The sequence below is a fragment of the Lissotriton helveticus genome, chromosome 5_1, assembly GCF_964261635.1.
Source record: "Lissotriton helveticus chromosome 5_1, aLisHel1.1, whole genome shotgun sequence".
Taxonomy (NCBI): domain Eukaryota; kingdom Metazoa; phylum Chordata; class Amphibia; order Caudata; family Salamandridae; genus Lissotriton; species Lissotriton helveticus.
This window is the reverse complement of record NC_136065.1, coordinates 657232518-657376696: the sequence shown is the minus strand read 5'-3', so window position 1 is coordinate 657376696 and position 144179 is coordinate 657232518.

The following is a 144179-nucleotide window of genomic DNA, read 5'->3' as shown; positions in this document are numbered from 1 at the left end:
TTCCAGGGGGGCATCCTAGATACCCCCTCGGCCACCAACCATAGGCCGTGGAGGCAAGGGGGCCCGGCCATGGGCCCCAAAGACGCTTTCCGACAGCCTTTCCATGTCAGAAAGGCCTGCCAGAAAAGGCTTTAGGAAACCAACTTCGTAATACAGATGGCGGAAACACCGTACATAGAGGATTACAGTTCCGACCGGCCGGAAGACTTCGAGAGCCACGTCAGAATAACTGGCCGGTTTACTCTGTGACCGCCTATGTTGTAATTCGACGGTCGGACCGCAAACGGACTGTGTCGATCAGAAAGCCTCCAACTGGGTTGGTCGGAAAGCCTCCGGCCGTGGTTGGAGAGCTTCCAACTAGCGGTCACAGGCTTTCCGAGTGACATCGTAATCGGCCCTTAGTCTTAATGCTCAATCTTATAATTTTATTTTTAATGTAATGGTGTTTGCTAATTATGCATTTACAATTAAATTACATTTAATTAAAAGGTTACATCCAGATGTTAAGGCTACGATCCTGTTCAAGGTTTTTGCTGTCTGGCTTGCCTCTGCTTAAGTATGCCAGAGAAAACTTGAAAGAAGAAGCAGGTTTGACCATCAGATCTCCTTGTACTCAAGACCTTCTGAAAAAATACTTTCTTTCACCAAGAAGAGTTAATATTGGCTACAATGTCAATCAACATGATATTGCAGTTTATGTATGGCCTTCTTTCTGTGCTCTCTCCAACCTGATTGACTCATTTAGTTGCCCTAGAACACTGCAAGTAGCTTTGTTTTGCACATGTTGATATCTTCATATTCTATACCTCATATGGCCATGTTTTATTTTTTATTTAGGGGAGTGAAAACCTTTGCAAGCAACAATCGCAATCCTTATCAGAGTGAAACATAAAAGTCACTAATTTAACCTGTACTTTACCCTCTGGTAGCTTAGCACAGTGTTAAGTATTTATGCAGCACACAAATAATATTAAAGTGAAAAGGCAATACCAGAAAAATCCCACTACAATTTATAACAATTGAGACAGTTTAATAAATGATTTGACACCAAAATGACAAAAATCAAATCACCACCGGAATCATAAGAACATGGGATGCCCCGACCCAAGGCCAAGAAACCTCTCCGAAGTTTGCCTAGGGATGATTACTGGACCGGGAGAGCCTTGTAATTCTGGAATGCCTGGCTTGTCTGGGGAACCTCTCGGCTGACCCGACGTTTGCGGGTGCCTTGCAACTTATTAGCTCTTGTACATGTGCGGTTGAGTTTATGGGATCATCACTATCCCAGGAAAACCTGGTTCCCATCACTTGAGGATAGCTTTGTCAGGGAACTAAAAGGGGACCTCCATTTTGGCCAGAGGTATCTAGTCTTTTGGGGGCCCTGTTGGAACTTCACACCATGAAGTACTTTGGTCCTGGGCCAATTGTCCGAGAATGGGGACCTTTTGATTTAGTGATCGGAACCATTCCACATGACATTATACAGGGACCTGGGGTCCTGTTTTTGGGTACTTTGTTTGGGAGCTGCCCTGCCCCCTCGTCAGACTGCCATCCCCCGGGTGTGGTCAGCTAATCCCACCTTGGGAGATCAGCAGAAGAGTGGGTACTTGGCTACCAAAGGTAGCCTAAATGGCAAACTTTAGTGAGGATACTCAATTGACAGAACTCATACAGCAACCATGAATCCCCAGATACAAGTAAAAGTTTTTATTCCCAAAATTGTCTCATTGGCCCTTTTTTGGATTTTGGTACAGTCAATGTTTGGGAAGTGGGTGAAGGGGTGGTATTTTACTCTGGGTTTTTATCTTACCACACATTTGGATTCTGTGGGGCATATTATCAAGGGGGTTTATCTCCGCTTTTTTGGCTTTAAAAGCCAAGAAAGCGGAGATAAAATTATCTCCCTATTACCAAGCTGTCGCTAACACCAGTTAGCGACAGCTAATAGGAGATAGCGACCATCTTGGGCCCCGCTTTGCATGTCAGTGATATTTATCACTAATGACATGCAAAGTGGGCGTGCCAAGATGTTAGCGACTGGAAACAGTCGCTAACATCGCTATCTCCTATTACCAACTTTTGGAGATATTCGCGCTAAGCGCGAATATCTCCAAAAGCTAACACCTGCCCTGAGCAGTTCTTAGCCATGTTAACCAATGGGAGGTGGATAACATGGCTAAGAGCATTTGCTCGATAATGCATGAATATCGCTGACTTTTCAGCGATATTCATGCATTGCGGCCGTTTTTTATCGCATTTGCGATAAACCTTGCTAATAGCAAGGTTTATCTGCGATAAAAATCGCCGATGTGCGGTGATAATTTTTGTCTCTAAACAAGTTAGAGACAAAAATTATCTCTTATGGTTGGTAATATGCCCCTGTGTTTGTGTGAAGGCATTACCTCCCCAGACAGTTAAACCTTCCTGCCTGTCTTTGGCTCCAGTTCCTGTTGGGCTGAGTTACTTGTCTGTGGCAGCTGTTGCCCCTGTGTTTGTCCAACTACCTGATTCATGTTGCTGTGGTGCAGCGGCCATCTGACCTCCCTGTGGCTGAATGTAAGGCACATTTGGGGTCCCTGGGCTTGGTTTTGTGGTGGCTGGCCTTGGCCAATCGATCTCTGTTCATGAAATGTTTGATGTTTCAATAGTACCATTCCCTAGAGTCTGGTTGCTGCCAACCTCCCTGAACTCTGCTGCTATAGCTAGATTGAAACCCTCTAGGGTTTTGAGGTGGAGCTCCCTTTAATACTGGTAGAATTTGCACACTTATGGCCATAGCGGCCCCCTTGAGGGCAGTCTTTTTCAATTTGTGTTGGACCAATTTAGCAGTGTGTCTCTCTGGGCTTTCTCCTGTTTTTCTCTAGCCTCTCTTGCTTCTTTTTGTGGTAATGCCATATATGAGCCTGCATCTTCCATCAGGGTCCATTCCGCTTTGTATCTTGGTTGTAAGCCCCCTTTTCAGAATATTGTAAAATAATGTGACTTGTGGGTAACCCTGGGTGGAGCTGGTGTAAAATTCTGCAGAGTTCTGTGGCCTTGCGGAGTCACTCATTCATCCCCCTGTCCCCCACTCCCCCTCTGCAAAACCCCGAGCCCCCCACCCCCCCACCCCTCCTTCCTGCTAAAGCCTCTGCCCCCCACCCCCTCCCGCGTAGTAGGGCCTGCTGGCTCGGAGTCTTACCTTCCTCCCATATCGGTGTCCTGCTCCTACTGCTGGCTCCACTCTGCTTCCGCTGCTCTGGTTCAATTAACAGAAAGAACTGCAGTGCGCATAGCGTACTGCGTGAAGGAATGCCTGACCCTATGAAATCCCATGATAGGGTCAGGCATGCCTTCACGCAGCATCTGTAAACTCTGCTCCGCTGCGATTGTGGGGTTTGGAAAACTTGGCACTCCAAACAGAGTGTGGAGTTCTAAAACTCTGCAAACTTCGCCTGCGAAGCTGAGTTAACTGCCCACCCTTACTTGTGGGCCTATATCAGTCCAAGGCTGTCCTGTCTCCTGTCCCCATCATTCCCTCGTCCTATCCAGAAAATCGTTTTTTATCTTCTCTGGCTTCAAAGTTTCCGCAATTAAACCTCCTACATCAGGGTGGTCAGGTAACAACTCCCTCAGGGCTGTTCATATTCGGTGTCTGCATGATTGAATGCGGTACCATCATGCTCAGTGTTTGTTAGGATGCAAGCTTGGGTGAACATTGTGTTAGTCTGCTCTCTGATAAGACTCCTTAGTACACTTTTGAAATTGCCTATTGCTAGATTTATTCCCACTGTGTACTTCTCAAAACATGAGATCCATTTCCCCGCTCCATCCAGCAATGGCAGTAACTTTGTCCTTAGCACTTCTTTATCCATTTGAGGACATGGCTCAAAGATAGTCCTACAAATAATCAAAAGGGAGGGATCACTTGTCCTGCGTGAACCAGGGTATGCAGGAGATCGAACAACGGTGTCTCCAAATAAAACCCTCATGCACGTGTAGGGTAGCGTGGTAAGCGGTATATCTTGATTCTCCGCTTTTCAGACACGTGTGTGCATAATCATCGGGTTTGTTTTCGGTATGCAGCCTCCACCAGGAGGATCTTACCCTCGGTAAAAACAGTAGTGACCCAGTGATGTGGAGGGAGTGTGGGACAATAAAAATCCCCCGGAGACCCAGTTATAGGAATTTTATTAGGTCTGGGTTCGGGTGGATCCCATTAGGGGAATGCTCCAGTGGCGTGCGCTCTATTGAAAATATTAAGTTCTCAGGACGCACTAGCATTCAAAATGAATAAAATGGCCAACATGTTTCAGCCCTCTATGCCGTGAATCGGACTTTAGGGCTTTCTTCAGGACCCGTGGTGAAAGGTGAAAGTGATACTAGATTACTATATTTATAGCAAGCAGGTGTGTAGAAAAGGGAAATTGTCAACCTGTTTCTTTTTCTCGAGGTCACGATGTACCTATAGTTCAAACATAATAATAAAAGACATACACAAAGGGAAAACAAGGGTAAGGGAGACACATAATGTAGTGAATTCACTACTAGACAATGCAGATTGTAGCAACTTAAAATGGCAATACTTCATAACCCCCAGTAATTGGCAGTGTCAACTCTCTCTTTCTCCAACAGGCTATTTCATGCAAAAAGTGGTTCGTAGACAATGAATCATACTTATATGCAAATGTGCAGGGTTCAAATAATACCCCACCACTCAGATGACTATCATAGTGAGTCAAATATGTGGCAATCGTTTATCACGTGACATGCAAAAAACTCATTCATATATATGTGCAGTTTCTACTGTCTTGAGCATGATAATGGTTGCCCCGCGTAGTGAAAATCTTTCATACCGATGTGCTCTGTGCGCCGAAATCATACCTGAGATGTACATTAGTTACACCTCCTTCGGGTGTGACAAGGGCTTCGAGGGGGCTAGATAGAAGGAATAACTAAGTATTAGCGTGGGGCGGGTCTCTGTATACTTGCGGTTTTGTTGCAGAAGGGTCTCGTGGCAGTACCTAACGCTCCTGTCCTCGCGCTTCGCGTTGCGCTTCTGCTGCCTCTTGCGACCCGGAAGTAACAGGACTGAGCTTCCGGGTCGGTATTTTGAGGTTTCCATTCATGGCAATAGAAAGGGGGCTAGGCAGTCCTTCGAGTTTACACTGTTACGAACTGGAGAACTCGTGGAATCGTATTTCTAAAGAGATAGTACTGGTGCTTCATTTAGAAGCGCAATCGTTATTCCAAGAATAAGGATAATGTTAAAGAAAAATGATAAGGTAAAAAATAAAAATAAAATTCGGATTGAAATTTAGAATTGTTCAAATTGTGGTGATCAGTTGCGAAGTTTCGCAATTTAATTAGTTAATTCGATGGCAAGCAGTTTATTGACATTAGGCACTTAGTTAATCCCTGGTGCTTCTCACACTGCAACTTGGGGATATCTTTCTTTAGGTCTTTGGGAATTCGCCTCATTCGCCTCTGCTGATGTTAGTTATTGAAAAACAGTCTCATTTTAACACGCTCAGCCACGGAATATTGTCATTCAGCCCCCTTATATCTGTCCCCAGACGGTGGACCCAACGTTGCTCTTTTTCAAAGAGGATTCTCTCTGCGTTGCTGTCCTTTATGTCCAGAGTTTCAAGGATGACCCAACTAAGGTCATCCACTGTATGGTTTTTCTCCAGAAAATGACTGGCCATCTTGGTTGTGATTTTTTTACATTTGACGTTGCTCCTGTGCTCAACGATCCTTTGTTTGGCTTTTCTGCAGGTCATGCCAATGTAGTGCAGTTGGCAGGGGCAGGTGATCATGTAAACTACATGGCTCGTGTTACAGTTGGTATGTCTGAGCATTCTCCATTTGAGATTTGGAAGTAGTTGTAACTCTTTAGTTGGTTGAGTCAATTTACAAACTGAGCAAGAGCCACAGGGATAGTGTCCAGTGATGGGGGGATTCCCCCACAAATTGGTTTGTTGTCCTCGTTTAGTTACAGGTGGTCTCGTGTGCACCAGGATGTCTTTTAGGTTCCTACAACGCTTGTTGGCAAATCTCGGTTTGGGCCAAGAAAGTGCGCCAGATGTGAGGATCCTCCAATTCTTATTCACAATTTTTTTGACTTTGTCAGTTACCAGACTGAAGGTGGTGACACAGGTAGTGAGATCTTCAGGTTCTGTTTTTTGTGAAGGTCTCCAAAAGGCCTTCTCTGTTTTGGTGTTGTGCTCTTTTTTTACATTTATTTACCACTCGTCTTGGGTAGTCTCGATGTTGGAGTTTGGTGCAAAGGTCTTGTGCTTGTGCCCGGTACTCGGTGTTCTTGCTGCAGTTCCTCCGCAGCCTGAGGAACTGGCTGTAGGGAAGATTCTCCCTCAAAGGGCGGGGATGAAAGCTCTTGAAAGAGAGGAGACTGTTCTTTGCTGTTTCTTTGAAGAAAGTGCGTGTTTGTAGACGCCCGTCTTCTGCATATATTGTAATATCCAGGAAGTCTAAGCTTCTTCTATTTGCACTGTAAGTAAACTTCAGACAGTTGTCTTTTGTGTTCAGCCATGTGTGGAAATCTTTTAGTTCCTCCTCGTTGCCCGCCCAGATTAGCAGGATGTCGTCAATATACCGCTTCCAAAGCAGTATATGACGAATATAGGGGTTGGTTTCTGTGTGTATATGAATGCCCTCAAAGGTGCTCACATATAACCCAGCCACACTCGGGGCAAATGTACTGCCCATCGAGGTCCCATGGCATTGTAAGTATAGTGTCTCTTTCTATAGAAAATGATTCTCTGTCAAAGCCATGCGGCAACATTCCAAAACGAAGTGTCTAGGGGTTTTGTATGTCCAGTCCTTTTCGAAAAGAATTTGCTCAAGCATATCTAGGGTCTCTTGTTGTGGTAGGCTTGTGTAGAGACTTTCCACATCAAGTCCTACAAGCATCATGGTGTCAGGTGAATATTCAACATCTTTGAGTAAGTTCAGAAGGTGTCGCGTGTCTTTTAAGTAGGTGGGTGTACTCTGAACCAATGGTTTGAGATAATGATCAGCAAACTGAGAGAGAGGCTCTAAGACCGACCCGATGCCTGACACTATCGGTCGTCCTGGAGGTGGTATTCGGGCCTTGTGAATTTTAGGCAATGAGTAGAAATATGGAGTTTTGGGGTTCTTTGCTACCAGAAAGTCAGCTTCTTTTTTGGAAAGCCAATTGTGAGCTTCCGCCTCTTCAATCATGATTTGTATTTCTCTTTGTAACCTCGTGGTGGGATCAGTGGATAGTTTTTTGTAGAACTTGTCATCTGAAAGGAGATCAAGGCACTGCTTGTCATAACCCGCTGCAGACAAGATAACTACCCCCCCTCCCTTGTCGGCTGGTTTTATAATGATTTGGCCGTCGTTCTTCAATTCATCCAACGCTGTCTGTTCAGCTCTCGTTACATTGTGAAACGGTTTCCGTTGGTCAGATGATAGTTCGTCTACTTCTCTCATAATGGCTTGCTCAAAGGTTGCGATTTCAATCGGAACTAGAGAGGGCAATGGGCAAAAAGTGGACTTGTTCCTCAATGAGGTGTCTCCCTCTGGGATGTATTTCGGTTGGTCCTTAAAAAAGGCTTTTAATTTGAGGGTTCGGCAGAATTCCGCCAATTCGCATTTTATTCTGAAGATATCTGTTTTGGGGGTAGGGACGAATCCCAGGCCTTTATTAAGGACATCCTCTTGTTCCTTGGTTAGGACCTTATCGGTCAGATTCACGATGAGGGAACAGTGTTGGCTTTTGTCACACTCCTCGTTTGGACCTGTCGGGTTTGGTCTGACCAGGTTACTCCTCGATTCTTTCCTCGTTGTTGAGGTTGGCCCCTCCCTAAAAAAGGAACCCTGGGTGGGAAGTTTTGTCCTTGTTGTTGGGGTCCTTGATGGTTCATGGGCGGGGGTCTCGAGAAGAAGGGGTTCATCCAACCTTGAAAATGTGGGTTGAAGGGTTGAAATGGAATTCCTTGGTGGTCTACCTGGAAGAATGGAGGACGCCATGTGCTCCTGCCTCGTCGGTTATTCCTCCTGTTTTGTGGTCTTCCTCTATTATAATTGGGGAATTCATCTCCACTTTGGTCCGATCCATCAACTGAGGACCCACTGGTTGACCCATAATTTGATGCATTGTCATTAAATTTGTGGTCCTTATTGCTATAAGGGTGTATACGTTCAAGGGAAAACCTCTTCAGTTCTTTTGCTAATTTTTGTAACTTGGTCTGAGTGAGATATTCTTGAGTGTCGTCCATTTCCTTATTGATCTCTTCAAGCCTTTTCTTATAAATGGTTACATTCACCGTGTTGTTCAGTTTTGTTTCAAGGATTTGGATTTTAACAGTGAGTTCGTCTGTTAGTCTTGATGCTGTCTTTATTATTAGGACTAAGTAGTCCCTTGTACACTTCCAGGATATGGCCGACCAGTCTTTTCTAAAGGCCAGATCTTTCAGAAAGATACGTGGGGCGTTTGTAACCCAGAGGCCTCTGGGAGCTGCATTTACCCTCAGGTATTCCGTCATGATAATCCCGTGGACGGCAGTTCTTACTTGTTCCTTTTTTATTTCGGTCAATTCATCCCAGTCTGTGGTGCTTGCTAGAGTCTGAGTGAGGTCACTGTCCAAAAAACGCGGAGGTTTTGCTAGTATTGCATCAATTTCTTCGGTTGTATAGCTTAGTCCGAAGTTTTCAGCCATGGTTGGTTCGTGCCAAGGCAGAAGGCTCAATCTGGTATGTTTTACCGGAGAGTCTAGATCTTAGAATTCTCCCACAGCTGTGCGCTGCTTAGAATATGCTAATCAAATGGATGGGGGAGAAGGAAAGTACTGATCCCTCAGTTTCCTTAGGTAATTACAAATAATCAAAAGGGAGGGATCACTTGTCCTGCGTGAACCAGGGTATGCAGGAGATCGAACAACGGTGTCTCCAAATAAAACCCTCATGCATGTGTAGGGTAGCGTGGTAAGCGGTATATCTTGATTCTCCGCTTTTCAGACACGTGTGTGCATAATCATCGGGTTTGTTTTCGGTATGCAGCCTCCACCAGGAGGATCTTACCCTCGGTAAAAACAGTAGTGACCCAGTGATGTGGAGGGAGTGTGGGACAATAAAAACCCCCCGGAGACCCAGTTATAGGAATTTTATTAGGTCTGGGTTCGGGTGGATCCCATTAGGGGAATGCTCCAGTGGCGTGCGCTCTATTGAAAATATTAAGTTCTCAGGACGCACTAGCATTCAAAATGAATAAAATGGCCAACATGTTTCAGCCCTCTATGCCGTGAATCGGACTTTAGGGCTTTCTTCAGGACCCGTGGTGAAAGGTGAAAGTGATACTAGATTACTATATTTATAGCAAGCAGGTGTGTAGAAAAGGGAAATTGTCAACCTGTTTCTTTTTCTCGAGGTCACGATGTACCTATAGTTCAAGCATAATAATAAAAGACATACACAAAGGGAAAACAAGGGTAAGGGAGACACATAATGTAGTGAATTCACTACTAGACAATGCAGATTGTAGCAACTTAAAATGGCAATACTTCATAACCCCCAGTAATTGGCAGTGTCAACTCTCTCTTTCTCCAACAGGCTATTTCATGCAAAAAGTGGTTCGTAGACAATGAATCATACTTATATGCAAATGTGCAGGGTTCAAATAATACCCCACCACTCAGATGACTATCATAGTGAGTCAAATATGTGGCAATCGTTTATCACGTGACATGCAAAAAACTCATTCATATATATGTGCAGTTTCTACTGTCTTGAGCATGATAATGGTTGCCCCGCGTAGTGAAAATTTTTCATACCGATGTGCTCTGTGCGCCGAAATCATACCTGAGATGTACATTAGTTACACCTCCTTCGGGTGTGACAAGGGCTTCGAGGGGGCTAGATATAAGGAATAACTAAGTATTAGCGTGGGGCGGGTCTCTGTATACTTGCGTCAGACCAAACCCGACAGGTCCAAACGAGGAGTGTGACAAAAGCCAACACTGTTCCCTCATCGTGAATCTGACCGATAAGGTCCTAACCAAGGAACAAGAGGATGTCCTTAATAAAGGCCTGGGATTCGTCCCTACCCCCAAAACAGATATCTTCAGAATAAAATGCGAATTGGCGGAATTCTGTCGAACCCTCAAATTAAAAGCCTTTTTTAAGGACCAACCGAAATACATCCCAGAGGGAGACACCTCATTGAGGAACAAGTCCACTTTTTGCCCATTGCCCTCTCTAGTTCCGATTGAAATCGCAACCTTTGAGCAAGCCATTATGAGAGAAGTAGACGAACTATCATCTGACCAACGGAAACCGTTTCACAATGTAACGAGAGCTGAACAGACAGCGTTGGATGAATTGAAGAACGACGGCCAAATCATTATAAAACCAGCCGACAAGGGAGGGGGGTAGTTATCTTGTCTGCAGCGGGTTATGACAAGCAGTGCCTTGATCTCCTTTCAGATGACAAGTTCTACAAAAAACTATCCACTGATCCCACCACGAGGTTACAAAGAGAAATACAAATGATGATTGAAGAGGCGGAAGCTCACAATTGGCTTTCCAAAAAAGAAGCTGACTTTCTGGTAGCAAAGAACCCCAAAACTCCATATTTCTACTCATTGCCTAAAATTCACAAGGCCCGAATACCACCTCCAGGACGACCGATAGTGTCAGGCATCGGGTCGGTCTTAGAGCCTCTCTCTCAGTTTGCTGATCATTATCTCAAACCATTGGTTCAGAGTACACCCACCTACTTAAAAGACACGCGACACCTTCTGAACTTACTCAAAGATGTTGAATATTCACCTGACACCATGATGCTTGTAGGACTTGATGTGGAAAGTCTCTACACAAGCCTACCACAACAAGAGACCCTGGATATGCTTGAGCAAATTCTTTTCGAAAAGGACTGGACATACAAAACCCCTAGAAGCTTCGTTTTGGAATGTTGCCGCATGGCTTTGACAGAGAATCATTTTCTATACAAAGAGACACTATACTTACAATGCCATGGGGCCTCGATGGGCAGTACATTTGCCCCGAGTGTGGCTGGTTTATATGTGAGCACCTTTGAGGGCATTCATATACACACAGAAACCAACCCCTATATTCGTCATATACTGCTTTGGAAGCGGTATATTGACGACATCCTGCTAATCTGGGCGGGCAACGAGGAGGAACTAAAAGATTTCCACACATGGCTGAACACAAAAGACAACTGTCTGAAGTTTACTTACAGTGCAAATAGAAGAAGCTTAGACTTCCTGGATATTACAATATATGCAGAAGACGGGCGTCTACAAACACGCACTTTCTTCAAAGAAACAGCAAAGAACAGTCTCCTCTCTTTCAAGAGCTTTCATCCCCGCCCTTTGAGGGAGAATCTTCCCTACAGCCAGTTCCTCAGGCTGCGGAGGAACTGCAGCAAGAACTCCGAGTACCGGGCACAAGCACAAGACCTTTGCACCAAACTCCAACATCGAGACTACCCAAGACGAGTGGTAAATAAATGTAAAAAAAGAGCACAACACCAAAACAGAGAAGGCCTTTTGGAGACCTTCACAAAAACAGAACCTGAAGATCTCACTACCTGTGTCACCACCTTCAGTCCGGTAACTGACAAAGTCAAAAAAATTGTGAATAAGAATTGGAGGATCCTCACATCTGGCGCACTTTCTTGGCCCAAACCGAGATTTGCCAACAAGCGTTGTAGGAACCTAAAAGACATCCTGGTGCACACGAGACCACCTGTAACTAAACGAGGACAACAAACCAATTTGTGGGGGAATCCCCCCATCACTGGACACTATCCCTGTGGCTCTTGCTCAGTTTGTAAATTGACTCAACCAACTAAAGAGTTACAACTACTTCCAAATCTCAAATGGAGAATGCTCAGACATACCAACTGTAACACGAGCCATGTAGTTTACATGATCACCTGCCCCTGCCAACTGCACTACATTGGCATGACCTGCAGAAAAGCCAAACAAAGGATCGTTGAGCACAGGAGCAACGTCAAATGTAAAAAAATCACAACCAAGATGGCCAGTCATTTTCTGGAGAAAAACCATGCAGTGGATGACCTTAGTTGGGTCATCCTTGAAACTCTGGACATAAAGGACAGCAACGCAGAGAGAATCCTCTTTGAAAAAGAGCAACGTTGGGTCCACCGTCTGGGGACAGATATAAGGGGGCTGAATGACAATATTCCGTGGCTGAGCGTGTTAAAATGAGACTGTTTTTCTATAACTAACATCAGCAGAGGCGAATGAGGCGAATTCCCAAAGACCTAAAGAAAGATATCCCCAAGTTGCAGTGTGAGAAGCACCAGGGATTAACTAAGTGCCTAATGTCAATAAACTGCTTGCCATCGAATTAACTAATTAAATTGCGAAACTTCGCAACTGATCACCACAATTTGAACAATTCTAAATTTCAATCCGAATTTTATTTTTATTTTTTACCTTATCATTTTTCTTTAACATTATCCTTATTCTTGGAATAACGATTGCGCTTCTAAATGAAGCACCAGTACTATCTCTTTAGAAATACGATTCCACGAGTTCTCCAGTTCGTAACAGTGTAAACTCGAAGGACTGCCTAGCCCCCTTTCTATTGCCATGAATGGAAACCTCAAAATACCGACCCGGAAGCTCAGTCCTGTTACTTCCGGGTCGCAAGAGGCAGCAGAAGCGCAACGCGAAGCGCGAGGACAGGAGCGTTAGGTACTGCCACGAGACCCTTCTGCAACAAACCGCAAGTATACAGAGACCCGCCCCACGCTAATACTTAGTTATTCCTTCTATCTAGCCCCCTCGAAGCCCTTGTCACACCCGAAGGAGGTGTAACTAATGTACATCTCAGGTATGATTTCGGCGCACAGAGCACATCGGTATGAAAGATTTTCACTACGCGGGGCAACCATTATCATGCTCAAGACAGTAGAAACTGCACATATATATGAATGAGTTTTTTGCATGTCACGTGATAAACGATTGCCACATATTTGACTCACTATGATAGTCATCTGAGTGGTGGGGTATTATTTGAACCCTGCACATTTGCATATAAGTATGATTCATTGTCTACGAACCACTTTTTGCATGAAATAGCCTGTTGGAGAAAGAGAGAGTTGACACTGCCAATTACTGGGGGTTATGAAGTATTGCCATTTTAAGTTGCTACAATCTGCATTGTCTAGTAGTGAATTCACTACATTATGTGTCTCCCTTACCCTTGTTTTCCCTTTGTGTATGTCTTTTATTATTATGTTTGAACTATAGGTACATCGTGACCTCGAGAAAAAGAAACAGGTTGACAATTTCCCTTTTCTACACACCTGCTTGCTATAAATATAGTAATCTAGTATCACTTTCACCTTTCACCACGGGTCCTGAAGAAAGCCCTAAAGTCCGATTCACGGCATAGAGGGCTGAAACATGTTGGCCATTTTATTCATTTTGAATGCTAGTGCGTCCTGAGAACTTAATATTTTCAATAGAGCGCACGCCACTGGAGCATTCCCCTAATGGGATCCACCCGAACCCAGACCTAATAAAATTCCTATAACTGGGTCTCCGGGGGATTTTTATTGTCCCACACTCCCTCCACATCACTGGGTCACTACTGTTTTTACCGAGGGTAAGATCCTCCTGGTGGAGGCTGCATACCGAAAACAAACCCGATGATTATGCACACACGTGTCTGAAAAGCGGAGAATCAAGATATACCGCTTACCACGCTACCCTACACGTGCATGAGGGTTTTATTTGGAGACACCGTTGTTCGATCTCCTGCATACCCTGGTTCACGCAGGACAAGTGATCCCTCCCTTTTGATTATTTGTAATTACCTAAGGAAACTGAGGGATCAGTACTTTCCTTCTCCCCCATCCATTTGATTAGCATATCAAAGATAGTCCTTGCATGCCCTTCTCTAGTAGTAGGTACATTTCACCTTGGGTAGCTCTTCCGGTTTTTCCCTAACATAGCTTTCCTAACATTTTAGGCATTCATGCATGGAGGGGAAGTTCCACTCAGAATCTCCTCCTCCATGCCAGATGCAGTCTTCTGCTATGGCCATGTTCTCTTGTTCGAAGGATCCCTCCTTTGGCCAAGGCTATTTATACTGATCTTTTCCTTTGGACCAGTGGGCTAGCAGGTGGCAGAACAGCCACACAAAGGTCTCGCCATCCTCTCTGGTCACTATCTCCCTTGGGCTCAGTCTATCTATCCCATGCATTTGAGTGGAGCAGCGTGCATCTTCCTTGCTGCTCCCCTCTTGCGTGCAGTGCCATGCTGTGTTTCCTATGTCTTTGTTGGGTCAGTACCAGGCTACCTTGAGTTCTTATTTAACTGTCAGCCCCTCTCCTACATTGAAAATTTGGTGAGGTTCGGTCTTTTATCTCCCAGTCAGTCCCTCTCATACATTGAAAATTTGATGGGTCTCGGATCCCAGCCAGAAGCCTCTCATCTAATTATACTTCTGATTCTTCCCCGATCTATGTCCTGTGCCTTCTCCTGCTCTCCTCATGCAGGGGCACCCTGCTCTGCTTCCTCAATGGGCTTCCTGGGTGCAAGCTATTTCTCTTTCCCTCTGTAGCTCTTGCCTTTTTCCCATATACATCCCATCTGGGTTGCCTCCTTCACTCTGAGCTATGAGCTGTTCTTTTTGGTGGGCTTTTCCCTCAAATTCGCTCTCTGTTGTTACCTTGGCTACCTGAGCAAATCCAGCAGCTCCACCATGGGATCCCGGGAGACTGTGGCCCGCTTCCTCACTCCTGCTAGCTTTATCACTGTCTTGAACCACTAAAAACCTCCCTGTCGCTCGTGTGTGTTCACCTGGACCAATGGGGATGCGTGTTCTTAGAGATTTTGGTGTTCTATGTGGCAGATGCGATGGACAAGGTGGGGATCCCTTGCACTGGACTGGGGAAGCGCTGAGTCTAGCTGGGCCTGCTGGCCTTTTAATTTCTCATACCGCGGTCAAACCATTCATTGTTCGGTAGTGGGCCAACAGGCGGGTTAGAGTATCCTATTGTAGCGAGAGCATGCAAGAGTACCTCCATACCTGCATATGGTGTGGGAGGTGTCTCAAAGCCTTTGACTTTTTGGTGTTTTGGGAACGCGCACACCCCTCTGGCCATGTGTGCTTTATTATGGCCAATCTCCCTTGGCCATTGTGGTGTCTATGCGACTATCTGGGAGATTGATCTGCCATTTCCTGTTCGCTCTTTTGTCTTCTGGCTACGTGCCACCCCACACATGACCTGCCAATCAGAGACCTAGTGTCCTGGGTCTCAAAATCTGTTTGCCCATGTATTTATGAAGCTGGTTGACCTGGAGTTCACAACGGGCAAACTCGTCAATAAAGATGCGATTTCGTTTGTATACATGAATGTATTGTTTTTCATTTTGACATCGACTTTTCAATATTAACAGACTCACTTCAGGCAGATCAGTAAGCAGGGTTCAAGTTGTTGGAGGTTTTTATATCCCTGTAATTCAGAGCAGGAGGCCAAGCAACTAGCCCTTGGAGTCACTCTGGTAGTCCTGGGTTAAAGCAGCAAGGCAGTTCTCAACCAGCAGGGCAATCATTTGAGGTTTCAAGGCAGGTTTCAAGCAGCAGGGCTGTCCTCAGGGAACACAGGGCAATCATCTGAAGTACATGGCAGGCCTTCTGAGTGTCTTCTGCAGGTCCAGGAGTAAACTGAGGAAGGGTCTGGGGGTCCAGTTTTTACAGCTTGTGCCAGCTTTGAAGTGGAAGAAACTTCTAGAGCTTTCCACAGTTGGTTTTGGAATTTCCTTCCTCCCTGCCCAGACTCCAAGAACTCTAGGGTGACAAATACTGATGTGAAATTTAATGGGACAGGGAACAGTTCCACCCCTCTCTTCCTGGCAGGACGGCCCATCCTGCCAACATCTAGTCACACTGTCTGGAAAGAACACACAACAGCTAACTTTCAAACTTATCACAGTTGTGTGACCCAGGACACAGGCTGCAGGCACCAAATGGTTAGGACAAGAAAATGTAAACTTTCCAAAAGTGGCATTTTCAGAATTGTAACTTGAATTCCGACTTTACCACTTAAAAGTGATTTTAAATTTCAATTCTATAGAATAAAAAACATGACATTTCTACCTGTTCCCAAATAAAAGTCATCACATATTAAATGTAATAAGATAACTTAATGTTATATTATGGAAGCGGTAGGCCTCACAAAATTAAAAAATGATTTTGGGAGGTTTCCACTAACAAGACATGTAAAAACGTAAAAATACATATCCAACCTTTTAAATATACTAAACCCTGCCCTTTGGGCTGTTTGGGGCCTACCTTAGAGTGTCTTATATGTGTTAAAAATGAAGTTTTAGGCCTAGCAAAATGTTTATTTTACCATGTAGAATTGGTAGTTTAAAACAGCACACAGGCAGCATTGGCAGGCCTGAGGCATGATCTAAAAGACTACTTAAGTGGGAGGCGCAACAAGTGCTGCTGGCCTACTCATAGCATTTAATTTATAGGCCCTGGGTAAATGCTGTACCACTTTACTAGGGACTCATAAGTAAATTAAATGTGCCAAACAAATGTTGCGGTATTTAAAAGGCGTGAGCACAAGCTCTTTAGCACTGGTTAGCAGTCGTACAGTGCAAAAGCCAAAAAAACTAATTCAAGCAAACATGAGGCGAGTAGGCAAACAATTTGGGGAAAGACCACTCTATGGCTGACGGGTCTAACAATTGTCCTTGCCATTACACTATCCTTCTACGTGGTTGTTTTTCAGCATTCACCCTGTTTCAATAGCATCAACATCTTTGTGGATACTCACTTTGCACACACTTCTGCTTTCATACCGGAAAGTAATTTGTCATGTATTCCCCCAGGAGCCAAGCTATCTGTGAGACAGGAGACGGCTAGTCTGTATGCAAGCCCGCAACTTTCTGGAAATAATTTAAATATCCTTTATATTTATTAATTTATTTATCATATTGATGTACTGGGGCATCATCACCACAATAGCAGAGTGCGTCACAAAGAACACACCACGTAACACACTAAAGCAATAACCACAGTAGAGTCTGCTTTCACTTCTAAAATGCAGCTTTGAAGCTAAAGATTCAGGGCATCAAGGCCTGATGAACGCACTACACTTAGAGGCTTTATTTGAGTCTTCTGGCAGAGAGTTAGGGATCCTAGGAAAAACATCTTTATTGGTCAAATTTCCAGGGTCAGGGAAAGCTGAGTTTATTTAGGAGATTGGTGGCATGGATCAGATTGTTGTGCAGGGCAAGCGAACAGTACCAGTAACCATTGGCTCTAATCTGCACAATTATGACCAGGGCTGTGACCACTGGAGTTGCACTAATCTTCCTTCTAGTTTACATGTGAGACTTTAGTAACCACACAGAGAAGTGAGTCTTCCACTCAGTTTGACCATTATGGAGTGCATCATGGTCAAACGCTGTTGAAACCTCTATCCAGCCCTCCCATTCCCTCTGCAACTCAATCGACAACTTAATCCACACCAAGTTTGCCAACATCTACAAGAACTTTGAACCCCAACAGCCGCAGATAGTTCTCCCAGCAACTCCCACCATCCTTCTGCCATACCTCCTGACTCACTGGACACCTCTCTGCACTGAAACCACAACCTCCACCCATTCCGGAGCCCTACCCACACCACGCCTTCAGCTTCAGACACAAAGTAATTGGAACACCGCTCACCAGCATCATCCACTCAGCGTTCAGTCCGCCAAAGTCAAACCACTTCTGAATAAACCCACAGTGAACCCATTATATCTCAAGCGCTACTGCCCCATTTCGCTACTCCCCTTCCCAGCCAAGCTTCTGGAGAAAGTCGTCAACTGCCAACTCTTAGACTACCTGGAATCGAACCATCTGCTCATCCACTCCCAGACCGGTTTCTGCTCAAACCACAGCTCTAAAACAGCCTTTATAGCCACCACGGATGACATCAGAGTCATCCTTGACCATGGCGAGACAGCAGCCCTGATCCTCCTCAACCTGTCAGTGGCTTCGACACAGTCTCCCACCACCTCCTCAACCAGACTGCTCCACATCGGCATCCATGGCAGCGCCCTCAAGCTACTATGCTCTTTCATCACTGTGCCCATTCAGAAGATCCATCTCCCGCTGTACAACTCTGTTCCCAAGAGCGGTGTACCCCTGGGCTCCTCACTCAGCCCACACTGTTCAACATCTAAATCATGCCTCTGGCACCCATTGCCCACAGCCATGGCCTCAACATCATCTCCTGCGCAGAAGACACCCAGCTCATACTTTTCCTTACAATGGACACGGACACCACCACCATGGACACGGACACCACCAGGGAGAACTTCAAGAACGCCATGACTGACATTGCTGACTGGATGAAAGTCAACTGCCTCAAACTCAACTCCTACAAAACCAAAGTTCTCTTCTTCGGAAGACCCCCCTCTCTGTGGGACAACTCCTGATGGTGCCCTGCTCTTGGACCAGCTCCCACTCCCACCACCCATGCCTCAAACCTCAGTATCATCCTCGACAGTGAGCTGTCCATGAGACTACAGAACAACTTGGTCGTCTCCACCTGCTTCAACACCCTCACAATGATCCGTAAGGTCTTTCGATGGATCTCAACAGACACCAGAAGAACCTTCACACATGCGCTCATCACCAGTAGTCTTGACTACGGAAACACCCTCTACGCAGGAACCACCACCCTCCTTCTCAAGCACCTCCAAAGTATCCAGGATGCTGGAGCAAGCTTCATCCTGATCCTGCCCAGACGATCCCACATCATCCCCCACCTCTGTAGACTTCATTGGCCACCCATCAAGAAGAGATGCCACTTCAAACTGCTCACACACACCTACAAAGCCCTCTACAACACAGGATAATAATACCTGAACATACACCTGCGGTTTGCTTCCCTGGCCCTCGCCACCATCCCCTGCATCCATCGCATTCAAGCTGGCGGATGCTCCTTCTCCCACCTTGCCACCAAATCCTGAAACACCCTTCCCATCCACTTCTGAGCTGCTACCACCCTCACGGAATTTAGGAGCATCCTCAAGACCTGGTTGTTCAAATAAGTCCCTCCCCACGCAGTGCCTGGGGACCCCCGGGGTGATAAGCATGCTTCTACAAATACTGATTGATTGATCTTTGTTGTGCCTCTTATTTAGTGCCCCACTGATCCTCTGCCTCAATAATGCTATCTTTGCTTTAATGTATCAGCTTATAGGGATTGGTGGGCTTGGCAAGAGGTGTTCAGACACCACTTCGTCTGATTTTCATTGACATGATTCAAGCTGTGCGCCCCCACTACAGAATTCTGAATATATGGACTATTTTCATAGTGGTCTAGTTTTTATCTCGAGCCATATCTGATGAAACTCTCTTGCCACTTCAGAGAACTGAAGGGTTCACTTTCTAATGCCATCAGGATTATGTTTTTCATCGTTAGTTCAAAAACGCATTCTTTTTTATTTTAATTTCCCACTCACTTGTGGATCTACATGCTTCTTGTTCACTCTCTGATTTTGGAATTCTATGTCTGTGATAAAGCGAAAAAAATTAGGTTGGGGTCCTTACCTTGAGTTATGGAGATCTACAACGCTTTCGGAGCCACGCCAGTTCACAGCCCCACCAAATCACTTATGTGCTCCGAACCCAAGAGAAACAATTTATATTGTTTCTCCCCAACTTCATCTGAGGCAGTAGAAAAATACATATGAGAAACTAAATCTGGGTCTCCATTCGACCCTTGCCCACCCGCATTTCTGAAAGAGATAGCGGAGGTGGTGAGCCCTGAGCTCACAGAGATCTTTAACACTAAGTTCATCTAAGGCAATTTCCCATCCATATGGAAAGATTCCTCCATGCTCCCTCTGTTAAAAAAAACCAATCTGGATGTGTCCAACCCGAACAACTACCATCCTATAGCTCGGCTGCCTCTTCTGGCCAAAATAGTTGAAAAAATTATGAACAAACAGTTATCCCAATACATCCAGGAAAACAATTTGCTTGATCACTCTCAGTTTGGTTTCTGACATGAGCACAGTACGGAAACTGCACTAATCAAGGCCACTGAGGAGAATAGGGCTGTGATAGACAGAGGGGGCACAGCCGCCCTTGTCCTCCTTCGATTTATCAGCCACATTTGATACTGTTGATCATAATCTCCTTCAGCAGCGATGGGGGTCAAGGGAGCGGCACTGACCCTGCTTTCCTCCATTCTGAAGGAAAGGAGACTAACAGTGACGTTGGACAGGTATCATTCGGGCCATATGTCCTCCCATGCAGAGTTCCTCAGGGATAGTCTCTGAGCCCATCCGTTTTTAATGTGTATGTCTCGGAACTCGCCCCTTTGATCCGAGAATTTGGTTTTAGTTTGACGTCTTATGTTGACGACACCCAGATAGTAGTGGCAGCATACAAACATCAAGCATTACCCACCCTACAGTTTCAGAACTGTATGGGAGAAATAAATAGGTGGCTGGGAACACACTGTCTTAAACTCAACTCTGATAAGACCAGGGTCATAATCTTCGGCAACCTTCAACCCAGATGGGACAATCTTTGGTGGCCGGCGGAGATGGGTGAACCCCCAAAACCAGCGCAAAAGACAAAAAATCTGGGAGTTTGGATCGATAACAAACTAGCACTCTCACACCAGACAAATGCCATTGTCTCTGCCTCACACTTTCTGATGAAGAAACTAAAGAAGATCCTACCATACATCCCTATGGATTCCAGAAAGACGGTGGTAACAACACTAATCCAATCAAAACTGGATTATTGCAATGCGCTCTACCTGAGTATACAGAAACAATATAAAAAAAAAAGCTTCAGACAGTTCAAAATACAGCTGCTCGACTGTTGGAAAATATCCCTAAGTATGACTCAGTAGCGAAGGAGATTCACAGACTTCACTGGCTCCCGGTGGCACAACAAATTACATTCAAGTCTCTATGTCTAGCATACAATGCACTGAGCAACACAGGTCCTCTTTTTCTTAGAAACCTCTTTGCCTGGTATGAACCGCCCGGACAGTTACGTTCTGCAGGTGCTAGACTCATGAAAGTGCCGAGAGTACGGTCCGCAGGTTGGGGCAGCCAAAGTTTCTCCTATGGCACAGCTAAATAAAAAGAAAATGTTGATGTGTATTTTTTTGTTTGTAAATTAAATACTCCATAATTTATGTATTTTTGATCTGTGCTTGTTTCTGGCTTTTTGTATCTTACTTTAAGGTTGAAATCATACAATTTGCTTAGACTAGAGTCTGTGGTTTCCAGATGGGATTCAGTGGGAGTTCACAGAAGCCAAAAGGTTAAAAACCGCTGTTTTAACATACATAACGGCTTATCGTGGTTAAAAGTAAAGAGATGTCATCCGTGGTGTCAGATGGCATTTCCTACCTATTAGCTTTACTGAAATTGTTTTCTTATTCTAGTGTGTGATGGTGGACTGATGATGAACCAAATGATGCTTGCTCATTAGGGCCACATTGTCCTTATTTGGTACTGATTTTAGTTTTATGGGTAGTTGAAACTGTAATTTCACCCACAAACATTTGATATGTTCCCAGGCCTCTGGCTTCAAGGATATTTCAACGTTACATAACTAAACCAAAAGATGAACATATCCTGCAAAAATCTTTTCTTCCAAGCTCTTTCTCTAATTGACAGTTTTTGCCTCGATTTATTTCTCTAAAACCTCCTTTTGTAAATAAAAATAAAAAAACATGTTTAAACATTGCAACCTTCACAAAGCCTGCAAACCTTTGAAATAATCTACTTGAAGTTCATGAAATAGAAACTTTGGAACTGCACACACCGTAATTAATTTTTAATAACATTTGGTTGGTTATGGCAAGCAAACTGATAGGATGTTGAAGCGGACATATTAAGGATCTGAATCCATACAACATTGCAAAATTATGAACACTAAGGGGCATATTTACAATAAGTGGCGCATCCCTGCATATCAGCAGGGATGCGCCACTTATTGTGCACCTTGCCTCCGCCACAATGGATGCGCCGCATTTACAATGCGGCGCATTATGAGGCAAAAACGGCACAGATGCATCACGCATCTGTGCCGTAAAAGTGGCGCATTGCTGGAGTTGCGTCGCAAGTGCGACGCAGCTCCAGCAAGGCTCTAGGGTGCCTTATCCTTCAAATGCTGCGTCAATCCTTACGCCTGCTTCAAGCAGGCGCAGGGTTTTCACGCAGCATTGGCCTAAAAGTGACTGAGTGACATCTTGTAGATTTCACTCAGCCACTTTTAGGAGGCGTTCCTGCGCAGGAACGCCCCCCCCTGCGCAGGAACGCCTCCTTATGGCGCAGGGCTTTACAACGTGACGCATCTCCCAGATGCGTCACGTTGTTAATACCCCGCACCATGGTGCATCTTTTGCGCCACCGCTGCGTCACAAAAGTGACGCAACGGCGGCACAAAAGAGGCGCAAGGGGCTTGTAAATCTGCCCCTAAAATATTAACCACATTTCTCTTTTCCCTATATCTCTATATCTATAAGATATAGCCTTGATAAATCTGGAACTCGTCAAAAAGGCTAGACTTGTTAATTAATATCAAATACCAGTCCGATGGATCTTGAATGGTTCTCGGAGCATTCTGGTTGTTACAAGGGCCCGTAGATGTAAGTGGAGGAAGGAGACCAGAAAATGAAAATGTAATTTGTGTAGTTGAGGTCAAATGTAAGAGCAGCAGCCAACGAAGGCGAGGGGTGAAAAAAAAGACAGAGATTCAACTAGCACAGCGCAGTGTTGCAAAGTACTAGCATGATTAGAGTGTCCATTTTAATAACATAGCAGACTTCACTTGATCCACATGTATTCCTGGTGTGATCTGCTCCGGCAGTGTAACAAGCTCTCTGATTTAGACGTTTGCTAACTAATGTGGATGAAAACACAATGCAGTAATCTTGTACCAATATACTTCACGAGCGTATGTGTTCTATCAAGGATACCTAGGGGACTATTTATGAGCTGGTTTGCATCGCTCTTGCACCACACTACATGGTGAAAAAGTGATGCAAACCTTACATGCTATTTATGAAGCTGCACAAGGCCACTTTGCATGGCCCGGAGTAGCTCCATAAATCTGTAGTAAGGCAACACAGTGCAAATCGCTGCCCTGAGAAGGCATTCCATGGCGTTGAGTAGGTGTTCCCATGCCACTTCCATGGTTTTTGACGCATTCCCAGATGTACCAGAACTGGTAGACCTGGGAATGCGCCAAAAACATATGCCTTCTCAGGTGAGCCATAACGAGTAGAAGTATTTTTATTTCTCCTTTTTACTTCCTCTTTCTATGTGTGCTGCATTCAGCATACAGTTGATCGATTCCCGAAGGAGGATACATGTATGGAAAGAAGGTGTATACATACGCTGCATAAGAGAATTCACACCCACATACAGTGAGCAAAGAAGTGACGCCACTTTCTATGTTGCAGGCTGTTGAGTACCCATCCCAAGGGTCCTACATCAATGTACTGCCACTAGCCTGGAGCTCATACAAGTCAATGCAGGCAATGAAATCATTCATCAGGTTCATCTCCTGAATGCATCGAGCACCTGCCTGGTCATTCATCTATTTCTCAACAAACAGTCCACACCTTTCATCATTGATAGTGGGGCATCAATCAATGTTATGTACATGGATCAATTCAACACACTTGACTCAATGCCGCAACTTGAACACTCACCCGTCAAAGTCTACACCTAGGCTACATCCAAACCACTACATAGCCATGGCTCCTTTAAAGCATTTCTGTCCCATGGCACAAAATCCATCACAGCTCCAATCCATGTAATACCGGGCAAGCCATCAGGTGTGTGTCGTCTCAGTTTTGCCACTGCAGTGCAATGTGGCACATCTCCATCAACTTTAACTTTGAGACAGTCCCAAACCTCATTCATCACTTCCCAACTCTTTTTACTTGTCTTGGCAAACTGAAAGGTATGCTTGTTCAACTCTACATAGACAAGAGTGTTCGCCCACCGGCACTGTAGCATAGGAGAGTAGCATTTCATCTCCAGGAATCGGCAAGAAAGGAAATTTACAACCTCCTCAGTCCTGACATCATCGAGCCATCTGAAGGCCCCACTCCATGGGTGTCCCCCATTGTGGTCATCCCGAAGGAAAATCCAGGGCCTGTCCACATATTCGCAGATATCCAACAGCCAAATAAGGCAATACAACAAGAGCGCCACTCTGGTCCGCACATCTCGGACATGATAACCCAACTTAATGGCTCCACACTGGATCTCAACAAGGGCTACCATCAGATCGAATTGGAAGAACGATGATGATGTATTCCAACATTTGCCACTTATGTGGGTTTGTCCCCCTACAAGAGATTACATGTAAGTATCTCATCCACAGCTGGAATTTTACAACAAGTAATCTGCAAGATCATTTATCCTCTAACAAATTTGCTCATTTATAGCGAACATATAGTCGATTTTGGAGCCACCTGTGAGGCGTATGATGGTGTAGTAGACAAAGTCTTTCATCTCCTCTGTGAAGCTTGTCTTACCCTCAACTCCAGAAAATGTGAATTCCACAAGACTAAATTAACCTTATTTGGTCACCTCTTCTAGGAAGAGGGAATGACACCCAATCCAGACAAGTTTGCTGCCTTTATGTCCACCAACCCACTTCCTTATGCTCCGTTCCTTCATGGGCACTACCAGCGTCTGCGCCAGATACAATCAGGAGTATGCCACCATCAGCACCCCTCTTCAACACCTCACAAGGCAAAGAGTGGTTTTCCAGTGGTTTCTGGCCTATGAATGGAGTTTCTAACAAATAAAAACTGCTGTAGCTAAAGCCACCGTCATGGCATATTTCAACCCCAAACTGGATATTGTAGTGATAGTTGACGTGAACCCAGTGGGGCTGGGCACCATTCTGGCTCAGAACACTGGGTCCTCGAAGGCCAAATGTCACATAGCCGCTTTTGCCAGCATAAGCCTGTCTGATGCAAAAAAGGCTTCTTCACAACCGAGAAGGAGACTCTTGCAGTGGTATGTGGCAGTGAACAATTCCATGTTTTCTTGTACAGCAAGAAATTCGGCATCATCATGGGTCATCTGGCTCTCCTAACTGCCTTTGAGAATCCCAATGTCAAGATGCCCACAGAATGGAACAGGGGAGAATTTGCATCCAAGAATATGACTACCTCATAGTCCACAAACCTGGCAAAGAGCACAATCCAGATGACTACTTTTCCAGGTAACCTCAAGCCTCACCAAAGAAACACACATCCATGGCAGAGGAATACCTACAATTTATAGTCAGTACAAGCATACATTATGCCCTCTATATTTCTAAGATCGCTGAAGTCTTAGAAAATTGCAGTGCACTGACTCTCCTGATACATCTCATTTAACAAAGCAAGTGGAAACATAGCACAGAGTGGTGTGATGGCTCAGAGGAAATTAGGGCATTCCACAACATCAAGTCAAGGATGAACTGGCAGTCACTAGTGAAGGACTGGTCCTGAGAGGGTCAGAGATAGTGATCCCTAAGACTCTCCACAAACAAGCCATCGACCAAGCCTACGTAGGACACTGAGGACAAGTTGCTACCAAGAGGGCTCTCCAAGACAGACTATGGTTTTCTGGGCTAGATGTCATGTTAAAAACGGAACTGCGAACATGCCATTTGTGCATCTGTCTAGTGCCAGCCACAGGTCCTTTGCCACTTGTGATGTCAGAGATGCCAGCAGGTGTGTGGGTGAGGAAAGTGGTTGATTTCTTTGGCCCACTTGAATCTGGCAAAAATACCTTCTTGTTCCGATAGATGAATACTCCAGGTTCCCACTGGTTAAGATGGTCTCTTCCACCAGTGCAGCCCATGTCCTTAAGGTTCTGAATGATGTGTTGCAACCTGGGGGGTCTCTCATGATTTTAAAATCTGACAATGGACCACCATTCACCATCGGAGACTTCAGAAACTTCCTGAGAGTCCTTGATATTGAACACCAGTGCATAACCCCGCTCTGGTCTCAGGCCAATGGAATTGTAGATGGTTCATAGCAACAGTGGCAGCTCCTCCGCTAAGGGAGAGGAGTGTCGCCCCACCGAGCAGGTCAACAAGGAAAAAATAAAATGATAATAACTCATTGTAATTATCATTTTATTTTCCGTCCTTGCTCAGCTGGGTAGGAGTGGGGCGGGGCTGCTTTGCTCACAGGGCAAGAGTGTTTTGCCCACTCCAAGTATGCAAGATGCTTTTGCAGGCCGTCTTAGGCTGGCTAAACCGTCATGCGCACTTTGCATGTTCTGCACCAGACTGCATTACAGTCTGGGTGCAGAACATGCCAAGCGTCCCATTCCCTGGCTGAGCGCAGAACCACTGTTTGCAGCATTGTGATTGGCTATGGGGAGCCTGGTAGCTGGGTGCTTGATGCTTCCTGCCCTGGAAGCAGGCGAAGAGGAACGAGAGGCTGCGGCTGCAACAGATGTTTGAATTTGTTTATCATGCCCTCCCATCCCACGACCCTCCCTCCCCACCACTGTTAAATACCAGCCTCCACTGCATGGGAACACTCAAACGAACTGTGCAAAGAGCCAATGAAGAAGGACTTGTGCTAGAAGACACTCTCTGTCAAACCCTGAGGCGTACTGGGCCACCGTGCACTGAACAACGGGAGAAAGCCCACCCGCACTCATGTTTAGGTGATCCATGTGCGCCAAGTTACCACAGCGGAAGTCTGAATGCCTCATAAGCTCTGACACGGTCTGCACCACGGACCAAGAGAAGAAAAAGAAAATGAAATCTCATGCAGATGTCAGACTGTGGGAACAGGAGGCTTTCTTTGAACCAGGTGATTGGGTGGTAGCCAAACAAAAGCAACAGAAGAAATCGGACACCCCATTCAGCACTCAACCGCTACAAGTCACCGCAATCAAAGGGAACATGGTCACAGCATCACGACCTGGTAAACGGTCTGTGCTTAATTTAAACCAGTGGTTTCCAGTGCTGGGCACCGACACTTAATTACCAACACCAGCACTTGTGACAGCTGCCACGTGGTAGCTCTGTTTGTGTAATTTAAATATAAGCAGAACAACAGTTGATTATGAATTTAATATACATTAAAAACAACTAATACCTGCTCCTACACAGATGTATGTCGTTACTACGCATGCTTTTACAACACATGCCTTTACCACGCAACTTTTACAACGCAAGTCGTTACAACGACTTGCGTTGGGGGGGCGCTGGATAGTGAATAGTTTAATTTACTATTCCAACTCCTGTCCCCGTGGATAGTAGGGAAGGTTTTGGATTGTAAATTAAGCTATTCCCTATCCAACAGCAACCCCCAGGGCAAGTCGTTGTAACGACTTGCGTTGTAAAAGTTTCATGGTAAAGGTAGTGAGTGGTAAAAGTTGCGTTGTAAACGCTGTTTGCCCTCTTACACCATTGTTAGAGCTGGGCGGGCCTCATACAGTCTGAATGATCACACTAGTATTAGTGTGATGGTTAGGAGTTGTGTCTGTATTGTATTTGGCATTGCTACCAGTGGCAATGGGTGGTGCAAGCTGGAGTGGCCTCCTGACGAGGGCCTGGGCACTTATTTATTTTTTTACAAATTAAGCACTTCAAACAGTGACAAAAACACTTTACTCTACCGCACCACAGAGCACCATCCAGACTCTGATGGCCACTTGACTCTGGTGGCCAGTCCTGTGGTGGCGATTCCTATCTTGCCTGATAACGGAGGAGATAAACGCCCTGGTACCGGAAAGGAGGGAAAATGGTAAATGAGAGTTCAGGCGAGGTGTAGCTTGTGGCTACCTTGGATTGGGCACTGTTGAAAATAAAATAGTTCAGTCACCTCCCTCGTGTCGTGTCTCTTGACTATGTACACAACAGGCACTAGAAGCAAACAAATGCAGTAATATCCAGCAGTGGCTCCTCTGCTATGGCGGAGGTGTGTCCCCGCAAAAAATGGCAGGAAATGAAAAATAATACAACACTTGTTTTATTTCTTCTTTCCTGCAGAGTCTTGGGCCGGGGCCTGGGGGGTGACAGCACTGAGGGGAGTGGTAGCACACTCCCTTCACTGTGCATGATGGTTTCGTTAGCCGTCTCAGGCCAGCCAGATGCACACTGAAGCTCTCTTCAACCCCAGCTTCATTGCTGGGGCTGGAGAGACCAGTCACAAACTCTTAGTCGGTCCTGGAGCGCTAAAGGAGAGCGCTCAGGCCAATCCTGAAGCTGCTCTCATGCGAGAGCAGCTGAGGATTGGCCACAGGGCAGGCTGGGAGCTTATGCCTTCCAGAAGACAAGCAGGATGTGGCCGGCTGAACGTGTTATTTTTTTTATTATTCTATTTTTCCCCCTCCCTTGTCGACCCCTATTCCCCCCCCCAATCCCCTTGCCACTCTTAGCGAATATGAGCCGCTACTGATAATATCCAATAAAATTCATAACGAGCAGACAGTATCAATGGCTTTATTTTCACAGCCAGCTGCTGCTTACCTCAGTGGGGGTAGAGGACGGTGGCTAAATTCATAAATGCCTCAACCCAAGTGCGGTAAGTGGCTGAAGTCTGAATTGCAGCCCCGCTTCCCCCCACCTAGCCATCCCCAGAAGGCAGCGAAGCTGCTTTCTCAAAAAGCCCCGACACAATAAATTCACTGCAGCAAAGGCCGAGAAACAGGCTGCCGCAATTTAAAGGAAGCATGGATTTGCATATTGAATTAAAATTAAGAGCTAATTATGCAAATAAATTATGACATTTGGCAGGAGAATTTGCTTCAAGATCATTTATTATCTTCTTTTTATAACAGTGTGAGCGTTTAACGGTCAAAGACAATATTTTAAAGGAAAATTAACGTAAGATTATTAACCTAAAAACAATTCCACATTAATGAGATGTATTCCTCTTCTGCCGCGCACACCTGGCTGACTATTCAAGCTTTCACCGGGATTTTTACCACATGACTGGCGTGCAAAGGAAATATTGAATGAGTTTGTGAGCAGTGTGTGGATAAACTCACCCGGTAATTCCATCTGATTTTAACTGCGGGGCCATAAAAAGTTTTGAAGGCTTATCAATTTGATGTTATTCCTTTATCTTCCAACCAGTGCCATAAAACAGAAAAAGAGATGGTGAAATATAGTAGCAAAACGAGATAACACGGGAAGAAATTGAATTTGTCACGATTTAAGGACCGACTAAGAATAGTGCCCCACAAATTTAAGGTTTTTACTGTTTCTTTCCAACAAACTGTGTGTCAGTTCATGTCCATGCTGGGTGCCTTTGTATTGATTGATTCAGCATCTGAAATCCCTTAATGAAGGGCTGTGCAGTTGTGTGTTGTGCATTTGTTCATGCAGTGTGTTTCTATTTTGCTGTAAGACTGTTCAAAACAACATCTTTTAATGGGCAAAATACCCCTGAGCCCTTGTATGTTCTGAAACAGATTCTGAGGACTCTTTGTCTCATGTGCACTGGCTCAGTAGTGCGCTCTCCAGCAGTACTTCACAACTAGGGCAGTTTAGAGGTCGAATAACACAGTTGTGTCATTTTATTAGAATCATAGAGGTAGAAGAAAGGCGATCTCAAGTGTCCTTCGCCCAAAATAATCAGACCCAGACACTTGTTTCCAATAGCAAAAAAGGCCACTTTTATTTTAGATCAGGTAAACTCAAATTCAGGCAATTCATCAACCATTTAGTAAAATTGGGCCAAAACCTTTAAAATTATCATACGTTTAAAATATTAGCATTTCTGACCGAAACCATCAACCATATGTTGTAACCATTCCTTGAAACCATGTGTTTCATATCCCTTCATTTGATACCGTTACCTCTTTCCCCTTTCTTTTTCCCAACTGGAGGATGGGTAAGCCCGCTCCAGACTTACCCATCCCAAAAACACCACACCTGCGCTATAAAACACGCCTGAGAGCAACCTGTCTAACAGTGGCAAAATGGATACATCAGTAAACAACAGAATTTTTTTATATATATATAAATATATATAAAAAAAAAATTGAAATAGGGTTGGGAGGGTGGGACTTTCAAAAGAAGCGCACCTCCCGCCACCCGGCTACCTCCCTCAGAATGCCGTTAAGCTATTTCTGCCTAACTAACTAAACACCTGAGCGCGCGCGCCTGCCACAGCCCTCCTTCCCAATCCCGTGCTGCGGCCTGTCCCATCCGGGTGAAAGACCCCAGGGGGAGACCGCTTGCGCTCTGCTCCCCCCGGGTCCCCCATTGACCCTAATGACCACAGAAAACAATATACAACTTTTCATGCAGAAGGCAGGTCACTGGAAAAAAAATTAAACATTGTATATTGAAAACTCAAGGCCCTAGAATGTCATAAACAGGTGCAAACACTCAGCTGCTAAAACTAGCAAAACTAAAGGCTTAAAAATATGAGTATTTCCATTGGTTAAAGAACAATATTAACACAGACATGTGCTGAAATTGCTAAAAGTAATATAGGGACAGCAGTGTTTAATCCTTGCTTTCCATAAATGAGAACCTCACGAGAAGGGTACAGTTCCTGGGACTAGCTGGGAACATTTTATAAAACAGTCACAGGCAGAAAACAAAAGCCATCATAAACGACCAAAAAATCAATGACAAATTGAAAATATGTAATTTCGGCTTGATGTATTCATTTTAACACTACACACGTCATTTGTGAGATATTTCAAGGTGTTTATTTTGCCAATTAGAAGAAAACCAATTTAAAAATAAAAAGCAATTTAGGCTATTGAGCGATAAATAAAAATGGAAATGAGGTATAGTGCAGAGCAGCACAGAACAAATGTGAAAAAAGTTTGTACTGACACTTTCCCATATCATGGGTGACATTGATACATTATTGGTAACTTTGGGTCATGGACACAACATTGTGAGACCCGCAGGTGCAGTGGTCATGGGGAACTTGTTCACAACATTAGGGGAAGGTCCTGTGCATCGGGCTCTACTGTGCAAATGGGAAATCCTGATGGGGAACGTGCAGAAAGTGTTGAAGGAAGAGCTGTTGAAAAGTCGGAAATCTATGCATCATGAGTTTCCTCACATAATTGTGTAGATTTCCTTTTTAAGGATATTGACTATCGTCCTAAGGAGTATCTGCTCAAGAAGCTACTGTCACTGTCCCCAGGGCAGCCTCTAACTGATATAAACTTCCATCTTGAACAAAGGTACAGATGCCCATTGTTGGAGAACGAGGCAGCATCTGTGAGGCCTGCATAAATAACATGACTACATTTGTCCTTCACTGGGAACCAAACACCCAATTGTAGCGCCTGACTCTCAGAGGGTAGCGTTGCAGAGCAGTCTGAGGCTTACTCAAGGGAGGTGGTGTGGACTAGTAATCGCCATTTGCAGGTGCACAAAAATAACACTCAATAATTGATTGTCCAGTCTGTACTTTGCTTTATAAAAGTAAGAGTAAATGTATTAAAAACATACACTACTCAATACTATGCACCAATTTATAAATATACATAAGCTGATGGAATTACTTTGTGACATTGCATAACATCTCCACCCCTCCCGCAGCGGGGTGGGGTCTAGAACCACCACTCCCATGTATGCACATCATCTTGCCCCCCCAATGCAATTAGTTGAACATTACCTGGAGCGAGGGCCCTGCGCACTGGCACCATCCCAGTGGCGTCTCCCAGATTACCTCAACAAACATTAAACCTGCCTTGGTGGCACCTGACCCTGACTGAGCATCTCCTACTGACCATAAAGTATGCACCCCTAAATCTTAAGGGCTAACAGTCTGGGGTCTTCACCTAAGCGCAGCAGCAAGAATAGATGTTTATGCACACTTTAGAATGACAATACTCATAACATTTGGATATCAGTAACGATACATTGCAATTACAGCCCCTAAAGGCATCACAGATGATCACAGGATTATGCATATAAAGCCAAACACCCTAGCAGGAATGTCTGCTACATAACCCCACCTTGCGTAGGCCATCACCTTGCACCAGTACTTCACATCACACATGACCTTCAGTCCCTCTCTAAGGAATAACATTTGTAAAAGCATGTGTGGTGCAATTACAGCTCCTCACCTCCAGGGGATGCCTTCTTCCAGACACCCACCACCTCAGCCCTTCACTTCATGCAGCGCTTTTCAATCAGCCACACCTACAGAACAAAAGTTCCATTCCAGAAGGTTTAGAATGCATGCTGAGCCCTTGAGGGGTTATTCTCTCCAGTGCCCAAGACACCAGGGGCCCGATGTAGGTCGCCAATTACCGGTCGGTAACGGCCGATTTCGGCCGTTACCGACCGGTATTTGGGATTTGGCATGTAGGTAGGCTTAATTTACAGAATCGGTATATTTACAGATTCGGTAAATTTACCGATTCTGTAAAATACCGAATCGGTAAATTTACTGAATCGGTAAATACAGATGTAGGTGGCACTGAAAACAGTGCCACGGGCCATTACCGATTCGTTATTTACCATGTAATACTATTACATGGTAAATAACGAATTCCAGTGTACATGCACATCTGTGCATGTACACCTGTGCCATGTGGCACACAGACATGCCCTAAGGGCATGTATGTGTGTCACATGGCACACAAGCCAGAAACAGGGGTGCAACAGGGTATCAAAGTGACACCCTGTCCCCCTTGTAAAAACGGTAATTTTATCGATTCGGTAATTACCGAATCGGTATTTGCTATTGAATCCTATGGGCTTCAAGGCCCATAAGAATCAATGGCACATACTGATTCGGTAATTACCGAATCTTACCGATTCGGTATTTTTACCGAATTTTTTACCTACATAGCAATTACCGATTAGTAAATACAGATTCTGTAAAATTCGGTATTTACCATTCGGTAATTTGATATTACCTACATCTGGGCCTTAGTGTGGGACTTTCCTCTTCATGCAGGAGGGAGACTGCGCTTCTCTAGCAGCTCCCCCAGCACCTTAGCACATGTGTGGTGGTGACCCCTCTCTCCTGGGGCCACCACAAGCCTTGAAAACGCTGGATTGCCCCTGCAGGCCGGTCCTGGCCTGCAAGGCATTATGGTCTTTGCTGCATAAGTGATGAGCGGCTCTCCCGCTGCTTCGGGGAGAGCCGCGCTGTGGCCTCCGGCTGCGTCTTTGGTGAGTTGGAGGGTCCGGTCCCACCCAGACCCCCAGGTAAGTGTGACAGCTCGGGGAGCCCACCCAGACTGTTCTGCCTGTGTTTCGGGGGCCCAGTCCCACTCGGGCCCATCACCGCTCCTCCGAAGCTTGTGGGTGCTCGGTCCCACCCGGGCACCCCGCGCAAACTGCTGGGCTGAGGGCAGCCCGGGGAGCCCACCCCCGCCTGCCGGCTCCCTCCCAGCCCGCACCCCTGTGTGCAGCTGCGGGAGCCGGCTGGGGACTTCGGGTCTGCCCGCTCCGGTGGGCAGACGCGTCCACCTCCTCTGGTCCTTCTGGACTGCGGGGGAGTGTGGCCCCCTCCATGACTTCGGGGCCCGGGGATGGGGTCTCGGGCCCCCGGACATCTTCGGTGGGTGCGACGGCACTCCCCCATCCCGCATCGGCGGGGGAGCCGGGTGGGCTCCATGAGGGGGTGCAACTGCGCTCCCCCGCCGCCCTCCTTCACATCACCGGGGGCCAGGGTGGGCTCCTGGCCCCCTTCTGGCATCTTCATGGGGGCGCGACGGCGTCCCCCTGGCTTTGCTTCCTCCTGGGGCAGCCCCCGGGACCTGACCCATCCCGGGGACATCTCTGAGACCGGCAGCGGAGTCTCACATGCTTCGTCGTCGGTCTTCTTAGGGGTCGCCTGCCATCCGGGGGGCCATATCTCAGCCCCTGGGGGTCCAATCTGCCCCATTTTCTTGTCTTCTTGCTCCTGGTGGTGCTCTCCATTGTCCTCCCGGTCTCCAAGAGGGTGCATTCTGCAGGGAGCGGTCTTCACTGGCTCCCAGCGCCTCTTGCATTATTTCCTCTGTGTACTTTGATGTTGCTCTCGAAATTGTCAGGCTACTTTCTTCTAGCAAGGTTCCCTGATATGCCTTGGGGCGTTCTCTACTTGATGGGTTTGGAAACTTTTCATAATCTGTCACTAAACATAGGACATTATTACTATTGCTCTTGTTTCAAGTACAAAAAAATTATAAGGCATAAAAAATACAGGTATCTTGGAACCTATGCCCTCTTTTCTCACTTACGTCTCCTTTCCTTGAAAAGCGAGATAAGCTCAGCAGGTTCTAAAGTTATTATTATAACCTATTTATTAATTATTGCACTCACAAACTCACTGAGCATTTCCTATCTAACATTTACCTCTCTCAAGTCTCGCCTTCACCCCCTTGCCTTACACTTCTATAGAACGATACAATTGAATGTCCTTAACAGCAGTGGCGTCACTAGGGTTGGTGTCACCTGGTGCGGGTAACTCATGGTGTCACCCCCTCACAACTTACCGGATAGACCAACTCACCCTCTGCCTGCATCATGTCCCCTCTGCCTGCACCATCTCTCCCTCTGTCGGCACCATCTCTCCCTCAGCCTGCACCATCTCACCCTCTGCCTGCACCATCTTCCCTCTGCCTGCACCATCTCCCCTCTGCCTGCACCATCTCTCCCTTTGTCCACACCATCTCCCCTCTGCCTGCACCATCTCCCCTCCGCCTGCACCATCTCTCCCTCTGCCTGCACCATCTCTCCCTCTGCCTGCACCATCTCTCCCTCTGTCTGCACCATCTCCCCTCAGCCTGCACCATCTCACCTACTGCCTGCACCATCTCTCCCTCTGTCTGCACCATCTCACCCTCTGCCTGCACCATCTCCCCTCTGCCTGCACCATCTCCCCTCTGCCTGCACCATCTCTCCTTTTGTCCACACCATCTCCCCTCTGCCTGCACCATCTCTCCCTCTGCCGGCATCATCTCTCCCCCTGCCTGCACCATCTCCCCTCTGCCTGCACCATCTCTCCCTCTGCCTGCACCATCTCCCCTCCGCCTGCACCATCTCCCCCTCTGTCTGCACCATCTCTCCCTCTGCCTGCACCATATAGCACCATCTCTCCCTCTGCCTGCACCATCTCCCCTCTGCCTGCACCATCTCCCCCTCTGCCTGCACCATCTCCCCTCCGCTGCACAATCTCACCCCCACCCTGCACCATCTCACCCTCAGCCTGCACCATTTCACCCTCTGCCTGCACCATCTCCCCTCTGCCTGCACCATCTCCCCTCTGCCTGCACCATCTCTCCCTTTGTCCACACCATCTCCCCTATGCCTGCACCATCTCTCCCTTTGTTCACACCATCTCTCCCTCTGCCTGCATCATCTCCCCTCTGCCTGCACCATCTCTCCCTTTGTCCACACCATCTCCCCTCAGCCTGCACCATCACACCCTCTGCCTGCACCATCTCCCCTCTGCCTGCATCATCTCCCCCTCTGCCTGCATCATCTCTCCCCCGCCTGCACCATCTCTCCCTCTGCCTGCACCATCTCCTCTCTGCATGCACCATCTCTCCCTTTGTCCACACAATCTCCCCTCTGCCTGCACCATCTCTCCCTTTGTCCACACCATCTCTCCCTCAGCCTGCACCATCTCACCCTCTTCCTGCACCATCTCCTCTCCGCCTGCACCATCTCCCCCTCTGTCTGCACCATCTCACCCTCTGCCTGCACCATCTCCCTCTCTGCCTGCACCATCTCCCTCTCTGCCTGCACCATCCCTCCCCCTCCGCCTGCACCATCTCTCCCCCGCCTGCACATCTCCCCTCCGCCTGAACCATCTCTCCCCCGCCTGCACCATCTCTCCCTCTGCCTGCACCATCTCCCATCCGCCGCCTGCACCATCTCCCTCTCTGCCTGCACCATCCCTCACCCCTCCGCCTGCACCATCTCTCCCTCTGCCTTCACCATCTCTCCCTTTGTCCACACCATCTCCCCTCCGCCTGCACCATCTCCCCCTCTGTCTGCACAATCTCCCTCTCTTCCTGCACCATCTCCCTCTCTGCCTGCACCATCCCTCCCCCTCCACCTGCACCATCTCTCCCCCGCCTGCACCATCTCTCCCTCTGCCTGCACCATCTCTCCTCCACCCGCACCATCTCCCTCTCTGCCTGCACCATCTCCCTTCCGCCTGCACCATCTCCCCCTCTGCCTGCAGCATCTCCCCTGCACCTGCACCATCTCCCCCTCTGCCTGCACCATCTCCCCTCCGCCTGCACCATCTCCCTCTCTGCCTGCACCATCACCCCCCCTCCGCCGCACCATCTCTCCCCTGCCTGCACCATCTCCCCTCCGCCTGCACCATCTCTCCCCCGCCTGCTGCTCTTTTAACCCTTTCCTCATCGCCTTCTCCACCCCCCATGGTTTCTCCCTCACAGTTCTCTGCTCTTCTCAAAGTGATTGAAATAAACTCATGAAATGCGCTCTGAATTCATGCGCGCGACACTGAGGATAAGTTTAAATAGACACAGAACAGAAGACACACTCGTCCTCACCTTCTAGTGCAGCAGGGACGGGGGGCGGTGTGGGGGAGGGGTGGCGGGGGGGCAGATCAGCCTCTGCTTGTCAGAGAGGCAAAATGTTTTATTAGTCTCAGGGTTCCTCCTGATGATAAAGCAAAGCAGAGCAGAGGCGAGGCTGCAGAGCGATGTGACATACACAGCATAGCCAGATGGTGTCACCCCATGTGAGGGTGTCACCCGGTGCGGTCCGCTCCCCCCCACCCCCATAGTGACGCCACTGCTTAACAGAAACTTAGTGTTATATATAGGGGTCTCTAGTTGGCAGTGCTGTGCTCTAGTCAGGGTAAGGGAGCTACGCAGGGGCGGCTCCTCCCTGAGAGTGGAGGAGCGTCGCCCCGCCTGCTCCGAGTGCAGCAGGCAAACTCAAATAAAATGGCAGATCATTGCCATTTTATTTATTTGCCACTACACCGGCTCGTGCTGTGTACAGCGCGAGGTTAGGGATGTGGCTGAAACCTGCAAATGCAGCATGCGCATGTCGGATTGGCCGACTGTCTTGCGATGGCCAGCCCGACATGCACACTCTAGATCCAGCAATTCAAATCTGTGAAACAGCCTGGGGATTGTTGGCACAGGACCCTAGCCTCAAAATGAGCACTGGGTGAGCCTGTTTCACCAATCCTGGAGCTGTTTTCACAGCATGAGAGCAGCTCCAGGATTGGTTAGAGATGCATTCCACAAGCATGAAAGAAGTCCTTCCTTTTCCTTCCTGCTCGTGGAAAGCTAAGAGGAGTGCCGCAGCGGTTCTGCTCCCGAATTTATGGTGAGTCCCACGGATTCGTGCTCCACCATTTTTATTTTTTACTGCAGCCGTCACTGGAGTTACACACCCAAGATAACCTCTGCTCACCCCCTTGGCATGAGCAGTCAGGACTATCTCAGAGGAAATGTGTAAAGCAGTCGTCCATAAAACACACAGTAACACAGTGAAAACAGTACAAATGGACACCACACCAGTTTTGAAAAATAACCAGGAGGCAGAAGCAAAAAGACTGGGGAAACCACACCAACACCTAGGATGTACCAACAACACATTTCTTAATATTTCACCTAAAGACCAAAAATGTACACTCCAAGCACTTGAGCAAAGACAGAACCCAGTTAGCTGCATCAAATCCCATCCCACCATGAGGCTCATCTGGAAAACCCTGAAACCCACCTTCTATGAAGCTGTTTAATCTCCTAGCAAGGTCACACTGTCAAAAGGTGGGGTTCAATTAAGAATGAGCATTTCAAATACCCAATATAAAGTAAAATATGAACACCCAAATGCAAATATACCTTATATGGAGCTTAGCTGTCATTAGAACAGCATGTACAATGGCCGAACCTCAGGATGTGAGGGGGCCACCCCTCCCAGTTATGGCTGTCTTGTACTACCCAACCAGCAGGCCGCGGGTGGTATTTTTCATATTTGCATTGGGGCCCATAGATCCTTTATCACTACTGATCTGTATCATGCACTAACGAATTCCATTCACTTAAATAAATCAGCCATTTTACCTCTTTGTGTAGATGAGGCACTCAAATGTCAGACCCTGCGACTCCATTCGACTGGATCACAGCAGACATGCTTGTTGGGGTTAAAGTAACCACTCCGGTCGCTCGGCCGTCCTTAAACCTACCTTTACCAACTACCCCTGCATAAGTCCTGTAGGAGTTAAGGTAGTCGATTCCCACGACCGGGTCACTGGCTGCACCCGGGCCTAGCTAATGATACGTTTTGCATCCCACGCTGCCTCCCATTGGCCACCTCTGCGCAAACCCGCCACGAGACAAAAATCTCGAGCATTTGTTATTTTCCTTTCTAAGCATTCCGACCTCTGAACTCGCGCCTTTGAAGTGAGGAAAATATGCGGTTTTCCACAGCGTCCCAGGCACCTGCTCAGAAACCTAATTAAAAAACAATATCGGTGATGCAAAAAAGGGCAAAAACAACAACAAAGAAGTCAGGCCCGTATTTTCTTAAATAAAAGAAATGTCCCTCATCCTGCGGTTAATTTAAAAGGTTTATTTCTCGAAATGAATGCTCTTCATCAAATCTCCCATCCTTGAAAATCAGAGCAACCTGCCTCTGTGGATAATGAATTGATTTGTAATGTAAATTATATCAAGCACCCTCCCATCCAGCATTTGTGTGAGAGTGTGTTTAATCTAAAACGTTTACGTCTCAAAATGAGCTTCTCCATCAAAAGTCCCGAATCCATTTACATTTCTTGCATACAAGTCAATTTGTGTCTGACCCAGCTTATAAATCACTGCCAAGGAATGCTGTATCGGTAACTCTCTGCACTTCCCGCCTCTCTCTCTCTCTCTCTCTCTCTCGCTCTCTCCTCCTGCCTCCCCCTCCTCTCGCACATGACAAATTCAAAAGGCAATTTCAAACCCAGTGTGAGGCGCACACACACATATACACACAACAGGATCTGTCCCACACAAGTGGGGATAAATGTGGCCCAATCATCAGCATGAATGGAGCGGTAACCTCTGCCTCAGAGGCAAACTCCGCTTTAGTATCACTTGCAGATGTAAATAAAGCCAATATCTTCAATTTCAAATTTGAGACGATAGGGCAACGGCCATCGGACTGTTCCACTATGTATTGAAAAAGGGAGACGTCAGACGTCTAAGACTGGCCATGCCTCCTTCTTATGGGCACCCGCGACTCTTGGCCCTTCTTAGGCTTCATCATCATGTCATATATTATGTTTACGTTTCGAAAAACAGTTAAAATTCACTGTATAAATAAAGCAGCTGTTGTTCATGAGTAACACCAGTGGCTTGGCCATTCCTACAGGTTGAGTTGCTCCGGTCTTGATCCTCAGTTGAGGCTAAGGCCCACACAGGTAACCACGGCGGCATGGTGTCACCATGACAGCTTGAGCTTGGCAGTGGTCCTAGTTCTTTCTGGTGGCCCCCCCTGGCATACAGGGTCTTCGATATTACTCCGCCTGTACACAGGCTAGGGCATTGCAGTAATCTTCATGGTGGCCGCACCAGGTAACAAGGTCATCAACCTCACTCTGCACATGGGCTAAACCCTGATAGGCACAAGAGTAATCTTTACGGTGGCCCCACCTGGTATGCAGGGTCGCGACGTCACTCCGCACATAGGCTACCGCCAGATCAGCACAGCACATCACATAGAGTGATGCTGACCACAGCTAACTTCATAGTTGCCCCCTCTGGCATATGAGGATGCCGACTTGAACCTGTACACGGGCGATGACCCGATCAGTGAGAAACCGTCCCCACATACTTACCTAAAGGGATCCACTCACCATGATCCCCTACTGGTTCTCGCTTCTTCCAGCTCTCTTCTCTTCCCCACAGGGCACACTGGTCTTGGCAAGCAGGCAGACACTGGTACTCCAAGCTCCAACGGCAGGTGGTCTTAGATAACCCAAATGACTCAGGGTGATGACCCTTCATCCAGTTAGAAGACTGGCAGGTCTTAGCCTCCAGTGACCTTTTTTCTGAATCAAAGTGCACCTTTTGAAGAGTCTGGCTGTTCATCCTCCAGTGTGTACCCCACCCAGCTCACGGAATTGCAGCAATCCATAAATGTGTCTGGTGGAATTCCTCTACCTTATGCTTCTTCAGTTAGCCCTGGGTATCCCAAAATGGAACCCAGAATCTTCTATGTATTGTACCAGTTTTACTTCAAGAAGGAAAGGGGGAGATAGAGGACCTCCTAATATATATGTCTAAAGACGAAAAGAGCCCATCTGCTTAATATGGACTAAACCTCCACATGTATGGGAAAGCATTTTGGGGCACATGCATCATTGTGTCGTTTTGCGATTCGTAATTTGCGAAATTTAAGGAATAGCAACTTGCGAATCGCAAAACTGTATGCATCAATTTTTGTACGTTTTTTACAGAATCGGTAAAAATCGCTATTTTTTGCGAATCGCAAAATAATTGCAATTTTTTGCGATTTCGCATTTTGCGAATTCGCAAAAAATTCGCAAAATTGCGAATTCGCAATTTCATGCATTGGATTGAGGACACACCCAGGAAGCCTTCACACTGATTGAACACACCTGAGACCTAGTTTGAACTAGAGAGTGGCAGTTGGTCAGTTCAGCTTTGTTTGCTGCACCAGGAGGAGTGTTTTTGGAGAGCTGCAGAGGGACAAATGGAGCCAGAAAGTGCTAGTCAAGAGCTTCATGCCAGAAAAAGGAAAATAAAGTTCAGTGAGCAGGAGTTGCAGATTTTAATAGAGGAGGTCACTCAGAGGATGGAACAGCTGTTTGGAAAGCAGTCATTGAAGGTCCCAGAAGCAGTCAAAAGAAAACTTTGGCTGGCCATTCAAGCAAAAGTAAATGCTGTGGGGGTTGCCCACCGAGATATCACCAACCTGCAAAAACGGTGGTATGACTTACGCTTTCGTGCAAAAGAAAGGATTGCGACAAGGATCAAAAGTGCCAAGAAAACTGGTGGAGGCACTCCTATGGACACACCAACTACCCCCCTTGAGGATTTGGTTGAGGGGACCCTTGTGACAGAAGCAGTCATTGGAGTGATTGAAATAGACACCTCTGAGCATGCTGGCACTTCACAAGGTAAGTGAATTGTCTGTAATATAATTAACATTGTAAATACCTCTGGTTGCAGGATGCATTTACACATCGTATTAATGCTCATGTTCAAACCCCTTAAGAATAGGACACTTTGCTTTGGCATATGGTGGTTTAAAAGGCATTTTCTTGAAGGAAGCAATGCATCATGGGAATTGTAGTTTTTTTTAAACATGATTAGTAAAATGTATACCATATTTCATTTTTTGATTAGAAAAATTAAACATCACTAATGAGATAGTTCTAATGCTTGCAGTTAGCATGTTTATTAATAAACAAATGTGCATTTCAGTGCTTTTTCAAACATGTCATTTCAAATCATTGATATACTGAATGCACTTTATCATTTATAGATGTTGATAAGGAAACAGAAATAAATGTTTCTGAAGAAACCAACATGGATTTACAGAACACATTAGATCAAAACTCAGATACATCTTCACCAACTGTGCACACATTGCAAGGTAGACAGAGACTGCGTCAGCTTCTGAATTCAGACACTGAAGAAGAACATAATGTCCCAGAACTTGAAAAGCAAAATGCTGGAATCACTGGCACTGCCAAGTCGTCGCAGAAAGCTTCAAAAGTTCTTCAGAAGAAGGCCAAGGTCTTCAAAACAAATTAACTCCATAGAAGATAACGCCCATGCAAGTGATGTTGAATTAAAGTTATTGAAAGTGCAGCGTCTGCAAGGGAAGGATATGAGGATTATGAAGGGCAAACTGAGTCATATCAGTGATGACATTAGTGCAATGAGTAAAAGTTTGACTACATTAACAAAAGTGATTGAAGGTGCACTTAAGGCGTCATGTGACAATTTTGACCGCATAGCAAATGCATTGGAGACTATCTGTCATGGCATGGAAGGTCAGAAGATTGCAAATTGCAATAGACACATGAGAACAATGATGAGCATGCACACATATGCCAGGGCATTAAATAGAGTGACTACCAGCAATGCACGACTTATGAAACATACAATTTCAATTCAGAAGGACATTAGACAATGTTGTGGGGAACTTTGTGAAGGTATGCTGTCTATGAAAAGTGCTGCTACTGGAATGCAACCTAAAGAAAACCTTAATAAATCTGATGAAGGGGGTTTAAATATTGATTTTGATGGAAGCAGTGTCAAAATTAAACCTAAAGAATTGTCTGAACGCCGTAGTGCAAGAGGCCAAGACATAAGCACAAGAAAACCTACAATTTCAGAGAATGTGAAAACAAAAGCTTTAGGTTTGGGCGGAAGGAAGAAATGATTACCAGTAATAATTTGTTAGTATTGTCATGATTTCTTACAATGCTTAAAAGTAGACTTTGACTGATTAAAGTTTGTTAAAAGTTTATGTTTTTCTTCAAATTACAAGCAGTATTGTTTTTGAAGTACCAAGCTCTTCCTTCATTTGCACAATAATTTACAAAAAGAAAATTATAATAAAAATTATATTAAACTCACCTTTTCTTAAAAATAGTGTTGAGTAATTTCTGCCCTTCTTCTCCTCCCTTCTGCTGCGTCAGGACCATGTAATCTTGCATGGGGTTGTTGAGGCTGGTTGTCATTATTTGGTAGCATATCCTCCATATCAAGTTCAAGGCCTCTCCTAGTAGCTATGTTGTGCAGGATAGCACATGCTGCAACTATTTTACAGCAAACATCCGGACGATATTGCAAGGCTCCACCAGTCTTATGCAGTATGCGGAATCTAGACTTCATAACAACAAAAGTCCTCTCTATGATACTGCGGGTTGAGATATGGACATGGTTGTACTGCTGTTCTTTGTGGGTTGTTGGAGTCAGGAAAGGTATGAGTATGTATGACCTCACACCAAATGCACTATCTCCTAAGTTTTAAGGTAAAAGTTGGAAATGAGTACCAATTTAATGCAAGAGCATAACAGTAAAATAAATTTCAAAATTAATTAATTGCATTTACCTAGTAAATATCCATCTCCAAATTCTCCAGAAAGCAGGAGAGCATGGATGGCACTATGTTTAAAAATGTACAAGTCATGGGCACTCCCTGGATAACTGGCAACTAAGTCAGTGATGATTCCTTTTGCATTGCAGATTGCTTGAATATTTAAAGAATGGTAATTTTTCCTATTTCTAAAAATATACTCATTTGCAGAAGGGGGACAAATGGGAACATGTGTTCCAGCAACACATCCTATTACATGTGGGAAATGTGCCATGTTGTAAAAGTCTAATTTTGTCTGCAGTAACTCCTGCTGAGTGGTAGGGAACTTTATGTGCTGGTTTATCCTATGGAGCATTGCATTGAGAAAGTCTTTAAAAAATCTAGACAATGCACTCTGTGAAACCCCCCCCCCCCGCAACAGCAATGACACCTTGAAAGGAGCCAGAGGCTAGAAGATGAAGACAACATAACACCTGTACATGGGTGGGTATGGCTTGAGTCCTACTTGTTTGACTATGCAATATGGGGTCTAATTCTGCTATCAGCTCTAAAATTGAGTCTGCATTAAGCCTATACTTATCATATATGTCTGCCTGTGTCTGCCCAAACAAAGTGATGCACAATCTAAATATTCTCTCATTGAGTATTCTTCTCCTCCTCCCTGCTGCTCTCAAACGCCACCTACGTGCCAGCACAATGACTGCTGCCATCCTGGAAGAGTTCCTGAGAGACTGTGGAACCCCTTTTATAGTTGGCCAATCATTTGCACATGTTTTGTGAGAAAAAAAAAAATACCACCTGCTCACACTTCTTCTAATTTTAGGAATTCTTAATTGCGATTTCTATGAAAATCGCAAATAGCGATTTTTCATGCATTCCAGTTTTTGCTATTTTTTTAAGGATTCCTTAAATCTGCGATTTTTAAAAAACTCGCAATCCCGTTTGCGAAAAAATAAGGAATCGCTAAGCCAATTGCGATTCCTACTTTGGAAAAAAAATGATGTATTCCAAAAACAGAAATTGCATTTGCAAACGGCCAATTTTAGCGATTCGCACTGTTTGCGAATGCAATTTCTGATGATGCATGTGCCCCTATGTTTTCTTATAAAACCCTCACCTACCAGGGTTTCCCCTTGGTGGCATTCTTCATCATTGGGTTCATCCCCTTCTGCTGTGGAACGGGGCATGCTGCAGCTACGAACGACGTAGGAGCACTTATAGATGTATATATAATGATGAAGACTAGTGTACAAATAGGAGTGAGGGGACTTTTATGTGAAAAATAAAAATATCGGACTAATAGGATTTTTTTAATTTATTTGGACCTTTAGACAGTATGATTAAAAACGGGGAAAGTGAAGGTCAAAGTGATCATGCCCCTGAGTTTCTAGGAGTCTACATGTTTCAAGCCGTACACCATGACTTTACTTCAGGACCAAGGAACTACACTCACTGATACCACTCCTTTTATACCATATAGCTGCACACACTATCAAGGCTAAAGATACAAAATATATACATACAGCACCTATTTGGTGTTCTAGCTTGCTAATCTGTGAATCCACAATGAGAGAGTTAGACTGCCAGGATCAACTGGCAATATACATCATCAGACACACTACTTATATTGTTAATTTTTAATACGTTGTTTCTGTTTCTCAGTAAAAACACCTCATTGTGACAAATTTGTGAAGAAACTGTCAAATCATAGAAGAGGTGAGCTCATCTAGTGAAAACAATGAGCCTTGCGACATACAACATAGAGCGCGCTATACATGTAAAGACATACCACATACATAAATATTGCAAAAATCTTGCATCATGGATCCTTCGGGGCAAGGGACGCTTCCAGTCACACTTTGTAATAGTAAAAATATATGCTGGGATAGAGACATTTCGGTCTGTCAACATCGGTATACATGCGACTTCAAGGGTATTTGTAATAATCATGCTCGATGCAGCTATGGCATACTTACTATATCAAAGCTACTCCCTTGTCCAATAATATAGAGAAACCAACCTGGGGCCCGAATCTATGTGCTCCATTTGCATATAAGCATTTCAAGGTAGGTACATGTTTGTGTCCACCCTACTATTAAAAGGTAGACCACTGAAAACGGAATCAGCGGCTTGGAAATGAATTGCTTCCGCATTCTGAGGTGCAGTGACTAACTATGGAGCCTTGCCACTGCAAAACTTCCCTGTCACTGAAAAGACTAGACCACTTCACAAAATGGCGGCTTAGCAGTGGAACCACTTCCGCATTTTCTAAATCAGTGCATCTGATGCAGTAAAGGTCCATGGAGTGAGCGGACTCTTGATAGGAAACTATAGCAATTGAAAAATATGGAACTCTAGCCCATGTAAGGTGTTAGAAAATAAACCTGGGAATTATTACATTATGATGAAAATGACCACTATATAAAGAATGTGTGGCTAATGCATAACCAGGCCCAGCGAAAAATATTTTGGGGAATCTAGAGGGGTATTGGTAGAGCAAAGAGATGTTGGTGCAATGAAGGTTGGGTATTCTGGAGACTGATATGATGGTATATACTAGGTACTGAACATATAAGGAAAGGGATTATTTGTGCTCATTTTATTTTTCAAACTCAGAGACGTTTGGTAGTGATATTAGATCAAATGGGGAAATCGTTAGGAAGTAAATTGACCTCACAGTATATTGTCCTTCAGGCCCTCAATATGTGTTTTTTTGTCTGAACACCCATCATTGTTCTTTTTCGAACAGTTGGGACTCACAGTTCACCTGTTCTAGGATCACCCATCAATAGTTCTATACTGTAAGTCCTTTTTCAATGTAGTGAGTTGACATTTTTGCTATTGCCCGAACCTACCTGAGATTGCTACGATGTTCGCAGATCCTAGTTTTTATCTTTTCTGTTGTCCTTCTTACATAGTGTAAATTGCAGGGGCAAGTTATCAAATACACCACCCTCTGTGAATTGTAGTTGGTATATTTTCTCAAATCCCATGTTGTGTTGTTGTTCAATTAGACTGTTTTTGTGACCTCTGTGAGGTGACGGACACTACATCCACCAAATGGATAGTGCCTCATAATGGGAGATATTGTACCTTGAGTTTTGCACTCTGTCTGTGATAGCTTTGCGGGGACCTGTATGTACTAACATGCCCCAAAGGCTTTGTCCTCGTCAATGGGAGAATATGGGGTTGGGGAACTGCAAGCTGCCGCTATTTAAAGTGCTTTAATTTCAAAAAGGGGGTGATGATGGACAGAGTATCTGAGTTAATCAGAACACTCCTACCCAGTCAAAAGATCAGGGCTTGATCCATCACCGTTTTTTAGCTCACTGCACCATCCCAGTTCAGAACCTGGCTATATGCAAATTAGTCTGTCCCTGGCCCAGTGCATCATGGGAACAGGGCAGACCAAACCACCAAGCCAATTCTTCACTGGAAAGGAAACAAGCTTCCGGGGACCGGTTTCTGGCATTACAGCCGTCTTCGGCCCGGCTTGCTTGAATCCTGATGGTGCAATGAGCAAGGGACTCATGTCTGAGCATACCCTTCCACACTCATGGTGGCCAAAATAATTTCAAAAAGGGGGTGGTGATGGACAGAGTATCTGAGTTAATCAGAACACTCCTACCCAGTCAAAAGATCAGGGCTTGATCCATCACCGTTTTTTAGCTCACTGCACCATCCCAGTTCAGAACCTGGCTATATGCAAATTAGTCTGTCCCTGGCCCAGTGCATCATGGGAACAGGGCAGACCAAACTACCAAGCCAATTCTTCACTGGAAAGGAAACAAGCTTCCGGGGACCGGTTTCTGGCATTACAGCCGTCTTCGGCCCGGCTTGCTTGAATCCTGATGGTGCAATGAGCAAGGAACTCATGTCTGAGCATACCCTTCCACACTCATGGTGGCCAAAATAATTTCAAAAAGGGGGTGGTGATGGACAGAGTATCTGAGTTAATCAGAACACTCCTACCCAGTCAAAAGATCAGGGCTTGATCCATCACCGTTTTTTAGCTCACTGCACCATCCCAGTTCAGAACCTGGCTATATGCAAATTAGTCTGTCCCTGGCCCAGTGCATCATGGGAACAGGGCAGACCAAACTACCAAGCCAATTCTTCACTGGAAAGGAAACAAGCTTCCGGGGACCGGTTTCTGGCATTACAGCCGTCTTCGGCCCAGCTTGCTTGAATCCTGATGGTGCAATGAGCAAGGGACTCATGTCTGAGCATACCCTTCCACACTCATGGTGGCCAAAATAATTTCAAAAAGGGGGTGGTGATGGACAGAGTATCTGAGTTAATCAGAACACTCCTACCCAGTCAAAAGATCAGGGCTTGATCCATCACCGTTTTTTAGCTCACTGCACCATCCCAGTTCAGAACCTGGCTATATGCAAATTAGTCTGTCCCTGGCCCAGTGCATCATGGGAACAGGGCAGACCAAACTACCAAGCCAATTCTTCACTGGAAAGGAAACAAGCTTCCGGGGACCGGTTTCTGGCATTACAGCCGTCTTCGGCCCGGCTTGCTTGAATCCTGATGGTGCAATGAGCAAGGGACTCATGTCTGAGCATACCCTTCCACACTCATGGTGGCCAAAATAATTTCAAAAAGGGGGTGGTGATGGACAGAGTATCTGAGTTAATCAGAACACTCCTACCCAGTCAAAAGATCAGGGCTTGATCCATCACCGTTTTTTAGCTCACTGCACCATCCCAGTTCAGAACCTGGCTATATGCAAATTAGTCTGTCCCTGGCCCAGTGCATCATGGGAACAGGGCAGACCAAACTACCAAGCCAATTCTTCACTGGAAAGGAAACAAGCTTCTGGGGACCGGTTTCTGGCATTACAGCCGTCTTCGGCCCGGCTTGTTTGAATCCTGATGGTGCAATGAGCAAGGGACTCATGTCTGAGCATACCCTTCCACATTCATGGTGGCCAAAATAATTTCAAAAAGGGGGTGGTGTCCATCACCACCCCTTGTTGTAGCTATTTAAAGTGCGCCAGTGTCTGTTGATAATCTTGCTCACTTGATTAGAGGCTATGTAGAAAGTAATTGTTGTATAGCATGATGTATAACACGAGATAGCACGAGATGTAACTCGTGTCTATCTCGTGTCAGTTGTTGTTGTTTGGTGCACATGCCGCTGCATCATTCGAAGGTGGGAGTTGGGGAGTGTTGAGAAGGATGCGATATAACTGCCTTGACTGGACTTGAGATCGGATGTGTCTCCATTGAACTCTTGACCCAACCTCATCCTGGCTTTGGTACTTTTTCCACACTGGCGACGAGGGTGGGATAAGGACTTCTAATCCGACCTTTAAAAAGGATTTTCATCTATTTTTAATCCATAAAAAAAAAAAAAAAAAAAAAACGGATTTCGAAGTATTTTCATTGAAGCTTACGGAGACCTGTGGAATCACCATTGTAGGAGAATCGCTTTGACCTTGTTGAGGTACTTTGTTCACAATTTTGTTTACCTCGTAATCTTCAGCGCGAGGTTTCTTACGATTGCGAGCCTGCAGCGCGAGGTCCTTGACGAATGCGAGCACTTCTATTTCCTTTCAAGATAGACGCCTAAACAACAAGCGTGTGACGTCAAACGCTTGCTATACGAGCTCTACTGCCTTTAGAAAGAGCGTCATAACTACGGCGGCCATTTTTTTGGAAGGTGAATTCCGAGCTAAGTGATTTTCTCCGTTTCTTCAACCAATAATTAATGGAATCCTCGAATTAGGATTTTTGACACGATTAAGCATTGGAATAAGGTACCAATTTTGGATGTTGGTTTTATTTGGTCATTTTATTAAATAAAATAAACAAATAATAATAATAATAATTAATTAATTGAATACATTATCTAATTAATACTACAACATTATACAATGAGTGGCATTGTTCCTCCTCCTTCATTTTTGGCAAACAAAGGTGATCCACCTATGGACTGGGAAATATGGGAACCAGTTTTCTTAGCCTATGTAGAAGTTTTGGAAGGGACAGAATGTGAACCCGAGAGGAAATTCTCACTTTTAAAGCACTGTCTTGGGGGAATTGGTTTAAAAGAATTCCTCACTCTTCCTGCTTTAATCAACCCTGGTGATAAGAATGTTTATGACCGTGCAGCGGAGCAATTAAAAATAAGATTTGGCAAGAAAAAGAACATAGTTATGGAGAGATTTATTTTCTATTCTCGTAAACAACTTGCAGATGAATCAATTGAAGACTTTGTATCCTCTCTCAGATCACTTGCTGTCACTTGCGACTTTGAACATATAACTTATGAACAAGTATTGAGAGACCAAATACTAATGAGAACAAATAATAAAAAAGTTCAGGAAAGACTTTGGACAACATCAGATATGTCTTTAAATGCAGCTATCGATATTGCAAGGTCAATTGAACATTCCGAGAAGTTTGTGAAGGAAATAAGAGGAAATGAAAAAGGAGATGTTTTCAGTGTTCCCAAAGAAGGGGAAATATTTAAGAAAACCTTTATTCAAAAATACAATTCTTCTAACAATAAGAATGATTCCAGATTTAAATATGCTAAAAATGAAAAGAGGAACGCTCAATGGAATTGTTTCAGATGTGGAAGTCCAAACCACTTAGCAAACTCTAAATCTTGTTCTGCGCTTGATAAAATATGTTTAAAGTGTAATAAGAAAGGGCATTTAACTAAATTTTGCAAATCTACCACTAGAAAAGTGAATATCGTTCAAGATGTTGATGATTATGAATTACTAAATGAAAATGATATCAACACTGTCATAAATATTTGTGGAAGTGAAGGTGTAAGTAAGTTTCCATCTTGTGATGTGATTATAGATGGAAAGATGATAAATGTATTTGTTGACACTTGTGCATGGTATACCCTACTAGGTTTAGATGTTGTAGAAAAGAATTGGCCAAACAAAATTTTACTCGTATCTGACATTTCACCAGGAGGTTACACAGGACACAAAATTGATTTAGTTGGTTTTTTTTGGGGGAGAATTACGTTTGCAAGTGAATCTACATATGGGAAGATTTATGTTGCAAAGTCTGGGCAATCTTTATTAGGATGGCCACACCAAGATCAAATGGGTATTAAGATAGACCCTAGAGCCAATCCTCCAGTGTATTCCATTGTAAGCACTAATGATTCTGATAGGAATGTCATGCTTAGTTAATTGAAATCTGAATTCTCAAATGTCTTTAGTGGAAAACTTGGTCAATCTCAGGGTTTTAAACACACTATTAAGCTTAATGATGGCGTTGTACCTGTTCGACACAGAGTCAGAAATGTCCCCTCTTACATATAGAGATAAACTTAAAATTTTACTCAAAGATTTGTGTGACAAAGATATTATTGAGCCCATTGAGTCGTCACCTTGGGTTTCTCCGATTGTGATTTCGGTTAAATCCAACGACGAATTGAGACTATGTGTAGATCTTCGCAGCTTAAATAACTCCATCTGGGTTGATGCTCATCCTTTGCCAAATCTTCATGAGATGGTCTCAACATTAGGGGGTGCTGAGGTCTTTTCATGCATTGATTTGGCAAGCGCTTACCATCAAGTAGTTTTAGATGATGAATCCAAAAACTTGACGGCCTTTATTACTCCTGAAGGTCTTTTCAGATATAAACGTATGCCTTTTGGATTGGCTAGTGCCGCCTCGGTCTTTCAAAGGCTTATGAAAGAGACACTTGATGGTTTGACAGGGGCAATCGCTTTTCAGGACGATATACTTGTATTTGGGAAAAATGTTGAGGAACATGATGATAATTTAAGAAACGTGATATCTGCGCTATCAGTTAAAGGTCTTACTCTTCGTCTTGATAAGTGTAAAATCAGAGAAAAGGAAGTAGAATACCTAGGACACTCCATCAGTGGTGCCGGGATTAAACCGAAGCAGAATCACATTGAAAGTATTATTAAGGCTCCTGTGCCAGTTTCAAAAGAACAATTAGTAGCTTTTTTAGGTCTAATGGAGTTTTATGCTAAATTTATTCCAAATTTTTCATCATAAGTAGATCCTTTTAGACCTCTTTTAAAGAAGAATGCAAGGTTTTTATGGTCTGATATGATGACTGAAGCATTTCAAAGTCTCAAATCTTTTATTGTGAATGCACCGTGTTTGAAACCTTTTGTTGTAGGGAAAAAGTGCACCATCATGGTTGATGCAAGTAGCACGGGGTTAGGTTCTGTTCTCATGCAAAATGATTGTGGGAAAGAATGGATAATTGCGTATGCTTCAAGGGCATTAAGGGATGCTGAAAAACATTATTCAGTTATTGAAAGAGAGTTATTAGCTTCGGTTTGGGCAGCTGAACATTTTAAAACCTTTTTATGGGGCACAAAGTTCACAATAAAAACTGACCACAAGCCTCTTATTTATATGATGGCACCGGGTGGAGGTCGCACCTTGTCAGCTCGTCTTGCTAGACTAGCTTCCAGATTACAAACGTTCCATTTTGAAATGGTTTATGTAAAAGGGAAAACTAACGTTCATGCAGATTGCATGTCCAGACTGCATACTTCTTGTGATGTTTCTGGTGACAATGATGAGTGTGAGGTTGCTTTTACTGCCCAAGACATCTTGTTGGTGTATGGGGAGAAATTTGATTTAAGTAAGGAATCTTGGACAAGGGAAATGGAAAAAAGTATTGAATTGACTGAAGTTAAGAACTACATTCTGCAAGGGTGGCCGGAACAAAGGAAATTTTCAGGCGAAATGATGAGTTATGCTAAGGTGCAAGATGAGTTAGCAATTGAAAATGGTTTGCTCATGAGAGGTGATAAATTTATTCCTCCTCTTTCCTTGAGGGACACTATTATTAGCATTGCTCATGAAGGGCATTTAGGGATCTCGTTTACTAGGAGACGAATAAAAGACTTCTTTTGGTGGCCAGGTATAGATGGTTGCGTGGAACATTATGTCCAGAAATGCATAGAGTGCGCTAATAGTGACAAGTCTGCTGTTCCTTTGCGTTCTGAACCTTGTCCTGTGGAGTATCCTTTTGGTCCTTGGCGGAAATTAGGTCTTGATTTTATTGGTCCGTTTGCTGTCTTACCTGAGCAAGGAAGGTTTGCCATTGTTTTGATAGATTACTTCTCGAAATGGCCAGAAGTCAAAATGGTAAGGGACATAACAACTAAAAATGTGATAGAGTTTTTGGATGAAACCTTTTGCAGGGAAGGAATCCCAGAAGAGTTAGTAACTGACAATGGACCACAATTTACCAGTAAGGATTTTGAGTGTTTTGTTACTAAATGTGGGATAACGCATAATAAAATTGCTGTTTTCCATCCAGAGGCCAATGGGCAAGTTGAAAGATTCAACAGAGTGGTTAAGGAAGCTATCCAACTTTCTGTTAAAGGTAATCTAAACTGGCGTAACGCTCTTCAGTCCATATTGTTGTCTTACAGAACATCACCAAATTCTGTTACTTTGGTCAGTCCATTTGAACTTTTAAGGGGTCGGAAACCCAGTACTCGATTGACTCCGTGGTGGTGAAAAAAAAATCTGAGTGATCACTGTGGTTTTTCAAAGGTTGACTATGATTTGGTCCGTAATAGAGTGAGCGCATATAAGGATGAGATGAAGAAAAGGATGGAGAAGAAGCAAGGTTCAGTGAGTAAACATGTAATTTCTGTTGGTGATTTAGTGCGTATTAAGAGAAAGGAAGGTGTGTTAAAAGGGGGGCAAATTTGGTCACATCCTAAAGAAGTTATTGAGGTTTTTAAGCATGCTGTTAGAATTGATGATGGAAGTGTTTGGAATTTGAACAGGGTTTCTATATTTAAGGGCAGAGAAGGTGTTAAATTAGATGGTGACAGTAATGTTTTTTTGGATTTTGAATCTGGCAATGAAGGATGTTCTCCAAATGGCAATCTTCCGGATGGGGATGTTACACTTCCTCCTCCTATTGTATCTTCAAAAAAGTGTTCAAGAATTCATCGTCTTCCTGAAAAGTACAAAGATTTTGTAATGAATTAGTATTAGTGTGAACTACACGTATGGACCAATGTTTTCTGTACATAGAATGTTTAAGATGAATTTTGTTTCAGTGTTATATCATTATATTATATGTGTTTTTTTTTTTTTTAAATTTTGTTACAGGAAGGGAGGTGTGTTGTATAGCATGATGTATAACACGAGATAGCACGAGATGTAACTCGTGTCTATCTCGTGTCAGTTGTTGTTGTTTGGTGCACATGCCGCTGCATCATTCGAAGGTGGGAGTTGGGGAGTGTTGAGAAGGATGCGATATAACTGCCTTGACTGGACTTGAGATCGGATGTGTCTCCATTAAACTTTTGACCCAACCTCATCCTGGCTTTGGTACTTTTTCCACAGTAATGATGCAAATAGGTCTCTCCTCTTTTTCTTTCAGAGGGGAAATGTCCAACAGGGCTTCCCTGTTGTTGTCGTGTGCCTGTTTCATAGCTTGTGACAATCCTTGGTGGATAGTATCTTGCCTCTAGTTGTGTTGACAAACGATCTGCTTGTTGCTTTGTAGTCTCTGAGTTTGGAGCAGTTCCTTCTCAGGCAAGAAACTGGGCAAAGGGGAGGTTTTCTCTAAGAGGGCGAGGATGAAAACTGTCATGTAAGAGTAGACAGTATTTGGCTGTAGGTTTCTCATGTGTAGTGGTCCTAAGCGTTCCTTGGTCAGGGATGATATTCAGGGCGAGGAAAACAAGCTCCTCCTTACTCATAGTGTGGGTGAACTTGAAAATCTCATTTTGCGTCTTAAAAACCAAACTAGGAAGTTTCTTGCTGTGGCTTCATTGCCCTCCCAGATGACCAAGATGTAATCGTTATAACTCTTCCACAAATTTATGTGTTTGTGATATGGGTTTAGTGGGCATAAGATCTTATGTACCTCCAGATGGTGGACATAGAGGTCAGAATAAATAAAAAAAAAATCCTACAAGGCAGGTATTTTTATTTCCCAAAAGACCCCCCATTCCTATTTGTTGGTTCGTTTTCATAATTTATAGACAACTATAAGTGCTCCGACGTAGTGTGTAGCACTCCCCGTTCTGCAGCGTAACGGGATGAACCCAATGATGAAGCATGCCACAGAGGGGAAATCCTAGAGGGGGAGGGTTATATAGGAAAGCATAACATTTTCCCATACATGTGAAGGTTGAGTCCATATAAAGCAGACAGGCGCTTTTTGTTTTTTGTATCAGTTTTAGTCACACATACATCCAGCACGTGCACACAACACACGCACACTGCACAGTGCTACTCAATCAATCAATCAATCAAGAAATTTATATAGCGCGCTACTCACCCCGGAGGGTCTCAAGGCGCTTAGGGAGGGGTCTGCTACTGCTCGAACAGCCAGGTCTTGAGTTGCTTCCTGAAGGCGAGGTGGTCTTGGGTCTGACGGAGGTGGATGGGGAGGGAGTTCCACGTCTTGGCTGCCAGGTAGGAGAAGGATCTTCCTCCCATGGTCGTCCTGCGGATGCGTGGAACGGCTGCGAGGGCGTGGCTGGTCGATCGAAGCTGGCGGGTGGGAGTGTAGAAGGTCAGGAGGTTGTTGAGGTACCTGGGGCCCAGGTCGTGGAGGGCCTTGTGTGCGTGGGTGAGGAGTCGGAACGTGATTCTCTTGTTGACCGGGAGCCAGTGCAGGTCTCTCAGGTGTCCGGAGATGTGGCTGTGGCGGGGGATGTCCAGGATGAGTCGTGCGGAGGCGTTCTGGATGCGTTGGAGTCTCTTCTGTAGTTTGGCTGTGGTACCGGTGTAGAGGGTGTTTCCGTAGTCCAGTCAGCTGGTGACGAGTGCCTGGGTGACCGTCTTCCTGGTTTCGGTGGAGATCCATCGGAAGATCTTCTGGAGCATGCGTAGGATGTTGAAGCACGAGGATGAGACGGCGTTGACTTGTCTGGTCATCGAGAGGGAGGAGTCCAGGATGAAGCCCAGGTTGTGTGCGTGGTCCGTTGGTTTGGGTGCGCTGCCCAGGGCAGGGGGCCACCAGGAGTCGTCCCAGGCGGAGGAAGATGTTCCCAGGATGAGGACTTCCGTCTTGTCAGAGTTGAGTTTCAAGCGGCTGTTCTTCATCCACTCGGCTACTTCTTTCATCCCTTCGTGTAGGTTGGTTCTGGCGGTGGCTGGGTCGTTGGTGAGGGAGAGGATCAGCTGCGTGTCGTCGGCGTAGGAGATGATGTTGAGGTTGTGTTGGCGTGCGATGGCCGCGAGGGGGCTCATGTAGATGTTGAAGAGGGTGGGGCTGAGTGATGATCCTTGTGGTACGCCGCAGATGACTTCGGTGACCTCGGATTTGAATGGGGGGAGGCGGACTCTCTGGGTTCTTCCGGCGAGGAACGAGATGATCCACTCCAGGGCCCTCTCTTGGATTCCGATGTTGCTGAGGCGCTGCACTAGGGTGCGGTGGCAGACAGTGTCGAACGCAGCGGAGAGGTCCAGGAGGATGAGGGCAGCTGTTTCCCCGTTGTCGAGCAGGGTACGGATGTCGTCAGTGGCTGCGATGAGGGCGGTCTCGGTGCTGTGGTTGGCTCGGAAGCCGGACTGCGAGGGGTTGAGGGATCCGTTTGTCTCGAGGAAGGCGGCAAGCTGTCGGTTGACGGTCTTCTCGATGACTTTGGCAGGAAACAGGAGGAGCGAGACGGGGCGGTAGTTCTTGAGGTCGGTGGGGTCTGCTGATGGTTTTTTCAGGAGGGCGCTGAGTTCGGCGTGCTTCCAGCTCTCCGGGAAGGTGGCGGTGTTGAAGGAGCAGTTGATGATGTCCCGGAGTTGGGGTGCGATGACGGAGTCGGCCTTGTTGAATACGTGGTGGGGGCACGGGTCGGTTGGTGATCCGGAGTGGATGGTGTTCATCGTGTGGATGGTGTCTTCGGTGACTAAATTGATGTAGGCCAAGGGTGAGTTAAGCATGCAGCATTATAACTTATAATGAGTGAGCCTGTAGGCCTCACTTCATTGACACAGGTAAAAAGGAGTGTTCACTTCTACTGATCACTACACAATATGCTCCCACCACCACTCTCTTGCATGCATAACTCCTGGAAATGCAGTAGCCGTACACCAATATGAAGGTAGTGCTTTGAGTGTCCATCCCAGTCCAACACGACCACAATCAGTGAGGCAGTCCTATGTCATGGCGCACAAGCCTGATCAGTGTTCACCCATGACAACAAAAATCAGCACCAGGGATCCAGATACCATTGCAGTTTTGGCACTCAGGGAAGGAGTTTGTCACCATGCAAGGGGATTTTCTGTCCCAACCTCGTGTGCAAACAATTTTTCCTATTTCATTGTTTCCGAATGTTGTGAGCTTGTCAGAATCAATCAGTCATAATGGGTCATCCATATTAATGGTGCAAGAGTTAATAGCTTTTTCCTTGGCTAAATTTATGTACAGCTCCTTGGCAGCTGCAGTGACCATGGATCTGATAGAGTTTGGGGCTGTATCCAAGTTTGTCCTAACAGTATGTGTGTGGTAGTCTCAGTGTATTGTCCAGAATTGCTACATTAAGGAAGACAGGCAATAAGATCAAAGGTTTGCTAGAAAAGTGCCAGAGATACTGATTTTGATGGGTACAGTCTTTAGAGCTGAAACGCACCTACACGTGGCTACCAGCAGTATTACAGAAGAGGTGCATTTATGAAGTTTGTTGGTAGTTAGCTGAATTCTGTAGTTTGTGATGCCAGCTATGAACTACAGTTAATCTCCTGTAATGCTGCACGGTATTAATGGAACTGGATACCTAGGTGATATGGACTGACTTGATTTATATTTCTTGATTGAAGTTACTCCCAACCTAGGAGTACAAAACTACTATCATAAAATATTTTTAATGAACTCACCATCAGCCAATGCCTCTCAAAAAGTACACTAAGTGGTGAGCTGGCAAGAGGCACAAAAGAAGACTTTTGCTAGAACTAGACAAGTTGCAGTTCTGTTTGGGAAGCACATGGTTGATTGAATCTGGGCATAAAAAGTAGGGGTATGAGAAATTCGCGTAATATGCTTTCTGGAAAATATGTGAAGTTTTGGGAAAATTTCCTAATGTAAGTATAATTGTATGAAATGCAAAGTCAAATATAAATCCATCATTTAGCACTATATTTTAGCACAGAATTGTCCTCACATCAATTCTGGATGCAAGGATGTATTTCATGCTCAAAAGAAATCACGAAAAGCAAGCTTGTCAACAACAGCTGCAAACATTCTGGTTGCTTGCATTGTTCCCGCGCTACAATTTTGCCACAAACAACAGTGTAATTACGCAGCAAAGAATAATGGCAACATTTCAGGAATTTCACATAACAAGCATAAAATGAAAAACAACTAAATTATGTCGGCGTTGTTTCGCCTCAGCCTTGTGAAATTATATGTATTATACGTATAAACAATAATCTTAAAAATGTGCGTGAAGCTATATCCGGGGTAATTGAGTTATAAAAGGAGTGTGTGCATCTATTATTGAGAGTCATGGTTCAGTTTAAACATGAAGTGTGCTAGTAATATGTGTACACGAAGTAAAATGCAGCATGTTGAATAACAGAGTGGTTGGTGAAAGAGAAGAAGGGTGTGTAGGTTATCATGTCAGCAGTGTTCCCCATGTAGTATGTTAGTGACGTGTACATGAAGTAACATGTAATATGTTGAATAATAGATGGAGCGCAACCAGCTTAGTGTTTACCTGTAGGCTCTGAGCACTTAAAATATGTTGAAGTTTTAAAATTAGTTGTTCTCTGTATGTAGATCACCAGATTTGAGGACTTGTTTGGTGAGGATACAAGTACTTCCAATCGTATATTTAAGAACTGAGGACTTCTCACTTTGGAATCAGGCATGTGAAAGGTTTGGGAGCCTCCTAAATTTTAACAGGGTTGTATGACTTTACAACGCGAGCTTTTACCCCGTGTGCCATTACGACGCTGTTTTTACAACGCAAGTCGTTACAACGACTTGCGCTGTAAGCGCTGGATAGTGGAATAGTTTAATTTTCTATTTCAACTCCAGCCCATGTTACAGTAGGGAAGGTGTTGGAATAGAAAATTAAACTATTCCTTTTCCAGCAGCGCCCTCCAGCGCAAGTAGTTGAAACGTTTTGCGTTGTAAAAGCAGCGTCGTAATGGCAGCACGTGGTAATGCCCGCGTTGTGATGGCTGCTCACCGTTGCAATGGGGCCCTTTGGAATGTGTACACTGTAGATTGATGGAGGAGCAACTGGCACCTAATGTGTAAAAAAAAATAAACGTAAGTGCAATGGCCCCAAGCTGTTCTTAGTAGGTGGAAGGCAAAGCTGCCGAATGCAAGCCTTGCTGAAGGCTACCTGTAGTTTAGTTTCCCCCCACATACCTACGTTTTCCACCGGCTATACCCATTTCCTGATTTGGAGTATGATGGGTATCATTTCTTAATTTGTCGACAAATAAGTGCTGGGGCTTTAATTTTTTTAAGACACCTACCGACAATGTGGCTGAATTTTGGGGATGGCTGGTGCCAAGCCACCTCCTGCTTCTTTCATCCACCAATATACTGCCCCTGCCCCTGTATTGTATTCTCATGGGTTTCCTTTCAACCCTGCCGTCTCCCTTTGCCATGATTTTCAAACTTTCACTTCCTTCTCTTTTCCGCCTTTACTGCTTTTCTCTTTTGTTCAAAATCTGATGACTAAAACTTAGACTTGTTCCCCAAAAAAGAGTGCTGGGGGCCCCACTTGCAATCACCAGCTAAAATTAAGCACTGGCGGGTAGCCTGCCAGGTCAGAGGAGGCTATGGCTTCAACACCCCTGGATGAAGGCCACCCAGCATATTTAGAAATCCAAGCATGACAGGGGAGCATCTCACTGCCTTCAATGTAGCCGCTGCTGCAGCCATTCCATTGAAGGCTGTGGAGCTCTGCGAGGCATAAGCCATGTTTGATGGACCTACTTCTCTCTCTCCATAATTTTTGGCTTGCAATGTTTTGTTTGAAAGGTAGGCAACATAGGGTTGTTTCTGTCCTGGTGCACAAAGGTTTGAGATCTGTAATTGTTTCCTTAATGTTTTTAGTGGCAGAGTGCCATGGCCTTTGCCACTGATTCCTAGAAAGCGGTTTAGAGTACAGTTGCTGGCAGTGTAGTTTGCAGCCACTTTGTATGAGTTGGAAAATCACCTTCTTAGACTTGTTTACAATTGTGGTACCGTTACCAGGGGTGGAGCTTCTAGGGGGGTGTTTGGAGTGTCACCCCCCCAATAAATGTATTCTTTGATAAATAGTTGGGTACAGGTGCTTTCAGCCGGGTATAGGGCGGTGTCTGTTGGATTTCACCTGAGATTTTTGCATACACACACAGACAAAAGTACACATTTGTACCCACATACTTTGTTTTGAGGATCTTAAAATATGCTAGTTATTTTACAAAATAATGAGTTGTAAGTACCCCTAACAATCCCCACTCCTCTCCCTTTCCACTGCCCCTTCAGCCCCTCCTCATGCCCGGGATTCTCTTATAATTTATTGCAACATGCTATGCCTGTGTGATTGTCAGGGCCGTAGCTTGGTCAGCAAGATTGGGGGTGTAAGCTACAGATTTTTCAACAATCAGGCTGGCATAGCTTGTTAAAAGACATTATGAGAAGCAGGACACGAGGAGGGCTTAGGAGGCGGTGGAAAGAGAGAGCAGTGCAGATTGTTAGGGTACTTCAAACACAGTAATTTTCAAACTAACCAAGTTTCAAGGCAGAGATGAGAGAGAGTGTGTGTGTATGTGTGTGTTTTGTCAGTGTATGCATGTAAAAACCCAGGGTGAAATCTGACAGACACCCCACTATACCCGACTGAAAGCACCTGTACCCATTTATTCACTTCAGAATACATTTTTTACAGGGGTGTTAACCCCCCCCCCCCTGAAGCCAAGCCCCTGGTGAGTGCTGTTAAATCTGAAGCTACCCACTCCCCAATCTTACTGACTGACCTGACCGGCCATTATATGTTTAGAGGAGTGACTCCTTGACCGATCATATTTTGATCGGATAACATGTACATGATGGAGAAGATCAATCACCAAGGAACATTTTGTAAGTCTGTTTTAAGGTAACTGAAGAAGAGGGTGCTTAAGTGATAGAAACATAGCATGGTGATTATAAGAAAGTATGTCCCATGGTTATTAATAATGCTGTTAATGCTAGGTCTCATTTCTAGGTGCAAGAATTGTGCTTGTTTCAGTCAGAGAGGGTGAAAGGCAGCACACATTCTGTGGAAGAACTTAGTAACATTGATGCCCCAGTTTATTAGGGCTCATTGCCCCACCTTTTGCTGCTAAAATCAAGAAAGATTATGCTGGACTTTAAGATTTTAGAGTGCATTTCTAGATGAATAAGTATCAGTGACATCTCCCACCTGGAGGCATGGATCGTATAAACGGGCACATGAAGAAAGTGGGGTGCTCTGTGATGCATGACAGTAGTTTCTGTACCTGGTTTTATCATCATGCTGCAAGAAAAGTCTATTCAGAAAAGGGGGTGGTGATGGACAGAGCATCTGAATTAAACAGAACACTCATACCCAGTCAAAAGATCAGGGCTTGATCCATCACCGTTTTTTAGCTCACTGCACCATCCCAGTTCAGAACCTGGCTATATGCAAATTAGTCTGTCCCTGGCCCAGTGCATCATGGGAACAGGGCAGACCAAACTACCAAGCCAATTCTTTACTGGAAAGGAAACAAGCTTCCGTGGACCGGTTTCTGGCATTACAGCCGTCTTCGGCCCGGCTTGCTTGAATCCTGATGGTACAGTGAGCAAGGGACTCATGTCTGAGCATACCCTGCCACACCTATAGTGGCCAAAACGATTCAGAAAAGGGGGTGGTGATGGACAGAGCATCTGAATTAAACAGAACACTCATACCCAGTCAAAATATCAGGGCTTGATCCATCACCGTTTTTTAGCTCACTGCACCATCCCAGTTCAGAACCTGGCTATATGCAAATTAGTCTGTCCCTGGCCCAGTGCATCATGGGAACAGGGCAGACCAAACTACCAAGCCAATTCTTTACTGGAAAGGAAACAAGCTTCCGGGGACCGGTTTCTGGCATTACAGCCGTCTTCGGCCCGGCTTGCTTGAATCCTGATGGTACAGTGAGCAAGGGACTCATGTCTGAGCATACCCTGCCACACCTATAGTGGCCAAAACGATTCAGAAAAGGGGGTGGTGATGGACAGAGCATCTGAATTAAACAGAACACTCATACCCAGTAAAAAGATCAGGGCTTGTTCCATCACCGTTTTTTAGCTCACTGCACCATCCCAGTTCAGAACCTGGCTATATGCAAATTAGTCTGTCCCTGGCCCAGTGCATCATGGGAACAGGGCAGACCAAACTACCAAGCCAATTCTTTACTGGAAAGGAAACAAGCTTCCGGGGACCGGTTTCTGGCATTACAGCCGTCTTCGGCCCAGCTTGCTTGAATCCTGATGGTACAGTGAGCAAGGGACTCATGTCTGAGCATACCCTGCCACACCTATAGTGGCCAAAACGATTCAGAAAAGGGGGTGGTGATGGACAGAGCATCTAAATTAAACAGAACACTCATACCCAGTCAAAAGATCAGGGCTTGATCCATCACCATTTTTTAGCTCACTGCACCATCCCAGTTCAGAACCTGGCTATATGCAAATTAGTCTGTCCCTGGCCCAGTGCATCATGGGAACAGGGCAGACCAAACTACCAAGCCAATTCTTTACTGGAAAGGAAACAAGCTTCCGGGGACCGGTTTCTGGCATTACATCCGTCTTCGGCCCGGCTTGCTTGAATCCTGATGGTACAGTGAGCAAGGGACTCATGTCTAAGCATACCCTGCCACACCTATAGTGGCCTATAGTGGCCAAAACGATTCAGAAAAGGGGGTGATGATGGACAGAGCAAAAAGTCTAGTCACTCCAGTAATGTTTTTGTTGAAAAGGAGATTTTATTGGTATAATATAAAACATCTCAATATAATACAGAAATACAAGATAAAATCTAATTATGTAAACTGTTAAGGTGATGCGGGGAGAAAAAAGGAGAGAATAAATAACATTTGTTTATTTCTAGTTTAACATAACCACTCATACACATTATTAATTCCTAACAAGTATTATAAAGAAAGAAAGTCCAAACAAGATTAAATGACATCAATATGAAATATAGTAGTAAACAAAAAATATCATGGAGGTTTAGGTACTTCCTCAACTCGTGGGTTATGAACTTGTGTTGTATTTTCAGACAAGTCTAGGAAATGAATGATGGGTGACCACAGGAAATCTCTTTTCATCTCTAGGGAAATGGGGTCAACATATGCTCTATCTAATACTACAGTAAGGTTTTAGTGAAAATGTTTTGGCAGGGTTAGAAGCATAGATGAGATTCCAAAAGACATCACAAGGTCTGTTGAGTCACGGAAATAATACCTCATTTCACATGTTGCCTGCTTTACGCCTCTTTGACATGGAAGTATCACTCTTCAAGTCAGTTTTTGCTCAGGCCTTCTACTTAATGTGTGTGCAATTTGTACAACTGCAACTAATATGATTACACAAAATATCCTAAAAATGATATGTAATATATGAAATTCAGCTTCTTGTGCTCATAAACATGGCGGAAGAAGCACTTTGTGTTTGAACAATAACACGAAATGGCACATGTGCGGCCATTTTGAATGGTAAGCAGCACTCTGACTCTATCTTGCTCCTACCTAACTGTGTTCCCTGATTAATTCAACTCCATCTATATCATTCCAAGCCACCTCTCCAATTTATTTCAATGTTATTTTTACTTTTTTTTCTCATTTTCATTCTACTGTGCTTCTATTTTTAATTTTATCCCCTAACTGTCTGTTTTTCTTGTTTTTTGGCAACCCCTGCCATGCTGAACTAGGGTTTGGGGGTTGCCCCATGTATAAGCTCAACCCCAATAATTGTCTGAACACCAATATCTAATCATCCCAATATTTTACTAAAATATTTCGGCTTCAATCTCTCTAGTTAATCTAGAAGTTAGAAGCTTCTCTCCTTATCAGGAAAACACAATTTAGTTAAGCAGAATACAATATTGAAAGCATAAAAAATTGAGTTCCAAATCAAAAATTAGGCAAAAAGTGAATTTATTACAAAATAGTCAAAATGCGGTACAGAGAAAAATGCATAAATTGCCATGAAGTCCCAATTACAGTAGTTCAGATAAATGCAAAATTATAAAACGTAATAATCCCTAGTTATGCAGAATATAAAGAGCACTGGCAGCATCCCAAAAGCAAGTTTAAAGGCAAAAGAGGAGCATGGCAAATCGCCTTAAAAAAAATGGTAAAAGAAGCAAAATCTTCAGCGACAGACAGAAACCTAAAATGTTATAGACACATTACACAAGCTGTTAATAGATTCTGCAAATTCAGCATGGTATGATCATAGTTAGGGTCACATTGGCAAATCAGAAACAACTTAATTTTCTAAATCCTTAGTACTAACCCATTTTTTAAGGTAAGAGAAATCTTCCACTTGCTTCGTCATCAACTTCACTCGGGAGATGTATAACCCAAATGAAACATTTCTTAAACAATGGCCACATAGAATTAGCACGACTACAGTAACGCTTCTTGCTGAAGTCCTTGAAAATTATACTATGAGCACACAATGGATGCTTCATTCAAAATAAACGCTTTCTAACAATGCTATACATTGCTAACTAATTGACTGCATTCACTTGATGCTCCATGGAGACAAGGGGAGAGGTGATTTTGCATCTGGACACTGATTGGCAGGGGGGATGAACAGGACCAAGTTGCGTAGAACACTAGAACCTGAATCCATTTTAAAAATAATGGCGTGTCACATGAACATGTGGCATAACTATTCCTAGCATTATTCGCACTTCCAATTGATACAGGAAACTCATTCCAAGTACCACATCATTAATCCATTGGTTAGAAATCTACTCATTATTAAAAATTCGACTTATTACAAATACTCTCCATTAGCACATTTTATTTATTTGGAAAATGCTTTAAAACCAATACAGTATTTTTTCTGAGAAGGTGTCAGCACTTATTGTTTTTTTAATTCTGCGCCATCAGCCCATTAATGTTGGCACTGGAATGGTGGCCTGGCAAGGGTTTAATCTTTCCATTAAGAAAGGAGTGCTGGGGGTAAGTGCTGAGTAAGCTGCACTGCATCACTGGGATCTTATATATATATATTATATATAACTGATAGAGCGCGCGAGGCCACCCGACCAATAGTTTTCGCCGTTTTCCGGCTTCAGGGCCCATATACTTTCAAATCACCATATACATCGATCAGGTGACTTCACGAGCTCTACCAATTTGTGTGTGTGTTCCCTACTATTAATTTCCAGTGCACCCGACTTACCATCCACCGATGCGGGTACCTAATGACCACAATGAATCAGGGAGCTAGCTGTAAAGAAAAGGCAGCAAAATACAAACCCAACCAATAACATTCAAATACTGTTTAAATGACCACGGACAACTGGAAGTTTTAAAATGTTTATCTAAAGTTCGTTTTCTTCATGCATCAAGTATACAAGAATGAGACAGTCAATGACCAAGATAATGTAAATTATGTAGCTATATAAAAATAATGATAGGGTAATCATTGAAATACTGATATAAAATGCAAGAGAAAAATACTATGCAATTCAGTAATATCTAAGCATGGGCAGACTATGTATGGGTAACTATAGGAGGGCCTATAATGAGTAACACGCTTCACTTAAAGTAAAGGGGCCTTTGAACAGTCTAGGTAATGAAGTTCTAGACCATATCAGAAAATTACAAACTGCAATGCAAAATATAATCTCTAACAAGTGAGAAGACATAGGAACAAACTTATGAAAATATGTAATTGACTTTCAATAGTTGCGGAAAGGCATGGAAAATATAACATATGCAAATGATGAACTTTATTATAGCAAAAGTTAGAAATTCAGAAGGTGCAAGATTTTAGGAGTTTCAGAGCAATATTTACCTAGAAAGGTGTGGAAACCAAACCCTGGCCACGGGTCAGTTAAGACAGGAAACCCTCAAGGAAGGATACCCCTCAAAGGACAGCAGGTGCAGAATGGACACCCAGGACAGGACAGGATACCCTCGGAATAGGAATCAGGACAGGACCCTCAGGACAGGACAGCAAACCCTCAGGACAGGACCGCTCAGGACAGGACCGGAATCCACAGTTTGGAAGCAACGCCTGCGCTCCACCCGCTCTGCAGTTATCGATCAAGACCCCGATTGGGTCAGCGAACTCCCAGCAAAGTGCTTCGCCAGCACTTTAAGGTTCAGTAGAACCTTAGTCTATGGTCAAATTCGGACAGAGTGCTCCGCAGCGCTCTGTATCTTCAATCAACTATTGAGTACGATGGGTCAGTGACAGGTCAGCTAAACCAGACAAGTCGGACGGCTCCCTAGGTGAACCCAGGGTAGATATACAGTTTGGGGACAGTGTACCACCCCCCAATGTTGCAAAGTGTCAGAATCCCTCAATTTCGATTGGTCCTAAGGTAGGATTTGGGTAACACACCAATCACAACATAGTAATTCAAGCCTACATTTGCATAGTAGGGTACCGCCTAGTAAGTTTGGGGTTCCCAGGAGAAACTGTGCAGAAACACAATGACAATTTAACGTTGTATCATATGAGGAGCAACATTCGCCGTTCTCGCAGGGCAGAGGTGACTTTCTCAGGAGCATCTCGCCCATCGCTGCCAACTGGCTATGTTCCATCAGTCAAGGTCCACTGTGCTGCCGAAAGTGGCGCAGGCGCAGAAGGGACCTCCAATATGGCTCTCCTCTCACTCAGACCCCCATTCCCCGCGATACATGAAAAGTAAGCGAAAACAAATTAATACATAATAATGTCATCATGAAAACACATCACAGGGTTTGTACTTTTAACTCATCATCAAGAAATAAACTTATGCATTTTAAATGTTAGCTACATTGATACGACCACAAGAGCAGTGGCACGAGCAGTACCACATGATGAGCACAGCTATGAATTACGCATGCGCATAACTTTCCCTCCACTTCTGCAGACGCGTCAGGACACGTGAGTGTGGCTGACGCATGCGCAGTAACTAAATACAAGCGGCGGCCATTTTATAAACACGGATTAAAATAGTTAGGAATACACATAGGCAAGCGTCATAAACTTTACTCAAACTTAATATAAATGTTAGTAAGACGTACATTGATTACCTTGTTATACATAAACGAGGTTCTTGACTTCGGCAAGCCGCAAAATATGCGAAGCTTTGCTTCATCAATCCCCTCTTTGATGATATTTACTATCATCACAAAAATGGAACCAGATGCCAACTTTCTTTCACACTTTATATAACTCTATCTCTTCCAGCAATCTTTCTAACTTTTCTCTCTCAGTTTTAGTAGGGTGAGAAGTCTTCACCTTTTTGTATATCTGATCATTCACTTCCTCCAACTCAATCTCATCCACACTCCGTTTCAACCCTCTTGCATTTACCTCGTACTTCTTGGTGCGCTTGCGGCATTTACAACAGATAAAAATGAGAAATATAATAAGACCTATAATACCAATTGGCATCAGTATCTTGAACAACAAGCTTTTACCTACACTAGCAAGCCAATGACCTACATTTGAGAGACCATCTACCAGTCTCTTCCAGGCACTATCAACCTCGAGTGGTTTGAGTTCCTTTGTCAAATTAGTAATGTTTTTCACATATCTTTTGATCTGTACACTTTTATCCGGAATATAAGTGCAACAATGTTGCGCCTTCAACATCCGGCAGACTCCGCCCTCTTTCGCTAATAAGGTGTCAAGAGCAAGTCGATTCTGTAAAACCATTGATCTGATCGCAACCATTTCGGTATTGACCAGCAGAAATCCATGAGCTGTTTCAGTAGACAGCACATCTACTATAGTAGACAATTTGCAAATTCTGTGAGTGTTCAGAACCACTCCCACTCCAGGTATCAGTGCACTGAAAATACTACCCATAATTTCACCTATACTTTCTCTTTTACTACGCACTAAGCCATTAGTATCTTCATTGCTTCCAGCTTTTCCATTCACATGGTATATTTTCGGGAAAACAATGCCAAAATAGCAGCTTCCATACCAGTGATCCGGCAATTTGAAATAAGCCTTGTCCCCACAAATATAATAAATTCCAGGAAACACAGGCTCTGACCCATTTTTGAAACCCCAACCTCCAATTACCTTGTAATTATGTTCGCATTCACTGGAACCAATGAAAACATTATTATAATAGCTAGTCTTCTCGCGGTGAAGACATAGCTTGCCTTTCTTTTCAAAATCCAGCAACAGAGCAGGTCCCGCCCCACCATTTGAGGTGCCTTCCATGTTCTCTGCCCACTTTGGCTTTTTCTGACTTTCGTCATTAGCCTTCTTTTGTATTTTAATTCTTCTTTTCTCTGCCATGTTCAGGAACATCTTTTCCTGTTCACGCAAAGAACAAGTCAAGTTATCTCTGTGTGCATCTGCTATGTCAATGTTACCTATGGTCAAGAAGTAGTCTCCCATATATCTTATGGTGTCGCTTTTGGTATGTACAGGATTCAAGTTCCCACGTATAGGAAGTTCAGAAAAGATTACGTCATTATTAGAGTAATAGTACTGTAACGGTCCTCTTTTGTAAAATAAACTAGCTAAAATGCTACAGGAGATTCCATATGTTAATGGCAAGTGATGGTATGTCACGCCTTCAGCCACCGAAGTAGGTAGCTTCATGCAGACATAGCAATCTTCAATTTCCATAGTCTCTACATAGTGTATTAACAAGTTTGCAAAAACATTTAAGTGTGTCCTGTTCTTAATTCCATGATAATGTAGTCCTCCCTCATCTGATGCTTCTAAGTCTCGTTTTGTTTGTCTCAGTGCTCTCTCATGTCTTGCTACACTCTGTGTTGTCAACTCCTTACTGTCGGTATTTACAATTTCAGTAGGGACAATGTTAGTATCTTTACTTACAGTGAAGGGTATAAAGATTGTTAGTCCTATCCAAATTACTATCAGTACTACTATACTACATATACACACCTTGCAGCACGTCTTGAAACGACTGCAACTAGGTCTACCATTCACAGTTGAATCAGACATTTCGGCTCAGAAGAAGTTTCTTGACCCCTCTTTGTGTCTTTACACAGCTAGCTTACTTTGTGCAAATTCACGGTGGTTCGTCTTCTTCTTCAGCAGAGTACTCAGGGACGGGCTCTCCGTCGCTTACGTCAGTTATATCAAGATCTTCAAGTTCTTCCAAAACGAGTGTCCATTCAGGAGACTTGTATTTCTTGTTTTGTCTTTTTAATCGTTCACTCCTTCTTTTGGAAGAGTTTTCTTCTTGCTCTGCTATCCGTGCACTTCTCCTTGCTTCTGCACGTTTCTCTTCCACCGTCTTTATCCTTAGCCTTAGTCTCTTTATGAACCTAGGCTCAAGTTTGTTTCTTTCCTTTAGTCTCTTAGTTGGTACTTGGACTTCACTTTCTTCTCTTATCCTCTTATTCTCTTCAGCTTGTGGCAATTCTGCTTCACTTTCTTCTTCTCCTTCCCTTATCTCGCTAGTTCCAGGGCTATCATCAATTTCTTCTGCCTGGTTACTAATCTGGCCTAGTTCAGGAATATTTTGTTTTTGGCTTTCGATTGTCTCTGTTTCTGTTTCTGTTTCTGTTTCCTGAACCCGTTCTTCTAACCCTATCTGATCCTGTTCAAGCACTTCGATCTCTTGATTTTCTTCTGCTCGAACTATCACTCTATGTCTAAGCTGTCCCTTATCCTCATCAGGAGTTAGTGGAGGTGTATCGAACACCTGTTCTGTCCCTGTCTGACCTTCTCCTTCCTCAGTTTTGATGTGAATCTCAGGCGGCTGAGGTTCTTCGCCTGTGCCTTGCTTTTCCTGACTAGTCCACTCTCTACCTTCACTAAGTCGCTCTCTTGTTCTGATAGGATCTTCAGTCAGATCAATCATCGGTATCCATTCTTCTGGCCATATGCTTGGCAGCTCGTCATCAGCTACTCCTGGCTCAGCTTCCTGGACCTCTTCAGCAGGCTGGATTCTTGGCAGTTCGTAGTCAACTACTCCTGGGCCAACGTCTGCTGTTCCTGCAGCCTGGCTGGTGCTGGGCTGCTCGTTGTCAGCTACTTCTGGTCTGGCTCCTGCAGAGTCCTCTGCTGGTTGCCCTTCTTCTGCAAATTCTTTGTCTGGTAATACCTTCTGGGTGTGGCCAGCGTGGATCCACTGGGGAACACCTGCGACCTTCACTGCAGTGGTTGTTACCAGGATTACTTGGCGTTTCTTTCCCCACCTTGGTGCCAGACAGTTTGATCGAGTGTGCTTCTTTATTTTGACCCAGTCTCCTGGAACCAAGCTGTGGAGAGGAGTCGTTGGATTGAGGATGCCGTCGTCTCCAATCTGGCGAGAGATAGAACGCACTTGGTCACCCAATCTTCTGCAGTATTCAAGCACCAAATCATCAGTAATACTCAACAGTTTGCTTCCTGGCACCCATGCTTGTCTCATCACTCTTCCCATAATGATTTCATGGGGACTTAGGCCTGTCTTGCGGTCAGGAACACTTCTCAGTCCCATCAGGACCAGGGGCAGGGCCTTCACCCAGGTCATGCCAGTAGCATCTGTCAGCTTTGCTAGTCTGTTTTTGATAGTTCCATTTACTTGTTCCACTATTCCAGAAGCCTCTGGGTGGTATGCACAATGAAGTTTCTGCCTTATTCCAAAGGCCTTACAGAGTTCAGCCAGTATTTCATTCTGGAAATGTCCACCCTTATCTGATTCAATAATGAATGGCACCCCGAATCTAGGTATCAGTTCTTTTAGTAAACACTTCGCTAATGTCAGTGCGTCACTTTGGGGAGTAGGGTAAGCTTCTACCCATTTTGAAAATACGCAAACAATGACAAGGACATATCGCTTCCCTTCACAACGGGGCATGGTGATGAAATCAATCTGTATCCTTACAAAGGGACCCCCTGATCTCCCAATTTTGCTCAGTTCAACCATTGTCCTCTTGCCTGGGTTCATCTGTTGACATGACAGGCACCTCTGGCAGAGGGACTCTGCTACTTTCCTGAACTTCTTACTATACCAAGTCTGTTGAAATACCAGAATCATGGCATCCCTACCAATGTGTGATCCTTCATGTATTAATCTTGCCATTGTGCCAAGCAAGTGTCGGGGTAATACAGGCATACCAGTTGGGCCCAAGATGACACCATCCACACGTCTCGGTCTACACCCATCCTCCTTCCATTTCTCTCTTTCTTGCCAAGGAGCTGACTCCTGCCACTCTCTCACTTCATCCCAAGTAGGCACTTCCTCAAACACCTGAAGTTGGCAGCTGGTTCCTGGCCCCCCTCGTTTTGGATTTACGATATACCGATCTCTGGCGCACCATTGGGCCACTCGGTCAGCATAATCGTTTCCCAGTGATACTTTGTCCATGCTCTTCTTATGAGCACCGCATTTTACCACTGCCAGTTCCTTGGGTAACTGGATGGCCTCTAAAAGGTCATGCACAACCTTTGCATTCCGAATGGGAGTACCTGAGGAAGTCAGAAATTCCCTCTGTAGCCACAATTGGCCAAAGTCATGCACAACTCCATAACAGTACTGACTGTCAGTATACACTGTTATGCGTATGTTTTTCCCAATTTTGCAAGCTTTTATCATAGCAATCAATTCTGCTACTTGTGCAGACTTGATGTTATATAGGTAACCTGCTTCTTCAATTTTTGTTAAAGAGACTACTGCATAAGCAGCACTCAGGCCTCCTAGTTCATGTCTTAGACAGGAACCATCTACAAACAGCTCTTTATCATGCTCAGGCAATGGCGTTTCTTTTATGTCTGGGCGTGGCTTTGTGCTGAACTCTGTCAGATCAATGCAATCATGTTCATCATCATCCCCCCCTTCCATTTCCAGGGAGTCGGGGAGTAAAGTGGCAGGGTTCAGAATACCGCACCTAACAATGCTTACATTTGCTGCACCCACAAGAATCCTCTCGTATTTAGTCAGCCGACTAGGGGTGAGATACTGTGTTTTAGTTCTGGTCAATAGAATTACCACTCCATGTGAAACATACACAGTCACAGGATGTCCCATGACTATGGACTCACTTTGTTCCAAACTTGCACAGGTAGCAGCTACTGCTTTCAGACAGCCTGGCAACCCAGCAGCTACTGGGTCCAAGGTGGCAGAGAAATAGGCCACAGGCCTTCTGGTCGTGCCATGTTCTTGAGTCAGGACTGACAATGCGCAATTATCGCGAGTGTCACAGAATAGGGCAAACTCTTTGGAATAATCTGGCATTCCCAGCGCAGGGGCTGTACACAGACAGTTTTTCAGTCTTGTGAAAGCCATTAGGCTTTCATCGTCCCATTCTACAATGTCTGGCATTCCTCTCGTGGTCATTTTTATCAAAGGCTTGGCTAAGACTGCAAATCCCAGAATCCACTGCCTGCAGTATCCTAGTACTCCCAGGAACATTCTGACGTCTTTTTGAGTACGGGGCAACTGCATCTTTTGTATTATTCTCACTCTTTCTGATGTGACTTTTCTGACACCCTTTTCTATCTGGTGTCCTAAATATTTCACTGATTTTGCACAGAACTGTAGTTTGTCAGGGGCCACTTTATGCCCTTTCTCACACAGATGATTCAGGAGGGCAATGGTGTCAACTACACAGTCCCTATGACTTTTAGACGCCAGTAGAAGGTCGTCTATGTACTGCACTAAGACAGAGTTCCCAGGTAAGGTCAAAGTCTCTAGACATTTCTTCAAGATCTGATTAAAGATAGAGGGGCTCTCTGTATACCCCTGAGGGACCCTGTTCCAGCAATACACGTGACCTTCGAAGGCAAATGAGAAAAGAAATTTGCTGTCGGGGTGCAGGGGTATCGAAAAGAATGCATGACACAAATCAATCACAGTGAACCACTCAGCATCCCAAGGAATCTGGTACAGAATCACTGCAGGGTTCGGGACAATAGGGCAGCAAGAAACTACAATTTTGTTTACCTTTCTCAGGTCTTGCACTACCCTATACTTGCCACTAGGCTTCTTGATGCCCATAATCGGTGAGTTGCATGGGCTGCTCATCACTTCCTGTATGATGTCTCCTTCTAATAATTTTTGTATTTCCAGAGTGACACCTGCTCTCACTTCAGCATTCATTCGGTAGGGCTTAGTGTTAGGATATACTGCATTGTCCTTGATGGCTATCTGTATGGGGTCCACATCTTTCATTAATCCCACATCCTTTCCAGTGAAATCCCACACCTCTGGCTTTACCGCTTCCTGGAGTTCTTGGGGCAAATCCTGCAGGGTCAATCTTTTAATTTCTGAGTCAGGTCTAAGTAACAATAATTTATAAATGCCATCTTCATCCGGGGTCTGTATTTCAACACCTTTTGGTGTGCAAAAGATGGTACAGTTCATTTTGCACAGCAAATCACGACCCAGTAGATTCACTGGACTGGTGTCACAGACAACAAACCTATGCATTTGTTTAAAATTTCCAATTGAAATCTCCATTGGTTCGGTAACAGGAGTACTAATCAGTTGATTAGATACACCCACTACTTGGATATTTTCTCCCGAGAGGGGTAGGTTTGGAACGTCCACTGTTCTTACAGTAGAACGGGTAGCGCCAGTGTCCAACAGAAAAGTGACATCATTTCCGTCAACCTTTCCTTCAATATATGGTCCAGACTGGTCTACCGGCAAGGAAGCGCCAAGTACGCACTCCTCGTCCTCCCCTCTCAGGCCCCGTCAGTCCTGATCATTACAAAGGAAGGTATCATTTAGCAGATACTGCGAAGTTGCTGTATTTCTGTTCTCACCGCTTTCCCAAACTTCTATCTCCTCACCCTCTGCTTGCCTTCCCCTGTATACCTGCTTGGGTGCTCGAGGCACCTGAACTGTTTTTACCTGGGGTTGAGTCTTTCTTGGTTTTTCTTTCTGCGTCTGTGGAGTTAAATCAGGAGTTTTTGCATTATCATCTATTAATTGAGGACACTCGTTTCGCCAGTGTCCAATTTCGCCGCACTGATGGCAGGGAAATTTCTTCATAGCCTCTTCCCTGCTAAATTTTGGCCGGGGCTTTCCTCCACCCCCTCCCCCAGGACTTTTGTTCTCAGCATTTTTAACCATGTTACTCAATTGTTTTTCCTGCTGTTCTGCGAGCTTCACCTGAGCCCACATCACCTTTTCCTTAAGGGCCTTTTTCTTTTCTGCCATCTCGTCCTCGCAGTACTTAGCGTACCGCAGGACCTCATCCATTTTCTTAGTATGCCAACAGATTTTATTATCTTTTATCCACTGACAAATTTCAGGTCTTAAACCATTTACAAACCTGTAAATAAAGTGCGTCATGTCCTTCAAATCGATGTTATCAATACCACTGTATGTTTTAAATACCTGCAATAACCTCTCATAGAAGGAGTGCACTGTCTCGTCCCTTTCCTGTGTTGTTCTATCTATTTTTGTCCAATCAGTTTCCCTTGCGGGCACCTTTTCTTTCAAATGCTGAATCACCTGCTCATATTTTCGCATGACATCCTTTGATGGCTCCCCTGTTTCCTTATTTCTTGGGTACTCCTCACTGGGCCAGTCTATGGCTATTTTACACTGGGTCCATAAATCCACCGGAACCACAATGTCGAAAAACCCATCCAGGTCTTTCCACAGACATTTCTGTACCTTCACGAACCTTTCCACCTGCCTGTACCAGTCTACTGGTTTCTCTCGTAATTTTGGAAAGTCGTTCGTAAAGGACACAATATCCTGTCTAGACCAGGGGACATGCACATATTTCCCTCCAGGTACTTCGCGCATGGGGCATAACTGTTCAGGTTTCTCCACCTCCCTTAAAGCAAATTCAGGAGTCACTTGTCGGGAGCGAGCCTCTTCCCTCTTTTTCGCCCACCTGCTTCTCCATCTTTCCACATCTCCCCATTTCTGCAGTACTCCCAATAATTCTTTAATCTGCAGCTTTTTTCCTGCCACATTCAAGTGCTCTATATCTTTGTCTGAGAAGTCTGCTCTGTACGGTTTCTGTAAGGGCTTGGATTTTGAGATATCTACCCCCATACTAACTGCTGTTTCGGTCAGTTTTTCGTGGAGCACTCTGGTGTTCCTTGTAAAGCTTTTACATATAAACGACAATTCTTCTTCAGAGTAGGTATTCAATCGATCCAACCCCACATTTCCTGCCATTAATTCTTCTATTTCTACCCTCAGCTTATAGAGGTCTAAAGGTTTCGTTTGCGGAGTCTGTTTCTCTAATTCACGACTCCAACTCTCAATTTCATCTGGAGTTACCAGAGAGACATTCCTAGTGCCTGTTGCGGATTCTAATTTAATCTCTTTCGCATTAAAAGGGTTATGCCTCTGCTGCATTCCCTTTCCGGTCGGTTTGTTTGGCAAGTCCAAGAACGCAACTTCAGACTCGCACTCACTGGACTGATCATCTATGATTATCGGTTCCTGTCTCGGGGGTGCCATGACTGGGGTCATAACTGGAGTAATCGGATTTCCCTGACCATTTCCGTATAACGGGACCACTGGTCCAATAGTTACTGGAATAGTCAATGCCTCAGGGCTGGTATTTAACTGGGAGATTTTCTGAATTATTTCTGTCCTTTGTCTAGCTAGAGCCTCTTGCTCCTTTTCCACTAGTATCCTTCTTAAAGTCGTGTCATGTAATATCTGTGGGGTCAAAGGAGGAGTAAAACTCGGGGCAGTAGGATGCGTTTCACTTGGTCCCCCACCATAATTTGGTTTCGGAAATAAAGTTCCAGTGTTAAAGGACCTGCGCTCTTCCCCATATGGAGGTTGAATAAAAGGCAGTCCTGAATTCGATGGTTTCTCTTCGCTTTCATACAAGGGTCTGGGAAACAAAACTTTCGTACATGAATATTTTTCTTCCTGGCTTGCGGGCACTTTGGGATATATATCCCTTGTTTCCGCAGGCTCGGGTTTCTCAGAATAGGGCAATACTTGACCACCCCCTCCCAGTCCTAGGAATCTGTCTTCTTCCTTGAGGAAGTGGCGTCGGGGAGCATCTCCTACACTGGAAGGTCGGGTTCCCTCGTTATAAGGTGGCGGACTTCTGGTACAGATGTCATCTATCAGTTCATCATCTGACTCCCCCGGGGCCCCCCAATGCTTACACTTTTCGGTACTTTTCTCACCTGCTGTAGGGTTATGACATGCCGGCATCATGGGAAACAAACCCTCAACAATCATGCTCTGCCTCCACTGTTTCATCCTTTTATCCCTGGACTCCTGTTTCAGCCTGGGGTACCACTTGGTCAAACCCTTGTCCATTCGGGGTCTTTCTCTTTCAAAAGCCTCAATTTCCCATTCCTCTAATGCCTCATACTGCGTTAGTCTCGGTCTGGGATGCAATTCGTTCATCCGAGTCCTTAAATTAAATAGGATCCTACCATTGAAAGTCCCATCTAATGGAAATGCCAATACTCCATCATCTTTTGTGTACTTCACCCAATTCTCCAACCATACACAGGTATTGTACCCTCGGTCAAACATCATAAATGAGGCAGGAGTATTAGGTGGTGGGACAAGAACACCTTCCCTAGATTTCATTGGTTTGTCCGTTTTAAAATAATTTTTCACCTTACTTACAAGGGACAATTTTCTCTTTGTTCCGTACATAATATCGTATCTATTAGTTTTCCACTGATCCCTTTCAAACCCTAGGTGCCTTGGATCAGGTCGAGTTCCTGTAGTCTGCGAGTGCCACATACGACTTCTACGCTAAACTTTGTTTACAAACTACCTCCAATCAGAACGCGCTTCAGAAATCCGTGCGACTAATGGGTGCGCGACTCTGAATAATCTCCGCCAATGGGTGCGCGGCCCCTTCGTGAGACAGTTCCCACGCTCTGGCTCTCACCCCTCCTTTACAATACCAGCTCCGCTACCCGCCCGCTGCTTCTACCAATCCCAGCGCGGCACAGAGTGACGTCAGAGGCGCTTCGCGACTGACTCCCTCCCTTCACAAGGTAACGGAAACTTTCTTTCTTTTAAAGTGCTCAGTGCTTGGTTATTTTACAACAAATACACATTCGCCACAGTGCTCAAGTGTCTAGATAGAGAAAGAATTATTTTACTGCAAGTAAACTACTTCCATTTACTTTTCACTCGCTGCGAGTAGATCTCTTCCGCCTACCCTTCACTTTAGCATCGGTGAACCTGTTATTCCCCTAAACTCATCCACTTCTTTCCGGGATATATTCCGAGTTTAAGGTTTCCCAGCGGACCCCTTTGCTTTCACGCTAGCTCCGAGGAACCTGCTACTCTTCCGATGTGACCCTTACTAGGTTACGCCACTATGGGAATTTTGCCAATGAGCCCCGTTACTGTCATTTATTCACACATGTATTCAGAAACCCCTAGTTAGTGCTTCCCGGTTATCCTAACCTGCACCTAACTTTCCTCGAGCCTGTGACCTCAGGACAATGGATTCTATTCACCACTTGCCCTTTCAATTCCCCGGGGAGTTCGGACAACACGAAACAATACGGTTTACAAATGCATGGATTAGTACATATAACAATATAAGAACAAGAATAATAACAATACAAAAATTCATGAGTTTCAGCAGCGTATTCACAAGAGAATGATCAGGTCTCTTAGAACAGCCGCTCTTCTAGCAGCATCAATATACTAGCAGCTTCCGACTCAACTAGTCCAACTAATCCCTGCCTTATTCTTAACTAGTCCCTAACCATCCTCTGCTACCAGTAAAACTGATAGAGCGCGCGAGGCCACCCGACCAATAGTTTTCGCCGTTTTCCGGCTTCAGGGCCCATATACTTTCAAATCACCATATACATCGATCAGGTGACTTCACGAGCTCTACCAATTTGTGTGTGTGTTCCCTACTATTAATTTCCAGTGCACCCGACTTACCATCCACCGATGCGGGTACCTAATGACCACAATGAATCAGGGAGCTAGCTGTAAAGAAAAGGCAGCAAAATACAAACCCAACCAATAACATTCAAATACTGTTTAAATGACCACGGACAACTGGAAGTTTTAAAATGTTTATCTAAAGTTCGTTTTCTTCATGCATCAAGTATACAAGAATGAGACAATCAATGACCAAGATAATGTAAATTATGTAGCTATATAAAAATAATGATAGGGTAATCATTGAAATACTGATATAAAATGCAAGAGAAAAATACTATGCAATTCAGTAATATCTAAGCATGGGCAGACTATGTATGGGTAACTATAGGAGGGCCTATAATGAGTAACACGCTTCACTTAAAGTAAAGGGGCCTTTGAACAGTCTAGGTAATGAAGTTCTAGACCATATCAGAAAATTACAAACTGCAATGCAAAATATAATCTCTAACAAGTGAGAAGACATAGGAACAAACTTATGAAAATATGTAATTGACTTTCAATAGTTGCGGAAAGGCATGGAAAATATAACATATGCAAATGATGAACTTTATTATAGCAAAAGTTAGAAATTCAGAAGGTGCAAGATTTTAGGAGTTTCAGAGCAATATTTACCTAGAAAGGTGTGGAAACCAAACCCTGGCCACGGGTCAGTTAAGACAGGAAACCCTCAAGGAAGGATACCCCTCAAAGGACAGCAGGTGCAGAATGGACACCCAGGACAGGACAGGATACCCTCGGAATAGGAATCAGGACAGGACCCTCAGGACAGGACAGCAAACCCTCAGGACAGGACCGCTCAGGACAGGACCGGAATCCACAGTTTGGAAGCAACGCCTGCGCTCCACCCGCTCTGCAGTTATCGATCAAGACCCCGATTGGGTCAGCGAACTCCCAGCAAAGTGCTTCGCCAGCACTTTAAGGTTCAGTAGAACCTTAGTCTATGGTCAAATTCGGACAGAGTGCTCCGCAGCGCTCTGTATCTTCAATCACCTATTGAGTACGATGGGTCAGTGACAGGTCAGCTAAACCAGACAAGTCGGACGGCTCCCTAGGTGAACCCAGGGTAGATATACAGTTTGGGGACAGTGTACCACCCCCCAATGTTGCAAAGTGTCAGAATCCCTCAATTTCGATTGGTCCTAAGGTAGGATTTGGTTAACACACCAATCACAACATAGTAATTCAAGCCTACATTTGCATAGTAGGGTACCGCCTAGTAAGTTTGGGGTTCCCAGGAGAAACTGTGCAGAAACACAATGACAATTTAACATTGTATCATATGAGGAGCAACATTCGCCGTTCTCGCAGGGCAGAGGTGACTTTCTCAGGAGCATCTCGCCCATCGCTGCCAACTGGCTATGTTCCATCAGTCAAGGTCCACTGTGCTGCCGAAAGTGGCGCAGGCGCAGAAGGGACCTCCAATATGGCTCTCCTCTCACTCAGACCCCCATTCCCCGCGATACATGAAAAGTAAGCGAAAACAAATTAATACATAATAATGTCATCATGAAAACACATCACAGGGTTTGTACTTTTAACTCATCATCAAGAAATAAACTTATGCATTTTAAATGTTAGCTACATTGATACGACCACAAGAGCAGTGGCACGAGCAGTACCACATGATGAGCACAGCTATGAATTACGCATGCGCATAACTTTCCCTCCACTTCTGCAGACGCGTCAGGACACGTGAGTGTGGCTGACGCATGCGCAGTAACTAAATACAAGCGGCGGCCATTTTATAAACACGGATTAAAATAGTTAGGAATACACATAGGCAAGCGTCATAAACTTTACTCAAACTTAATATAAATGTTAGTAAGACGTACATTGATTACCTTGTTATACATAAACGAGGTTCTTGACTTCGGCAAGCCGCAAAATATGCGAAGCTTTGCTTCATCACTTACCCACCACGTGGCAGGTAATGCACTGCTAGACCGAAGTGGCTGAATGCGAACAGGACCTGAACAGAGATTAGGTAAAATAGCCTGACAGGTGATTGATGTTTAAAAATGTTCAACGTTATTTTTATTACTTTGCAGGAGGCATTATATAGCAGTAAGTTTAATCACAAAAAAATATTTTATTTATGTGAATAGCAACAATGCCTTAACTTACAGCTCTGCAATGAGCCTTGTTCTATGCTAAACAAGCTTTATTTAGAACTGTAATGCATTGGTGCAAGCCACATAAATACATTCACTTTTCGTTCTGAAGTGCCCTCATCCAGCATTTTTATCTTATAGGAAGGGGGATGTACATATGAGCTGCTACATCTCAATATATTGTGTGACCAAGACCCTAGAAGTAGAAAGCAGACTTGGTGAAATACATGACAGCAGCCATCTTGTAATAGCAGACTTTGTTAGATATGTACACACAGTTCCAAAGGCCTGCCAAAAAACATAGATGTGCATTCTGACAATCTTATAGCCACACCATTGAATAAATGACCTTCATATGTTCATACAAGAAAAAGTATATATCTGCAATGTCATGAATCTCACAATAAAACACTATACAGGTTAAAATAGGTTCCCAGCCCGTAGGAGAAATTGGGCAGTTCCCGACCTCCTAAAAGTGGTAAAATGAAACAAGATGAGTGAAATGTAGAGCCTAAGTGGGCACCATCCTGACTAAGACAATTATAACTCCACAACAGAAAAGGTAGGGGCCAAGACGAACAAAGGGAATCCAGCAATCTGGTATTACCCTCAACCTCCACTGATCTGAGCGTGTCACTGAACAAAACAAAAGTTAAAGTAACATTATATTTTAAACGTACAAAACCACTGAAATTCACCAGTTATGGTTAGCTCTGGTAACAATAACTCATGTCCTAAGGCAACAATGACTCACGCCCCATCATGCACAGTTTTCTCATCAATACTTTAATTGCGAGTGTTGCAGTGATTTTATCAATGATGTCATAGAAGATGACATGAGTGATGTAAATAAAGTAGAACGCAAAACACCCACCTGGACATAAAGTGGATGGAATACAGCTAGGCTGGGTGGGATTGAAACTGCCCACTGCTGTCCTCCCTTCGACTCTAAGCCCTGGTTGCTCCTTTGGACTTTAGGCTGAAGCACATTGGACTGGAAATTTCAAATCGGGCTACCCGAACACCCGGGGGAAGGCCAGAGCAACAGTACCAGTTACCCACCTGTACAACTAACTCTATAGATCTGGACTGCTCGAATCACTCTTTTGGACGGTCGGACTGAGCTATGCTTCAGTAGTCTTAGCGGTTCGAGGAAGCCTTATTACAGACTAAGTATAACATCTTTAGCAGCACATAGCACTTTAACATTGGTTTTACTTGAAAAGGTTTTTAATAGTATTCCGCATTTTATATATCTGCTTTCTGTAAAGTTTTTTATTCACTGTACAATAAATATGACTATGAGTGATGTAATACATGGGGTAATCAGCAGTGCAAGGCGAGGGTGCAAATATAATTTGACAGAGCTAACTATAACTGGTGAGTTTCGGTGGTTTTACATTGTCACTGAAATCTCACCTAACTATAACAGTAATTTAACCTTTGTTTTTGTCTCTGATTTTCGAGGGTTCTTTAACATAAAGTAATATTTTGTTACTGTATGTAAAGCCAACCCCCAACCCCTACAGCCTTGCCTTCTGGTCAACCCCCTGCAGACAGCCAACCCCATGCTGTACACAGCCTTGGTCATGCGCAGCTTGGGGTTTGCAACAGGGTCTGGTCCTGCATCCACCCCCCACAGCCAACCACCACCACGCTGCGCACGGCTGTTGGTTGAGTGCAGCGGGGGGTTGGCTTCAGGGCTTGGCCTGTGGAAATCCTGCATCTTACCCTCCTGCAGGCAGCCAACTCAATGTTGTGCACTGCCTTTGGCTGTGCAGAGAAGGGGGTTGGCTACAAGGCACTGGCCTGCGGCCAGGCCCTGTGATCAACCAACTCCGCAGGCAGCCAACCTTCCAGAGTCTAAATTGGCCAATGGAACCACACAAGGGGGGACAGCGTGGCACCCTTTCTGAGTCTTATTAGGCCCTAGGGATCCCATCTCCGGTGCCACATTTCATAATGAAGGGGGGGGGGTCATATGGCCCATTGTCCCCAAACCTTATTAGGCCCCAGGGATCCCATTCCCAGGGCCAAAATTCATAATAAAAAGAGTGGGGTGTCTCATGTCCTCCCTCCCCAGCCTTATTAAGCCCTAAGATTGTCATGTGCCCGAGTTAGACCTGCTGGGAAATAGTGCCAATTTACATATACACGGTTCTTTCCTAAAGTTGCCTTCCCTTTGTCACATCGACATTTGACACACATTTGCATTTGTGGCACTTGGGTTATTTTCTAAGAAACATTGACCATTCTGTCACAAAGAACTTTGTGAGATCACTATCACACTGCCTTGGCATCATGTGCAAGGCCCGCACATGTGTGAAACAGATGTGTTCGTTATTACGTCCATATGGCGACATAACTACCTATGGAATACAAACAATGGCAGCCTGATCACAATCTCGGCCCAATGCAAGGATGCCCGTTTCTAAATATATCCTTTTGTTTCCAAAAACAATCAGAAGAGAGGCTTCTGCTGACTTCGAGGGGACCCTTCATGCTGGAGCTTTCACCTAGCAGCTGACTGACTTCTCAGTGAGTGGTGTCCTGTTTGTGACCAAGATGGTGTCCTTCATTCTTTCCCACCAGGTAAAGGGGTTAGATCATCCAGAAGAGGGTGTTTGGCAGAGCATACATTCACACTCTAGACACATAGGTTAGGGTATGCATCATAGGAGTACACTATATTCTTATAATACTGTATAAGTATACATATATAAGTTTCTCAACAAGATGGTGGAACTCTTCGTTTTATTCACTGTTTTGACACTCGTTATAACTTTTGTCTTCTTCTGTCAATTAATCATTGCAGCAGATATTTTCTATACAAGAATCACTACGGTTCACTTAATAATAAAAACCTCACTTTGTGTATTCTTTGTATATTTTTCTGAGCAATGGAGACTACGAGTGTCTGAGCGAAAAGTTCTAAGTCTGTCACCATGGTTCCTGAGGGAACAAGGTTGTCATGTTCAGTTGTTGCTATTGCTGTCTGCTCCCTGTATACGTTTAGGGGGGCTAACAGTGGCACTGTGAGCTAGCTGGTCCAACGGACAACATATCCTGCGGAAGTGCCATCCTAAGTTTATGTTGTCCACAAATGTGCAGTTCCTACTGATTTGTGGAAACTACACAACAATACCCCATCCCCCCCGGGCCAAATTACATTAATAAGGGGAGGGGTCTTGTGCAACCCCGGCCCTTCTTGGGCTCCAGTGGCCCCTTTCCCTTAGGCCTCAGGAGGGTGCCCTGGTGCCCTCCCACATCACTTTCAAACTACACTTTGGGGGTGCACAGGTGAGCCCCAAGGCCCCCGCCACCCCAGCAGCTCCCTGTATAGTGGGAAGCTGACATTGTTTCCGCCAAGAGGAAGCAGCTATTTATTTATGCTTGTTCCTACTGAACAGAAACAATATCTGTTCTGTTTCCCTGCTTGCCCTCCTGCAGCCCTGAGGGTTGGGGTCCTTGAGCCTATGAACACTCGGGGAGGGGGGCCCGCATGGCCCCCTCACTTGCAGATTAAGTTCGGGCCTGGGGGATAAGGTCCCTGGGGCCACTAAGAGGCCCCATGCTCCCCCTAACCCTTAACAAAGATATTAGCCCCGAAATAGGGCTAATTCTCTTTCTTTGTTTTAGGAACGTTGGGGAAGGAAATCGTTTTTTTATTCGTTTTTTTGAGTTGGATCTAGAGAGGGAGGTGGATCTGTTGTGGAATGAAAGGGTGTGTTTTTTTTCTCATTAAGGCCTATAATAACGAAATACACCCTCATTGTACTCTACTGAGCTCCCTTACAAGGCTAAGCATTATGCAGGCTTCCAGTCCACTTTCCTGCAATCAGTGATGGAAAGATTTGCCTCTCTGCTTCATGATTTGATGTGACTTGAGAATGCCTATCCTCCCATCAGGCATCTATAGTACTAATATCCCTGTACTGCCATACCCTCTGCACCTAGTCATCATCACTCTCCAGCACTGCAAGGGGGAACAACACCTAAAACAAACCACAGAATTTTGGAGCTGTGCTTTTAATATGCATAGTACAAAGTAATGTCCAATTGCAAACCCAACCATTCCCTCCTTCCAGTTTTCCTTTTCGCTGTGCAGGAAGGTATTGTCTGCCTGCTCCCCATAGATTTGGTGCTGATGCAGGGTTTTTTCCAAAGGAGCTCACAGCTGGAGTCTTTTAACAGGCACAAACATAGAAACAACACAGAAAATACAAGGTTCTTCTTATTCAGAATAGTGCAGGTGAACTAGCAAAGAAAGAGTCTACCCCTGCAGTATGAAACTAAACAAAAAGCAGAGTGAATGGAAAATTCAAGGCAAAGTCCAGAATACATCTAGGGCCAGATGTAGGTAATCCGATTTTACCGATTCTAAAATACCGAATTTTACCGAATCGATATTTTAGAATCGGTAAATGGTATGTAGATAAAAATTCGGTAAAAAATATCGAATCGGTAAAATTCGGTATCGGACAATCGGAAAATATCGAATCGGTATTTACCGATTCTGTATTTACCGAATCGGTATTTACCGATACTGTATTTACGGAATCGGTATTCCCCATGCACTCCTATGGGCCTTTTGGCCCATAGGAATGCATTGAGAATACCGATTCGGTAAATACCGAACCGGTAAATACAGAATCGGTAAATACAGAATCGGAAAGCCAACAAAAGTGAAACTGAAGTAGGCAGCCAATCAGGTGCTACCACCCCCCCTCCCTCCCAGGAAGTGGCTACACAGGCAGCTGCAACTAATTAGAAGCTTCTGGAAAGGCAGTTGGAGCAGAGCTGAGCAGCAGAAAGGGTTTTGTGCACTTTTAAAAGTGAAAAATGGCAAGCAGCAAGGAAAAAGTGCAGCATGAGAGGAGGAGGAACCTCAAATTCAGCAGCATGGAGTTGCAGGTCCTTGTTGAGGAGGTGGTGAAGGTGCACCACAAACTTTTTGGCAGGCAGTCCCTCACTGTGGCAGAATCTGCCAAAAGAAAAATCTGGCAGGACATTTTGGACAAAGTAAATGCAGTTGGGGTGACCACCAGAGACACAGAGGACCTCAAAAAACGATGTTATGACCTCAGGAGCCAAACCAAAAAGAAAATGGCAGAACATCACAAGCAGGCATCAAAAACTGGTGGAGGCAAGAACCCAGCAACCCCTCTTACTGACCTGGAGGAGATGGTGGCCTCAACCATTGAACCAGACAGCGTCTGCGGAGAGAAGTAGACAGCTCAGCCAGGACTGCAAGCAAAAAAGGTAAGACAAATGCACACCCCCCATACCATCATCCTTACCTGTAACCTTAGTGGCCAAGTGAACCCCAGTCCAGTACTGCTAGCACTATACAGGGCCAATGCATGATGCGATATCTAGTCAGGAAATGTAAAAACATGTCACAAAGCACAACAACCAACTAGTGAAGGAAATGACTGCATAGAGAAAATAGCCATTGTGATACATATTTAATTGTAGTGACTGTGAGACAGTAGCGCTTAGCTAATGTACGCTCATATGTCCACAGGTGAAACGTCTTGCAGGCGTTCGCAGGAGACTGAAGGCACACCACCTGAGAGAGCGGAGAGTCAGGAAGCAGGTCCAACTACCCACACCGTACCACAGGACACAGGTGCATCAAGTAGCCATCCTCCAGCACAAGACACAGAAATGCCTCATGATTTCCTGGCGTCCCCTGGCAGATCTCAATCCCCTCTGTTGCTGTCATCCCCAGAAATGCCAGAATCACAGCATGATACCACACCTGCATCACAACCAAGCAGGAGGCATGTTGTGGCCCCACTCCTAGAAATGGAGTCAACAGCAGCTGACATGGTGGGGGAGGAATCACACAACTTGCCTGCAGATGTCACCTCTGATACAACGCACTCCAGTGCAGGGGTGGGCCATAGTAGTGCAAGACGCCGCAGAGTCCAAGAGAGGCCAGCAGATGCAACAGTTGAGGGTCCAAGTGTATTCCGTGGCCTGGAGGGGAGCATGGTGAGAATACAGAGGATGCAGGGAGGAGCCATCCAGGCATGCCAACGACAAATGAGGTCCCTGAACAGCAACATAGGAGAAATAGGAAAGGGCATCAGTGAGCTGGTACAGGTCAACAGAGAGATGGTATCAGGGATGCGCGGAATTAGCCACTCTGTGCAGCTGCTATGCACCAAAATAGACACTGATTTCGAGGCAAGGCACAAGGAAAGGCAGCGTGCTCATGGCCAAAATAAAGCCATCAACCGCCTGGCCACTGCCACATCCCTGTTATGCAGGAGAAGCAGTAACATGCAGGAGGCTATGACCCAAAACACCAATGAGGTCACTAGGGGCATGGGCAGGATGACCAGTGCTCTTGAGGCGCTGTTAAATGCCCAAACTGCACATACAGCTGCCCTAGATGTGCCTGTAAGTGAGGAGAGCACTAGCAGGAGCAGCATGGGAAGCACTCTTGTCCCTGAAACTAGGAGGAGCAGACGCCACGCTGAGGCCACAGGCCAGCAAGACAGTGAGCAGGGTGAGCAACCTACAGGTGTTACAGGGAAGCAAGGAAGGAAATGACTTTTACAGTGCATGTTGAGGTGAACCAGGACTGACAACATTGCAGTTAAATACTTTCAGTTGCACAGTTGTGCTTTACTTACCTACCTCATTACAAAATTAAACTACATTTGATGCATACTCCACCAGTCTGTGTCTCTTTACTTACTTAAAAGTAGTTGCGTGTTATCTCATCCCGCCTGTGTCTGCCATCAGTTGGTGTTGCAACTCCAGGTGCGTGTGGTTCAGGCACTGCTTCCTCATTGTCATGGTCCTCATAATCTGAGAGACCCACTGCTGTGCCCTTCTTGACCGCAAGGTTGTGCAGCATTGCACATGCTGCTATCATCTTGCAGCAGGTGATTGGTGTGTATTGTCGGGCACCTCCACTCTTATGGAGGCACCGAAACCTGCTCTTCCACATGCCAAAGGTGCGCTCCACAATGTTTCGGGTTGTTTTGTGGGCCCTGTTATACCTCCTCTGACTTGGTGTTGTAGGGTTGAGGTAGGGAGTGAGGATGAAGGACCGGAGGGCATATGCACTGTCCCCTAATAGTGATAGAAAAACACATTACTCACATGCACACACAAATATCCACTTGTATTATGTATCAAGGGAATTTCACACAGTTTGTTACCGAGCAAGTATCCTTCTCCCAAATCCCCCGCTGTCAGGCGTTCGTAGATCCCACTGTTGTGGAAGATGTAGGAGTCGTGGGTGCTCCCGGGGTATTTGGCTACTAGGTCAGTGATCATGTAGTTGGCATCACAGATCACCTGTATATTTATGGTGTGGGTGGACTTCCGGTTCCGATAAATGTACTCTGTGGAGCTGGTGGGCATATTGGTATGTGGGTACCATCAATACAGCCAATTATGTGTGGGAAATGCGCCATCTGGTAAAAGTCTGTCTTTGTCCTTAGCAGTTCTGCATGCGTTGCAGGGAAGCTGATGTATAAATGCATTCTCTGCAACATGGCATCAAGGAATTTATTGAAAAAACGTGACAGACAGCTCTGGGACACCCCACCTACCGCAGCAACCACACTCTGGTAACTTCCAGATGCGAGCAGGTGTAGGCTGCACAGCACCTGCACATGGGGTGGGATGGCATGTGCCCTTGTGGTTGGATGTTCCAATAGTGGGTGAAGGTCCCTGATTAGGTCCAAGATGGTTTGGGGAGCCAGCCTGTACCTCTGCAGGATCTCTGGCTCAGTTAGCTGGAATAGAGTGATCCTCTGCCTGTACACCTGCTCCTCCCTCCTCCAGACCCTCTCACCTTCTGCCTGTAGCCATAGCCGCCTCGCAATGACATAGAATGCCGCCATTCTGGTGAAAATGTTGCATTTTGGGGTCTTTTTTATACCTTGCACCTGTTTACCACCTGATTTGAATCCATGGTAATTACCGACTTTTAAATACCGAATTTCAGTCAAATTCGGTATTTCTGAGGTTCCCTACATCTCAAATACTCATTTTTACCACTTCTTATTTTTCGATTCGGTAAATTTACCGATTCGGTATATTTTCCGATTCGGTATATTTTCCGATTCGGTAAATTTACTGATTCAGTATATTTTCCGAATCTGTAAATTTACCGATTCGGTATATTTGCCGATTCGGTATGATTTCCGAATCGGTAACTTTACCGATTCGGTAAAATGACTGATTCAGATGTTTTTCTGTCCCCTACATCCCAAATGGCCAATACCGGTCGGTAACGGCCGAAAATCGGTAAATTCGGCCGTTACCGACCGGTATTGGCCTACCTACATCTGGCCCCAAGTTATTAAATCGGTGTAAGAGTTGTTTATTAAAATAAGTATGCAATCACATCTTTGGAGGAGGGTACGGATCAATCCCCAGGTACAATAATTCTTCACAGAGAGTGGAAAAAAGTTCACCATACCAATCCTTGGCCTACCTTTGTTATCACTCATTCTCTGCACTAGGATACCCATGCATGGAATGGGTAAAGTGGCGTGGCATGGACAAATAAGCATTTATTTTGTAACCTCACACTGTAACAGTTTAGTTTCGCTTACACCACACCCACCCACCAAGTGTGAGATCTGTTGAAGGTGGAAGTAAATACCAGCACAATAGATCTCACATCTTGAGGTAAAACGGTTATTTACTTGATGATTGGATGGGCAGTGGGAATTAGGAAAACCTTTATAAAGACACACACAAGACTCAGCATGACTATGAGCATAGCACATCTGCAATAGAAGGAAGATGGCAGTTAAGTTAACCTACTCATCCTTTAGCAGCTAACAGACTCCCCAAGTTAGTTATAGTTATCTAGGCTGGAGTCCATAATTGCACCAATATACACAATTGAAAAGTATTTATACACATAATCAGGGGTGTGGGCAGGTGGAGCATGGAGTAAGACGCAGGGCTGATGAGCTCCACTCCACCATGGCTTTACGGCATCCGATTGCACCCCAAAGTGGACACCCCTGTTCCCTCGATATGAGAAGAGTCGTCCGGGCAGTGATGGATGACGCTGCACCCTTTCTCCATGAGGTACTGGCACATGACTCTGGAGACTAGCCGCGATAAGAGGCCATTCGCCATCTTGATTATTTAGACGTTGTGAGCATTGCGAGTGCACGGGCAGGCCGGCATCGATGCCTTGAGTAGCAACCCCTCTGTAAGTCCTGCCACGGACAGACAATGCATGCCCTCTGGCCCTGCGTGAGCCTGCTTTGAAGTTCTAGGCCTACATCCACAAGGTGAGGTAACCGCAAGGTGAGGAAACAGACAACCCCAGGCCTTTGTTGGCTCTGCTGTGGTGGCCTGGCCACATGGCTCCCATCCAAGTTACCCTGTTGAGGGGATGACAGCCCCCCAGTGGAGACAACTGGGTGAGTCTTTGGACCCCCAACGGGCCCGGTGAGGAGTGTGGCCATGTTGAGACCCTGGCCCCTTCCCAGACCTGGGGGTGAACTCGGGGAGCGCCTTTCCAGGGCTACCTTCTCTGCAGATCCTGGCCTCCCCTCCACGCTCCACAGAGCTCACCGCAAGTCCTGTGCTTTGGTAGAGGGAGGGCAAGCCTACATATGAGTCATTGCCTTTCAGTCTTGCCTACTTAAGGGCCCCTCACGAACAGCCTGCATCTGAGATGTGGAGCACAAGTGACTAGGCTTTCACTCTTGGGGGACCCTCAAGTCAGTTGAGCACTTCCGGATCTGGGGAGCCAATGCCCTACATACCTGGGACCACCTTCGATTAGAAGCCACTGCTTTTTGCCCACCCCTGAAGGGACTGTGGATACATTATGGGTGCCTGGCACCTGGGGAGCCTACCAGAGGGCCCTTGGTGCCACGGACACGTCCTCTCATGTTGAGTGCCACACCTTTATTCTCCACACATGCCTTTATCAGGCAATCCATGGATTCCCCAGACACCAAAACACTGACCACCTGACGCTGTCCCGACGAGGGCTGCATACCAAAGGGGACCTGTTTCGGAATACTGCGTTGTGATGTGCAGAGGGGCACGGGGTGTCCCCGATGGACAGGTTTCTGTTGCAAAGAACGCAGATTTCTATATAGGGCGCATCGGGATCCTTGTCGGTGGAGCCGGGGGGATTTCCCTCCACTCTCTCTTGTCATTACCTCAGCTAGTTCTGGGTTCCTGTCTTTACTAATTAGCTCAGACACTTCGACTGCCTGTGGGGGGGAGGCAAGTGCGGGCGTGGGAGGGAGATCTGGGCCAACCTCTATCGGATACAATTTGGGCATTTTGTAGCGAGAAGACTCGGTTCACATCTATCAATTACAGACATAAATTTCTCAATTTTAACCCCTTGCGTGTGGCGCGAATGTTCACGCTGTGCGGGGATTTTAATTAGTGAGCAGGATTCGGACGACTGGGGGCCGTCCTCCGCACATGCCCACCATGACATGTGACGGCTCCCGGCCGTCACAAGCATGCAAGGGGTTAAATATCTGCACCAAACGTACATTACACCAAAACTTCTTGCCAAAATGGACCTCTCTAAGTCTCATTGTTACCTTAGAGCGCATCAGAAAACACGGAATTTATACATTTAGCGTGGAACCGCCCACCAGTCATGGCGTACAGGGGCTGGTTTTCGATATCTCGCACTGATGACTGCTACTGAATTAACCCCATCCCCGTTATTGGCACTATTGCGATATGTCCAGCCTTGGGTGCTGAAACTCGACATTTCATTGCTATTGCCCTGCTCCTCGCAAAAAGATCGATCTCCAGAAATTGGGGCAGCCCCATGGTTCCAGTAGTTAAGGCCTTGATGGGAGACTTAATGTATCGTGATATGACCAGCCATACATATGCAACACTACTGCCCCCCTCACCTAGGCCAAAAAACATATGGCAACCCCTCCGCCCCAACCTGTTGCTCCATCCTGAGGAGACGGACTGAAGTGACGGGCAGGGGTCATGGTGAATGCCACATGGGGGCAAGCTATACCCACATTTTAGGATATTCTGATGACACAGTGCTGTTTTTCCCCATCTGAACCCCATTTACCTGACTTTACTTTGTTTTACCTCTTTAGTTTTAGCTTTCTAATTTCTGTGACTTTGAAGCTAGATGCTTCACTGTTAGGAGTGCTATTGAATCCAAATCGCTGTTACAGACTCTTTAATGATCCTTCGGCCGACATTTTGATGCATGTTTTCCCTATTGATGCTGATCCCTGTATTGTTAATTTAGTTTATTGTTTCTTTTGATGCTGCTTACTTGACTCTGCACAATTATTGTAGCTGTTATGTTGAAAAATGCAATAAAAACATTTTTAAAAATGTTGAGTGCCACAGATCCGTAGCTTCTATTGGCTCACGGTCCGCAGCTTGAATGCCAGTATCTTGAGCACCCGTCTATGCTAATCACATGGACTGTGTCACCATGGTGAGGGGCAAATCTTCCAAAGACAACACAGCCACGGAAATGTGGACTCGCCAGGCAGCAGGCGAAGGAGTGTGCAAACCACCAGACTCATCAGCGGAGGGCAAAGTAACTCCAACCACTCCCCTCTCCCAAGAGTGCATGGAGTGCTTTCTGCCTGAAATTCACTAGGAAATAGGCTCCATCAAGGTGGAATTCAAATCCTGCATCCGTGAGATCCGTAGAAAAGTTAGTGGCCTGGGAGATCAAGTGAACCACTTGCAGTGTTTGTTGGGCGCTCGCACTGAGGACCAAGAGACACTTTGTAGGAGATTGAATGCCCAGGAGGAGCAAAATATTGACCTCCAGCTGAAACAGTAGGAACTCGAAAAACCAACATCCGCATCAGAGGAGTTACATGGGGGGTTCAGAGTGATGTAAGCACAAGGAGATGATGGACGGAGCGCTGAAAGTTTTCAGACACTCACCCCCAGTCACAGATCTGGGATGAATCTATCATCATTCTTTAGCTCACTTCGCTACCCCAGTTCAGACACAGCTACATGCAAATCAGTCTTGACCCTGTGACTCATGGGAACAATCCAGCCCGAACTGCCAAGCCATGTCTTCCCTGGACCAGAAACAAGCATCCTGGGACCGGTTTCGGTCTAACATCCCTCATCAGCCAGGCTAGCTTGAATCCAGTGGCAAAGTAAGCAAGGGACCCACATCTGGACATACCCTGCCTGGGTAAAGTGTCTTGACATCATGGGCTTTATCAAAGACCTACTTCAGACCATCAGAGGAGACACATCGTTACATCCCCTCAGGCTGGACAGGGTCCACAGTGCGTCCGTGGATGTCTCTGCATCAGTCTCCCTCCAGAAATCCTGGTCTGCATTCACTTCTTTGAGGAGAAGGAGGTAATCCTGGCAGCGGTGCAAGGCAAAACAGATCTGATCTTTCATGGAGCAACAATTCACTTATTTCAATACCTAGCACTCACCACCTTACAGAGATGGAGAGATTTCTGCCCAATCACAGCAGCCCTGACAGAGTCCAATATCAGAAATCAATGGGGCCCACATAGGATGCTTCATTTGGTACAAGAGGTCACCTCCCTGCTGGGGCTGCCCCCGGGTTGTTTGCCCAAGCCCCGAAATGTAAACAGCAAGCTAGCCATACGTTTCCCACCTCCACCCGCAAACACCAGTCCATCACAAGACGCATGATATAGAAGACAATGCTAAGGCAGATGTCATATCACACCTGCTCAGGATGAACTAGGATTCACCCTCTCATGGGGCACATACACTGAAAAGTCTGTCTCCAAAAGTGACCTGAACACCCATGTTAAAGTAGTTCCTCTACTTTGGGAGCCTAATAGGGTCATGGGGCACTCTAGGAGCATGAACTCTCCACCTCCCCTCTTGTTCATGCCAAGAATGCTTGTTTCGCTCCTCTGGAGTCCCCCACCATATTGACTCTTCCTTCAAGGGGGGCCGCACCATCGGTGGGTTTGGGACTTCCACCCACAACATGGACAAGGACACTCCCCAGCTGGGCCCGCTAGGCCACGCATTTTTTAAAGTGTTTCCCTCTCCTCATTCTTCTTTTTTCTTTTTTTCTCTCCAACCCTGGGGTGGAAACCAAGGGGAGGATGGGCACGCACTGTGCAGCAATCGTGGGTCTTCCTAAGACATGGACCTTTTCTCCGTCCCTCACACGCGTAATGCCCCCTCACCCAGAGTAGACATGGCATCCACTACTGCATCCAAGCTACTGTCAGTAAATGTGAGAGGCCTCAACTCCCTAATAAATGATGACAAGTTTGGGACTGCATGACCTTGACATCATATTTCTGCAGGAGACCTACTTACTATGAGCAGACCAGCGCCAAATACACCACTCCCACACTGCTCAATGTCCATGCCCCCAACTCTGACAAAATTTGCCAGAAGCCTAAGGGACATTATTGTTGGGGGAGACTTTAACATGGCCTGGGACCCCAATAGGGATATGAACACAAATACCTTCTAGAGCGCTGGGGTGATGTCGGCAATCACTGAATTGGGTCTCCTTGGCATGAGGCATTACCTCCACCCGTACTCCAGAGACTATTTGTTCCACTCTCATATCCATTTCTCCTACTTGGACATACATTACATTCTTATTACGTGCTCACTACTGCCAGCACTGGACTCTGCTATTAGAACAGACATCTCGATTTAGATCACGCCCAAGCCAAGCTCACATGGTGGCGAGGCCCTCACAATCCCAGGCCTCGTCCAGCATGGTTTCTCAATCCCTACAGCTTCAGTGACCCGGTAAACAGAGCTGATAGAAGACAAGCTGTAATTGACTATATTGAGCATAACTCTACCCCAGAAATTATGTGCCACACCGGCTGGGATGCTTTTAGGGCCACCATTTGGGGCACCCTCATTGGGGAGGCTACATTAGTTGAGGTCTCCTTAACGCAGGAGATATAAAACTTGGAGGCCCAAGATAAGCGGTATTAACAATATGAGAGAGAGGGTAAGGGACACCCTCAGTCCCCCAAGCTTATTTTGTGAAACAACAAGAGAGTGTCAACAGAATAGGTATAAATTAGTAGCACATGATCAGAGAACCATATGACCCTATACACTACACATTGGAAGTCGTTATAGGTTTTTACAGGAAGCCCTCACTCACCACCCTGGGTGGTGACATGCTTCATCATCGGGCCCACCAGGAGAAGCCGAATGCCTCCCTGGTGTGCTGCAACGCCAGATTACTGCGGAGCTGGTTTTGTGACAGTTGTGTGAAAAAATGTGATAATTAAAATTGTCAAAGAACTGTACCAGAAAGAAAAAAATTTATTCTGTGGTCAGTCTGACAAGGTTAAAATTATGTGTCGGGAAATCTACCAAGTAATGTATTGGTTATTTCCACTATAGACGTGGGGTCGACATGTTTCTGCCCTTATGTGTACAATTTACCGGGCTTTCTTCAGGACCAATGGGATGTGTACCTCGGCGGTGTGGGCGCGCTAAGGTCCACCCTACCAGAGGACGTGAAAGTTAAAATAGTAGTGAAAAATAGTGCAAAAAAACCACCAAGTCGTGAAAATTACCTCTAATTTAGAGGGACCTGTGTGGTTTTTATAAAAAACGATCCACTCCCCGTAGGTCTCGGGAGGTGGGTGGGGCGACAATGGCACACCGCCCGCTACGCCCAGCACCCGTTTGGCACCTAGCGCTCCCTGCAACCGGACCTTTGATCCAGGGTGGTGAGTGAGGGCTTCCTGTAAAAACCTATAACGACTTCCAATGTGTAGTGTATAGGGTCATATGGTTCTCTGATCATGTGCTACTAATTTATACCTATTCAGGCCCAAGATAAGCAACAACCCTCAAACCTCCTTAAACGGAAACTGGCACTACTACGAAGCCAGCTGAAACTCCACGGGGCCAACATTGCTGAACGTTCTCTGCTGGCATTGGGGCAACAATTCTATGATCGGTGGGCTAAATTAGGCATTCTCCTTGCTCGCAAACTCAGAGTACAGCATGGTAGGTCTCATATTCTGACAGTTGGCATGAATTTGAGTGCCGGAAAGCTGTCGGAATATGATAAGCAGACTGCCTTTCAGGCATTTTATCAGAAACTCTACTCACCAGACAAGATACAACTAGAGCACATATGACACATCTTAGACCAATATGAGTGGCCCTACCCCCGCCCATTATGCAGACCTTCTTGCAACTCCCATTGATTCTGTGGAACTTTGGCAAGCAATTAAAGCAATGTCAACTGACAAAACCATGGGCCTGGATGGACTCCCTCTCGAGCACTACAGAACCTTTCTGACTCCTATACAGGACCATCTACTGGGCTCTCTACAACTCCTCTGCTAGCACAGGCCTAACTCCCACAATTCATGAAGCGGAGATTGCTCTGATCTCTAAACCCGGTAAGGACCAGACTGAATGTGTATCCTACAGGCTTATAGCACTTCCATATGTTGATGCCAAAATCTACATAAAAAATGTGGTGATGCACCTGGGCTCTCTCCTCCCCGGCTTGATGGCGCCAGACCAGGTGGGTTTCATCCACAGCTGACAATATTCTCTGACTTGCCCACCTGACTGAAAAGGTGCACAAAAGGAAGATCCCAGTTCTGCTCCTATCCTCATTGCGGAGAAAGCGTTCTATCACGTCAACTGGCTCTTCCTTATAGAAGAAGTCTGCAAAATAACCTGGCACAGTACATGACCCAGATGATCCTGGCAGCCTATACTAGCTTTACAGCAGCAATCCGGGTAAGTGGACAGTGCACAGAGCACATCAACCAGGCCCCAGGAACTTAGCAGGGATGCCCCCTGTCCCTCCTTCCTTTTAACCCTTGTGGTTGAGCCCTTGGCCCTTAGGATTTGACAAGATTAGGGTATACCAGTGATCCCATTTGGGGGTAGGATGCATAAACTCAGCCTCTTCAATGTCCTACTTACACTGGCCAACCCAGAACAATCCCTCCTGGAGGAATTGGAAATGGTACCAGGCTTCAAGGTCAACTTTGTGAAATCTCACATCCTTAATATTACAATCCCGGAGACAGACGCCACACCTTTGGCGGCATCCACTTCAATTTACTGGGCTCCATATTCCATTAGATACCTAGGGCTAAACATCACATCCTATCTCCAGGACTGGCCGAAGCTAATTGGAAACCTCTTTACAAGAAGGTTCTTGATGACATGTGAAGATAACAACTGCTCTACCTCTCATTGCTAGGCTGTATAAATGTTGTTAAAATGAACATCCTGCCCAAGGCCCTGTATTTGTTCCAAACACTCCCTACATCCATTGCCGTACGAGACATAAGTCTTCTACAAAGCAACATCTGGGCCTTTATCTGGGCATGTAAGGCAACACTTATCTCCAACAAGGCCTTGATGCTTCCCAGAAGCTTGGGGGACTAGTGTGTCCCAATTGCCTGGAATAATATTGGACGGCCCATCTTCAATATCTCTCGAAGTGGATAGTCAGTGAAACTGAGAAACACTGCCTCCATATAGACAGTGCAGTGGCATGTCGTCCACAATGGGATTTGGCCTGACTCCTGCATGCTGGTTGCCCTCAAATTGCTTATTCAGCCACCTCGACCAGGACGGTGCTGTAAATCTGGAATTAGATAACAGTTAAAAAAGGCCTTACCACCTTCCCATCCCCTAACACCCCCATCACTAGGAACCCATATTTCACACCTGCACTCCCCCTGCTGCCTTCACAGATTGGGAAAGCAGCAATTGCAGAATCCTTAGAGACCTCTTCCAGGGCCTTAAACCATTTGAACAATGTAAGGAGGAGTTTCATGTTCCCGAAAGCTCACAACTTCAATACTATCAGCGTAGATACTCGGCCTTCCACCCTACTAACTGCCATGTTGCCACCAGACCACTTGAAAAGTTTGTGAGGTTGTTTGCGGCAATGAAAGGGTTGTTCTCGAGAACATACTAAGCTCTACAGGACTCCAAACCTAGAAAGACAGACGCTTACCAAACCAGGTGGGCAAGGTACTTGGAGACATAGCCCCAAAGGAATGGGACACACTGTGAGGTGACATTCCTATATTAATGCGCAGTGTCCCCCAAAGAAAGTCGCCATACAAATCAATGCATCAGTGGTATCTCACTACGGTTAGGCGATGACGCATGTTCCCTGCAGCTTCAGATGACTGTTGGAGACATGGCGACGACAGGGACGCCTTCCGCCACATATGGCGGGACTGTGCCCTCATTGAGACATTCTGGAAAGAGATACTGGGGTACGATCAATGCATCCATAGGATACCCCATTCCGGCCAAGCCTTCCATAATCATTTTGGGGCTGAGGCCAGCTGCGCTGGAGGGAAGAAAGGGCTTGGATTGGACCCTTATACACAATATAACTGGGCGGCCAAGCTATTGATTGCCCTATATTGGATAAAAGCTGAGACCCCCACTGTATGTACTGTGGTTTCACAGCCCATGGTCGGTTCTAAATATGGAACACATTACACATAGCCTCCTGAACACGGACAAGCCATGTTACCCGACTCTAGCAACCCCTCATATGTTACATGACGTGCCTTAAATTCCACGCCGCTATACCTTCAACTGTTTGATTACAAGTAGGAATCCCCCATCTGGGACCCTCAGATTCCACCACCACCACCACCACTCCCACCCCCTCACTCTTACTCTCTTTCATTGTCTACCTCCCCGGGCCCCCATCTCCCCCTCTATTCCCTGTTTTACGACTGCCCCCACCTGGGAGGTTTGGATTGCAGAAAGATCTCTCTTGGGGAGGTGGAGGCGGGAGGGGCTGGATATGGAATCTGCCGCATCTGATTGAATGCCCTGTGTAGCTATGAGAAGCCCACTGTTGCATTTCTTTGTTTTTGCCTGTGAAATCTAAAGTATTTAAAAGAAAAGTTATGAAAATTGAATCCGTATACAAATGGTGCAACTGCATTGTTCTGACATTGTTCGTCGCTGATAGGTAAGCGCTATTAGGGATGTACGTAGGCTTGTTTGAAAGATTTTGTAACTCCCAAAGCATGCCATTCACACTTTTAGAAATCGCAATTTGCGAATTCCTATTTAGTGAATGCATTCGCAAATTGCGAATGCAATTAAGAAAAAGTTAAACACTTCCTGGTACAAGTGCCACACCCTGAGGCCCTAACACCGTAACCAGGAAATGCTCCTCAGTGGTTATCAGTGAAGGAGAGAGACAGAGAAAAGGTGTAGCAGGCTGCCTCTAATTACAGATACCCTGTTGCCTTTGAGAAATCCCCACCCATCCACCAACCAACATGGCAAGCCAGGAAGGAGAGAAGGAGGCAGAGGGCATGAAGAGAAAATTAAAATTTATAGAAAAGGAGATTGTATTGCTGACAGATGAACGCTGTTTGATAAGGTCTCCATGGCTGTCCCTGAAAACCCCCAAAAATTGATATAGACTGACATGCAGGACAAAATCAATGCTGTTGGGGTCACAGCGCTCTGTGGAGGAAATACGTAAAAGACGGTATGACCTCAGATCAAGGACTACGGAAAAGTCGGCAACACACTCAGCGGAGAGCAGTGCGACAGGTGGTGGACCCTCCACAGTACCCCCACCTAGAGCCATAGAAACACCGGTGGACGGCACCCTTGAGCCTGAATCAGTTTCTGTATTTGGACAATTGGACACCTTGACCTCCGGACCCAAACTAAGTGTGGCATGTACATTGTACTGTTTAATTAAAATTGTATATCCACAGAGACATGGTAAGGTAACACTTACAGCATCCATACCAGTACATGAAACATACTGACGTTTTTCAAAGTTTATTGTAACTAAACCACAAAGGTATGTTAGGTGACTCACAAACATAGACAAAAGAAGAAATCTATATTTTTTCTACACCACAGGCATATCTTCACAGCACACAGAAGGGGCAGAGTCCGATGTAGATGAGGCAACTCACATGGGTGAGGAGAAAGACCCAATTCTCAACTAAAGTGGACCCTTTAGATCACATAGTCTCACCGCCAGTGCTGTTTTTTCACCCCAGCCTGCATCTCGAAAAGAGGATGAGGGCCATCCACAACCAAGTCCTGCACCGATTCCCATACTGAAAAATCTGTAGGGTCATGGTCAACAGTGACATAGGGCCCGACCTGTGCCTCAAACCCTTCCGCCAATAAGAATAACACAATCATGAGCCATCGGCCCCTGCTTGACTATCCACCACATGATGATGGTGGGGCAGAGAGACTGACTGCCACGGATCAGATGGACCGTTGGAGGGACTGCAATCCCTACACTGGTGGCAATGCCTGCTAAGGACGTCTGTGGAGGTCCCACCGCCATCGGACCCTGCTTGACTATCCACCACATGATGATGGGGGGCGGAGGTATGGCAGGCGGAGAGACCGACTGCCATGGATCAGACGGACCATTGGAGGGACTGCAATCCCTACAATGGTGGCACCGTGGCAGTGCCTGCTCAAGCACCGCTGTAGGGAGTTCAATGTCCCTTTCCGTCGTCCGTTTCATGGCGGTTAACCCGCCATGAAAAGCAGGCAGAAAGAGACTTGGGGGCCAGTAGCGGCCCCCCTGGCCCTCTGATGTGGCCCTGGGGGGGATGTATGACGTTACAACGCATGCTTTTACCACGCATGCTGTTACAACGCAAGTATTACAACGCAAACCTTTACAACGCATAGCGCTTTGGGGTCCTGGATAGTGAATAGTTTAATTTACTATTCCAACTCCAGTCCCCGTGGAAACTAGGGAAGGTGTTGGATAGTAAATTAAAACTATTCCCTATCCTAGAGCGCCCCCCAGTGTAATGCGTTGTAAAGGTTTTTGTTGTAATACTTGCGTTGTAACAGCACTGCGTGGTAAAAGTTTCGTTGTAAAGGATGTTTCCCCCCTGGGGGCCATGGTGCCTGCCACATAATATGTGAAAAATGTGTGTTTTTTTATATTGCGGAGTGTGCTGCAGCCCATTGCACACGATACAAAATATACACAATGCGACCTTCTTAAAGGCGGTCGCAATGTAATTCCTGTAGCAGGACCGCCAACAGCTAGTTGGGTGGTCCCATTCCCGACAGGATGGCGGTCTGACGAAAGTTCGACCTCCATCATAATGAGGCCCATAGTTTGGTATTTTAATTATAATAATATTTGTATTCATTTATGATACGTATTAAACATTGTAATAATTAACACTGGTCGGCAAACTCCGCTACGCGGGTGGAGTTCACAGAGTTTTCCCTACTCTGCTTGGAGCACCTAGTTTGGCCCAAAACTCCATCAACCGCGTGAAGCGGAGTTACCGGCTGGCTCACTGCTCACCCTAATTTACAAGTTGAAATGTTGCTCCAGACTTTCCCAGCACTGTTGTCAAGCCTTCTTGGCTGCCTTTGGGGGTGGGACTTCCATCTTCCACAGGAAGGATCTGCAGTTCTGCACTCTGATTGGTTCCACACACATTGGCCAGGGCTCTAGTCCCTAACAATCCAAAGGATCCCAAAAAGGCGCAAGTCAGCTGGCATTATGCTGCCCCCACTGCAAGAGGCTTCGCCATGCAACAAGAGGACCCTGCTGCCTCCTCTACCTAGTCCTCCTCCCTCCTGCCCCCGGGGTGCCCGAAGATCACCTCAGTTAGATTAATAATCCGTGTTAAACGCATGTGAAGTAAAAGCATATGCATGCAAACAATGTGGGTCAAAAATACATTGTAAAGGCATGAAATGTTTTTACAATGTTGATCCGTCATACAACCAAGAAATGTTGGGGTGAGGTGCACCTCACGGCATACAGTAGAAAAATGAGTAACAACTGTGAAAGGGGGGTTAGGAATCTATACTACTATAATAAAAGGAGAAACTTTCAGGCTTTGAGGCGGGTAAACTCCGGAACCACTGCGCCAATCTACACACCCGATACACCGTAGAAATCGTCAGGGTGTGTATATGGTTATATGCTATATAAAGTTTAAAAATAAACCTTATTTTAAAATTTTATATTAAAAAAAAAGTAGTCCCCCCAAAGTAGCGCCGGCCGCGACGTGCCTGCTCACGTCGAGGAGCGGAGTCAGAGCGGCGTCAGAGGAGCGGCGGACATGGCGCGGGTGGAGGAGCGGTCACGTGAGGAGCAGCGGACAGGCCAGCGGCGGTGCGACCAGCGGAGAGGCGGACATGGCGCGGGGGAGGAGCGGCGGCGGACAAGCGGTGAGGAGCAGAGCGGTGAGGAGCTGTCAACTCAGGAGCGGCGGCTGAGGTAAGCAGGCGGGTGTCGGGCCAGGCGGGGGACGGGGAGTTACAAAAGGCAATGTAGAGGGTCGGGGAAGGTGGGGGACGGGGACTAACACCTCCATTGACTCAGGCCAGGACAAGCGGTGAGGAGCAGAGCGGCGAGGAGCTGTCAACTCAGGAGCTGCGGCTGAGGTAAGCAGGCGGGTGTCGGGCCAGGCGGGGTACGGGGAGTTACAAAAGGCAATGTCGGGGCAGGCGGGGGTCAGGGAAGGCAGGGGACGGGGACTAACACCTCCATTGACTAAGGCCACGCGAGGGTCGGCCAGGCTGCAGGCGGGGGACGGGGCGGGGCGGGCGGGGGCACGGGCTGCTGGGCAATGTCGGGGCAGGCGGGGGTAGGGGGAAGCCTGAAAGCTCCCGGACAAGGTCGGGACGGGCTGCTAGTATACAATAAACTAACAAACCACACCAAAAAAACAAAAAAAACTATTTGCTCTTTCACTTATAAGAACAGAAACTAGAAGAATCAAAATGATGTTAAAAGTCTTCAGGCAATGCAAGGTATCATAAGTGTCCCACAGGACAGGAATGCTTACATACTTCTCAGGTAGTGCCCTGATTTCCTACATCTTTCTGCCTTACCCTGGGTTGATCAGATCACATTCCCTTTTTTGTACTTTCTGGACTGTTCAAATCTAAAAGAGAAAATGAATGTGAAGATAACCTTCCCCAGTCTACTTGTTGCAAAATTAAACAATCAGTCAATCAATCAATCATGCCATTTGTATAGCGCACTACTCACCCGGGAGGGTCTCAAGGCGCTTGGGGGGAGGGATATGCTACTGCTCGAACAGCCAGGTCTTGAGTTGTTTCCTGAAGGCGAGATGGTCCTGGGTCAGCCGAAGGTGGATGGGGAGGGAGTTCCAAGTCTTGGCAGCCAGGTAAGAGAAGGATCTTCCTCCGGCGGTGGCTCTTCGGATGCGTGGTACGGCTGCGAGGATGAGGCTGGTGGACCGTAGCTGGCGGGTGGGCGTGTAGAAGGTCAGGCGGTCGTTGAGGTACTTGGGGCCCAGGTCGTGGAGAGACTTGTGTGCGTGGGTGAGGAGCCGGAACGTGATCCTCTTGTCGACGGGGAGCCAGTGCAGGTTCCTCAGGTGGCTGGAGATGTGGCTGCATCGGGGGACATCCAGGATGAGTCGGGCGGAGGCGTTCTGGATGCGCTGGAGTCTTTTCTGTAGCTTGGCTGTGGTTCCGGCGTAGAGGGCGTTTCCGTAGTCCAGTCGGCTGGTGACGAGTGCCTGGATGACAGTCTTCCTGGTCTCGGTCGGGATCCAGCGGAAGATCTTGCGAAGCATACGCAGGGTGTTGAAGCACGATGAGGAGACGGCGTTGACTTGTCTGGTCATCGAGAGGGAGGGGTCCAGAATGAAGCCCAGGTTGCGTGCGTGGTCGGTTGGCTTGGGTGCGGTGCCCAGGGCTGGGGGCCACCAGGAGTCGTCCCAGGCAGAGGGCGAAGATCCCAGGAAGAGGACTTCCGTCTTGTCCGAGTTCAGTTTCAGGCGGCTGTCCTTCATCCACTCGGCGACGTCTTTCATCCCTTCGTGTAGGCAGGTTCTGGCGGTGTCGGGGTCTCTGGTGAGGGAGAGGATCAGCTGGGTGTCGTCGGCGTAAGAGATGATGTTGAGGTTGTGCTGGCGTGCGATGGCTGCGAGAGGTTTCATGTAGATGTTGAAGAGGGTGGGGCTGAGTGAAGATCCTTGCGGGACGCCGCAGATGACTTCGGTGGCCTTGGAGCGAAACGGGGGGAGGCGTACTCTTTGTGTTCTTCCGGCGAGGAACGAGATGATCCACTCCAGTGCCTTCTCTTGGATACCGATGTTGCTGAGGCGCTGGACTAGGGTGCGGTGGCAGACCGTGTTTAACGCAGCGGAGAGGTCCAGGAGGATGAGGGCCACTGTTTCCCCCTTGTCGAGCAGGGTCCGGATGTCGTCGGTGGCTGCAATGAGGGCGGTCTCGGTGCTGTGATTGGCTCTGAAGCCGGACTGCGAGGGGTCGAGGGATCCGTTCGTCTCGAGGAAGGTGGTCAGCTGTCTGTTGACGATCTTCTCGATGACTTTAGCAGGAAAAGGGAGGAGCGAGATGGGGCAGAAGTTTTTGAGATCGGTGTGGTCCGCTGTAGGATTCTTCAGGAGGGCGCTGATCTCGGCGTGCTTCCAGCTCTCCGGGAAGGTGGCGGTGTTGAAGGAGGCGTTGATGATGTTCCGGAGTTGGGGTGCGATGGTGGAGTCGGCCTTGTTGAAGACGTGGTGTGGGCAGGGGTCGGTCGGTGATCCGGAGTGGATGGTGTTCATCGTGCGGGCTGTGTCTTCGGTGGTCACCGTGGTCCAGGTGCGAAGGGTGGCAGTGGGGGGCGTTGGTTCGACGGTTGGGTGCGTGGGTGGGGCGCTGAAGCTGTTGTGGATGTCGGCGATTTTGCGGTGGAAGAACGAGGCGAGGGAGTCGCAGAGGTCTTGTGACGGAGTGATGTCGTTGGTGCCGGTGCTGGGGTTGCAGAACTCCTTGACGATAGTGAAGAGCTCTTTGCTGTCGTGGGCGATGTTGTCCAGTCGTTCCTTCAGGGATTTCTTCTTGGTGGTGCGGATGAGCTGGTGGTGCTTGCGGGTAGCGTGTTTGAGGGCGGTCATGTTGTCGGTGGTCCGGTCGAGGAGCCAGGCTTTCTCGAGGGTGCGGCAGGTCTTCTTGGAGTCCTTGAGGTCGTCGGTGAACCAGGATGCCTTCTTGCTTCTGGGTCTGCTGGGAGGGTTCTTTAGTGGCGCGAGGTCGTCGGCGCAGGCGGTCAGCCACTGTGTGAAGTTGCGGGTTGCTTCATTGGGGTCCGTTGTGTTGGCGGGTGGGCTCTGGCTGAGGGAGGTGGTGAGCTGGTCTGCCGTGATCTTGCTCCAATTCCTGTGAGGTACCTGTTGCGGGTGGTGGCGGGTCGTGGATCTTTTGAAGCTGAAGTGGACGCAGCTGTGGTCGGTCCAGTGGAGTCCGGTGGCGTGGCTGAAGGTGATGTACTTGCTGGAAGAGAAGACGGGATCAAGCGTGTGGCCGGCGTAGTGGGTGGGGGTGTTGACCAGTTGCTTGAGTCCGAGGTTGGTGAGGTTTTCCAGCAGGGTGGTGGTGTTGCGGTCCTTGTTGCTCTCCAGGTGGAAGTTGAGGTCCCCGAGGAGGATGTAGTCAGTGGAGGGGAGGGCGTGCGGGCTGATGAAGTCTGTGATGTCTTCGCTGAATTGTGTGCGTGGTCCCGGGGGTCTGTAGACGAGGGTGCCTCTGAGGGTCGTCTTAGGGTCGGTGTGAATCTGGAAGTGGAGATGTTCGGCTGCGGCGAAGGAGTCGTTGGCATCGGTCATGATGCGGATGGTGTTCCTGTGGACGATGGCGATGCCACCTCCGGTCTGATTGATGCGGTCCCTCCTGATGATCTTGTACCCGTCCGGGATGGCGATGGCGATGTCGGGTGCAGAGGAGGCGTTCATCCAGGTTTCCGTGAGGAAGGCGACGTCCGGTGATGTAGCATCGAGGAGGTTCCAGAGTTCCACGGCGTGTCTGTGGACGGAGCGGGTGTTGATCAGGATGCACTTGAGGTGGTTGCTGCTGGTGTTTGTCTTGGCAGGTGTGGGGCAGGTTCGGAGGCAGGTGAATTTGCAGGTGCAGCAGGTGAAGGGTCCGTGGGTGCGTCTCGGGGTGGCTCGGCAGCAGGCGTGGGTCCGGCCGGCATTGAGTGCGTTGAGAGTGGCGGCGTCGTAGGTCAGTCGGGTCGTCTTGCCTCGGCGGGGAGGGCCAGGTGTCCTGGCGCTGGGCGTGGGCCAGGCGCGGACGGGCGCAGACGGGCTTACCTTTGGCGCACCTTCGGCGCTCCCGCTGCGCGGTCGCTCTGGGGGCGTCATCAGTAAGGAGCCGGGAGGGAGGAGCAGCTGGGTGGCGGGAGCGGGGCGGCGAATGGAATCACAGGGGGTGGGGCCGCAGGGAGGCAGCGGCGGGAAATTCCAAGAAGCAGCAGGCAGCGGGAAATTCCCAGGAGCAGCGGGAAATTCCCAGGAGCAGCGGGCAGCGAGCGAAAGAATCTGCAGGTAGGATGCGGCAAAGGCAGGCAGGAGCGTCAGCAGTGAGTGGGGCGACCAAGCCCTGTGGAGGGCTGAGCGGTCACACTCTGTGGTCCCCTACGGTCCCCTTAAGTAAGGAGCCGGGAGGGAGGAGCAGCTGGGTGGCGGGAGCGGGGCGGCGAATGGAATCACAGGTGGCGGGGCCGCAGGGAGGCAGCGGCGGGAAATTTCAAGAAGCAGCGGGCAGCGGGAAATTCCCAGGAGCAGCGGGAAATTCCCAGGAGCAGCGGGCAGCGAGCGAAGGAATCTGCAGGCATGAGCGGCAGCAATCAGGGGTGCAAGTTGGAACTGTTATGTTATGTTATGTTTGTTTTTGTATAGCGCGCGGCGACTCAAAAAGAGTATCCCGGCGCTTTAGCAGCGAGACCTAAGATGAAATAACATAACACAGCAGTAAAACAAAAGGGGAACACAACAAAAAAAGACACAGAGCCTATAAAGTAAACAACCAGGTCTTTAGACCCTTCCTAAAAGCAAGTAAACTAGTGGCGCCCCGAAGTGTCAACTTAATGCTCTTGTAGGTTATGTAGGCGTTGAGTGGTGAATTGCAGGCGAATGATGGTGCCCCAGGTGCTGCTGTCCAGCTCGGAGCGTAGTGAAGAGGATTTCAGGCTGCAAGCAAGACTCCAGAGGTGCAGAACAATGGTGTTCGAGGGGTAGAAAGATGGCTCCCCTCATGTGAAAGTTCTTGGGCAGCCACGGAGCAAGGGGCTGTCACCTCAAGACTACGAACAATGACTCTCCTTGTGCCTCCTTCCAGAAAATTGTGATAAGTTGACTTTTGAATAGTAAACGCGTGCATGTGCTCCAATGTGCAAAAGTAAACGTGTACATGCCCTCCAACACGTCCATGCACGCACAAAACATCTGTGGGTAGCAGGGCACAAGTCCTAAAAAAAGAAGTGGGGGGATGCTATCACCGGAAGTGACGTCACGAAATGTGGCTCCGATCCCGTCCCAGAGAGGCCAAAGAGTTAAGTCCAGCTGTTTGGCAGAGGGACTGCGTCCACCCAGTAAAATAAGTGGGGGGACGCCATCCACCCGCGTGGTACCCCGACTTGAGCCCTGGTGGGAAGAGATAATATACGAGTGGCTAGAGCGAGCTTGATTTGGCATCCTCGAGTGCTATTTACTGATGTGGGTGGTCACTAGTGTTCTCGAGCAGTCATGATCAGAGAGCTGCCATTGGAGTAGTTTTGCACAGCAGCAAAATCATCTTGAATGTGTCACGACCGCGTATCCTCAGGATCAGGGCGATGCTATATAGGGGTCCACCTCCAGACTACCCTATACTCTGAAATCAAATACCACAGAGCATAAGGGAATCAGGCGAGGGAAAAAAGACCAGGAAGGGACTGGAACGGGACGGGAGGCTGAAATGAGAAAAAACCAAGAAAACAAACAATCATTAATAACACAGATCTACTAACTACTCTCGGTATATCTCGCTAGGACACCACATACCACGGGTACTAGCTATGATTTCATCTTCTCCCTCCCGGTAGGTAGTGTAAAGACCTTCTTCCGCTTTAATCTACTAATCTGGAATGTAAGAAACAAGGTCAGCATACATTAAAGCGCTTCCACACCCCAAACACTCTTCCAATGCTGTGTTCACCCACACACACCTTCCAGCCTTCCTGGTTTTGCACCAAAGTAATTTCCCAATAGTAAACCTTCGTGAATCCAAATGAAAAGGTAATTGTGCTCAAAAATAACTTGATCAGTCTTTGAAAGTCTCTGGATTGTTCCAAAGCAAAAACACAGTCTTGTAACCAATGTTCAATAATTCATTAATCCGATATAATTCCAATATTGAAAGCGCTATATCCCAGGTTATTTGCAACAAAAACTAAGGTACTAAACTGCGTCTTCATATAAAAGCGCTAGTACTCATAAATGTATTTACTTGCAGAACTCACGGAATCCATGCGCTTCAGGAGAAGTCCAATCTTTTTTCTGTTCTAAAGGACTCCGAAAACACCAGCCGGTGCCAGAACCGCGTTCAGCAGCCGCTGAACGCTGTAAAAGGAAGCCGCTACTCCCCGCTCGTTATTTCTCTCAACCGAGAGAACAAGACGTCTTTGGAAAGGCCGCCTCAGGATTCAGACGCTTCACCCCTCCTTTAACGCTGGATACCTTCCAGCCGGAATGAGGGGAAATCCACAAAGCAACACAGCTGAGGCACACGGCAGCCGCCGCACGCCTTCTCTTCTCGAGAGAGAACTCCGCCTTGGCTGGCTCACAACCAACGCGGGAAAACACCAGTCCTGAAATAGAAACTCTCTCAGGCAAACAGCAGCTACAGCAACGCCGCTAAGTACTTCAAAGAACTCCGCTTTGGCCGGCTCTCTGCCAAACGCGGTTCAAACATAGGAACCAGCACAAACAAGTTCAAGGTGCAAAATCACGTACACAGCGCCCCAGCAGGCAGAGACATATATAGAAGATAACCCCTCCCAGCTTACTAAGCATTCTGGTCTTTGTAGTGTATAACTTCATATAGAACCAAAACTAACTCAACAGGCGCTCCAAAAATCAAATCATGACAGAATGGTTGCACGCTCTTGCTCAACACATGGTGCAGTTTACACTGATTTTCAGCGATGCTTATGATACTGGTACAAAATTGAAGTGCCAGCAGTGAGAGCTGCATATTATCCGCCAGTTGGTGGGTTTTTGCAGAATCTTGCAGAGTTTTTCTGTAACTCTGCAAGCTGCGCCCACCCCTACTTTCTAAACAGCACAAGGATGGCTTGCTTTGACCAAATGCAAAAACATACTATTTGCATGTCGCTCAAATTTGAAACAAGTTGCACAGAGTCTTGTTTTGGTGTATATTGTCAAGACTCCAGGCACAATAGCTAGCGCTAGGGCAGTTCAAGTGAAAACTCAGCGGAGAACTAAGAATGCCTCCAAGTATCCTCGTTGGAAGAGGCAGCACAGAGTAACGACCTTATTCATGCAGCATTGCCTTCAAACCCTGGGAGAGCGAGCGATCCAACATGGCGGCAGAGGAAGCCTACGAACAATGCAGAAGGACAGTTCTAGTCTTCCTGAGCTCACGAGCAGCGGTGGTAATGAAGCGCACGTTCGGTCAAGGAACTGCGCATTTCAACTGACTTCTTCACCGGAGACACAGCGCGGCTCTTGTGTGGAGATATTCCAGAGATTTCCTGTCAGCGCTTCTTGATTCTTGTCAGAGAACTATCGAATGCGCTACGTGGGATATTTGGCAAGTGACTTTGTGAGAGACTTTGCTGAATAAATATATACTTCATGTTCTTTTCTTTGGAGTTCGTATTTGAGATTAAAAGACTTGGACTAACGTTCGCTCAACTCATCTGAGAACAGTGTAGGGACATTAGGGAACAGAATTTAGTTTACTAATAGAGAGGGTTAGGTTCATACGTAGGTTACCGAATTCAAGGTTTTTTTCAGAAGAATATTTACATAAGGGACAACACTAAATCCCAGGTAAATCCCTTAAAAACAATTCCAAGGTATTTTCACTAAAAGTTAGAAAGGAACTGTGTCTAATAGTGTTATTTGTGCAGGATCTGTGACGATCATACAACAGCTACTTACAAGAGAGAAGCATAGTCCAGGTTTCCTTGGGGTAAGAGACTTCGTGTAATAAAACTGTTAGTACATATAATATGATATGGTGAGCTTGTGAATGCATTAAGTTGTTCTTCCTAGGGGTTGTGTTTCCACCAGCTAGAAGTCAACACCGGAGAAGCACTACCCACCAACCTGCGGCTGTTTTCTCTCTTTCTCTTCCACTTCCCCTTTCCCCATTGCTTTAGGGATTACCAGTAGTCTTCTGCTGGTGGTCTTTGAGGTGGTGGGGCGTTGGGACCATCGTCGATTCCAGTGGATTCCTGAGCACTCTGACAGATTGAAGTTCCACTATTCCACTCGGATCGACATGGCAGAGGGGTTCGATTTAAAGTCCTTGGCTGGAATCTTAGATGGGTTACAGGCTCAGCTTACACGCTCAGCAGAAGAGAACAGGGTTCTTAGGGATGAGGTAAAAAGGTCCCAGCAAGAAACTCGACATGTCCAGCAGAAAATGGAGGAACTCATAGCGGGCACAACTCCTTTACCTAGCTTCAACCCCTCTCACAATTCAACTGCGGGAGTCGCCACTCAAGTAATTCATTCGGTGGCTCCAATTGTCCCTTTAGCTAACCCTGAACGATTTAGTGGGGACCCTCACAAGGCCCAGATTTTCCTCACGCAATGTTCACTACATTTCCTGTGCAGATCAGTAGTTTTCATAGAGGACCAAGCCAAGGTCGCATTCATGTTGTCTCATTTGAGCGGTGATGCCGCTGCCTGGTCCATGCCGTTGGTTTCTCGCAATGACGCAGCATTGTACGATTTCGACCTCTTTAAAAGGGAATTCTTAAGGATATTCGATAGAAGAACTGCTAATCAAGCTACAGACAATGAACTCCTCGATCTCAAGCAAGGCAATCGTGAACTTGTAGCGTACATAGCCCAGTTTAATAAGTTAATCGTTGAAACTGATTGGCCCGACAGCAAACGCTCGGCATTATTCTATCGAGGTCTTAAGGACGAAATAAAGGATGCCCTAGCCCAGATACCCAAACGTCCCCAAGAAATATCAGAACTGATAGACTTAGTCCTTCAAATTGAGCATCGATTGTTTGAAAGGAGATCAGAAAAGAAAAGAGACTTCAAGTCATATGTGCCACGCCTAGACCGCATGAGATCTGAACACTCAAAACCCGATGCAGGTACCGGAGAAGAACCTATGCAAATAGGCTCCGTTAGAGGTCCACTCTCTCAGGAGGAAAAAGACAAGAGACGAGCAAATCAGTTATGTTTGTATTGCGGAACGTCAGGACATTTCGTGAGAGAATGCCCGAAGAAACCCAAAAACAATCAAGGGTTAAAAGACAGATCCCATCAGTAAAGGGAGTTGCCCTGGTGGGATGTTCCGAACAGTCAACTCACGAACATCAACAATTGATTAATACCTTACAGTCAGCGGCCCCTCATCTCACAGTGTCTTTTACAGTCAAATTCGGACTCCAGAAATTGAAAGAAGTTTCGGTCATGATAGATTCTGGGGCTACCGGTACCTTCTGTGATCAGAGATATGCACAAGAAATGGGCATCAAGGCGGTTAAGAAGGAAACCTTAGAAGTGGTGAAAGCGGTCGACGGCACCAATTTAACCTCGGGTCCGATAGTGGAGGAAACTGAAACTTTAGAATTGGAAGGTTTGCAGGGTCATCGAGAATTTATCATATTTAACCTTATCGATGCACCCCAGTTTCAATTGATCCTGGGGTTACCATGGTTGACGGTGCACAACCCGACTATAGATTGGGAGAGAAGAACAGTCAGGATGAATTCGGAATATTGTCAGAGGAATTGTAGTGCTAAGGTCAAGGAGAAAAGTGAAGGATCGCCAGCCACCGAGTTGGCGCAACTTTCGGTTCGCATTTGTACTGTCAGTACTGAAGAAATACCCAAAGAATATCAGGATCTAGCGAGTGTGTTCGACAAAAGGAATGCAGAGAAACTGCCACCACACTGGAGTTACGATTGTAAAATCTAGTTAGAAGCTGGAGCCAACTTACCCTGTAGCCGGGTTTATGCGCTCACAGAAAAGGAGAACATTTATCTCAAGGAATATTTGGAAGAATACTCTAAAATGGGATTCATAAGGCCATCTCAATCTCCGGTCTCCTCTCCACTTTTCTTTCGACCGTAGAAGGATGGAACTCTCCGCACGTGTATAGACTATAGAGCCTTGAATCAAGTCACCGTAAAAAATAGGTATCCATTACCTCTTATCACCCAGCTGTTGGATCAAGTTAAGGGAGCCAAAATTTACACCAAGCTCGACTTACGTGGAGCCTACCACTTGGTGAGAGTTGCTGAGGGCGATGAATGGAAAACAGCTTTCAGGACCAAGTATGGATTATTTGAATATCAAGTAATGCCATATGGCTTGAGCAATGCCCCAGCAGCTTTTCAAAATTTTGTAAACGACGTCCTACGTGAGTTTCTAGATCGGGTGGCCGTGGTGTATATTGATGATATACTAATTTTTTCTGACAACATGGAGGATCATGTCAGGCACGTGCGAGCCATTCTACAAAAACTCTTGGATAATCAATTGTATGTTAAGCTGGAAAAGTGTTCGTTCCATGCTGAGAAGGTGGAGTTTCTGGGATTCATGTTGTCCGCAGCATGAGTCGAGATGGACGATTCCAAGGTTCGAGCAATTCAGGAATGGTCATCGCCAAAGAGCGTGAAAGAAATACAGAGCTTCATAGGCTTTGCCAATTTTTACCGGAGGTTCATTCCTAATTTTTCAAATAAAGTCACTCCCATCACCCATCTGCTGAGGAAGGGGCAGAAATTTGAATGGACTGCCACGGCGGAACAAGCCTTTCAGGACTTGAAAACTGCTTTCATTAGCGCTCCAATTCTGATGCATCCAGACCCAGAACAGGCATTTTTTGTAGAGACAGATGCGTCTGATTTTGCAACTGGAGGAATACTATCACAGAGGAACAAAACCACAGGGCAGCTACTCCCAGTTGCTTACCGATCTAGGAAGCTGTCTGACACAGAGCATAATTATTCAAACGCAGACTAGGAGTTGTTGGCAGTCAAAGAGGCATTCCAAGATTGGCGTCACTACCTATTAGGGGCCAAGCACACAGTCACCGTATTTACAGACCATCGTAACCTACAATTTCTTAAGTCTGCAAAAACACTTTCGCCACGCCAATTGCGGTGGTCCCTGTACTTCTCAGAGTTCGATTTTGTAATTACGTACAAACCGGGCATGAAAAATGGGAAGGCCGATGCCCTTTCACGAATGAACCCTAGTGTTGAAGAAAGAACCCCAGTGGAGGAACCGATAGTCCAGTTGAAGCAAATAATTGGAGCTATTCATCTTAAGGAGTTCGATCAACAGATTCAGCAGGCTTGCTCCGAGGATGATCTCCGCGAGTGGGTGAAGTCAGATGTAAAAAAAACTCTGGTCAATGGACTTCCTTACTATGAAGATAAATTATATCTTCCCACTAAGAAACTTCAAGAGGAGGCCATGAAAGGTTGCCATGATGATCGACTAGCTGGTCATAAAGGAGTTAAGAAGACGGAGGAATTGGTCAGGCGGCATTTTTGGTGGCCAGGCTTGGCAGCTCAAGTGAGACAATATGTTTCGACCTGTGAAATCTGCATTAAGGGGAAACCAATTCGACAGGCCCCACAGGGTTTACGGCAACCTTTGCCAAACGCACCTTACCCATGGCACACAGTGACACTAGATCTGATAGTAGATCTGCCGGCTAGTCAGGGTTACACAGTGATTTTGGTTGTGGTGGACTCGTTCACAAAGATGGGACACTTCATTCCCTTTAAAGCCGTACCCACAGCTTTTCAATTAGTGCAGACATTTAACCAACACATAATCAGAGCACACGGGGTTCCTCAGGTAATCATATCAGATCGAGGTTCCCAGTTCATGTCTAGATTTTGGAAGGCTTTCATGCACAATTTAGGCATTGATACAAGATATTCAACCAGTTATCATCCAGAAACAGATGGTCAGACTGAGAGGCTGAATCAAGATTTAGAGCAATATTTGTGCCTCTATCTGTTGGAACAGGATGTTGAATGGTCTGAATTATTGTGGACCGCAGAATTTGCGTATAATAATGCAATTCATGACTCCACAGGGTTTACCCCATTTTATCTGAACACAGGCAGACATCCGACAATCACTCTTGGGAAAAAAACTGAAGATGTTCCATCCATTTTTGGTATAATTAAAGAGTTAAAGGGTTCTTACAAAAGAGCGTTGAGGAATTTGAGCAAGGCAAAAGAGTCCTATAAGAAACAAGCAGATAAAAAAAGAAGACAGTGTCCCAAGTTTGAAGTGGGTGAACAGGTATGGCTATCCACAAAACATTTAAGATTAAAGGGCAACAGAAAGTTTCAGCCTAGATTCATAGGACCATTCAAGATCGTAAAAATCATAAACCCAGTAGTAGTTAAGCTTCAACTGCCCAAGTTACTGAAAATTCACCCCACCTTCCATGTTTCCCTATTAAAGAAAAATCCAGACAGTGTCAGATTAAAAAACACACCACCACCCATCATGGCAGAGTCCAGTGAAGAATACGAGGTCAGCAGGATTTTAGACTCCAAAATCACTAAGAATAAACTGTTTTATTTAATAGAATGGAAGGGATTCGGTCCAGAGGAGCGGTCATGGGAACCCTCCGCCAATGTGCATGCCCCACGGTTAGTTAAAAATTTTCATAAGACATTCCCCAAAAAACCTACTCTGGGGGGACCTTCCTTGGAGGGGGATACTGTCAAGACTCCAGGCACGATAGCTAGCGTTAGGGCAGTTCAAGTGAAAACTCAGCGGAGAACTAAGAATGCCTTCAAGTATCCTCGTTGGAAGAGGCAGCACAGAGTAACGACCTTATTCATGCAGCATTGCCTTCAAACCCTGGGAGAGCGAGCGATCCAACATGGCGGCAGAGGAAGCCTACGAACAATGCAGAAGGACAGTTCTAGTCTTCCTGGGCTCACGAGCAGCGGTGGTAATGAAGCGCACGTTCGGTCAAGGAACTGCGCACTTCAACTGACTTCTTCACCGGAGACACAGCGCGGCTCTTGTGTGGAGATATTCCAGAGATTTCCTGTCAGCGCTTCTTGATTCTTGTCAGAGAACTATCGAATGCGCTACGTGGGATATTTGGCAAGTGACTTTGTGAGAGACTTTGCTGAATAAATATATACTTTATGTTCTTTTCTTTGGAGTTCGTATTTGAGATTAAAAGACTTGGACTAAAGTTTGCTCAACTCATCTGAAAACAGTGTAGGGACATTAGGGAACAGAATTTAGTTTACTAATAGAGAGGGTTAGGTTCATACGTAGGTTACCGAATTCAAGGTTTTTTTCAGAAGAATATTTACATAAGGGACAACACTAAATCCCAGGTAAATCCCTTAAAAACAATTCCAAGGTATTTTCACTAAAAGTTAGAAAGGAACTGTGTCTAATAGTGTTATTTGTGCAGGAGCTGTGACGATCATACAACAGCTACTTACAAGAGAGAAGCATAGTCCAGGTTTCCTTGGGGTAAGAGACTTCGTGTAATAAAACTGTTAGTACATATAATATGATATGGTGAGCTTGTGAATGCATTAAGTTGTTCTTCCTAGGGGTTGTGTTTCCACCAGCTAGAAGTCAACACCGGAGAAGCACTACCCACCAACCTGCGGCTGTTTTCTCTCTTTCTCTTCCACTTCCCCTTTCCCCATTGCTTTAGGGATTACCAGTAGTCTTCTGCTGGTGGTCTTTGAGGTGGTGGGGCGTTGGGACCATCGTCGATTCCAGTGGATTCCTGAGCACTCTGACAGATATGTATAAACAACATTACTGCACTCACTTTGGTTTTGTGGCAATCCAAAAGAAATTAATTTACTACATTCATATTGGTCAAATAGCCCACTCCAAAAGAACTATGTGACCGCCAATCTTATTCTTTAGCAGTGGTTCCTAGCCTGTAGTCTGTGGACCCTTGGAAAGTTTAAAATGCCCACTTAGTGGGTCTGTTATTTTTTACAAAATGTAATAATATTAGTGGATTAATAACGTACACCGACCGACATAAACACTCACAATGGCGGGTGGTGACATATGAACATGGCGAGGCAGTCAAGCAGAACTTGACCCAGTATTGCAGAGCTTAAAGTGAGCAACAATTAAATTACAATAATTAAATGCACAAAGAAAAATGAAAGGTTCACTTACCTTAGCTGTCTACAGCACGTCCCAGCCTGTCCTCAGTGTTCCCCAATCCCTGGCTCCGACTACTCGGAGTACAAGGTTCCATAGCCAACTCCATTAGTCAATCCAGACCCTACTCTCATGCTCTTAACAATGTTAAGTAGCATGAGTGAAGCACCTGGATTGGCTGGGGTGGCTGGCTCAGCGCTCCAAAGGGACTGGAGAACTGTCCCTGTTCTCCACCGGTCCACAACAGTCAGCTCTTTTGAACCTAGCCCTTGAAGTCCGGGTGCAGAATTGTTCTGGTTGTCCTTGGTGCTGAAAGGGAGCTGCGAATAGTGGTTCTTTTTACTGCTTAGATGGTGCTGCATGAAACAAAGTGCAAAAACACAACAGGTACACACCTGCTGATGTCAGATGATGATTGCAAAGTGTTCTCTGTTGTTGTAGCGTTGAGTGTGGATGTTGGTTATCAGATTGGTAACGAACAAGCCTTGGCAGCAGTAAGCACAACGAAAAGCTTCTGGAACTTCATTGGGTCCAGGGGAGTAATGTAGTGACCTGATACTTCAGGGCAGGCAATACTGCAACTTCCACAATGCACTGGAACACCTGGAATTGGGCAATCTCTCAGCGGGCCTGCTGACCAGCAATTATTTAGATCTGGTGAGTGTTTTCACCTGCAGTTTGCAGGGGACTAGTGTCCTAGTCCATTGGAGACTGAGGGTGCTCCTAACTTCCACATAGGGCCCTTTCTTCAGGAGTTGCGAGTTTTAGCCAAGGACGAGGGTCCTTTTCGCAGTTCCACGTCTGTTGCGTCAGGGACAAACAATCCCTCTTTTGCTTTATGCTGGTGGGCAAAACCCTGTTGTTGGCGAAACAAGTCTCCTCTTAGTCCTTCTTTGAAGTAAGTTGTTCAGATCTTAGGTTCTGGTGTCAGAGGGGTCCCTTAAATCCTAGATTTAGGGGAGCTAGGGTTGAAGGAGCTAGTAGCCAATGGGCAGCTAGTTCCTGGAGTTAGTTCGCCCCTGAGATGACTACTTTCCATGGTATAGGTTACCTTTTCTAACCAGAACCCACTATTTTTGCCCTTCTGAAGATGGCAGATGTCAATTTGTGGTGTACAGACCAGGTTGCCCACACTAGGGGTGTGGCCAGCCTTCCTGTGGGTGTGCACCTCCAGCATACCTAATTTCCCACCTTGTCTGGGTGCAAGCATGCCTGGGACAAGGGGAGGGCTGTTTCCTCCTCAAGGGGACAGCCCAGATGTATATCAGAGGTGGGGTAGCCTTTGAGGCTCTCTGCTCTGATATGCCAATTCACTAGCCATCTCCGAAGGAGGGAGGGGTGAACTCCTTCCTGTCCAATCTTTGTTTCTGACTCCTGTGAGTGATCACATTGCCTGGCAGGAGGTCAGAATATGGTGTTGGTGGTAGCAGGCGCAGGAAAGTGTGGGATGCTCAGCCAGAACACAGTAAAGCTGGGGACAACCAAGGGGCAAACTCCAAGGTACCCTCTGGGTGCATTCCACATCACCCAGGACAAGATAATCATGTCAGGGGTGAGAAGGAACATTATTTGATACTAAACCTGACTTATTTTAGTGGTACCATAATGGAGCTGCAAATCTTGAGGGTGCCTGGTTGGCAGCCCATGTTATTCCATGGAAGGCTAACACATATAGTAGTTTCCAATGGGGAACGCCACTATAGGGACATATAGGTTTGCACTTATTTATCCACACCTTTAATATAGTGCACCCTGCCTCCTGGACTGAGGAGGCCTACATTAGGGGTGCCATTCATACACTAACGGCATCTGCATCCTCTGCAAGACATTCAAATAGATCCCCCTCCTCGAATCCAGAAGGATCGTCACCCACCCTCTCATAACCAGCAGACTGGACTACGGGCACGCCCTCTATGCCGGAATAAACAATTCTCCACTCCTTAAACTCCAGACAATCCAGAACTTCGCAGCTAGACTTAACCTCGGCATCCCACGACAACACCACATCACCCAACACCTATGAGAACTCCACTGGCTGCCTGTCGAAAAGAGAGTGACCTTCAAGCTCCTCACTCATGCCTACAAATCCCTCCACAACATCGGACCCCAATACCTCAACAAAAGAATCTCCTTCTACGCACCCAAGAGAAGCCTCCGATCCACCGGTCTTGCCCTAGCCGAAATCCCACGCATCTGCAGAGTCAGAGCAGGGGGGGGCGATCCTTCGCCTACATCGTGGCCAAGACTTGGAACAAACTCCCACTCAGCATCAGACAAACCCCCACACTGCAAGCTTTTAGGAAGAGCCTCAAGACCTGGCTCTTCAGATGAGACGGAGCTGCACGAAACCAACCTCCAACCCCCCCAGCACCTTGAGACCCTCACGGGTGAGTGGTGCGCTTCACAAATACCTGATTGATTGAGCGTAGGTGACTGTGCCATAGATAGTGAGGGCACAGTCGACTCTGAGCAGTTTGTACTGCTCCTGGAGTCTGCAATGGCAGGCCTGCTGTCAGTAGGATGCATGGGTCCTCCAGTATGGCAGAAAACTATGTTGAAGCCCTGGGGACCCCTTAACCACCAATGCCCTGGGTATAGTACCATATACTAGGGACTAATAAGGGGGATAAAGCTTTTGCCAGTTTGGGGCTACCAAGTCCACCATAACAGTTTAAGAAAGAGTACAGACACAGGGTTCAGGGCAGCAGAGTCATAACCATCAGCATTTGGAGCAAAAGTGAGGGTGAACATTCAATTCAAAATCAAATCTTTATTTCGGTCAGTTACAACCATAAAAGATACAATTTAAAATACAATTTAACAATGTTCAAAGTTAATCCAAGAGTTGCGGCACAGCTACAAGGGCATTAGTTGATAAACAATGTATATGATCCATTCCAAATATGCCAGTAAAACCTATCTATACCATAGATATATTAAAAAAAATCTAAAAGCTAGGTATTTTTTAGAAAAAAAAAAATATATACCATATTAAAATGTATCCGTTCATACATACAAAAAACTACAGGGGATGCTACCTAAGCGGAAAGAGACATAAATCACCAAAAACACAACCAAATTGGAAAGTGCAAGTGCAATACTCTTTTACACAATATTTAATAGGAGCGTATAAGTCTTTAACACTAAAGCTTTAACCCTGCTTTATTCCTTATTAGATATACATTGAATAAAAACCTGCTTACGCTGAAGAAAACCAGCAGCGACGTGTCTCTCTTCAATATACGTTCAGCCTCACTGCAGCTTCTAACACCCAGATTTCTGCAAAGAGGCCTAATCCATCTTTTTCGTGCTATTTCATATACAGGGCAGAAGAAAAATATATGTACATCATTTTCCTTGACCTCTTTTGTACATAAGGAGCACCAGTCATGGCTACTGTCCTCCTTATTTTTGCTCCATCTAGATGAATTTACATTTGTCTGTAGAACCCCATATCTAAACTTCAAAAACAAAGATTTCGCTAGTTGGGGGCGTTCCTCATCCAAGAAGGGTTCAAACTGAGCAGCATCTTTAAAGGCTATAAATGTCAGGGTTAAGGACCCAATAGAGGAACTATGTACCACGCTATTGTTTACATAGGTCCAAAAGGAGGACTTTAATAGTTTCTTGCAGATAGCGGTCAGCTGAAATGGTCCCTCCCAATAATGGGATAAGCCTAGCTTCTTCATCCACGATGCCACGTGTTTGAACCAGAGGATGTCCTTGCTTTGGTCAATCTTCATAATCTCCTCCAGGCCTTTTCTATAGTGTAACAGCTCAGGGGTTGACCAGATCCTAACCCATTATAATAATGGTCTTAATAATGCATGATGGTCAGTACGTTTGATATTAAGATCCATAACTACTGGGAATAATGGCGTTCTAATACGGAGATTTAATAGTTTCCGGAAGAAGTTATTTTCTCCCCGTTCAAAATTCTTATTGCAATATGGTCCCCATATCTCTGCTCCATAGAGCGAGGCTGATTGGGCTTTGAACTTAAATACCCCCAGAGCAGGAGAAACTGCCTTAGAAGCACTGGCCCCATATTTTTTCAATATAGGCAGTGAATTTTGGAGCAAAATTATCATATTCTTTTCCAATTGCTCCTTCCAGGACAGTTTAGTATCCAGAGTGATCCCTAAATAGTTGAAACTTTGCACATATTCCAGTTTTTGGTTATTTAATACTAAATTCTTCTAAAATGATTTGTGTGGGTTTATTGACATGTATTTGGTGTTGCTTGAATTGATTTTGAGGCCCTTCAAAGTGCAATATTTGTTAAAGGAATCCACTAAGCATTGCAATCCCTAGGGGGTTTGCGAACTTAAAATTGTATCATCAGCAAATAATAATGCTGGAACCGGTTCGCCCCAACTGTGGAGAGTCATGTTTACAGCTTTCCTAGTATTTAGGGATATCGTTTACATATAGTGAGAAGAGCGTCGTCACGCACCCCTGTCGTACACTCCATCTCACTGGTATTGCCTTAGTTAGTTCCCCCCTCGGGCCCCATCTTACACTTGCATAATTCCCTTCGTGGAGCCTAATTAATTGCACAAGTAATTAGTCTGGCACCCCAGTGCGTTTTACCAAATCCCATAATAGGACCCGGGGGGCCAGATCGAAAGCTGCCTTTAAATCTACGAAGGCAATATATAAACTCTCCTTCCTTAAGTTAATATATTTCCAACAAATACTTGTGAATCTAAAAACTTGATCAATGGTACTCGTTTTAGTTCTAAAACCCGCTTGGTACTTTGATAGTATATTTGCCTCTTCTATCCACTCTGATAATCTATTTAAAATATGCCTGGCAAAAACTTTTTGTAAAACATCAATTAAACTAATTGGGCGATAATTTGCTGGATCATAGCGATTACCCTTTTTAAAAATTGTCACAATCTCTGCCCCTTTCCATGTTTCGGGAATTGGGGTACCCGCAACTATTTAATAACATAGAAAATTTATATAGGGTCCCCAGACTTCCATGTCATGCTTCAGCAAGTCTCCTGGGATTTTATGGGGCCCAAGAGCTTTCCCCGGTTTAATGGCCTCTATTGCTTTATAGTCTCTTTTAAACTAAAATGCATGTTAGCAGCCTTTGCTGCAGATTCCAAATCTTTATTTATTACAACCTGAACCCAGGGCCGGACTGGCCATAGCTGGCACCGGGCAATCCGCCGGTGCGCCGCACGGGTGGGGGCCATTTTGGGCCCCTGGGGGCCGTTTTTGTTACAGGGTCGTTTTTGCAGCGTAGCTGCAAAATCCGCCCTGTAGCAAAATCGGCCGAAAAACCGGCCCTGGGAAAGAGCTCGGCGGCACCTCCAACCCCCCCCGAGTGGGTAGGGGGGGCGGCTGAGCACTTTGCCGGGGCCGGTTGTGATTCCCAGTCCGGCCCTGCTGATCCCCAGTAGTATCAGAGTACAAACAAGATAAGTGTTCAACCCATGTATTTTCATCTAGAAAAAGGTCTTTAGCAGTCCTTCCTGTCTTATTTCCTTTCGCGATTAATCTCCAGAAGGCAGCCTGATCTTTGGACTTAACTGCATTTATTAGATCAGTCCAAATATCGTCATACCAGGCTTTTTTTGCTTCTACGAGCATTCTGTTGTAATTGTGCCTTTTTTCCCTTATTTCCAATATATTTTTACATTTGATTGCCTGGATTAGAGTGGTCTTAGCTGTTCTACAATCTTTATTGTACCAGGTGTTTCCCACCTCGCTCTGATGATTACCTCCTCCGTTCCTCTCTTTAAATGTATTACTTATAATCGGGGTCAGGGCGTCTACCAAGTTATAATGGAGGTCTAATATTCGGTTTTCTCCTACTGAGAAATCTAAAAATGGTGTAATGGTGTCAGCAAAAGTACTATAAATGTTTGCAATCACTGAATATTTAGCTAAATTGTGGGGCCACTTTACTGCTCGTCTGTTAATACTTATTGTAAGCTCGCAGACAGCTGTATCATTCCCTTCGACACCCACTGCAATAGATGTAAAGATTTGGGATTCTAATAACAATTGTAAGGGGTAGTGATCGCTCTCCGTTCTGTGGTCAATTTTAAAATCAATGGCATATTGCCAAAAGTTTATTGACACCAATATATAATCTATCTGGCTCCGTGAGCTACCTCGGTAAAATGTGTATGCGTTTGGTCTGTCCGAGGGTAGGCGCCCGTTTCATGCTCTCTGATCATGGCCTGCTGTGAGCTTCAAAATTTGAGTCACTGCGACAGTGCACTTTGCCTCCCTGTTACTTTCTATGGCCGGAATGTTGTTTGCCATACCTTGTTTTTCGAAGAGATTATCAAAACCCAATATGGGTTCAAATTTACAATTGAAATCACTACCGACAATTATCCGCGACATGGGCCCTAGTGTATCTAAGAGAGAATCAAGGTGCTCTATTACCAACGATTCTTTATTGGCTGCACTTGGCCTATTGTAGATTTTGATTAAATATAATTCTTTACCATCTTGTGTAATAATTTTTACACCCACCAGATCCTGCGACTGAATATACAATGGAATGATATCTATTTTGAGGGTAATCCTTATCCATATTACTAGGCCCCCCGACGGCGTTCCCCTAACCGAGGGGCTGGCGTTCATACTGAACTTTTTAAAGCCCATTCTGTGGGGGGTTTCCAGTGACCATGTCTAATGTAAGAGAATTATATCGCTCCGTTCTATGTAATCATTCAATATCCTATCAATTAGGTTCATATTTAAACCTGCTTTATTCCAGGAGATGAGCTTCACTTTCAAGTTCCTGCTCAATTCTATAATTGAATGTTGTTCAGAACCCATATTCTCGTCCAGTTCAATTAATACATTAGTGTCCTCAGGGTACCCTGAATATAGCTCCGGACTAGGAGCTTGTAAAATCGGGGTAGTCTCTAAACCCCCCTTAATGGGTAACTCATCTGTCCCCTGCAGAGCGGGTATGCTCTGTACGTTTTGGGGTTGTCGGGGTACCACAGGACAATTTGCCTGGGGAATTGCAGAAATATTTGTTCTACGTAGTCAATCTAGGTCATCTAAGGAGGATAATCCTTCAAATCTATTTGATAGTGGGAGAGGGGGGACCAAATTATTAATAGTAGTTCCAACAGATGGTTTATAGAAATAACCCAGTGGGAGGGTGCCAATACACGTGTTATGGGGGGGAGTCTCTTTTCGGGTCTCTAATATTCTCCTAACCAGCTGTGGGCGTCTAAAACTTATCACCACACAATCTCCTCTGATATTCTTTGGGGAATCCCCCAGCCACCCAACTCTACGAACCATAAGGATATCTTTGGTATTTACTGGATGAAATAGTTTAAATTTTGTTAACCAATCCACTGCTTTATTTCGTAAATTGGTCCAAGTTTCTTTTTGTTCTCTTCTTAAGGTCGGGACTCCAGTTAACACTACTACATAGGGACAAGATGCAGGTGGTAGCTGTAGGACATCAGTGTTAGGTATTACATCAGTGCCTTTTGGGCTATGTGTTGTTGTCCTGCCAGGGTAAATGCGTGGGCTATCCGGGGATGTTTGTGCTTTCAATCTTCTTGTTGAGCTCCCTTGAGTGCCATAATTGCCCTGGTGCCCACCCTCATTATGCTCCTCCATGTGATGTACATTATTGTTTGATTTTGCCAACGGGCATCTCTATGCGCATTATACATCCCATCTCTTTTGTCCTTGTGAATGGAAATGCCACCCTCCCCATGGTGTTGTGGTTGGGATTGTATTTGGGCACCTCCCTCCTGAGTGGTTGAGCAAATGGGGAAATTACTCCTTCCGGAGTGCCCCATTAAAATGCTCAGCTGCTTAATCTTGTTATCTAACTGGCATAGATTCACTCTCATGCGGTCCTCTTCTTCCTTCAACCTTGCTTTAAGCCCAGATTCTAAGGAGAGTTTTATTGCGTTCTCTAACTTTCTGATAATTTCCTCTATTCGCAGAGTATGTGGGGCATAATATACCTCAGTCTGTGTACTCACTGAATTTCTTAACATTGTTTGAGTTACTAGCTCGCAATCTGGCTTTGGCACTCGAACAACCCCCCCAGTTTTCTTCGCCTTAGAATTCCTCGTAGGAAGATTAGCTTTCTTTTTTGCCCTTTGATCTTGTCCCTTATCCCCCAAGGCTGGCCTTTGTTTACGCAACCTAGATGACATTCCAGGACTAATTGCGCTATTCAAATCGTCATGCGTTTCTAGAGGAAGAATAGTGGGAGTATTAGACTGCTGCGATTCATTTAAAACCATTATTATTGGACTCGTTGAAACTGTATGCAAAGTATCTGCCAGTTTTGGAGAGTCACTCGAGTTTGCCACCTTGACTATATCCACCTCAAGGTTCAATTCGGTGGCAACAGTACTAGCGGTCCCTGCATCAAGCGGGTCTGTGCTGGAGCAATTTATAGATTGAGGAACTGCTACTGGGGATTTGGCTTTACTGATAGCCCCTAAGGATGATCTTCTATGCCCCATGGGCAAGCCCAAAGAGAGCCTTTTCTCCGTTAAGAGTATTTCGTGCTGCAGGACAGATTCAGCCCTGGTTAGAAAAGTGTCCAGGGTACCTGCCACACCACTCCAACCCTCTGCCCAATTATTTTACATTTAGTGGCCATTAGTGAGATAAACAAAATCCACAAAAATAAAATCAACTAAATATCACTAACCAGGTCCTCAATGGTCCTTAAAATTGACAGAGTCCAGGTGAAAGGGGTGAGGCCCAGCCCAGCCTCCTCCGGTCTCGGGACGGGCCCGCCCTTGGCCCAGGCTTTGCCCGGGCACGCCAGCGCACGTCCCGCACTGTTATGAGGGCCTCTGTCGCCCTCCGGCAGCGGCACGATCCCTGCGCCTCGCAGGGGCTTCTGGGATTTGTAGTATGGCAAGCATGCCAAGCCGTTCCCCTCACGGCTGCTACGGTGGCTCTGGCGGCGTGAAGATGGCGTCTCCGAGGCTCCCAGCAAGGTAGGAGTGCTTTTGGTGCTATGGCCATTCCCCTTACAGCAGGTCAGGCAGTGTTTGTGTCCCACGCTGCGGGAGGGCCGTGCCGGTTATGAGGGCTTCTGTCGCCCTTCGGCAGCGTCACGATCCCTGCGCCTCGCAGGGGCTTCTGGGAATTGTAGTATGGCAAGCAAGCCGAGCCGTTCCCCTCACGGCTGCTCCGGTGGCTCTGGTGGCGTGAAGATGGCGTCTCCGAGGCTCCCAGCAAGGGAGTAGTGCTTTTGGTGCTTTGGCCGTTCCCCTCACGACAGGTCAGGCAGTGTTTGTGTCCTGTGCTGCGGGAGGGCCGGGCCGGTTATGAGGGCTTCTGTCACCCTTCGGCAGCGTCACGATCCATGCGCCTCGCAGGGGCTTCTGGGAATTGTAGTATGGCAAGCATGCCGAGCCGTTCCCCTCACGGCTGCTCCGGCGGCTCTGGTGGCGTGAAGATGGCATCTCCGAGGCTCCCAGCAAGGTAGGAGTGCTTTGGGTGCTTTGGCCGTTCCCCTCAAGGCAGGTCAGGCAGTGTTTGTGTTCCGCGCTGCGGGAGGGCCGGGCAGGTTATGAGGGCCTCTGTCGCACTTCGGCAGCGTCACGATCCCTGTGCCTAGCAGGGGCTACTGGGAATTGTGGTATGGCAAGCACGCTGAGCCGTTCACCTCACGGCTGCTCCGGCAGCTCTGGTGGCGTGAAGATGGCGTCTCCGAGGCTCACAGCAAGGTAGGAGTGCTTTTGGTGCTTTGGCTGTTCCCCTCACGGCAGGTCAGGCAGTGTTTGTGTCCTGCGCTGCGGGAGGGCCGGGCCCGTATGAGGGCCTTTGTCGCCCTCCGGCAGCGGCACGATCCCTGCGCCTCGCAGGGGCTTCTGGGAATTGTAGTATGGCAAGTACGGCGAGCCGTTTCCCTCACGGCTGCTCCGGCGGCTCTGGTGGCGTGAAGATGGCATCTCCGAGGCTCCCAGCAAGGTAGGAGTGCTTTTGGTGCTTTGGCCGTTCCCCTCACGGCAGGTCAGGCAGTGTTTGTGTTCCGCGCTGCGGGAGGGCCGGGCCGGTTATGAGGGCCTCTGTCGCCCTTCGGCAGCGTCACGATCCCTGTGCCTCGCAGGGGCTTCTGGGAATTGTAGTATGGCAAGCACGCCGAGGCGTTCCCCTCATGGCTGCTCCGGCGGCTCTGGCGGCATGAAGATGGCGTCTCCGAGGCTCCCAGCAAGGTAGGAGTGCTTTTGGTACTTTGGCCGTTCCCCTCATGGCAGGTCAAGCAGTGTTTGTGTCCCGTGTTGCGGGAGGGCCGGGACGGTTATAAGAGCCTCTGTCGCCCTCCGGCAGCGTCACGATCCCTGCGCCTCGCAGGGGCTTCTGGGAATTGTAGTATGGCAAGCACGCCGAGCCGTTCCCCTCACCGCTGCTCCGGCAGCTCTGGTGGTGTGAAGATGGCGTCTCCGAGGCTCACAGCAAGGTAGGAGTGCTTTTGGTGCTTTGGCTGTTCCCCTCACGGCAGGTCAGGCAGTGTTTGTGTCCTGCGCTGCCGGAGGGCCGGGCCGGTTATGAGGGCCTCTGTCACCCTCCGGCAGCGGCACGATCCCTGCACCTCGCAGGGGCTTCTGGGAATTGTAGTATGGTAAGCACACCGAGCCGTTCCCCTCACGGCTGCTCCGGCGGCTCTGGCGGCGTGAAGATCTATTTTCCATCCTGAAGTGCCTGAAGTGGTAGACCCAGTAACTAATAATGTGACCAGAGCTCGTGTAGAGGTTCATTTCCAGGAACAGTGGGTATACACACCTTGGAAATGGAGCGAGGTGTTGGCGCTGAAGGCGCAGTTACCCGACTCAAGAAAAAACCCGACTGCTTATTGCAAAGAATTGACGGAAGCAGCTTCCTCAATGGTTATGACTTTAGCTGACATAGAATTGTTCTTTGGACTACTGGTTCCGGTGGATGTATGGAGGCAGGTGAAGGGAATGGATCATGCAGAGGAATTGGGAGGTACTTGGGAGGAATTTAAGGACTGGGACAAGGAACGGAAGCCAGGGGAAAAACCGAAACCTGTGATCTTGGCATTACCGGGGCGAATAATAAAATGTATGCACTCTCTTATTTCTCCAAAGAAGGTGGATTGGGATAAGTTGACTGCGTGTAGACAAAAGAAGGACAAAGCGGTTTTGGATTTTTTCACTCGTTTCGAGGAAGCCTTTATGGATTTTAGTGGTCAGGATCTCTCTCAGGATGGGGGCTTGCGGCTTTTTGTGAATAGGTTCGTAACCAACTTGTTACCAGAAATATCGGCTAGACTGCAGGCATCGGAGAGTACGTGGACGACGTCCACCCCCTCTGGTATTCTGAGTATGGCTTAGTATTATGAACATAGAGAGAATGAGAACAAAGACAGACAGGAAACGAAAGCCAAAGATTTGAAGACAAGGGTGCTGCTGCAGCAGGTGTCTAAGGGTCGGGGACGTGGAGCCCCACCTATGGTAGCGGGTAGAGGTGGAAGTAGTTATGGAAGGGGAGAGAAGAGAGAGCGTTTGGGGCAGAATCAGTGTGCGAACTGCAAAAAGGAGGGGCACTGGTGGAGGGATTGTCCGTAGCTTCGGTCCAATGTTGGACCAGGCAGAGGGAGAGGTCGCGGTGAATTTCGCAGGGATGACAGACAGTATGATGGAGGAAGGCGACCAGGGAGAAATTGCTTTGATGGAGAGAGGGATCGACAACATTTTCAAACTGAGGGAGACCAGGACAGAGTCAGGCAGTACTACCACGACGCATATGCATTGGATGACATGACTGGCTTCTCCCATAACTAGGACAGCGTAGGACAGAGCATGGGACCAGTTTCTGTGGATGTTGATCAACGAGGACCCTATGTGACTGCGGATTTGTTGGGGTCCCCTCAGAAATTTTGGGTGGACACGGGTGCTATGAAAAGTTCTGTAGCACGTTCTCAGGTCCCAGAGGCGGCTCTGTCTGGCAGGAATAATGTTTCCATAGGGTTCTCAGGTACTCCGGTAATTAGCCCCATTTCTAAGCCTCTTACACTTACGATTGGTACTTTCACTGTTGACTCTCCATTTCTTTTGACTTCGCATTGTGGCGGGAATTTGCTGGGTTTGGATTTGTTGAAGAGATTGAATGCCACTATTTACTGTTCTCCGGACGGAGTGTACGTCACTTTGGGTCCTACTGTCACGCGTGCGCAACAGTGCTTCTCAAAGGACAAGCCTCTTCCAGCTGAGTTTGTGGGAATTCCGGAAACTTTGTGGGCCAGTGGTGATACTGATGTGGGAAAGATGGATATTGCACCAGTGTCCATCCAGGTTAAGGTGGGAGCGCGATTGCCACGAATACCGCAGTACAAGATATCTAGGGATGGCGAAAAGGCTTTGCTACATATAATACAGGATTTGATACGGTCAGGTGTAGTGGAGGAGACAGACTCTAACATTTGTAATAGCCCCATTCTACCGATCCTTAAGAGGCCCTCTGCTGATGCAAGTGATGGTGCACCTGATGTCTATCGATTTGTGATTGATTTACGCCACCTTAATAAGGTGGTTGAGCCCCAATATCCGGTGGTCTCTGACATTACCATGATTTTGACAATGATCCCTCCCACAGCAAGATATTTCTCTGTTTTAGATTTGAAAAACGCTTTCTTTAGTATCCCGGTACACCCTGACAGCCGTTATCTTTTCGGATTCTCATTGGCTGGCCGCAGCTTCAGATTTTGTAGAATTCCCCAGGGGTACACAGAGAGCCCCAGCATTTATAGTCAAGCTATGAAGGCACAATTGGAGGATTTAGAACTCCCCAAGGGCAATGTTTTATTGCAATATGTAGATGATCTTCTAATTGCATCTGACACCGAAGATGGATGTCGAGAAGCCGCAGTCAAATTGTTGCACCATTTGGCTCGAAATGGACACAACGTGTCCCTTCCTAAATTTCAATACTGTCGACAGGAGGTTACCTACTTAGGTCATCTCCTATCGAAGGAGGGGAGGAGGTTGACACCAGAGCGCATTAAGGTGATAACTAACATGGCTGTACCTAACACGCAGCGAGAGGTGCGCGCGTTCTTGGACATAACCTCCTATTGTCGCCAGTGGATACCCAATTATGCCTTACTAACCAAACCCCTTCTGTATCTGACTACTAAGGAGGTGCGCGAACCCCTACCCTGGACTCCAGCATGTCAAGAAGCTTTTGAGTCACTAAAAACTGCTTTGTGTTCTGCACCTGTTTTGGGAACTCCTGATTACCAGAAGCCTTTTGTGCTTTATGTACATGAGGTGGAAGGTTGCGCGTTGTCTGTCCTAACTCAATGTTTTGGAGGGAAACAGAGCCCTTGTGCTTATTTTTCTGCTATGCTTGACAATGTGGCGAGAGCGTTGCCGAGCTGTCTAAGGGCTACAGCGGCTGCTGCGGTCTCAATTAGACAATCGGCGGGGCTCGTGCTGGGTTCAGATCTCACAGTAATGGTACCGCATGCTGTGGATATTTTATTGAACAGAACGCAGACGCAGCATTTAACTAGTGCTCGTCTTACTGGTTATGAGATGACATTATTCGCACCCCATGTTACGATTAAAAGATGTACCACTTTGAACCCGGCCACGTTGTTACCTATCCCTTCAGATGAAAAGGACGATGAAGTCCATGATTGTTTGTTTCGGACAGAGGAGGAGACGAAGGGAAGGATAGATTTAACGGACACCCCCTTCGATGATCCCGACGGGGAGCTGTATGTTGACGGTTCCTGTTTTAAACTTGCGGATGGTACCTCAACTGCAGCATACGCAGTCACAACATTGAAAACAGTGGTGGAGACTTCTAGGGTCCCGTACCACTCAGCTCAAGCTGCGGAAATAATAGCATTGATGCGAGCATATGAATTGAGTGAAGGACTGGATGTGAATATTTACACTGACAGCCAATACGCCTTCGGCGTGGCTCATAGTTACGGGCGACTGTGGGCAGAAAGGGGGTTTTCGACATCACATGGACAAAGGATCCAGAATGGTCCGTTGATATTACGACTATTGACAGCATTGACGCTTCCCAAACGACTGGCTGTGATGAAATGTAGTGCACACAAAGCGGTGGTGGACGATGTAGGACGGGGCAATGCATTTGCAGATCAGACAGCTACGGAAACAGCTAGGACAAAACTCTCACAAATGTTTGTGGCACGACCAGCTAGGTGGGTACCGGACGTTGACTTGTTTATGAATACTGTACAAAGTATGCGAAACATACAAGAAAAAGCAACTGAGGATGAGTTGAGGACATGGAAGGATGGTGGGGGGGCGGTTGGATTTGGATGAGTGTTGGACGGATGTGTCAGACAAAAGACGATGGTTATTCCCGGACGCATATGTCCTCCCAGTGGTGACGATGGCTCATGGGCCAGCTCATATTAGTGCAAAAGGAAGATGTAAATTACTAGACCCAGTATGGAGTAATAAGAACATTTCCAAGGTAGCAACCCATTTAGTGCAGCAGTAGATGGTTTGTTTGAGACATAATCCTGGAAAGGGAACACCTGTTCCGGTTGGCAATTTTGCTCCTCCTACTTTTCCTTTTGAAGTGATCCAAATGGATTATATTGAAATGGAGAGAGCCAACAACCTCAAGTACGTCTTGGTAGTGGTATGTTCTTTTAGTAGGTGGGTGGAGGCTTTCCCAACTAAGGATTGTACGGCTATCTCAACAGCTAAGATGTTAATAAAAGAGTATTTTTCACGCTACGGATTGCCCCGGGTGATCTGGAGTGACAACGGCACATCTTTTAATGCTGAATTGATGAAACAGATATGTAAGGGACTACAAATTTCACAGAAATTCCATGCAGCCCGACACCCCCAGGCTGCGGGTTTAGTGGAGAGGTTCAACGGGACTTTGAAGTTAAAGATGGCCAAGATACAAGAGAGCACAGGGTTGCGTTGGCCAGATACACTTCCCCTGGCTTTGCTTTCCACTAGAGTGACAGTTAATTCCAAGACAGGTGTCTCACCCCACGAGGTTATTTTCGGCCATCCGGCCAATGTTTGGGGTGTCCCGAGACCTAAATGTTTCTCGGAAATAGAATACCCTTTGTTGATAGATTACCTGTATGCTTTGACTAAAGATCTTCGTTCTGTTCATCAGCAGGTAGCAGACACTCTGAAGCCACTGCCGGAGGGGAAAGGACACACCATACAACCCGGGGACTGGGTTGTCGTCAAGAAGTACCAGCGGAAGTCCTGCTTGGAACCAAGGTGGTCGGAGCCGAGGCAAGTGCTCCTCACCACCCGCACCGCACTCCGGATCCAGGGCCGCAAGGCGTGGACACATGCGTCTCACGTGAAGCGCGTCCCCCTGCCACTGCCATATGACGAATGGGTGAGAAACGACATCGCTGACGACGAATGTGAAGCAGTTCCTCGGTACATACCCTTCTCGGATGCTTTGTTGAGGGGTGAGGAGCCGGATCAAAGAGGAGAGAGGCCGGCTCTGAATGCAAGTGGTGAGGCCTCTCCTGATCACAGTGAGCAAACGTCAGCGAATAAGTGCCCTGCCATTGAGCCCCCCATTCTGTTCACAGATCCAGAGGTGCGAGGGAGCACTTGCTATAATCTGCGGCCCAGGATAGGAAGGAAGGAGAACTGAGCACTGGAAGAAGGGCTGCGTTAGGGACTTAGAAGAGAACTGTGCTGAAGAATAGTTAAGTGTTAGGGACGGACTGCTGGTAAGAGCCCCGGTGCACTGTCGAGACATTGTCAGATGGGACACGAGGATTGCGCCTGGGCCGGATTAAGTGCTCCTGAGTTGCAAAAAGAAAAGTTGTGCGACTCCGTCGTGGGATTAGGGAACGAACAATAGAAGCCTGCCTGTGAGGCTTTAACGGACACAGGAAGAAGATCCCTTTTGAGGGAGAAGACTCCCCCCTGGCCGGCTTCGGTGTGACTGTGACTGGTTTGATTACCTTTTTTTAGTTTAGTTTTGGACATTTAGTTAGGGAATATGTACCCCTTTGGCCGTCCTATCCCAGAGGAGGAGCAGCCTTTTGCAGCTCCTCGTAAACCAGAACCCGACTCTCCATGGCTTGCTCTGTCACGGAAAGGGAAGATTGTGGCCATTGTAATACTCCTCATTGAATTTTTAATAGTTCTTGGAATACTGTTCTTCCTAGATGAAGCCTATACTGTTCACATGTTTATTCCTACCCCTCCTGCCCTTTCCGAACACCATATGGTTACTGTTGATTATGGCGAACAATGCTTGCGAAAAGGTTCCCGTGATAATGTTTTTATCAAAACTTTACATCATGCCCATGCTGTGTATAATGTGACAGATTGTTGGGTTTGTGGGTTGCTACCTTCTGCTGCCTATAAAAAGGATAGGATGGTGATACTCCCTTTAACTCCTGTGAATAGTTGTGTGGGATTGTACACTTTAATTGGCATGGTGAAATTCTTCCAACAACCAGATTTTCTAGATCCCCGATTACATAGTAAGGGTTCTACTTTGACAATGCGAGTACGTCCTATGCCCACCTCTTCCCTAGGACAATTGTTTACTGACGGACGTTTTGATCAGACATTTCTGGAAACATGCTCGAAGAAAGTGGGACGATTTGTGACTCCTAACGACACTGACAAAGTTAGGGAGAGTTTCTTACAGTTGAACTCTTCTCTGGCTTATAGACACCCTCCTGTGACAAACGATAGTAGTCATTCTTTGGTGCCCCTGGCAGTTGTTGGGCCCTCACCATTCTTCTGTATCCTGGGGAGGGGCCCTGTAAAGGTTGGGGACAGTTCTTGCAATGTGACTGCCTCGATTCGTTTGCCCCTTAGTCCTTCATTGGTTACTCCCCCGAATATTTACTTTGTTTGTGGAGAAAATGGATACCTGTGGTTGCCTGAGGGTTGGGGTGGAGTCTGTTATCTGGCTTATCTACTTCCCCCTGTCTATGTAGCACCCTCAGACTACCATAAGACTCATAGTCGGTTTGCTATTATGCCCGGACAGCATCAAAGGAGGGCACTCCAAGTTGAGGATGTTGATCAGACTGATACTTCTTTGCAGCAATGGACAGATTTCTCTAAGGGTTTACTGCCATTCTGGGTCCCATATTTAATAGTAGGGCTATTTGGAGATTGTCAAGGGTGATGGAAAAGGTAGTGAATACTGAGGCTGACATAGCAACTAATATGTCCGTTGAGATGCAGGCTATGAGATTATTTACGATCCAGAATAGGATGGTGCTTGACGTCATCCTTGCTGATAGGGGTGGAGCCTGTCGCATCATCGGGACGTCTTACTGTGTGTACATTCCTGACTCGGCCCCCACTGTTAACTTAGCTGTACAGAAACTTCATAGATTAGCGACTGAACTTCATCAGGACACTGGTACTTGGTCATTACAGAAATGGCTATGGGGTGTTTTCTCCTCCTGGGGCTGGAAGATTTTGATAGGTTTGTAGGAGTAGTAGGGATATTGTTGACTTGTTGCTTATGTGTATATTGCCTTCCCCCTTGTTGCTCCATGTGTGCCAGTAATTTGCAAAATGCTAAAAGACCGACCCGCCAATATCTTGTTTCTAATGACATGGAGCTCAATGATGTTCACTGGTTGATGCTTATTGATGCTGATGTTTTTGATTGATATGTTTCCCCCGTCCCTAGAATGATGTGTAAAGACCTTATCTTTCAGCTAATAAATGCTGCGCTCATGTTAGTCACATAATGCTAAAAGGAGGGTCTGATAGGTTTCATTTTCCGATGCCCCGCCCACCGACATTTACGTTTATGAGTTAGCATAATGTGTCTAACTAATGATGTATTCATTTATGCATTTATGTTTATACTCTTCATTTCATCATTCATTTATGCATGTGATGTTATTCAGATTTCTTAGCTTAGCCTGTGTGCCACCATTTTAGCTTGCTTCTCCTGCGTGCGAGTCGCACTTGCTCATTCCCCCTCCCGTAGGAATAGGAAAAAAAACCTGAACGCAGCAGTTCTCGTTTCTTAGCTAACTGTGATCGAAACTAATAAGAGAAACTCTAATCAGTAATGTTCTCATGCGCTAGAGATGCTGAGGCCCGGCTCCGTGGCCTTGGGCAGAGATAACCAAATGTTGCTACTGCAGGTGCAGATGCCTCTTGTATGAGGCCATTGTTCGCCCTCTCCGGGGTCCAGTACTTTTCCAGTATGGGCCTGTTTTACGTTGCTGTACCATGTTATAATGTATTGCTGTGATGAGATGAGGCAGTCCTCTCGGCGCACTCTTAGGGGTGAGGTCGGACAGGGCCCTCTCATATGGGAGTTTGTGGCCTAATAAAATACTTTGTTCATTCTTCTCCACTGTCCGGCTGACTTCTTACTTTGTGACTATAGGTGAGTGCGGTAAGTCACTTGGGTGAATTTGAGCCACGCTTATCAGAGGCTCCCAGCAAGGTAGGAGTGCTTTTGGTGCTTTGGCCGTTCCCCTCACGGCAGGTCAGGCAGTGTTTGTGTCCCACGCTGCGGGAGGGCCGGGCCGGTTATGAGGGCCTCTGTCGCCCTCCGGCAGCGTCACGATCCCTGCGCCTCGCAGAGGCTTCTAGGAATTGTAGTATGGCAAGCACACCGAGCCGTTCCCCTCACTGCTGCTCCGGCGACTCTGGCGGCGTGAAGATGGCGTCTCCGAGGCTCCCAGCAAGGTAGGAGTATTTTTGGTGCTTTGGCCATTCCCCTCACGGCAGATGAGGCAGTGTTTGTGTCCCGCGTTGCGGGAGGGACGGGATGGTTATGAGGGCCTCTGTCACCCTCCGGCAGCATCATGATCCCTGCGCCTCGTAGGGGCTTCTCGGAATTGTAGTATGGCAAGCACGCCGAGCCGTTCCCCTCACGGCTGCTCTGGCAGCTCTGGTGGCTTGAAGATGGCGTCTCCGAGGCTCACAGCAAGGTAGGAGTGCTTTTGGTGCTTTGGCTGTTCACCTCACAGCAGGACAGGCAGCGTTTGTGTCCTGCGCTGCGGGAGGGCCGGGCCGGTTATGAGGGCCTCTGTCACCCTTTGGCAGCGGCACGATCCCTGCGGCTCGCAGGGGCTTCTGGGAATTGTAGTAGGGCAAGCACACCGAGCTGTTCCCCTCACGGCTGCTCAGGCGGCTCTGGCGGCGTGAAGATGGCATCTCTGAGGCTCCCAGCAAGGTAGGAGTGCTTTTGGTGCTTTGGCCGTTCCCCTCACGGCAGGTCAGGCAGTGTTTGTGTCCCACGCTGAGGGAGGGCCGGGCCGGTTATGAGGGCCTCTGTCGCCCTCCGGCAGCGTCACGATCCCTGCGCCTCGCAGAGGCTTCTGGGAATTGTAGTATGGCAAGCACACCGAGCCGTTCCCCTCACGGCTGCTCCAGCGACTCTGGCGGCGTGAAGAATGTGTCTCCGAGGCTCCCAGCAAGGTAGGAGTGCTCTTGGTGCTTTGGCTGTTCCCCTCACGGCAGGTCAGGCAGTGTTTGTGTGAACATTCAAAGAGGGGCACTTTCCTATAGAGACTATGTGTAAGAAGCAAACAAGACAGTGATATACTAAAGTCTAATATATCACTTTGTCCTTTAGAAATTAAAGCAGATTTTGAAAACATCCAAACCCACCCCATTAAAGTTAATATTCGTATTTTGTAAATGTTTTGTTTGTGAATTTAATAAAATATTTCACAGTTTGTGTACTTGATTGATGTGTATTTCTGTAGTTGTGGGCACTTTTTTGAGGTTTGAATCATAGAACTTGCTTAGGTCAGGGTTATCAGCTTCCAATAGTGATTCATTTGGAGTCCACAGAAGTCACAAGGTTAAGAACCTCTTTATATAGAGTGCTATTTGATTTGTAAACCAAGATAAATCAAAAGAATGAAGATGAGTACTCTTTCTGACTCAGCCTCAGTTCAGACAATCTCTGAAGAGATTGACTGCTGGGTTATGCCATTTAAACTCTGCACCGAAACCAAGGACCTCTAAAACTATTTAAGGGAAAAAAGAGATTGAAACATCATCAACTATGGTACCTTGGCTCAATTGCTATACATGTTCATTATTATGTGTAGGCATTGGTACTTGCAGTTTGTGACTTAACCATTGTGCTTTCATTTTTGTCACATTGATATCCCTGAGTTTGGAAGCTTTATGTGACCTTCCTTGTGTTCATTTTCCCACTGCAATGTATTTTTTTCTGCTTTAATAAATATTTATAATTACTCCATTTCCATACCATACGTAGACCTCATTGTATCTCTATGTATGTTTGATTTTCAATAGTCCTCTCATAAGGAACTCATGTTCCTTCAAAAATACTTATACCCCTTTGCCCTTATTACCCATGGGTTTCCCTTGTCCCATGTGCATATGTGCATCTAGTGTGACATGAATGAGGAGTTCTCAGTGGTCACATGGTCTGAAGTGCATGAATAGAACATGATAGCTCTTGCATGCTACTGATCCATGGAAGCAAGTACTTCTCCTTGAATACTGATGACTACTTGAAAGCTGCTCTAAAACACCAAAATGTCTTAATGTGAAAATCTTTCTTAGCATTGCTCCCTGCTTGCAAAAGGAGAAGCACTGCTGCCTGCAAATGTCACTTTGTATGCATGCCACCAGGTGGTTTTGTAGGAAAGGATGATCTTGGAAGAAAGGCACAGCCGCACCAGTCCTCTTTACAGCTTGCTGCAGATACCTGTGTCTCTGTGTACAACAATTCTGTTGTGCTTTGCACATATAAGCAATGTTCTGACCCACCTGACACACATCTGTTCTAAACATCTTTCTGGACTATCCCCTGTGATATTCTATTGAACTCCCAATTTAGCAATCTTGACTTAACTTCCCATCCATGCTGTGCTTATTTTGTAGTTGCCTAACATTACATGTCAATCAATCAATCAATCACTTTATTCCGTCTAAATTAAACATAGATCAAACAATTACAGTGCAATATTAGTCATCTATTTAAAAAAACTGTCAGTGCATAGTTCAAAATTAAAAACAGGATTGCAAAACCTCACTCATGGGTCTGCCAAATGCTCCTATTACCCAAATGTGGTTTTAAAATAAAACTATCATTCTTTATTTAATTAATTCTTTTGGTCAAATAATTTCTTGAATAAAATACCAAAGCGCCATTAATGAGACATTAAGAATTAGGGGGACACAGAAGTTTCTGGGTCAGAGTCAGAGCGTGAGGAAGACTGCATGGTGGCAAACCGCATACGATGGTCCAATGTTGTCCCCTGGGCTGCCTTTCCACTGGTCTAGCAGAGGGTAAAAAAGCTGGCATGAGCCACCACCAATACTTTGGGTGAGGCAGTACCCGCCCTCCCCACTAGTTTTACCCAATGCCCCAACAGCGTCAATCCCTCTGGTCCACTCTGCCCCCGAAATGCAACAGCATAGTGTTGAGGGTGGGGTGGAGGGCTAAACTACTCCTCAAATGCACCCTATTCCTGCTGTTTCCCCACACAGTGCGAACAACCCCAATAATCACCTATCGAATATGACTGAGTCTCTTGGGGCGTATGCTGCCTTAGCGGACATTGGGCAGGCACTCCTAGTCCTGGTTTCACGGACAGCGGGCCTCACAGTTATCAACCCCAGAACAAGATAGTGAATTCTCCTGTATCAGCCCCACCGCAGTCTACCTCCCTGCCATGCATCATGCTGCTTGCCCAGGAGCACCTGACCCCTCTTCCCATGAGCAACCTCAGACTCACTGGATGCTACCTTGCAGGATTTTATTTCAGTGGCTTAGTTGCTGACCAAGCTGGACACTCCTATGGACAAGGTAGGCCCCGCCAACTACTCTCTGGGCCTCATCCAATGACATTATGATAGCCATTGCAGACCTTAAGGAACAGGATGGAGGCCATTGATATGACATGCCTTGGGGAGAAGGCGGGCGCTCATGACAAGGGATCAGGCGACTACCAGCCTTCAGATCTATAGGAGCTTTCCAGGGCAAAATCAGGTAAGAAAGATGACCAGGGTGGGGAGAAAGTGGGTTTGGCTTCTACTTCTGCTTGTGGGGGACAGGACACTTTGCTATCCAGACCTGAGAAGTTGGCTTCACACGTGCCAGTTGATGTGAAAGAGAAAATATGGAAAGGGGAGTTTGTTGATATATTTTCTTTGATAAGAGCTAAAAAGAAGGGCGTGTGGAACAAAAGATAAAGAGGATAAAGATGCTTCATTGAAGGACAAGAAACCCAAGGTTGAGGAGACAGTTACAAATTGGTTATTCTGGTTTAATGTATGCATGTCTGTTATGATAGAGAAGAAGCCAGAGGTTGTGACCTCAATGATATTTCCTTCTAATGAGAAATTGAAAGCACATCATGTGCATGTGGGTACTGCTTAGTTAGATTATGACCGGGATTTTAGGTGAGCAAAAGTAGAGGATTTGTATATAGGGTGGGACCAGACAGTAGTCAATGAATGACTAGAGAGTGTTATTAACAAGACTCCCTTGAAGCTTCTTTTTCGCCAGCAACATGCAGGGGATAGGTAGGGGTCGTGTTGGGCCTTCAATAGGAAGGTATGCACGTGCCCAGCAGGATTCTGTAAATGCATGCAAATTTGCTCCTTTTGAGGCCATCCGTCCGACCCAGAATGTAACAAAAAGTTGAAAGATTAAGGAAAAGACGGAATTAAGCATCCCAACTAGTTTTGCGTTGCCCACCCTGGTCAAGATTACCAGGCTGATTCAATGACTGAACTTGTAATTGAGCAAAAGTCACTGCGCAGTTGTTGAATCTGGGTTTTTCTTCAGGTTTTAAGATTCCGACACTCAGAGTTGCTCCCATTTCTCATTGTAACAATTTACTGCCAGCCTGTATGCATCAAGATGTGGTATTCAAGCAAATGAAGAAAGAGAATGCTTTGGGTAGGATAGCCAACCCCTTCTCCTCCCCACCCCTTGAGGACTTTGAGTGTTCCCCTTTAAGCATGGTCCTGAAGAAAGAACCAGGGAAGTTTAGGTAGATTCATAACCTCTCGGTCCTAAAGGGTTCATAAGTGATGAGGCTATCGACCCACAGTTATGTTCAGTGGGATATGCATTCCTGGGATGGAAATGCCATAATTCCTGAAACTAATGAGATATGGCATTAGCTGTATTATTTAAGATATAAGAACCATGTTCAGCTCTAAACAATATATTATCCTCCGGACAGATACCCTCAATCCTCTTAAGGAAGCTTAGCACAGTTTTGTACTAGAAATGCTGTGGGTTAATGGATTCCACAGCTGACATGCTATCTGACCAGAATATGACAGATTGGCTATGGAAGCGGTCAGTACAAACATGTGGAGTCACAAAGATAGGGAACAACTGAAGGAAGGTAATGTTTCTAACCAACTCCCCCTCAAACCTTTGCTGTGGACAAGGCCGGCCCTAAAATGGATTGACCAGGAAAGCACCCTTGGCAGATAAAAAAATTGGTGTTTGTTGTAGGGACAGGGGGTCATTGATGGCAGGAGGTGTCAGGAAGATGGGAGGGGGGCAGGGGTTTGAAGGGGTGCTAACAATTATGCTGAGGTAAATTAAGGGCTGATTACAAAGTCTTTAAGGGAACCAATTGAGACCAAGTGTGGTGGACGAACTGCTGTTTCCATGACATTGTCATTCAGCTCTGTGCTGCACCCCTCTGAATGTTTGGTGCCCTGGGCTTGGGCCCAGGTCACCCATGCCCAAGGCCGGCCTTGGCTGTGGACATGCCTGAGAGTATCACTCTAATCCACAAATGGCTGCAAATCCAACACTGCCTGCTGCATCAGTGTACAGGCGATATTCCTGACTTAGCTTCATGGAAGCTGTCATAACCTTTGCCATTAGAGTTCTCTTGGAAAGCTAGCCAGATCCTGGGGCTCACTTTTAACTCTGCTGATAGGCGAGTCCTGTGATGCCTCTCCTTCAGACCAGACCTCAACTGGGTGGTAAATCTAGAGAAGGAAAAATCCAACTGGAACACCAGCTCCTTGACTGGAGACAAGATTCTGAGTCGCTGGAAGCTGGAAACATCTCCTGTTGCTGACTGCACTCCCCTTTCAAGGAATTGATATCAGACTCCAGAAAATCCAGCAATGTGGTTGGGCCAGAAGTCGTTTCCCTTGCCAGTGGTATCCTAAATCTTTCCACAAGCCTTATGAAAGAATGTATACAATTTATACACCTCTTGGAGCCCTTCAGATGCAAAAATAAAAGAATTCATGCAGGTAGTGAATGACCAAGTTGAACTTCCCCACCTGCCTAAATACTGTAAAATAAAACACAACACACCAAGGTCTAAAAGTCTAGCATGCTTTTTAGTGCAATAATAGTGTGCAGCCAAGCAAACTCAGCAAATGACAATTGTAAATTCAATGCATGGGCTCGTCAGCTCACGTCAATATCATATTGGAGCATATAATGCTACATTCTATTCAAATTACACTGTATTACACTATAGTCCCAATAGAAGTCAAATGAAACATTAACACTTAATCGAAACTGTTACTTCAACAAAACTGACTAATGCACAGGAGGAAGGAGCTTCTCGCAAGAAGAATGTGACGAGCCCCCGACACATTGATAGTGATACATAAACATACTGATGAACATACTACTTTCTGAACATCATACGTTGGAAGCAAACCTACTCTTTACTATGTAAATGTACAACTTTGCAACATTTGTATGCAAAAATCATAACACCTAACAGGTATATTAGCAAGCATAATAAAGAAAGTGACCACTTCTAATTAATACAAGTACGACATTAAAATTCGGCTATGTATATATCAGCGCAAGTTAAGCCAAACATGTGTTACAAAGCATTGGTATTAAAGGCAATGATTACGTGAGGTTATACTTTCTAAGCACCCACTACAAAAAAGAGCTGAATTGTTTCAAATAAGCACAGGATTCAAAGCATCCCATTACCTTTCATAAAATAAACCCCCTCAAACTAGAAGCCAAGCAGGTGAAAGTCGCCTGAGTGAACTGGCAGTAAGAATAAGGCTGACTCCTTCTGCTTTCCCCACAAGGTCTTCCTACCCAAGACCTCAATTTTCTATACCCCGTCTAAAGATGTGTACTTCACACAACACAAAGTGGAGACTATAGCATCATTCACTGACCCACTTCTTGGTGCAGAGAGGTTGCACATGAGCCTGAACTCACCCGGATCTTTCTTCTGGACTACCCAAAGGGATGAACAAACAAAATTCTCCAAAGGAGGCTTCTTGAATGGGCCTGGACCCTTGCCTAACAGCCTTTCCTTCTCTATCTTTTTTCTTGCCACTTCCTTGTTGAATGGTAGCCATTGTTGGGTTTTTAAAAAACCTAGTACCTTGTAATCCTCCAACAGGGATACTAAAACTATAGCAAATATCATAGTCCAGTTGCCTTTCAATATCCGATTTTGGGTATGAATTTAGCTATGGGCTCAATGCATGTAATGCCATGCATGAGAGTGCTGTTGAGCCAATCTTACACTTCACCTCACTTTTATCCCTCTTTCACTTAAAAAAGTTTTAAACCACCAAAATTATGGGTGCCCTGCTGTTCCACAGAAGGATCCCTCAGTTGTGTTTAAGCTTGCATGTACTTGCTGGTCGTATGCATGCTCTCTTACTGAAGACACAACAAGCCCCATTCTTATCCCCTTTTGCAAGTGAGGACAGAAAGTACTGACCCACACTTCACCCTTCTTCAAAGTTCTGTATCTTAGCAAAAAATGAATGCCATTTTGGTCCATAAGCATGTTAGGGTTGGATACTTCTTCAAACTGAAAGGCTTATTGTAATCTTTGCAACAAGACCCACCAAATTCCATAAATGCAAAAACATTTTTTTCTGTTAGAACGCAATTAAGGCCCAAGTGCAGGCCACTGCTCCAACGTAATGGACTGAAAAATGTTGACACATGTTAACCAGTTAATCAGTCCCTAAACATAGGGTTTTGTTTCCCTTCAGGAGTACTTCGTAACATTAGGTCTGGGTAAAACTGAAAATATACCTAGGTAAATTGCGTAATTTAATAATTTCTCAGTACCGCTATTAAGCAAAATTCCCAACATCAAACTATTACACCACATTGCCTTTATCTAATTAACCAACGTTTCATCAATCTTTTTCCTGGTGGGCCAATTGCCCCAATTCCTTGGCTGAGCCCATTCCCTCGTCTATTTAGCCTCTTATTTCTCATCCTTATCAACTAGTAAGGAAAACATGTTCACATATTCCCCATTCCAGATTTGCTCCTTCACCTCCTGTGAAAGGTGTCTCCCTAGACACAATCGGGATGAGCGCAGCTCCCCCAAACCTAAACTTGGTAACACTTGCACCATACCTCGAGTCGTGGCAGCTTGCATCTTGGCGTGCTCAGTCGCTGTAGGTGTGCCAGCTGTGAGAGGCTCAGGGCCACTCTTGTCGCTCACTGCGCTGTTCTGCCCAGCCCCGCTCCTAACCCCAACAGCTGACGCCGGTAGACCCATTTCAACTGATTGTGGCACACCCTGCTTAGCCACCTCCACTTGTGCCACCAATTTTCTAGCCCTTTCTACTGCATACGCTTCAGCTAGCAAGGCACCACTGCCTACAGAAAGAATCCCTGTCCCGCTTTGGCTAACCAAGGGAGTACTGCTGCTAGACTGGCCACCATATCTGGTTGTCCAGGCACACCAACCGCCCGGGGCCTACAGGGGGCACCACTGGTTGGGTCGGTGCTCCTTCTAAACTGGGACCCCCGATGCGCCTGCCTGACTGGGGCCCCCTGGGGGGATTACTACCACTGGCTCTGGCCCATTCCCTGGAGATGGCCCATTCCCCCCCTCTGGCCGGGATCCCCCTACCAGGGCTGAAGGCCCTTCGATCCCTGGGCTTGGCAACCATTGTGGCGCAGCCCCCCGCTCACGTGCTTGGGTTTGGACCTCCGGGGTACCGGGGGGAATTCTCCCCTGGGGGCCACCCTGGAACGCCTAGGTCTTTGCTCAGCCTCCTCCTGCCCAATTACTTTTCTACGCAATTCTGTTAAGGACTGCCCCATATCATTCATTGTGCGCATCATTGCCTGCATCCCCTACCCCTTTTTGCCTTGGATGCTATTCCCAAATTACAGACACAAAAACGAGGACCTAGTAAGATAAGTAGTTGCTAGCCCACACAAGTACCCCTAGCTGCTCCAACAGTCAGACACTGTGCTTATGCAGGAGTCACAATCCCTATAGAATGTAGGCTTATACTTTCCAACTACCAACAAAATCCACCAAATGTACGCCTGCCAGCCAACACCACCACTCCCCACCGTGGCTTGGCCCTACCAAACCCCCAGCACATGACTGTTGAACCAATCATTGACCAAGGGGGGTGGACGCCGGCTGCGTCACCGCCTTACTGCCTTGCCGACCCCGCAGGAAACGCGTCCAGGGGACCGGCACAACCTCCATATGTGCGGTGTGCTCGAGTTCCTGGCTGCGCCTTAGGAATTTGTGTGGCTGGTCCCATGTCTTTCATGGCGCCACGGTGAACACAAACTCGCGCATGAGTGCGCAAAATGCTTCTAAAGTCCTGGCATACTCCTGGGACCCTGGCACCTCTAACAACAGGAAGTCATCCAAATAGTGCAATACCCAGTGGTGCCCAGTCACCTGCCTGAAAACCCACTCCAGATAAGAGCTGAATTTCTCAAAATACGAGCAAGAGATTGAGCACCCCATTGGCATGCACTTGTCCATGTAGTACTTCCTCTCTAACTGGAACCCCAAAAGATGGAAATCTTGTGGATGAACTGGCAGTAAACAGAAGGCAAATTCTATGTCAGATTTTGCCAACAACGTGCCTTGGCCAAGCGACTACAACATTGCAATCGCGTGATCCAATGATTCATATCTCACAGTGTACAGGGCCCCATCAATAGCATCATTCAATGATTGACCCCAGGAGAGGAAAAGTTATGGATCAAGCGGAAACCCCCTCAGGTCTTTTTTGGGTACCACCCCCAGCAGTGAGCAGACAAAATCTTCAACCAGTATTGTATCAAAAGGACCAGCCAGTCTCCCTAAACGCAATTCCTTCAACACTTTAGCTATTGCCAAAGACTTGTTATTCCTCACTGATTGCTGATTGTGGCAGTAAGAGACCCCAGATTAGCCAAGTGCAGGAATCCTAAAGCCATCCCTGAAACCTTCTAACAAAGTCTGGGCTGTGTTTGGGCAACAGTATTTATTTAGCCAGGGTATCAAAGCCATTGTTTTATGGGTGAGTGTACCTTGCTAAGCAACAAGCTCTCATTCCTGTTTTTACCTCCCTTCTCTTTTGATTTCTTGAAACATTTGAATTCTGGTTGGGAAGATAGGCCACAAAAGGAACAAGCATGCCTGAATTTGCATAAACCAGTGGGCCTAGTGCAGGTCCGCCTGTTGTAATCCCAACAATCCCCTTTCTTGCCACCCCTCCCCCGCTATGGGGTGTACCTGACTGAAAGAACTGCCCTCTTGGTGTGCTCTGGCTCTGGGTTTTCATGTTTTAGCCTCCTCCTTCTCATCCTTATCAACTAACATGTTCACATATTCCCCTTTCCAGATTTGTTCCTTCGCCTCCTGTGAAATTTGTCTCCCCAGATGCTCTTGGGATGAGTGCCGTTCTCCCAAACCTAAACTCGGTAATGGACTCCATGTACTTTAGGTACATACCTAATTGGGCATTGGGTCACCTTTGTGAGCCCCTGTATAGTGTACCATAGGTACCCAGGGCATAGGTGCATCCAAGGCCTACCAGGGGCTGCAGCATGAATTATGCCACCCCTGGCTGGCCATCCAGACTGACACCACAGGCTGATCACTCAGCTTGGGCAAGGTGGTGTAATCACCCCTTGCTTAGATATAGTATTCCTATATCTACCTTTAGATATAGACACATATATACCTATAAGTCACTCCTATGGCAGGCCTTAACAATCCTGGAGGCAGAGTGCTTGGTTTTATGTGTGAGGGTGCTCTAGTATGAGCTGAGCCCTTCTGCAGCTTTCGGAACCATGTCCTTATAGCTGTTCTATGATATAGCCATACCATATATTCTTAAGTGCATTATGAACCTCGCGGTTAATGCGAACTTTGGTTTGACTTTATCAAAACATGCCGTGTAAAATGTCAAACACTTTGGAATACTACCCCCCCCCACCATTTCTGGTGGCGGGGGTAGCATTCCACCCTTCTAGAGGGTGAAGACATGTAGTTACTGCTTTACCCGGTTAAAGTTAACCAGAGCCTCAGCATCACAAAATGGATGCTGCTGCCACAGACACGAGTCTGACCTCCTGCAGCTGGACGAAACTCCGGCAAGGGAGGCCTGGACAATAGGTTTCCTGTTGAGGGAGGTGCTGGCACCTCCCCAGAGAGCCTGTGGTGTATTGGGGCAGGGTGGGTTGAATGCAAAGATGCTTTTCCAGACACTGCCTGGGGCACAGAAGATGCTCCATGCATAGCCCGGTTCAAACCAGTTGCTGGGGCACTCCAGCCCCAGATCTGGCGCAAAACTGGACAAAGGGAAAGGGGTGTAACCATCCCCTTCCCAGGTTACACCCATAGGAGGGACCTAGCAGGTAATCCAGCCCCTTAGTATAGTATAAAGTTAGGAGCTGTGTCAAGAGACATTAGATTATCCTGGAAAGCAACTCTGAAACAAAACTCTTGGACCTTTGACGTTCCATATCGACTGGAAGACTGAAGACATCTCCCTTGTGGTCAAGGAGTGACCACCCTGTGCAAACAGGCACCACCAGTAACTTGCCGGTCTGCTTTGTTGACGCTCCCGCTGGAACCCGAAGACTCAGAGACTCAGGACCTAGACTTCCAGACTTCTCTGACTCCGATCCACATCCACAGCAAAGCTGAGACCCGTGGCGGTCACGAGAGACGTGGGACTGGACAACCTGGATTACCTGCTT